General features: G+C 41.8%; 1 protein-coding gene across 1 annotated transcript; it reads right to left on the reverse strand.

Annotated features, from left to right (window-relative positions):
- Positions 1–17,617: 17,617 nt before the first annotated feature.
- Positions 17,618–116,513, reverse strand: adam9a (ADAM metallopeptidase domain 9a). The gene is made up of 23 exons (XM_029722285.1): positions 116,090–116,513; positions 106,240–106,343; positions 102,430–102,488; positions 82,344–82,422; positions 61,665–61,741; positions 46,733–46,949; positions 46,568–46,633; positions 43,068–43,139; positions 42,546–42,715; positions 42,082–42,163; positions 32,519–32,652; positions 32,066–32,237; positions 31,045–31,137; positions 27,324–27,519; positions 27,002–27,107; positions 26,688–26,871; positions 26,332–26,412; positions 26,131–26,236; positions 25,628–25,769; positions 24,431–24,509; positions 20,591–20,620; positions 19,255–19,322; positions 17,618–19,153 (listed from the first exon to the last, which is right to left on the reverse strand). The coding sequence occupies exons 1-23, from the start codon at positions 116,172–116,174 to the stop codon at positions 19,093–19,095; spliced, it is 2,463 nt and encodes an 820-aa protein (XP_029578145.1). The 5' UTR covers positions 116,175–116,513; the 3' UTR covers positions 17,618–19,092.
- Positions 116,514–116,955: the final 442 nt, after the last annotated feature.

Here is a 116,955-nt window from a genome sequence, read left to right on the forward strand (position 1 = left end):
TGAGCTTGGTACACATCCGGTGGATAGAGAGCCGTTTATTATGTTCAACATAGGAGGGCCAAGCACAGGAAGCAGCTCTTTCAGTAGTTTAGTTGGAATAGGGTCCAGTATGCAGCTTGAGGGTTTGGAGGCCATGATTATTTTCATCATTGTGTCAAGAGATATAGTACTAAAACACTTTAGTATCTCCCTTGAGCCAGGGTCCTGGCAGAGTTGTGCAGACTCTGGACAATGAAGCCCTGGAGGAATACCCAGATTTAAAGATGAGTCCGTAATTTGCTTTCTAATGATCATGATCTTTTCCTCAAAAAAGTTCATAAATTTATTACTGCTGAAGTGAAAGCCATCCTCCATTTGCGAATGCTGCTTTTTAGTTAGCTTTGCGACAGTGTCAAAAAGAAATTTCGGATTGTTCTTATTTTCCTCAATTAAGTTGGAAAAATAGGATGATCGTGCAGCAGTGAGGGCTCTTCGATACTGCACGGTACTGTCTTTCCAAGCTAGTCGGAAGACTTCCAGTTTAGTGTGGCGCCATTTCCGTTCCAATTTTCTGGAAGCTTGCTTCAGAGCTCGTGTATTTTCTGTATACCAGGGAGCTAGTTTCTTATGACAGATGTTTTTAATTTTTAGGGGTGCAACTGCATCTAGGGTATTGCGCAAGGTTGAATTGAGTTCCTCGGTTAGGTGGTTAACTGATTCTTGTCCTCTGACGTCCTTGGGTAGGCAGAGGGAGTCTGGAAGGGCATCAAGGAATCTTTGGGTTGTCTGAGAATTTATAGCACGACTTTTAATCTTCCTTGGTTGGGGTCTGAGCAGATTATTTGTTGCAATTGTAAACGCAATAAAATGGTGGTCCGATAATCCAGGATTATGAGGAAAAACATTAAGATCCACAACATTTATTCCATGGGACAAAACTAGGTCCAGAGTATGACTGTGGCAGTGAGTAGGTCCAGAGACATGTTGGACAAAACCCACTGAGTCGATGATGGCTCCGAAAGCCTTTTGGAGTGGGTCTGTGGACTTTTCCATGTGAATGTTAAAGTCACCAAAAATTAGAATATTATCTGCTATGACTACAAGATCCGATAGGAATTCAGGGAACTCAGTAAGGAACACTGCATATGGCCCAGGAGGCCTGTAAACAGTAGCTATAAAAAGTGATTGAGTAGGCTGCATAGATTTCATGACTAGAAGCTCAAAAGACGAAAACGTCATTGTTTTTTTTTTTGTAAATTGAAATTTGCTATCGTAAATGTTAGCAACACCTCCGCCTTTGCCGGATGCACGGGGGGTTTGGTCACTAGTGTAACCAGGGGGTGAGGCCTCATTTAACACAGTAAATTCATCAGGCTTAAGCCATGTTTCAGTCAGGCCAATCACATCAAGATTATGATCAGTGATTAGTTCATTGACTATAACTGCCTTGGAAGTGAGGGATCTAACATTAAGTAACCCAATTTTGAGATGTGAAGTATCACAATCTCTTTCAATAATGGCAGGAATGGAGGAGGTCTTTATACTAGTAAGATTACTGAAGCGAACACCAGATCATGTCTCAATGTCTCAATTTTTGTTTGTTTACTTGGAAAGCTGAGAGTGGTGAGATATGATACAATATCAGTACTTATTGCATTTACAACTTGTCTAAATCCTACAATCTACTGATTTCAGACAGTGTATGGCTGTGGATTGACTGCATTGTTTGAATGTAATGTCATATTGGAGGTTAATGTTATGGAATCATTCCTCTAAAACTGTCTGGCTAGCTAGCTAACAAATGTTACACGCCTCGGACTGAGATGTGGTCAGCAGATAATAAACCTGAATTAACAGGATAAAATGATGAGACGGAGAAACTTTGTTGGTGTTCAGTAGTAGGCACTCTCCAAGATTGATTAAAATATATTTTCTTCATATTTTTGTTGTCAAAATCAATTATAAATTACAACTCTATCGTAGTATTAAATCTTCCCATTCCATATTCCAGTATCCCCAAAAATAAAAGGTCTCAGGTTCAAAAACAATACTTCTACACATTCGAATTATGCAGTACATTCAGAAAAGATTCAGACCCCTTGACTTTTTCCACATTTAGCTATGTTACAGCCTTATTCTACTTTTTTTTAAATTGCTCATCAATCTACACACAGTATCCCATAATGACAAAGCAGAAACAGTTTGACATTTTTGCAAATGTATTAAAAACTAAAAAAACAGAAATATCACATTTACACAAGTATTCAGCCCTTTACTCAGTACTTTGTTGAAGCACCTTTGGCAGCGATTACAGCCTTGAGTCTTCTTGGGTATAACGCTACAAGCTTGGCACTCCCGTATTTGGAGAGTTTCTTCCATTCTTCTCTGCAGATCCGATCAAGCTCTGTCAGGTTGGATGTGGAGCATCGCTGCACAGCTATTTTCAGGTCTCTCCAGAGATGTTTGATCGGGTTCAAGTCCAGGCTCTGGCTGGGCCACTCAAGGACATTCAGAAACTTGTCTCGAAGCTACTCCTGCATTGTCTTGGCTGTGTGCTTAGGGTCATTGTCCTGTTGGGAGGTGAACCTTTGCCCCAGTCTGAGGTCCTGAGCGCTCTGGAGCAGGTTTTCATCAAGAGAGATCCTCTGTACTTTGCTCTGTTCATCTTTCCCTTGATCCTGACTCGTCTCCCAGTGCCTGCCGCCGAAAAACATCCCCACAGCATGATGCTGCCACCACCATGCTTCACCGTAGGGATGATATTGGCCAGGTGATGAGCAGTGCCTGGTTTCCTCCAGATGTGACGATTGGCAGTCAGACAAAAGAGTTCCATCTTGGTTTCATCAGATCAGAGAATCTTGTTTCTCATGGTCAGAGTCCTTTTAGGTGCTTTTTGACAAACTCCAAGCGGGCTGTCACGTGCCTTTTACTGATGAGTGGCTTCAGTCTGGCCACTCTACTGTAAAGTCCTGATTGGTGGAGTGCTGCAGAGATGGTTGAACTTCTGGAAATGTTTTTTTGGTACCCTTCTCCAGATCTGTGCCTCTACAAAATTATGTCTCAGAGCTCTACGGACAAGTCCTTCAACCTCATGGCTTGGTTTTTGCTCTGACATGCACTGTCAACTGTGGGACTTTATATATTAATTGAATTTACCACAGGTGGACTCCAATCAAGTTGTAGTAACATTCCATGGATGATTCATGGAAGCAGGATGCACCTGTGCTCAATTTCGAGTCTCACAGCAAAGGGTCTGAATACTTATGTAAATAACCTGACCAGTATCCCTTCTTTCTTTTCTCTCCAAAACTCTTGAACGTGCCGTCCTTGGCCAGCTCTCCTGCTATCTCTCTCAGAATGACCTTCTTGATCCTAATCAGTCAGGTTTCAAGACTGGGCATTCAACTGAGACTGCTCTTCTCTGTGTCACGGAGGCTCTCCGCACTGCTAAAGCTAACTCTCTCTCCTCTGCTCTCATCGTTCTAGACCTATCTGCTGCCTTTGATACTGTGAACCATCAGATCCTCCTCTCCACCCTCTCCGAGTTGGGCATCTCCAGCGCGGCCCACGCTTGGATTGCGTCCTACCTGACAGGTCGCTCCTACCAGGTGGCGTGGCGAGAATCTGTCTCCGCACCACGCGCTCTCACCACTGGTGTCCCCCAGGGCTCTGTTCTAGGCCCTCTCCTATTCTCGCTATACACCAAGTCACTTGGCTCTGTCATATCCTCACATGGTCTCTCCTATCATTGCTATGCAGACGACACACAATTAATCTTCTCCTTTCCCCCTTCTGAAAACCAGGCGGCGAATCGCATCTCTGCATGTCTGGCAGACATATCAGTGTGGATGACGGATCACCACCTCAAGCTGAACCTCGGCAAGACGGAGCTGCTCTTCCTCCCGGGGAAGGACTGCCCGTTCCATGATCTCGCCATCACGGTTGACAACTCCCTTGTGTCCTCCTCCCAGAGTGCTAAGAACCTTGGCGTGATCCTGGACAACACCCTGTCGTTCTCCACTAACATCAAGGCGGTGACCCGATCCTGTAGGTTCATGCTCTACAACATTCGCAGAGTACGACCCTGCCTCACACAGGAAGCGGCGCAGGTCCTAATCCAGGCACTTGTCATCTCCCGTCTGGATTACTGCAACTCGCTGTTGGCTGGGCTCCCTGCCTGTGCCATTAAACCCCTACAACTCATCTAGAACGCCGCAGCCCGTCTGGTGTTCAACCTTCCCAAGTTCTCTCACGTCACCCCGCTCCTCCGCTCTCTCCACTGGCTTCCAGTTGAAGCTCGCATCCGCTACAAGACCATGGTGCTTGCCTACGGAGCTGTGAGGGGAACGGCACCTCCGTACCTTCAGGCTCTGATCAGGCCCTACACCCAAACAAGGGCACTGCGTTCATCCACCTCTGGCCTGCTCGCCTCCCTACCTCTGAGGAAGCACAGTTCCCGCTCAGCCCAGTCAAAACTGTTCGCTGCTCTGGCACCCCAATGGTGGAACAAGCTCCCTCACGACGCCAGGACAGCGGAGTCAATCACCACCTTCCGGAGACACCTGAAACCCCACCTCTTTAAGGAATACCTGGGATAGGATAAAGTAATCCTTCTAACCCCCCCACCCCCCCCCCCCCCCACCTTAAAAGATTTAGATGCACTATTGTAAAGTGGTTGTTCCACTGGATATCATAAGGTGAATGCACCAATTTGTAAGTCGCTCTGGATAAGAGCGTCTGCTAAATGACTTAAATGTAAATGTAAATGTATTTTTCATACATTTGCCCAAAAATCTAAAAAACTGTTTTCGCTTTGTCATTATGGGGTATTGTGTGTAGATTGATGAGGACATTTTTTTATTTAATCCATTTTAGAATAAGGCTCTAACGTAACAAAATGTGTAAAAGGGAAGGGGTCTGAATACTTTCTGAATGCACTGTATATAACTTACTGTACCATCAGTGTCAATCTCGAAAAATATGTAAATTACTGGAGGCCTTTGCTACACAATGCTACAACCATTACACTATAAACCCCCAACATGTAAGCTAACATTGACCGAAACCAACTAGCCTAGGGCTAGCTAGAGCCCAGCCAAGCTAAATTCGGTAAGCATCATCTAGCGAACTGTTAAAAGTTATTTCTGTACAAATATCAACACTTTACCACATTTTATTGTCACATCACAAATATGAGCTAAAACGATGTTAAAAAAAAGTACAAAAAGTTCAGAAGACAGCAGTCTAAGGCTGTATCACAACCGGCCGGGATTGGGAGTCCTATAGGGCGGTGCACAATTTGCCCAGCGTCGTACGGGTTTGGCCAGTGAAGGCCGTCATTCTAAATAAGAATTTGTTCTTAACTTACTTGCCTAGTTAAATAAAAGTGGGACATTTTTTTTTATCCTTTCTTACATATAAACCATTATCAACCTAGCACACCTCCATTACTTACAATGGGGAAAATACCAACAAGTTTTTCACTCGATTAAAACTCTCTCCAATTGCCTTCAAACATCACCAAACTTATGGACTATGTAATTATCCATGTTACCTCAATATTTTGAGAGTCATATTGCACTTTTGTACATTACATACCTGAATTAACAGAATAAAATGATGAGATGGAGAAAGGTTAGAGGTGTTTAGTAGTAGGCATTCTCCAAGATTGAATAAGAACCTCCAAGCAGTGTTGCCAACTCCTCAGTAAGGAAAGTAGCTATTGGCTGTCCTAAAAGTCGCTAAATGACGTCATCACACAATTTGCATAATTGGCCATGTGCATGTAATTGTGATGGACGCTGTAGGAGAGAGGAATAACATCGTGGGAGAGACAAAAAGTGAGTAAAAAACACCCTAAATATGTTTATAACTGCAAATGAACTTTCTTCTGTCGATTCTTGTTTTTTTATGTCACAATTCCAACCCTCCTCCTTTATCCGGGCTTGGGACTAGCAAAAGTGACCCAAAAGAGACACTCTGGCGGAGTTACTTAGTTTTTTATTTTATTCTTTTTTAGTTTAGTTTTCTTAATTTGGTTTGGTTTTTAACCTTATGGTCCACTTAGGAGCCTACAACAAGTCACAGTAAAACATGAACATTTTTAACCATAACATTTTTTACATTTTTGTATACAATCTACATTAACAATCTAAATGGATCAAAAAGAGATAATAGAAAAAACAGTCAATGGCAATGTGAGAACATTATGGTAACTAGTCTGGCCGTAATTCAGGTTAATTGTTTAAAAAAAATGTAAGCCAGGGCGGGATCAGACAGCAGCGGCTTCCCGCATGCGCGAGGGTGGGGCCCACGGCAGCACCCGCTGCTCGTTGAGAAGAGTAAGAACAATACGTGCTTTCACGTCCGAGTCTCCAAAAGTCTCCAATAACACCAGAAAAAGTCAATTTGTCGCTAGTCGCTTTTTTGAAAATGTGTCGCTAGAGGGGTCTGAATACTAACTAAATATAGCGACAAAGTCGCTAAGTTGGCAACACTGCCTCCGAGACCTCACAATCTCACTAACGCTCCCATTTGACGTCACAGCTCCCCCTAGTGGCAGTAATCATATACATTATACCTAGGAGGCCTAGAAAATGATACAAGGGATGGCCCCATAAAATAACAAACTAAATAAAACATTAAAAATATGACAAACATTCAGTGCAGATATATTCTCCATAAGAAGGTTCATGTCCATCCTAGTATTCTAATTTCTATACCTCCAAAATAATACTTTTATGTGGGGAGCTGGGTGCTCCCAAAGCCTGTGGGTTCCACCGCCTCACAGGGGCTGCTGGGGTGTGTGGTACACAAGTGATGACACCCACAGTTAACACAAATATTAGCATCGTAGCGTGTTTAGTATTATCTAGAACCATTTGGTTCACTTTCAATGAAGGACTTTTATTTTATAGGTGCATTGCAAATCCCACTATTGTGGTTAATCCTTATTGTGGCTATTTTAACATAGTGCCAACCAACACTTGAGCCAGGCCAGAAATTGCCAAAAATTGGGATTTGGGGGCCCCTGAAAGAGCCTTTTCTTGAGAGTAGTGATTAAACAACACAATTTCACACTCAATTCATGCAAATACAGTACCACTCAAAAGTTTTGACAAACCTACTCATTCAAGTTTTTTAAAATTTGTTTTTACTACACTGCTCAAAAAAATAAAGGGAACACTAAAATAACACATCCTAGATCTGAATGAATTAAATAATCTTATTAAATACTTTTTTCCTTTACATAGTTGAATGTGCTGACAACAAAATCACACAAAAATAATCAATGGAAATCCAATTTATCAACCCATGGAGGTCTGGATTTGGAGTCACACTACAGGCTGATCCAACTTTGATGTAATGTCCTTAAAACAAGTCAAAATGAGGCTCAGTAGTGTGTGTGGCCTCCACGTGCCTGTATGACCTCCCTACAATGCCTGGGCATGCTCCTGATGAGGTGGCGGATGGTCTCCTGAGGGATCTCCTCCCAGACCTGGACTAAAGCATCCGCCAACTCCTGGACAGTCTGTGGTGCAATGTGGCGTTGGTGGATGGATGATGGCAAATTCGCCACTGGCGCCCTGTGCTCTTCACAGATGAAAGCAGGTTCACACTGAGCACATGTGACAGACGTGACAGAGTCTGGAGACGCCGTGGAGAACATTCTGCTGCCTGCAACATCCTCCAGCATGACCGGTTTGGCGGTGGGTCAGTCATGGTGTGGGGTGGCATTTCTTTGGGGGGCCGCACAGCCCTCCCATGTGCTCGCCAGAGGTAGCCTGACTGCCATTAGGTACCGAGATGAGATCCTCAGACCCCTTGTGAGACCATATGCTGGTGCGGTTGGCCCTGGGTTCCTCCTAATGCAAGACAATGCTAGACCTCATGTGGCTGGAGTGTGTCAGCAGTTCCTGCAAGAGGAAGGCATTGATGCTATAGACTGGCCCGCCCATTCCCTAGTCCTGAATCCAATTGAGCACATCTGGGACATCATGTCTCGCTCCATCCACCAACGCCACGTTGCACCACAGACTGTCCAGGAGTTGGCGGATGCTTTAGTCCAGGTCTGGGAGGAGATCCCTCAGGAGACCATCCACCACCTCATCAGGAGCATGCCCAGGCGTTGTAGGGAGGTCATACAGGCACGTGGAGGCCACACACACTACTGAGCCTAATTTTGACTTGTTTTAAGGACATTACATCAAAGTTGGATCAGCCTGTAGTGTGGTTTTCCACTTTAATTTTGAGTGTGACTCCAAATCCAGACCTCCATGGGTTGATAAATTGGATTTCCATTGATTATTTTTGTGTGACTTTGTTGTCAGCACATTCAACTATGTAAAGAAAAAAGTATTTAATAAGATTATTTATTTCATTCAGATCTAGGATGTGTTGTTTAAGTGTTCCCTTTATTTTTTTGAGCAGTGTATATAAAAACGTGTTAACAACCCAGTATTATTAATCAACCAGGTCGTCCCCTAATTACTTATAATATAATAGTAGACTTACAGTACGTAAAAAAATATATATATTAAACCCAATGCTGTTTTCGCTTAATACTTTGGGAAACTGGTGCTATGTCAGATTTTATGGGTTGTCAGGAAGGAGTAAACAGCTGTATTTGTCCGTTTCTTTGTGTGGTATCAATGAAGGTATTTGATTGGGGAATTGGGATACATTTTCATGATCTGATATTAATTCATAAATAAATATGGGGAAACAGTAGACTTATGATCAATTAAGGCATATCAATGCCGTTAAACAGGTTAATGTAAAATCATGAATTATGTTGGCTTAAATTTATGGCACTTCCAAGGCCGTTTCATGATGATTATTACAGTCGTGTCAATCATGTTTTTTACTTAGGCTACTGTAACAAGGCATTTGCCAGCATTGTAGGCCTACTGCCTCTGCCCAGAGACCAACTAGGATTTCATGGCAATGGCTGTTCGAGCCCACTGCGCCACTCGGGAGGCCATCCATCCTGTTCTGATCTAATGAGATGGAAGTAGGATTTTCTACGGCCTAGAATTGAGGCCTTTCCCAGTCATGAAGGACGAAGCTAGGCCCCTCTTAGTTCTCATTGGCGAAGAGTGAACTCAAGTTGGGGTTATGTCAGACTCTCTTATACCACTTTGCTCAACATGTTATACCCCAGAAGTTGTAAATAAACCCTTATAAAGGTGCTATAACTTATATCATTATTATATGGCTTCAGACTGAGCATTTCTCACTGGAAATTGCTGCTGACATTTAACATAGCTTAGGGTTAGTGTATTTCATTTATTTCAGACTCTCCTACACCATTATTCCCAACATCCTATACCCCAAAGGTTGTAAATAAACCCTTTTTAAGATGATATAACTTCTATCATTAATATTGGTCTATAAAACCCAGGCTGGGCATTTCTCACCACTTATTTACGGAGAGAAATAAGAGGCTTGCTCTCCATAAAGTGGCAATTTATTTACCGTAGTGTGTTGATTAATTATTGCTTTCTTCAGTGAAAATACAAAATATGTATACAAATGCCAAATATACCAAAAGCTAAATCAAGCAGGGATTTATGACTATTTAATCATTATTGAAACATGCAAACTACAAACATTTAACTAGTTAATAATAATGAATACATGAAAACTAGATACAAATATTGTGTAAAAAATTATTCATACATAAGTTGGCTATGACATGAGTATAAACAAAGTGAGTGTGTGTATCTGTATTTTTACTCCAATCTGGCAACCCTCATAAAATTCAACATAGCCTTGTATAAAATGCATAATGAAGAAAATTGTGTAATGTAGACTCCACGAAATATGTAATGCGTTATGAAGAAAATTGTGTAGGCCTACTGTTGCCTACAGGAAAAAAAGGGTCTTTCTGATGACAAGTGCACCAGTATCCCAAAGTATTAAGCGAAAACAAGCATAGAAAACAGTATTGGCATTAATAAACAAAACAACAATGTAAGGCTACTATTATATCATAGTTATTTTGGTGACAACCTGGTTGATTAACAATATTGTGTTAACACGTTTAAAAATATATATCTAAATAAATGTGGGACACAAAAAAATGCAGTGTAGAACATCATTGCCCATCATGCATTGCTCTAATAGCTTTCTAAATATTGTTCCTTAGTTTGCCCCACAAAAATTTATTTTCCTATGAATGAAGTCGCACAAAAATGTGTCTTTTCCTACATATTAAGTCGCATAGAGATGTGTGTCTTTTCACATGAATTGTGTACGAGCTGTGTACGAGCTGAAAGACCACCTGAAATTACATCTTGCTTGGCTGGGTTATCCCAATAAGTTGTATGGACTCACTCTGTGTGCAATAATAATGTTTAACATGATTTTTGAATGACTACCTCATCTCTGTACACCACACATACAGATAAGTGTACATCAGCCGAGCAGTGAATTTCACATACAGATTCAACCACAAAGACCAGGGAGGTTTTCCAATGCTTCGCGAAGAAGGACAGCTATTGGTAGATTGGTCAAAATAAAGCTGACATTTAAAATCCCTTTGAGCATAGTGAAGTTATAAATTACACTTTGGATTGTGTATCAATACACACAGTTACTACAATGATACAGGCGTCCATTTCCTATTTTTTATATACAGTTGAAGTTGGAAGTTTACATACACCTTAGCCAAATACATTTAAACTCAGTTTATCACAATTCCTGACATTTAATCCCAGTAGAGATTCCCTGTTTTAGGTCAGTTAGGATCACCACTTTATTTTAAGAATGTGAAATGTCAGAATAATAGTAGAGAGAAGGATTTATTTCAGCTTTTATTTCTTTCGTCAGAAGTTTACATGCACTCAATTAGTATTTGGTAGCGTTGCCTTTAAATTGTTTAACTTGGGTCAAATGTTTAGGGTAGCCTTCCACAAGCTACCCACAATAAGTTGGGTGAATTTTGGCCCATTCCTCCTGACAGAGCTGGTGGAACTGAGTCACGTTTGTAGGCCTCCTTGCACGCACACACTTTTTCAGTTCTGCCCACAAATGTTCTATAGGTTTGAGGTCAGGGCTTTGTGATGGCCACTCCAATACCTTGACTTTGTTGTCCTTAAACCATTTTGCCACAACTTTGGAAGTATGCTTGGGGTCATTGTCCATTTGGAAGATCTATTTGCGACCAAGCTTTAACTTCCTGACTGATGTCTTGAGATGTTGCTTCAATATATCCACATAATTTTCTTTCCTCATGATGTCATCTATTTTGTGAAGTGCACCAGTCCCTCCTGCAGCAAAGCACCCCTACAACATGATGCTGCCACCCCCGTGCTTCATGGTTGGGATGATGTTCTTCGGCTTGCAAGCCTCCCCCTTTTTCCTCCAAACATAATGATGGTCATTATGGCCAAATAGTTCTATTTTTGTTTCATCAGACCAGAGGACATTTCTCCAAAAAGTCCGATCTTTGTGCACATGTGCAGTTGCAAACCGTAGTCTGGCTTATTTATGGCGGTTTGGAGCAGTGGCTTCTTCCTTGTTGAGAGGCCTTTCAAGTTATGTCGATGTAGGACTCGTTTTACTGTGGATATAGATACTTTTGTACCTGTTTCCTCCAGCATCTTCACAAGGTCCTTTGCTGTTGTTCTGGGATTGATTTGCACTTTTCGCACCAAAGTACATTCATCTCTAGGAGACAGAACACGTCTCCTTCCTGAGCGGCATGATGGCTGCATGGTCCCATGGTGTTTATACTTGTGTACTATTGTTTGTACAGATGAACGTGGTACCTTCAGGCATTTGGAAATTGCTCCCAAGTATGAACCAGACTTGTGGAGGTCTACAATTGTTTTTCTGAGGTCTTGGCTGATTTCTTTTGATTTTCCCATGATGTCAAGCAAAGAGGCACTGAGTTTGAAGGTAGGCCTTGAAATACATCCACAGGTACACCTCCAATTGACTCAAATGATGTCAATTAGCCTATCAGAAGCTTCTAAAGCCATGACATAATTTTCTGGAATTTTCCAAGCTGTTTAAAGGCAAAGTCAACTTAGTGTATGTAAACTTCTGACCCACTGGAATTGTGATACAGTGAATTATAAGTGAAATAATCTGTCTGTAAACAACTGTTGGAAAAATTACTTGTGTCATGCACAAAGTAGATGTCCTAACTGACTTGACAAAACTATAGTTTGTTAACAAGAAATTTGTGGAGTGGTTGAAAAACGAGTTTTAATGACTCCAACCTAAGTGTATGTAAACTTCCGACTTCAACTGTATATATTTCCACACCGAGGTTGGAATAATACTGTGAAATTATCATAATGTACTTTTAGTGTAAGAGCTGTTTGAAAAGACCGCCTGAAATTACAACTTGCTTGGGTGGGTGTTTTTTTTTGTACCATGAACAAAGAGAGTTTTCCCAATAGGGCACCGACGACCATTTCCAGTAAGAGAATTCTCAATGTAATCACCCGTTGTGATAATAAATATTAACGATAGCGATATTACTGTGCCACAAACATTTCATTTTATCCCGAGATTGCAAGATAATTTGCATGTTGATGTAGTGCCCATCGGTTGTGAATATTTCAGCCTCTGTTGAGAATTCATGTTCTTACCATCAGTTACTGGTGCAAAGAGCACCAAAAAACGACGCTAACCATGAGCGGTGGTCTGCATCGTCCAAGTCACGTGATCCGCGAGCGACTGCATTTGTGTGCGCCAACAGCACGTCACTTGCATCTGCCCCGTGATCAGATACAGCAGCTTTTGCACCGCATTGTGTGCTCGCCAACAGATCACGTGACTTGCATCTGCACTGTGACTGGACAACAAAGATCTCAATGCAGTGTGAGAGGAGCAGTTTGTTTGCCTCCTAACTCCGGTTATGTACACTACACAGTCTTGTTGTACCCTATTTTTAAAGGCGATTTCTTATACACAGTCTTGTTGTACCCTATTTTTAAAGGCGATTTCAAATCATTTGAATTAATGATTCACCCCAGAGACTCGGAAGAGAAAAGGTTGAGAACCTCTGGTCTATGGTCCAGAAGACTACAGATATTGTGGAACTACTTTGTGAAAAGCAGAGCATAAGATTCATATGAGAAAACTATCATTGCATACAGCTACTTTACAGTGCCTTCAGAAAGTATTCACCCCCTTGACTTTTCCATATTTTTGCTGTGTTACAGGCTAAATATAAAATGGATTCAATTGAGATGTTTTGTCAACGGCATACACACAATAACCCATAATGTCAAAGTGGAATTTCACTATGTTAAAAGTATTCGACCCCTTTTATGGCAAGCTTCAGGAGAAAAAAATGCTTAACAAGTCACATAATTAGTTGCATGGATTCACTCTGTGTGCAATAATAATGCTTAACATGATTGTTGAATGACTTCCTCATCTCTGTACCCCACACATACAGATAATTGTACCTCATTTGAAAACAGATTAAACCACAAAGACCAGGGAGGTTTTCAAATGCCTCGCAAAGAAGGGCACCCATTGGTAGATGGGGGGGGGGGGGGCAGACATTTAATATCCCTTTGAGCAGTTATTACACTTTGGATGGTGTATAAATATACCCAGTTACTACAAAGATACAGGCATCATTTTCCTAACTCCGCTGCCGGAGAGGAAGGAAACGGCTCAGGGATTTCACGATGAGGCCAACGGTGACTTAAAAAATGAAATAGTTGCAAAACTGCAAACCCATCCTACAGTGCCTTTAGAAAGTATTCACACCCCTTGACTTTTTCCACATTTTGTTGTGTTACAGACTAAATTTTAAATGGATTAAATGTAAATTTGTGTCACTGATCTACACATAATACCCCACAATGTCAAAGGGGAAATATGTTTTTAGAAATGTTTACAAATTAATAAAAAATGAAAAGCTGAAATGTCTTTCTTATGGCAAGCCTAAATAAGTTGAGTAAAATGTGCTTAAGACGTCACACAATACGTTGCATGGACTCACTGTGTGCAATAATAGTGTTTAATTAACATGATTTTTAAATGACTACCCCATCTCTGTACCCCACACATACAACTATCTGTAAGGTCCCTCGGTCAAGCAGTGAATTTCAAGCACAGATTTAAGACCAGGGAGGCTTTCCAATGGTTCACAAAGAAGGGCACCCATTGGTAGATGGGTAAAAAAAAGCAGACACTGAATATCCCTTTGCGCATGGTGAAATGATTAATTACACTTTGTATGGTGTATCAAAACACTCAAAACAACATTGTAGTAACTCCACAATATTCACCTAATTGACAGAGTGAAAAGGAAACATGTACAGAATATAAATATTCCAAAACATGCATCTTGTTTGCAACAAGGCACTGAAGTAATATTTTCCTGAATACAAAGTGTGGTATTTGGGGCAAATCCAATCCAAAACATTACCGACTACCACTCTATATTTTCAAGCATAGTGGTGGCTGCATCATGTTATGGGTGTGGTTGTAATCCTTAAGGACCTGGGAGTTTTTCAGGATAAAAAAGAAACGGAATGGAACTAAACACAGGCAAAATCCTAGAGGAAACCTGGTTCAGTTTGCTTTCCACCAGACACTGGGAGACAAATGAACCTTTCAGCAGGACAATAACCTAAAACAAAGTTGTATGCACAGAATCGTCTAGAATGCCATTGTATGCTGAGGCGCTAAGATTTCCCTTCACTGGAACTAAGAGGCCTAGCTCGAACCATGAAAAACCGCCCCCGGACCATCATTTCTCCTCCACCAAACTTTACAAATTGGCACTACGTATTGGAGCAGGTAGAGTTCTCCTGGCATCCGCCAAACCCTGATTCATCCGTCGGGCTACCAGATGGTGAAGTGTGATTCATCACTCCAAAGAACGCGTTTCCACTGCTCCAGAGTCCAATGGCGGCAAGCTCTACACCACTCCAGCTGACGCTTGGCATTGAGCATGGTGATCTTAGGCTTGTATGCGGCTGCTCGGTCATGGAAACCCATTTCTTGAAGCTCCCGACAAACAGTTATTGTGCTTATGTTGCTTCCAGAGGCAGTTTGCAACTCGGAAGCGAGTGTTGCAGCCGAGGATAGGCGATTTTTACGTGCTACAGCACTCGGCGGTCCTGTTCAGTAAGCTTGTGTGGCCTACAGTACCACTTCGCAGCTGAGCTGTTGTTGCTCCTGGACGTTTCCACTTCACAATAACAGCAGTTATAGGTAACCGGGGCTGCTCTAGCAGGGCAGAAATTTGACGAACTGACGTGTTGGAAAGGTGGCATCCTATGACGGTGCCAGGTTGAAAGTCACTGAGCTCTTCAGTAAGGCCATTTTTCTCACAGTGTTTGTCTATGGAGATTGCATGGTGGTGTGCTCGATTTTATAGAAATCCAGTAATTATTAGGGGTGTCCACATACTTATGTATTCAGGCCACTTCACTTTTTCCACATTTTGTTACACTACAGCCTTGTTCTAAAATGTATCGTTTTCCCCCCCTCATAATACCACACAAAATACCCCCCATAATGACAATTGAAAAAACTGTTTTTTAGATATTTTTGCAAATGTTTATAAAAACATCTGATAAACCATTTACAAAAGTATTCAGACCCTTTACTCAGTACTTTGAACACCTTTGGCAGCGATTATAGCCTGGAGACTTTTTGTCCTTACGGAAGGTTCTCCCATCTCCACAGAGGAACTCTGGAGCTCTTTCAGAGTGACCATTGGGTTCTTGGTCACCTCCCTGACCAAGGCCCTTCTCCCCCTATTGCTCAGTTTGGCCGGGCGGCCAGCTCAAGCAAGAGTGTTGGTGGTTCCAAACTTCCATTTAAGAATGATGGAGGCCACTGTGCTCTTGGGGACCTTCAATGCTGCTCCTTCGACCTCATTGCTTGGTTTTTGCTCTAACAACTGTGGGACCTTATATAGACAGGTGTGCGCCTTTCCAAATCATGTCCAATCAATTGCATTTGACACAGATGTACTCTAATCAAGTTGTAGAAACATTAAGGATGGTCAATGGAAACAGGATGCACCTGGGATCAATTTCAAGTCTCATAGCAAAGGGTCTAAATAATTACGTATCAGTTTTTTTATATACATTTGCAAAAATATCAAAAACCTGTTTTCACTTTGTCATTATGGGGTATTGTGTAGATGGATGAAAAAAACATGTAATACATTTTGAATTCAGGCTGTAACAACAAAATCTGGAATAAGGGGCATGAATACTTTCTGAAGGCACAGTATATGGGGAAATCTTGTTTGATGAGAATGTAGCAGCCTGGATAGGCCTAGTCATCTAAAGTAAGCAAACAAAAATGTACAATATGCATTATCATGGAATAACCGCACACATTCAGCGGTGTGAGAAGGCACAAGGGCCTTCTCAGTCATTAATATCATAGACATGCTTTTAGTACAAAGCTTAAAAAACATATTATGTTATACATTTAAATGATGGCTGCATTTATGTGAGTATGTGGATTTTTATTTCATATGCATTACAAAAATCACCTCCACCTATTAGTCCAATCAAGGCAGCCATGACTTTCTTTGAATCACAAAGTGTCAGACATTTTCACTATTGCCAGCAATCACATCATCATAATCATATACAGAGAACCTGGACGATGTAGGAAATGCAGTTCAATCAGGCCAATCAAATCATTTTCACATTCTGCAAACATAAAACGTGAAATGTCAACCACATACGTACATGATCCTCAAACAAACATTTGTTAAAAGTCTACTTCAGCATGTGGCCTACTAAAGTATGACACATGATGACATTGGTTCTTGAAGAAGTCAGTCTTTATTGTGGCTAAGGAAGTTGGTTGTTGTATGCACCATCAAAGAGGTGGGAGGATTGCCATATTGCTATAGGATGCCTCAGTAACGTTTATGCAGGCAGTGTCTTTCAAATGTCTGAGACAGGATGCTTCTAAAGCCACATGACCTGCCTCCTTCCCGTCATTGGAAAATCATCATCCGAATATACAGTAAACACATTTCAGAACGTTCACCAGTTTTCAATGTATAGGCCATTGACCTCGATATAGTTTCTCAAAATGCAAACATGGCATGATCACATGAAATGTTACATAGCCCTTAAATATTTACTTATTTTATGTAATAATTTTTTCAAACAAATCAGGGATACAACGAAACCAGTCAAATAAAATGGACACACATTAAAGTGGCAATTAGCAGTTGAAACAATAAAGCGATCAATGGGTATATATCATTAATTCATAAGTCAAAACATTTATGTAGCTTGGGTCTAAGGGAATTCCATAGCGACAGCTTGCGCGATAAGTCATGCACCAATGACGGTACCTGTTGGGGCTCCCAAGTGGCGCAGCGGTCTAAGTACATTTTGGGGCTCCCGAGTGGCGCAGTGGTCTAAGCCACTGCATCTCAGTATTAGAGGCGTCACTACAGACCCTGGTTCGATTCCAGGCTGTATCGCAATCGGCCGTGATTGGGAGTCCCATAGGGCAGCGCACAATTGGCCCAGCATCGTCCGGGTTAGGGTTTGTCCAGGGTAGACCGTCATTGTAAATAACAATTTGTTCTTAACTGACTTGCCTAGTTAAATAATGGTTAAATAAAATAAATGTAAAAAACCTGCTAGCAGCTTGTGTCCTGCTTCCGAAATGGCATCCGTAATCGGTAGATGGTTCTGATTGATTATTCACTTTTCTGCGACGCAAACAGTGACCAAACTATTAAATCCAGTTTTTAGATGCTACCTCCCACCTCCTCAAATCAAAACCAATTATGGATTCTATATTGTGTTCTCATTTTGCGTGAACACATGTCTGTGTTTCACACCTGTCTGTCAAGCTAATCAGCCACACAATATAGGCACCATGCGGGAAGTTGAGGGAATGTGCGCGCACAAAGCGAGAACAAAACATTGGCATCCATATTAGATTTTGATTTGGGGAGGAGGGTTAGCATCTAAAAATGTGATTTGATAGTTTCTTCACTGCTCGGCGATGCAAACGGCAACCTATGAATCAGACCCATCTACCGATTATGGATGTCATTTCGAACACCGTCACGCATGCTGCTAGCATGTACGGTCATTGGACCATGGTTTATCTCACAAGCTGTCGCAACGGAATGCCCTTAGACCCGGCTTATTAATCAAATTATTAATAAAGGTGTCTACATTTGGGCAATCCATTGGGGGTAATGGCTAAATTGGAAAATATAAGTATCCAATAAAATGTATTGAATAGAAGAACTATAACAAAAGGGACAGGCTATGAATATCTGTATTGGGTGACCAAATACAGAAACCATTTATCGGTCAAAAGGTCCAGGCATAGTCTAGCTCAACACTAGCTCATCATCCAATATGTTCACGATATTGTCTTAATTTCCAAAAGGTGAAAAATGAAGATAGAAATCCAGCATGTTTTTTAAGCTAAATTAAGGGCAACATAAGATTAAGGTTGTAAGAGCAACATTATTGTACTGTATGGGACACACTTATAAGACAACTAATTCAAACCAGATTTAATACTGCAAAACTTTAAATATCTGCGGGTTCTCAAGTGATGAAAGGCTGCATATTACCCATTAACCAAGTGAAAATAAAAAAACGTTTTATGTTAAACTCATGTGGCCTGAATCTGATAAAAGCATCTGAGGAGTCAAAACTGTCGTCAGGGAATAAAGTACACAAATCATCATCATACAGTAGGACCAAAGAGAGGGTAAACTGCAGGCAGTATGATCCAAACCAGGTAAATTTCTGCAGTATCAGTTAAGCCGGCGCATGGATTACATTCCCACCAGCACCATCAGGTTTTGTCTAAAATGTTAATTAAAATGTTTTACTTAACCAACACAAACTCCCCACTATGATCATCAAGGGCTTGTGGGTCATCTTTACATTCCTATGACAGTTGCTCAAGGAGAAGTGAAGTGTATGCAATTGGTAGCAGGGGTCTTATATAGCCAAACATCATCTTTGCTTCTTGCAACAACAACAAAAAAGACACCTTGGAGTGGATCAGAAACTGGTCCAGTTCGTTTTACAACTCTGTATTGCAGGTGTGCCTCTTATGTCAAGTGACTGCATTTCATGTGTGGATTTTGGCTGACCGCGTTTCCATGGGCTAGACTGGGGGTGGGGGTGCAGGTCTTTGAGGCACAAGTTGTGTTGCAGCAGGTGTTGGTCTAAGAGAAAAATAAACAAACATTTGTAAATTGAGGGCTGACGCTTACATCATATAAAAAGGTAGGCCTAATGAGTAGTAAGTAGCAAGTACAATCTTTACCTTGAATAGGGAGGAGGTGGTCTGACAGCATAAGATGGCACAGAGACGGTCCTGCTCGTCTGCACAACCTGCAATGAACATAAATATCACTCTCAGTGGAAGGTAACACCAAAACAACTTCAGCATAACAATTGTGAGCCTATGTATGGGGTGCAGGTAATGGCAGCTGTGGGTGGGTGTGAGTAGGGTTAGGAATCATAACTGAGGAAAGATTGTAATGCAGGGATGAAAACACATGAGTAAACTCACTAAATAGTAGGATTCCCCAACTAACTTTCAATAAATACAACATACCCTCAAAACTCCTATTATTTGTCTATTTCAAGTTTACTAACATATTTGACTCTTATGTGAACAAAAAACTCCATTCCATCATGATGAACAGAAAGTCTGCAATTTATGTGAATAAATGTCTATATCCTGCTTTGAATTTGCCCTGAAAATGTGCTGCCATTTTCCACCACAGACAGAAGAGGTGGCGGAGAAACAAAAATGGTGACAAAGCAGAACACCGATAAACACAAAGTAACTTGCTGTGATCTTACCACCAAACCTGGGTCAAATATAAAAGTCAAATACTTCCAAATGAGGTGCGCTTGTTTTCGCTTTGACTGTACACTTTTGGGACTATTCCATTGGTATAATTGTACCAGGCAAACTAAATCATGTGCAGCTCAAATACTTTAAAGTATTTTTTATATATTTTTAAGGATTTTCTGTATTTTATTGTACAGAGGAGAGATAGTGGGAAAGATAGATGTAGTGTGTGTCACAAAGGCATTGTGCTAGATTCGAACCCATGCACATGTGCAAACGGGTGTTGGTGGCAGCGGAACTAACTGCTAGATCACCGCAGACATGATAACTAAAAGTTTTTTACATTTGTACGTGACCCAGGTTTGGTTACAACATTGATTAGTATGGGAGTAAATGACTAAGGTTAGGATAGAATAGGACAGCATGCGCCCTACAGCAGAACAGTGGCAATTCAAAACTCCTCAGTTGAAAAGGCCGTGCTGAGCCACGTTGCATTACTGCTGTGTTGCTGCCACTCCAGTGGGCTGAGAGAGAATCCTCTATTTAAGTTGGGTACAGTAGATGCCAAAACATTTAGCATGTATAGTTGCATAAGCACATTCCTCATTTTAAACTTTTGTATAGAAGAAAAGCCCAGAATAACACAGAAAGCCCAGAATGGTGTTCAAATAGTGGTGTTCAAATATTTGTGTTGTGTCTTATTCAGCAGAGCCCCAATGATTGGTAGAAAAGAAGAATAAAAGGGAATACAGAAGCAATGCCCCACAGACCCTCTTAAGAACAAATGTGAGTATTTTACCTCCTCTGGTGGTAATAACTGAGCTTGGTGCTTTACATGGGGAAAGAAGAAGGAGCCTCGTCATTACCAAACAAAGCATCCATCAATACAGGTCTGCATCACAAATGGCACCCCATTTAGTGCATAAAATTTGACCAGGGCCCATAGGACTCAACCAAATGTGTGTGTAGGGACCCTGATCAAAAGTAGTGCACTATGGTATAGGAATTAGGGTACTATTTGGGACTCAGATTAGGTCTATGACTTTCAAGACCGTGAATATCACCAAGACCTGGTCACACACTCAAGTGGCTAAAAACAGAAATAGTGGTTACAGTAAACATGCCTCAACTTAACATAATGTTGCTACAATGGACTCCGTACATGGTAAAAGAGGTTGCTTTCAGCAGGGGTAGGAATCGGTTCAGGGAACAGAACCGAGAAACGGAACAACATTTTTTCAAGTAACAGAACCAGAACCGAGGACGAAAGCGATCTATTCTGTTAAGGAACAGAACTGTTATTTTAAAAGAATGGGAACCAGGTAATAACGTTCTTTCATGTTCTGCAACAAAGTGCCTATGCAAAGCCCTCACTGTCATTAAGAAAATTATTCCAGTGTCTTCGAAAACTCTAGGCGGCATTATGGTGTAATGTAATCACATCAATTATGTCACATGCACCGAATACAACAGGTGTAGACCTTACCGTGAAATGCTTACTTACAAGCCCTTAGCCAACAATGTAGAGTTTTCTTAAAAGTAAGGTAATATGTACATATAAGTATAGATACTAAACAGCGAGTAGCATCAGCGTAAAGGGGAGGGTGTGGGCAAATAGTCTGGGTAGCCATTTGATTAACTGTTTAGCAGTCGTATGGCTTGGTGGTAGAAGCTGTTAATGAGCCTTTTGGACCAAGACTTGGTGCTCCGCTACTGCTTGCCCTGAGGTAGCAGAGAACAGTCGGACTCGGGTGGCTGGAGTCTGACAACTTCTAGGGCCTTCCTCAGATCGCCTGAAATAGAGGTCCTGGATGGCAGGAAGCTTGGCCCCAGTGATGTACTGGGCCGTACGCACTACCCTCTGTAGCGCCTTGCGGTCGGATGCCGAGCAGTTTCCATACCAAGCAGTGATGCAACCAATGAGGATCTTTTCAGTCTCCTGATGGGGAATAGGCATTGTTGTGCCCTCTTCACAACTGTCTTGGAGTGTTTGGACCATGATAGTTTGTTAGTGATGTGGACACTAAGGAACTTGAAGCTCTCGACCCGTTCCACTACAGCCCCGTCGATATGAATGGGGCGTGCTCGGCCCTCCTTTTCCTGTAGTTCACAAACAGCTTCGTCTTGCTCACATTGAGGGAGAGGTTGGTGTCCTGGCACGTCTCTGACCTCGTCCCTGTACGCTGATCGGTGATCAGGCCTACCACTGTTGTTGTCGGCAAACTTGGTTGTGGAGTTGTGCGTGGCCACGCAGTCGTGGGTGAACAGGGAGTACAGGAGTAGACTAAGCACGCACCCGAGGGGCCCCCGTGTTGAGGATCAGCGTAGCAGAAGTGTTGTTGCCTTCCCTTACCATCTGGGGGCAGCCTGGCAGCAAGTACAGGATCCAGTTGCAGAGGGAGGTGTTTAGTCTCAGGGTCCTTAGCTTAGTGATGAGATTTGAGGGCAATATGGTGTTGAACGCTGAGCTGTAGTCAACGAACAGCATTCTCACTTATGTGTTCCTTTTGTCCAGGTAGGAAAGGGCAGTGTGGCATGCAATAGAGAATGCATCATCTGCGGATCGGTTGGAGTGGTATGCGAATTCTAGTGGGTCTAGGGTTTCTGGGATGATGGTGTTGATGTGAGCCATGACCAGCCTTTCAAAGCAATGTTGACCTGTCTAATGGTCTTACACCAGCTACAGAGAGCATGATCACACAGTCATCCAGAACTGCTGGGGATCTCATCATGCTTGGTTCAGTGTTGCTTGCCTCGGAGCACAGAAGGCACTTAGCTTGTCTGGTAGGCTCGCATCACTGGGCAGCTCGCGGCTGGGTTTCCCTTTATAATCCGTAATAGTTTGCAAGCCCTGCCACATAAGACAAGCATCTGAGGCGGTATAGTAGGATTCAATCTTCGTCCTGTATTGACGCTTTGCCTGTTTGATGGTTCGTCGTGGGGGCATAGCGGGATTTCTTATCAGCGTCCAGATTAGTGTCCCACTCCTTGAAAGCGGCTGCTCTAGCCTTTAGCTTGGTGCGGAAGTTGCCTGTAATCCATGGCTTCTGGTTGGGATATGTACGTACGGTCACTGTGGGGACGACGTTGTCGATGCACTTATTGATGAAGCCGGTGACTGATGTGGTATACTACTCAATGCCTCCCAATGAATCCCAGAATACATTCCAGTCCGTTCTACAAAAACAGTCCTGTAGCTTAGCGTCCGCGTCATCTGACCGCTTCCGTATTGAACGAGTCAATGGTGCTTTCTGCTTGAGTTTTTGCTTGTAAGCAGGAATCAGGAGTATATAATTATGTTAAGATTTGCCAAATGGAGGGTGAGCGAGAGCTTTGTACACATCTCCGTGTGAGTATTTTCTCCTCTGGTTGCACGTGACATGCTGTTAGAAATGAGGTAAAACGGATTTAAGTTTTCCTGCATTGAAGTCCCCAGCCACTAGGAGTGCCACTTCTGGGTGAGCATTCTCTTGTTAGCTTATGGCCTTATACAGCTCGTTGAGTACGGTCTTAGTGCCTGCATCAGTTTGTGGTGGTAAATAGCCAGCTTTGAAAAATAGATAAACTCTTAGTATATAGTGTGGTGTACAGTTTATCAAGAGACTTCCTTAATATTAGAGATCGCGAACCTGCTGTTATTGACAAATAAACACAGACCACCCCTAGTCTTTCCAGAGGCATGGAAAACCCAGCCAACTGTATATTATCCATGTCCTCACTCAACCAAGACTTGTTGAAACATAAGATATTACAGTTATTGATGTCCCGTTCATAGGATAGTCTCAAATGGAGCTCATGCAGTTTACTCTCCAAGTGATTGCACGTTCACCAGTAGGACAGTAGGTAAAGGCGGATTATCCACTCTCCGACAAATTCTCACCAAGCACCCAGATCTGCGGCCCGCGTATCGGCGTCTCTTCTTCATGCGAATGACGAGGATTTGGGCCTGGTCCGGAAGGAGCGGTAAATCTTTCACCTCCGATTCATTAATGGAACTGAGAGTCATGATCAAGGGCTAGCTCTAGTCCAACATTAGTTAAGCCAACGCTCTGAAGTTCAAAGACATTCAAAGTTCCTTCATAGAAGCCGCTCCTCCGTAGGTATAATTCCGTGGGTCTAATTCAGACTTGGCATGTCATAACAAGATGCCCAGCGCTTCATACACAGAGCGCTCCTCACCCGCAAAATTTCAGTCGCACCCTACGCAAAACACTTGTCTGTCCAATGCATGTACATAGCTTTTCCACTCCATAGCACGCTGATCTATCCATTGGTGAAATAATTGAATGTCATCTAAGTGAACAAAAAAAATTGATTTAAAAAAGGAACGATATAAACTTACTTTTTTGGTGTTTAAACCATTTCAGAACATAACAAAAAAAATAATGGTACTGTTCAGAACAAAATGAATGGAAAATTATTTTGGTTGCAACCTCTGCTTTTCAGACAACCTGGGGCACAGCCCGTTTAATGTTTCTCAATCAAAGACAGACAGATGATGAGATACAGGGAGAGAATCTACTAGCCTCAAGTCTGTCATTTATGGGTTAGAGAATTATTTAACATTTTTTGTGGTTTTAAAGATTACATCCATGCTACCATGAAACTTTCATGGGAAAGTTTGGTGACTGAGACTCACTCTGTCTTTGACAATGATGTTGGGGTTGGCTCTTGGAGGAGGGCCTCGGCTAGTGTTGGCCTGAGGTCTGCTGTCGGCCCTGTGCACAGGAGGTAAAAAACAAACAAGCATTTCCTATTATTTAGTTTTGTGTTCATTTCGGATACAAATGCAAGATCTGTCATTCTCAGTAGCTAGGTTTCCATCCTATTGGCAACAGATTTTCATGCAAATATTCTAGAATCTGCATAAAGAAAATATGAGCATTTTCCCACCAGTGGTACTTTTCCACTAAATAGACTTGTTGCGGATAAAAATCAGTGTGTGATGGCGAAGTTCACACAAAATGTACTTTCTCACTCAGGTTTTCTTGTACAGAATAAACATATAAAGTTCAATGTGTTTCCATCACGTTTTCAACTGTACTGAAAGTTTTGTAACAAAATCTGTTGCGTTATATAGAAAATGTGCCTACTCTGGTCTTGGCACCTGCGCTCTAGTCAACAGCTTGCAGATACAGTGCGGGTAGGCTGTGAGGGTAGGCTAGTCTACATGACAAGATTATTATGGATAAGAGCAAGAATATTTTTATTTGTCAAACGGCAGTCAAGCATCGATCATCATGTCACCAGTAGAAGACCCTCAATATTTTTAGGAAAGCGGCATTAAGCTCATCACCGTGCCACCATGTCGAACGAACAAATCATCTGTTGGCATTAATAAAATTAGACCGAAACTTCCTGTTTCCATCACAGCTGTCGTGATTATGTTTTTAAACGACATGACTTTACTCGCTTAAAAATTGGGGATGGAAACGTGGTTAGTGACATCAAGTCTGACAAGTGGTAGATCTGTTCTATGTGTAATATTTGTATGCTTGGCCTTGCTTCCCCATAACTTGTGTTTTTGTTTCTTTGTACATCAACTTCAAAACAGCTAAAAATATATTTTTTGTTATTGAACACATATTTCACAGTGGTTTAGATGGTACAATGATTCTCTACACTTGCTTGTTGTGTCATATAAGCTGGAATCAGGCAGAAACTTCAGAATTTTTGAAACCAGTAATCGTCAGAGCTAAATTCTATATATCGCGTCTTTAAAGTAAGTCAAGGGCAATCATGAAATAAATATGGTCTATATGGCAAAGGAATTCGGTGTATAGAATAGAATAACATTTGGGACGCAGACTAAGAGAAGTTGATGAAGTGGACTCACTCGTAGCCCTGGGATCTTTTCCTCCTGCAGAAGCGCCTCTGCAGCTCATTCCTCCTGAAGAAGACGAAGAGGCCCAGCGCCATCAGAGGCAGTACCAGAAAGAAGAAAACCAGCAGCCCATCCCTTGTGGAGGTGTCCTTGTCTGTAGGAGGTAGGAACCAACAGTCAGGGGAAGGGACCAACAGTCCTAGTCAACCTGTCTGACAATACTGTACTTGAATGTATCCTGGGAAATAACATAGACTGACAAGGTCTTGCATCTCAACTGGCTTCAAGTAGCCTCTTATTGTCCTCTTTGAAAAATCTATTTTTAATCTGGACAGGTAAGACTAAATGAGTAAATTCTCATTAGGCCATATTGCTTACACCCATTTGGTATCCAAAACACACAGATGTCTTCAGATCATAGCAGGTAGATTAGGAGAAGAAGATTCTTCTTTAGACTATGATTCAGATGCGCCCATGGAGTCTGCTCTTAGAGGGCCTTTGTGCTGGTCACTCACCGTTCCACGTAGGGCCGCTGTCCACGCTGCCGCCGTAACCTTTAGCTTCGCAGTAGGGCGGTGCCCAGCCGTTCTCACAGTGGCAGTTCCTGTTACTGTTACACACCTAAAAGCGGAAAAGGCAAGCGTATTAGACAAAGCCCAGACACCTGTAGGACACACCCCGGGAGACGATAAATTTAGTAGTAGTGAATGACCTACCCCGTGACTGTGGCATTTCTTCTGGATGTCACAGTCGTAGTTGAGCACGTCGGCGCTCCGACAGTCGTAATTCAAACAGACCTGTGGAGCGATAACGTGAGAAGTCGCTCAGTGAAACGCTCCTACGAAAATGGAGAACAGCGTACCTAATTCTGTACACAGATGCAAATAACTGCATATGGGCTTTGCAACTACTGTATCGCCCGGAAATGGTCTCTAACAAAGATGATAGACTATGGAATTGAATGGAATTTATTTGGGTGAAAAAAATTATACAATGGCTCCCCAGACGATAGCTCCTAAAACCAACCCGTTTCCAAAGTGGTCCTGCAACTGGTTCGACTGGCTCCTCTTACCTTGTTCTCCCCACACTTGGTCCCCTCGTTCACCATGCCAGGGTCTGGAACGTCCGACCCCAGCAGAAAGTCAACGCCCCAGCACTTGATTCCGGCGATGGGCGTCTGGATGATGGAGGGCTCGATGCCAAAGACGGTGACCGACTGGACGTTCTCACACTGCAGCTTCCCACACATGGCATTCCTATACAGAGTGACAGACGGGTGCACACACAAGTACACATTTTCCTCATGCCGTCAACATACGTTGTTGACAACTGTATTTGCTGTCGATTATACATTGACAAGAATGCAAGTCACAGAATTTGTCTGACCTGCTCTCACACTTCTTGTAGCCATAGTTCTGGTAGCCGCAGTTTCCAAAACGATCCCCCTTGGAGTTGACATCTTTGAAACACACCTCTGGGGCAGCCTTTGCCTCTGTACAACAAGTGGGAAATGGATGAATTTACAGTACAGCGTCCATTGGTTTATTTGCACTGATTTGTCTATAAATATTGTACTACCAGGAGAAAGAGAGTAGGAACAGCAGGGAGAACAATTGTACCACCAGAGAGCACTCATAAGCAATGGTTCTGGACATTGTGATTTAGAAGGCAGCAGAATTCCTCTTATGCAGAGCAAAGGGGAACTCACTTGGGCCAAAGATAGCCCGGCATTGTCCATCGTAGTGCTGGCACTTCCCATTGTAGCAGTAGGCCTTATCCACTTTGCAGGGATGGCCGTTCTGCTTGAAGACGTCGCTTGGACACAGTGCAGATGAGCCGTTGCAGTACTCCGAGAGGTCGCACTCATCATTGCTACCTCTACACACTGAGCCCCCTGGCAAATACTAAGAGAGTAAAGACATCACATGAACAGTGTGAATATTAGACCTGGGTTCAAACTGTTCAAACTAACTTCAGTACTTTAGCTGGGCTTGACTGAGTTTGCCTGCTGCAATGAAAAAAATTTAATAGTTGCAAAACTGCAAACCCAGCCTACAGTGCCATCAGAAAGTATTCACACCCCTTGACTTTTCCCACATTTTGTTGTGTTACAGCCTGAATTTTAAATTGATTAAATTTAGATTTGTGTCACTGCTCTACACATAATACCCCACGATGTCAAAGGGGAAATATGTTATTAGAAAGGTTTACAAATGAATAAAAATGAAAAGCTGAAATGTCTTGAGTCAATAAGTATTCAACACCTTTGATATGGCAAGCCTAAATAAGTTGAGTAAAAATGCGCGCACGAAGTCACATAATACGTTGCATGGACTCACTGTGTGCAATAATAGTGTTTAATTAACATGATTTTTAAATGACTACCCCATCTCTGTAACAAATAACTTCACAGATCTTCATTGTAAAGGGTTTAAACACTGTTTCCCATGCTTGTTCAATGAATCATAAACAATTAATGAACATGCACCTGTGGAACGGTCATTAGGACACTAACAGCTTACAGACGGTAGGCAATTAAGGTCACAGTTATGAAAACTTAGGACACTAAAAAGAGGCCTTTCTACAGACTGTGAAAAACTCCAAAAGAAAGAACCAGGGTCCCTGCTCATCTGCGTGAACGTGCCTTAGGCATGCTGCAAGGAGGCATGAGGACTGCAGATGTGGCAAGTGCAATAAATTGCAATGTCCGTACTGTGAGACGCCTAAGATAGCCTTACAGGGAGACAGGACGGATAGCTGATCGTCCTCGCAGTGGCAGACCATGTGTAACAACACCTGCGCAAAATCGGTACATCCGAACATCACACCTGCGGGACAGGTACAAGATGGCAACAACAACTGCCCGAGTTACACCAGGAACGCACAATCCCTCCATCAGTGCTCAGACTGTCCGCAATAGGCTGAGAGAGGCTGGACTGAGGGCTTGTAGGCCTGTTGTAAGGCAGGTCCTCACCAGACGTCACCGGCAACAACGTAGCCTATGGGCACAAACCCACCGTCGCTGGACCCGACAGGACTGTCAAAAAGTGCTCTTCACTGACGAGTCGCGGTTTTGTCTCACCAGGGGTGATGGTCGGAGTCACGCTTATCGTCGAAGGAATGAGCGTTACACCGAGGCCTGTACTCAGGAGCGGGATCAATTTGGAGGTGGAGGGTCCGTCATGGTCTGGGGCGGTGTGTCACAGCATCTTCGAACGGAGCTTGTTGTCATTGCAGGCAATCTCAACGCTGTGCATTACAGGGAAGACATCCTCCTCCCTCATGTGGTACTCATTCTGAGATAACCCTCCAGCATGACAATGCCACCAGCCATACTGCTTGTTCTGTGTGTGATTTCCTGCAAGGCAGGAATGTCAGTGTTCTGCCATGGCCAGCGAAGAGCCCGGATCCCAATCCCATTTAGCACGTCTGGGACCTGTTGAATCAGAGGGTGAGGGCTAGGGCCATTCCCCCCAGATACTGTTACTTTTGATTTTGACCCCCCCCCCCCCCTTTGTTCAGGGACACATTATTCCATTTATGCTTGTCACATGTCTGTAGAACTTGTTCAGTTTATGCCTCAGTTGCTGAATCTTATGTTCATACAAATATTTACACTTGTTAAGTTTGCTGAAAATAAACGCAGCTGACAGTGAGAGGAGTTCACAATCCAGGTGTGCAAAGCTCTTAGACACTTACTTATCCAGAAAGACCCACAGCTGTAATCGCCAAAGGTGATTCTAACATGTATTGACTCAGGGGGTTGAATACTTACCTAATCTAGATTCAGGTGCATTCGTAAAGTATTCAGACCCCTTCCCCTTTTCCACATTTTGTTACGTAATAGCCGTATTCTAAAAAAAATGGCCCTCTTCAATCTACACACAATACCCCATAATGACAAAGCCATATTTACATAAGTACTCAGACCCTTTGCTATAAAATATGAAACTGAGCTCAGGTGCATTCTGTTTCCACTGATCATCCTTGAGATGTTTCTACAACTTGGAGTCCACCTGTGGTAAATTAAATTGATTGGACATGATTTGGAAAGGCACACACTTGTCTATATAAGGTCCCACAGTTGACAGTGCATGTCAGAGCAAAAACCAAGCCATGAGGTTGAAGGAATTGTCCGTAGAGCTCAGGATTGTGTCGAAGCGCAGATCTGGGGAAGGGTACCAAAAAATGTATGCAGCATTGAAGGCCAAGAAAACAGTAGCCTCCATCATTTTTAAATGGAAAAAGTTTAGAACAACCAAGACTCTTCCTAGAGCTGGTTGCCCGCCCAAACTGAGCAATCGGGGGAGAAGGGCCTTGGTCAGGAAGGTGAACAAGTACCCAAAGGTCACTGATAGAGCTCCAGAATTCCTGTGTGGAGATGGGAGAACCTTCAAGAAGGACAACCATCTCTGCAGCACTCCACCAATCAGACAGATATTTAATGAAGTCCTGAGCGCTCTGGAGCAGGTTCTCAGACTGGGGCGAAGGTTCACCTTCCAACAGGACAACGATCCTAAGCACACAGCCAAGACAACGCAGGAGTGGCTTCGGGACAAGTCTCTGAATGTCCTTGAGTGGCCCAGCCAGAGCCGGGACTTGAACCTGATCAAACATCTCTGGAGAGACCTGAAAATAGCTGTGCAGCGACGCTCCCCATCCAACCTGACAGAGCTTGAGAGGATCTGCAGAGAAGAATGGGATAAACTCCCCAAATACAGGTGTGCCTAGCTTGTAGTGTCATACCCAAGAAGACTCGAGGGTGTAATTGCTGCCTAAAGCGCATCAACAAATTACTGAGTAAAGGCTCTGAATACTTAGGTAAATGTGATATTTCTTTTACACACACACACACACACACACACACACACACACACATATATATATATAAAAAAATAACAAGTTTTTGCTCCGTCATTATGGGGTATTGTGTGTAGATTGATGAGGGAAAAATAAATGTACTCAATTACAGAAAAGCTTTAATGTAACAAAATGTGGAAAAAGTCAAGGGGTCTGAATACTTTCCGAATAAACTGTATATTAGTGTTTTATTTTCCATAACTAAAAAGTTTAATATTTTCTTCCACTTTGACAGAGTATTTTGTGTAGATCGTAGACCAAAAATTATAATTAAATCAATTTTAATCTCACTTTGTAACACAACAAATGGTGGAAAAGTTGAGAGGCATGAATAATTTTTGAAGGCACTGTATCTAGCAAACTAGGTAGACGAAAGCAAACGCTAAAAGTATTCGAAAAAAGCTTAATAGTCTTTAATTATCCAAGTATGTGGTGAGTATTGCTGCTGTTCAAATTCCTTTCTTTCTAGTCTGTCCATAATTTGTAGTTCATGTAAAAAAAATCTGATGGTTGACTTGGTTTTTAATACCAATAACATAGACAGCAGTGCTACACTAAATGGAAGTTACCTGACAATTTTTACAGCACACTCCATAAGCACACTGTGCTCCACCCTTGAGCTTGCAGGTCTTGGCTTCACAGCACGGGTCCTTCTCACATTCCTGTAGGGGGAGAAACAAACACCATGAACAATCAGTGAGCAGGAGGCTACCATCACAGACTATTATGGCATTCTTCAAAAATACTGCTGTAGTCCAAAACGGCACCCTATTCCCTATATCAGGGATCGTCAACTGGCGGTAGTAGTTCTGAATGGGGTTAAGGAGAAAAAGAGCAAAATGTGGTCTTAATTAGCTGGCTTGCTTAGCTAGCTAGCTTCTCTAGGCTACTCCAGTCAATTCAGGCACTGTTATATGGGATGATAAATAACATTGTGGCTGCTACAAGTTAGCTAGTCTTGGCTGTAGCCGATTAGCATCTCACTCTCTACGTCTCACTCTCTACATGTTTTTTAAAGTAGTCAAAGGTCCAATATTCCTAGCACGCCTTGTGACTTTACAAACTTGTTGAATGCATTATGCAGTATGTTTTATTTGTGTTTTAGATGATGTTGTGACCAGTAGAAATGAATGGTAAATAATGTATTGTGTCATTTCGGACTAACTTTTATTTTACATAAGAACATGTTTCTGAAAACTTCTATATTAAATGTGGATGCTACCATGATTACAGATAATCATGAATTAATCTTGAATAATGATGAGTGAAAAAGTTAGAGGTCATACCCCCAAGATATGCTAATCTCTAACCATTGCCAATAACAGGGGAGGTTAGGATTTTTGGAGGGTATGATATTTATCCCTCTAATTTTCTCACTCATCATTCATGATTCTCTGTAATCATGGTAGCACTTTAGAGCCCCGTCTATGGGCCTATCACCATATCAGGGTTGGAGTATATTCCATTTCAATTTAGTCAATTCAGGAAGTAAATGGAAATTACAATTCCTCTTTCAGTTTACTTCCTGAATTTACTTAATTGAAATGGAAATGATACCAACGTTGCACCATATCACTTTGCAATAGTCACCTTGTCTGAGCCACAGTCACACTCCTCTCCCATGTCCACCAGTTTGTTGCCACAGTAGGGGGCGCTGTAGGCCTCTTCCGGACGCGGGATGTTAAGCAGGCAGCTGCCCCCCGTGTTCAGGATCATCTTCTCAAAGTCATCGGCGCTGCAGCTGCTGAAGTTCCGCGAGCCACTGAGAGGGGGTAAGAGACAGAAGAAGCTGGGTTAGTACCAGGATATGTGATGGTGTAGAGTGAAGTTTCCCCTAGACGACACTGATCCTAGGTCTGAAGTTTCCGAGACGACACTGATGCATTTCCCCCACTAATGGTTAAAGCTAGGATTGGGGAAGCTGATCCCAGATATGTTCTTTGGGGAAACTTTGCACCACAGCAATATTTCACCCTCCTTATGGAAGGACAGATCACCATGGGAAAAGTGGTGAAAATAGTCTGAGGGTTGAGGAAAACTCACGTGGCGCCCGAGTTCATAATACAACTGGTGACCCCGCAGTGGCAGTTACGCCCGTCGTCGTGGTTCATGCCCAGGTTGTGGCCCAGCTCGTGGGCCACGATGGACGCAAAGGACGGGATGTTGTTGTTGGTGAACTGAAGGCAGAGAAAGACATAGAACGCTCATTAGAAATCAAATGAGGGCTATAGGCTAAACAGCGTGGACACACAATTGATACATCCCAAATGGCACCCTATTCCCTATATAGTGCACTAAATTTGACCAGGCTCTGGACAAAAGTAGTGTATTACATAGGGAAAAGGGTGCCATTTGCGACACACACAATGCCCATCTTTACTCTAATAGCGTGTAAGACCAGTTCAACTTGACTTGGGTGTTAAGGGCTGTCCACACCAAGGACGATAACTATAACAATAACAATAACGAGTGAACAAGAGTGTTCACACTACAACGATAACTACAAAAGCAGTTAAGAATGATAACGAGAGCCAACGTTTGGATCACTTTCAGAGAGATTCTATCCCTGTCCCTCCGACAATAAAACATTGACAACCAATCAAAAATGCGTTCTATTGAAGTGTTCTTTGTTGTAGGTGCGCGAGGATGCTCGAAGAGGAGAGAAGCAGAGTGCACGGTAAGCTTGCCTGAATAACTGGGCATGTGTGAGCATATTGGTGGCCACATTAATTACAGGACGACTTGGGAGAATGATGATCCACAACAAACAGCGCATATCAGTATGAGAAGGACATATTTTCCAATGTTATCTGTTAACACTGATACAGCCTGACAAAATACACCCTGTCTGGCTTTAGCTAATGTGCCTTCCTATACCTTATAAACTGTATAGAAAATACCCATTACTGATCCAAATAGCTGCCAAATCAGGCATAGACTCGATCAGTGGTTCCCAACCTTTTTTAGTTAGTGTACCACCAACTGAATTATACTCTGCCCGGAATACCCCCATGTGTGCATTTGACCAGCAAGTCTATGGTCTCATGTGTCTTCTCAACTACCCCCTGTGGCCTGGCCAAGTACCCCCTAAAGTCCTAGTACCACTGCTTGGGAACCACTGGGCTAGATTATTATTTTGAAATGAAACATGCATTCAAAACAGGGCTTTTTAGCAGTTATTGAAATGATATTCGCTGCAGGTTACAGCCCAGACTAGAATTTTTTACTCACAAAAAAGTATTAAAAGAAATAGTATTATTGGGGCCTCTCGACCGGGATTGGGAGTCCCATAGGACGGCGCACAATTGGCCCCGTGTCATCCGGGTTAGGGGACAGTTTGGCCAGGGGGGCTTTATTTGGCTCATCGCGCTTTAGCGAATCCTTGTGGCGGGCCGGGTGCCTGCAGGCTGACCCCGGTCGCCAGTTGAACAGCTTTTCCTCCGACCCATTCGTGCGGCTGGCTTCCGGGTTAAGCTGGTGGGTGTTTTGGAGGACGCATGACTCCACCTTTGCCTCTCCAGAGCCCCTTGGGGAGCTGCAGCAATGTGACAAGATTGACATTTTTGTTGCATTATTTTTGTTGCATTATTGCATTGTTCTAGCCTAGTCCCTTTCTTGTCCCTAAAAAGTTCAATCAATTGGAGAGATTTTTGAGCTGGATGCCCACGGGACTGGGAGCGTAGCCTGGGAAGTGCACAGTCCAGTCTATCCTAGGCTACCTGTCACTTCATCATCTGATTAAAACAAATATTTCACTGTGTAAATTCATTGGGTATAGACTATTCACTGCAGTATTAGGGCTAATATTTAGCTAATGAATAACGGGTTGCATACGCTTCTAACTAAGGCTACACATCTCTAGTATGTCTTCAAGGTTATCTTTGTGCAATTATGCACCTGGCCTCTCCACTACAGCTTTTCCTCTTTAGTCTTGGAGTCCCAGGAAAAGCCAGACTACAATAGCTTGTTGTACACTGATTTCAAGCATTTTATGTACTACTACTGGTCTATTGAGGAGAAATTCCAGCTTGTTCTTGCTTGCTGAATGTAAAATACAGGAGCCAAAAGAACTGGTGGGGAGTTTGAAAGGAGAGAGAGCGCGCGATAGTGTGATCAAAATACACAACATGTAGCCTGCTAATGTACTGAACCTTTTTGGACCTTGTAAACAGTTGAGAATAGACCCATAACCGATTCAAATGGTTGCATAAATCAGGCCTAGGCTGTATGCATTTATTTCAGCAAGAAGCATTAAAAAGAGGATGTTCGGGCAGTTATTCAAATTTTCCTACATCACTGCAGTTTATAGCCCTAGACAATAATTGTGTACTAACTTGATAACAATAACACATTCCTCACTGAACTGTAGCCTAGGTAGAATAATGTTACTGCCTAAAAACGTAGGCCTAATCAATAGTGGAGCATTGATTCTTGCACTTTGACAGGTTAATATTTTTTGCACTATTAAGCTTCTTAATTTGGCTACACAACTATAGCCTCCATCTTCCAGCTGTTACAGTGCACAATAGGCTATAAGCTATGGACGCAAGACTCTTTACTATAGTATGTGCACGTTATTCAAACTGATGCTGTGTGAGTATGAATTTCTATGGGCCACAAATAGGGCTATTTTAACATTGATAATGATTCTCTCTATTAAATTGAAATATCGATATGACATTGTTACTTGCAAGGATATACCATGACATTTATAATGATTAATTTAATAAAACAAACTTTTCAATGTAGTTTTTAAGACATGCGCCCCATAAAAAAGCCTGGCAGCCGTCCGGCAGCCTTCAAGTGTGTAGCTTGTTGTTTATCTTGGCCAATCAAAGCAGCAAAGAGTCTCAATGTGTAACAAGTGTAGTGAGAGTACATTAATGCAATGCAAGACGGAATAAAATTACGGAGTTAAAGTTAGCGAAATGAGAAAGAGTAGACTACAACGAGCAACCTTCAGGTAGGCTGTTGTTTTATTTGAATGGGGTTAAGGTCTCCATTGGCTACTCCAGTTAATACAGGCACTGTTATATGGGATGATAAATGACACTGTCTGCTACAAGTTAGCTGGTCTTGGCTGTAGCGTCTCACTCTCTGCCTCCGTCTGCTCGCTCCCATCTCACCAGGCACCTTTGCAGCAATAGTGCACCAGGCTCTTCCTCACGTAGTAATGCTCAGGTTAAAAACATACATTAAAAAAACATGTATTTTGAAGATCCGGATATCCAACAAAAATTCATGATACTATTTGAATTGTGAAATTATTTTAAATCCTCATCCCTACTCCGTTCTTGTGAAATTCCAGGAAAAGCTATAGGCTACAAAAGCCATAGGACGTTTATTTCATGTATTTTTTATTCTAGACCTAATAGCCTTCACATGGAGAGAAGCAGGCTTGCTGCTGTTAATTGCTGAATGTAGGCCAAATGAACTGCCGGGGATCACTTTTGGCTAGGGATAACATTTTAGCATTGCAAATGGTTGCACAGACAGAGAGATGAGCACAGTGAAAAAGATCCAAAGAATTTGACAACCAGTAGAAAAATAGAAATTACTTGCAAAACACTTGAGCAACGAGGAAATCAGTAACGTAAAAAAGGTGGAGGCTAAACAGCATTTGTTGTTGAATTGCAAAACTTTCCTATAGAGTGGATGCTCGCCAACGTTTTATAGTTCAATTATACCTATCATTATATATATCATCCTTAGTGTGGATGCCTGCAAAAAATAAAGGCGTCAGTTTCTATATAATGAAAGGCTGCTTAGTATCTATCGAACAAGAAGCAACTACGCAGAGACATGCACGGAGTATGAGGTGAGGATATTAAAGGAATACTACACTCAAAAACTATCTGTTAGTATTTTGTTCATTAGTCCACTGTTAATGCAGTCCCCCGAAATGTTGCATGTCAGCAGTCAAGATGGAGCACTTTCAGTACAGAGAAATAACAGGTATGAGATGTGTTTTACATGATATGATGCATTTGGGAGAGTAATCAGTGGAGTCCCAAGGGAGCAACTGTTAACTCGAAATGACACAACGACAAGGTTCCAGTTTAACAAAGTTTACTATACCATATGAACACACTACAAGGTAGCCATCGCACTCCAGGCTAGGTCCATCAACAGCAAGGCGCACTCTTGACTGAGTGATAGCCCCGTAATAACAGAAATATAGGGATACTTAAAACATGAACTCAACAATCTCCCACTTTTCTTTAAAGACAAATAAAACAACATAATTAAATGTCCAAGATTATTCAAGTTCCCCATTACAAATGGGTTGTGTGACAAAGTTTTTATTTGTATTACTCAAGCCTGTAGACAAGACCGGATGCTCCTTTTTTTGTCAGACAGTCAGCAAGCTGTTTCTTTGTGGTTGACCACAGAATCCGCTGGATTCTCTGTGCTTGAATAAGTTCATTGTTGCTGCTAATCTCAAGACAAAGTCTTTTCTCTGTGACAGACTTGGTTGACTTCACAGCATCAACTAATGAGTAGTTGTCAGTGACACAAACTACAGGTAGAATGTGCCATTTTGACTCACCAGTGGTAAGCTCTGAGAACAGAGTTGCAAGAAAGATAGCATTGTCAATTCCATCCGCAAGAGCAAGAGTTTCGAGGAAGTGTGCTTCGGACAACGCTTCTGATCCTTTTTGACTGCCAACAGATAGGTGAGAATCTTCCTCCTTCACCCATTAACACGATTAGATGTCCACCTTCTGTGCCTCCATCTGTAAGGTTCCCTAGGAAAGCATCACTGAAGTCAACTAGTTTCAACTCTTTTCCAACATGCTGAAACTTTAAAGTCACTTGTTTTAATTTCAGTTTACGAACAACTTTGTCTCATGAATGGTTTGTACAGTGGCGTGTTGTGTTAGATGCCAAGTTGCAAACAGTTAAACATCAGGTCTACTCTGTCTAGCAACCCATAGGACAATTTCTATCTTTGACCTCAATTGATCAGCTTCAATTCCACAGAGGGGGGAATTCCTTTGTACGGCTCTTGAAGAATCTATGTGGATGGGCTGAAGATTCTTGATATAGCTCTCCTGTTGCATCAGTATTGCTCCATCAACTGTAATAAACTCTATGCCAACATAACAAAAATGATCATGCTCCTCATGGCCAACCTGGAAAACAGCTTTGAGGTGTGAAATCACAGTTTTGGCAAAGGTCTGTGAGCCACCCCAGATAAAGTCATCAACATGACAGGCAAGTACTCCAGTCACATTGCAGTCTTGATCAAGCCAATAGAAGACTGCAGGATCCACTTGTGACATTTTTTCACCTGTATTCAGCATTGTTGCCTTGACTTTGTTGTACCAGTAGAGTGATGCATCTGCCAGGCCATTCACACACTTTTTTTAGTTTCCACAGTGTTCCTTCGCTCTTAGCTTCAGGCGGAGGTCGGATGTGAATGTCCCTTGACAGCTCTGTTCCCTGCAAAAATGCAGATTTGATGTCTATGGAATTAAGTTTCCATTTTTTCTGGCAGATCACTGTCATCAGCAATCTGAGTGACTCTGAGGCGCATGTCGGTGACTCTTTTGGGAGTTCTTTAGCAGCCAGCTCTTCAAAACCTCGAGCCACTAGACGTGCTTTAGGCACGATTCCAGTTAAGGATTCTTTAAGGGTACACACCCACCTTGTTGAGACACATTTCTGGCCAATGTCTTTGACTTCCTCAAACACTAAATTTTTCCTCCAATTACTGAGCTCATCTAGCTTAGCTGAGTCAAATGACACGTCCTTTGTTTCAAGTACATCATCATTTGAATGTCATTCTGTTTTTCTCGATTTTCCATTGGTTCAATTCTGAGATGATCTACAAGTGACAGGTCAGCTGACCCTGTAGTACCAGAAAGTGTAGCTGGTTCAGAGTACTGCAAGTTGTACCAGTTCTGGTGTTTTCTTTTTGCTTTTGCTGCTCGTCCAATGACGGTTGCTGTATGTGGAATACCACTTTCTCTGTCCATGTATTTAACAGTTTGTCCAGTTTTCAGATTGGAACAACCATGTTGTCTTAACACGTGGCTGTTGTTGAATGTTTTCCTCATTTGAACGCTCAACAGTATTATCTGTGGCATGGTTGAAGGTCTCTGCTCCATGTCCTGTGTCAGTTTCAGCATCCATATCATTGGATGCGACATCCGGTAGGTTTGTGTCTGTTACTGTGTCCTTTTTGTCATTTTCATTAGGAGACAGAGGGGCTGTTGCTGAGAATCAGTCTTGTTGATAATTTACATTCTGCAATCTTGAGTGATGCACCCTGACAATGGTGCCTCCGTGCCTCACAAATATCACCATACCATCTTGGCCAATGTCTACTCCTGGTCCTTTCCACTCTTGACAGTCAACTCGTTTATAGTACACTTGGTTTCCAGTTTCGTACTTCTCATTTTTACATGGACTCTGTGTGATGTCTTTGTCTAACATGTTTACACAATAGTGGCCTGAGGTAGTAAGTTCAAGAGTCACAGGTTGTTTAAACATCACTGCCTTGTCATTTTTTTATGTCTACTACAGCCCCTGCCTTCTTGAGGGAAGCTTTGCTTAATAGTAAGGGGATATCTGTAGGGACCACCTCTGTTTCAATGTGACACTTAGTCTGACCAATTTTTGCTGGTATCTTAACTCTCTTGGTAGAATGGATAATTCTCCCATCTCCAAATTTGAAAGCTCTGTTGCTTGGTGTGTCAATCATATTTTGTACTTCTTTCATATTTAGTTCACTGACATAGCTATCAAGCCATTTTGCACCACACACTGTCAGCGTACATGCAGTATCAATCACAGCAGACTAAGGATTCAACTATAAATATCTCAGTATCAGAAGCAGATTCGTTTGAAAACAGTGTAATGTTACACTGCTCTTCCTCTGTTAGTTTAACTTGTTCATTTTTATGACGAGTCTTTAACCCAATGGTAAGTGCTTTGACAAATAGCACATTTTGATCTCCTTTCATATTTGTCCAGTGGATTTGTGCCGGGCAATGGCGCCCCCTTCTGGTTGTCTTGAGAACATGACTTGTTGGCGCCTTTTCTCCGCTGCTGTGTAATATGCTGCGTCACTCACTTGCATTCCATCTGTTATTGGCGCGACAGGCGTCTTTTCACCCAAAATAATTTTTGGTGCCGACTTCATTGATGCAAAAGTCAGCACAGTACAAGCAGTCAAAGCCAACTGTTTCTCCCTACCATGTAGACAGGCAGTATCTTGCAACTTGAAAGCTAACACTGCATCCGGGAGAACCATGTTGTACTTGCGCATCCTATTGTACCTCTGTTCGAAATCAATGATGTAGTCCGTCATTGCAACCGAAATATCTCTCGTAACACTGTCACTGTTTGAATATGCCTCGTAGGCATGGTCTTTCTCTTCTTTAACCTGTTGTGGACCCCTTCCTGTTCTTATCCCGTTAACGGGATTGATTTTGACAACAGCCTGTGGAAAATCAGAGCGCCAAATTCAAAACAGCTAAAACCTCATAATTCCATTTTCTCAAACAATCAACTATTTTGCACCATTTGAAAGATAAACTTCTCATTAATCCAACCACATTGTCCGATTTCAAAAAGGATTTACGGCGAAAGCAAAACATTAGATTATGTTAGGAGAGTACATAGACACAAATAATCACACAGCCATTTTCCAAGCAACTAGATGCATCACAAAAACCCAAAACACAGCTACCGTAATTTACGGACTATAAGCCGCAACTTTTTTCCCCATGCTTTGAACATCGCGGCTTAAACAATGACGCGGCTAATATATGGATTTTTCCCGCTTAAATTTTTTTTTTTTCAAAAAAACACTGACGTGCTCAGTTTTTTGGCGGCATGAAGCTTTCATTAGACCAATGAAATTGCCGAACGGGTTAAGGTCAAACAACTTTTTTTTTTACTGTTTAGATTAAATCGAGCGCTCTCAAACTTCCCATCATTCTGATTACGGTAGTCATTTTGTCACCCTCATCATGGCAAAGACACGGAGAAATGCATATGATGCAGCTTTCAAGTTGAAGGCGATTGATCTGGCTGTTGGAAAAGGAAATAGAGCTGCTGCACGGTAGCTTGGTCTTAATGAGTCGATGATAAGACGTTGGAAACAGCAGCATGAGGAATTGACTAAGTGCAAAAAGACAACTAAAGCTTACTGCAAATTTTTTTTTTTTTTACAAGCCGTGTTTCGTTAAAGCCTATTTATTTTTGTTACAAGCCGTGTTTCGTTAAAGCCTGTGTAAAGTTAATTTGTTTCAATGTACCGGTAGGTACCTGCGGCTTATAGACTGGTGCGGCTTTTTATGTTCAAAATATATATATTTTTTAAATTCAGTGGGTGCGGCTTATATTCAGGTGCGCTCAATAGTCTGGAAAGTACGGTAAATGATGCACTAACCTTTGACGATCATCAGATGACACTCCTAGGACATTATGTTACACAATACATGTATGTTTTGCTCGATAAAGTTCATATTTATATCCAAAAACAGCATTTTACATTGGCGCGTAATGTTGAGAAATGTTTTCCCTCCAAACCTCCCGGTGAATCAGCACAATGAGCACACATATTACAGAAACACTCATCAAAATGTTTGATCAATATAGAAGTGTTATGCACAGAATTATAGATACAATTCTCCTAAATGTAATCGCATTGTCAGATTTCAAAAAAGGTTCACGGTGAAAGCACAATTTGCAATAATCTGAGTATAGCCCAGATGACACTAACAACTAGCAAACAGAAAACCGCCATCTTGGAGTCAATAAAACTAACAAATTACATTATAAATATTCACTTACCTTTGATTATCTTCACCAGAAGGCACTCCCAGGAACCCCAGCTCCACAATAAATGTTCGATAAAGTTCATTTATATGTCCAAATAATCCATTTTGTTCGCGCATTAGGTTCACTAACCAAATCCACAACGCGCATGCTTACTTAGTCCAGACGAAAAGTCAAAAAAGTTGTACTACAGTTTGTAGAAACATGTCAAACGATGTATAGAATCAATCTTTAGGTTGCTTTTATCATATATCTTGAATAAAATTCCAATCGGACGTTCTCTTTAGCAGTGAATATGAACTCAGCTCGCTACCAAGTCATTCCGCGTAACTGAGCCCATGCCTTGTAATGGGACACCTACTTCCTAGGGCTGTAATTCCCATCAAATTCACCATAGAATCCTCAAACACCGTTCGAAAGCCTGCTGACATCTAGTGGAAGCTTTAGGAAGTGCAACATGTACTCTAACTCACTGTATACAGTCAAGGCAATCATTTGAAAAAACTACTACCACAGACTTTCCACTTCCTGCTTGGAATTGTCCAACTTTCATACGACCTCTTTTTGTCGAAGTGAGGTTGCACATTGTAGTTATTAGACATCCTCTGCTACCAATGTTAACTTGAAATGACACAACGACAAGGTTCCAAAGTTTACTATACCATATGAACACACTACAAGGTAGCCATCGCACTCCAGGCTAGGTCCATCAACAGCAAGACTTCCCGCGCAGGCGTACACCTGACAGAGTGATAGCCCCATAATAACAGAAATATCGAGATACTTAAAACAAGAACTTGTCAGCAACTTACTGCGTTGATCCCACCCCCGTGACTCCGCGAGCAGACCGTGCTGACAAAGGCCATCCCAGCAGTGCCCCCAAAGCTCTTCTTCCTGGAGAGATGAAAAATACAGAGAGACTATGTTGCGAGAGACATAATAAACCCAGTGATAAATTACTATTTTGTCTCTCCTGGGCCCATGTTCATCAAGTGTCTCAGAGTAAGAGTGCTGATCTAGGATCAGGTCCCCCTGCCCATGTAATCTTACTTATTATGATCGTAAAGGCAAGACTGGTCCTAGATCAGCACTCTGACTCAGAGAAGCTGAATATGAACCCTGTATTCTATGAGGTTAAAGGATAACTACACTCAAAAATGATTAATACAATTTTTTTTTTGGAAGGCAGTAGTTAAGTTGAAGCACTTTCAGTAGAGAGAAAAAACTATGATGATGTATAATGCCTCATATGATGCAAAACTGTACAGGGACTCACAGAATGAGCTGGGCGCTGTCATGGCGTCGCCGTGGCACCAGCTCCTTCTCCCTCCACTGGACAAAGCGGCTGAGCACCTCCCCGGCGCTGCCCTCCATGCTGATGGGGTTCCCGTTGGCCCAGATGTCCAGGCCCACTAACACCACACGAATATTTAGCTCCACGTACATCTGCATGTTACAGAGAAATGGGAAGAACGTCACAAATTGAGACAGATCTATAGACACACCTAGGGTGTCATTTGCAATGCCAGGGTTGTGGGTTCGATTCCCACGGGGGACCAGTACGGGGGAAAAAAAAAATGTATGAAATGTATGCATACAAGTCGCTCTGGATAAGAGCGTCTGCTAAATGACTAAAATGTAAATGTAAAATGTTGCATCTAAACTCTAAACACAATCTTTTCTTGGAATTGGCTTGTTTGGTATTGCAAACGTTGACTGCAACTCATACCATACTGAGTCGGAGGGTATTTGACCCTGATTGAGCACTTGTAGTATGCATTCTTTTTTGTATACTTACACTGTCAATGTAGTTTGCAAGATGAATCATCTCGTCTCGCACTGCAGTCTCATTCCTGTGCATGTAGGTGAACTGTAGAGGGAAAGGACAGAAGTGAGCATTGGCTAGAGTTTCCTGAAGGCCTCATTCAAAAAGTTTAAAACGGACTGGGCCAAAAGTTCTTAAGCCCAATGGAGATTTCAACTAGCCTGGGCATCATGTTTGTGCAATCATGCCACTCCTTGTCATATCTTTGGCATATGGCAAAGAGTGGAATGATAGCAAAAATAGGTCTGGTACCCAGGCTAGATTTCACACAGGCCATCAAGAAATGAAAAGATCAAGGGTTTTTTCTTGATCAAAAAGGGTATTAGGTGGTGGACGTGGTAATGGGTGCGGTCGGACAGTCGCAGCCGAGGACGGTCAGCTGTCCGTCCTGTCTCCCTGTAGCGCTGTCTTAAACGTCTCACTGTATGGACATTGCAATTTATTTCCCTGGCCACATCTGCAGTCCTCATGCCTCCTTGCAGCATGCCTAAGGCACATTCACGCAGATGAGCAGGGACCCTGGTTATGTTTCTTTTGGTGTTTTTCACAGTCCGTAGAAAGGCCTCTTTAGTGTCCTAAGTTTTCATAACTGTGACCTTAACTTCATCGGGGTAGGGGGCAGTATTTTGACGTCCGGATGAAGAAGGTGCCCAGAGTAAACTGCCTGCTACTCAGTCCCAGAAGCTAAGATATGCAGGTTATTAGTAGATTTGGATAGAAAACACTCTGAAGTTTCTAAAACTGTTTGAATGATGTCTGTGAGTATAACAGAACTCATATGGCAGGCAAAAACCTGAGAAAAAATGGTTTGTAGTTTTTCAAGTGATTCCCTATCCAGTATACAGTGTCAATGGGGTCATTTTACACTTCCTAAGACTTCCACTAGATGTCAACAGTCTTTAGAACATTGTTTCATGCTTCTAGTGTGAATGGGGAGACAATAAGAGGTCCTGGAGTCAGATGACAAAGAATGACATCAGTGGCGCGCACTCCCGTGAGAGTTAGCTGTGTTCCTTTTCTTTTTTGAAGACAAAGGAATCGTCCGGTTGGAATATTATGGAAGATTTATGATAAAAACATCCTAAAGATTGATTCTATACATCGTTTGACATGTTTCTACGAACTGTAATATAACTTTTTGGACTATTCGTCTGAACTAACTGCGCAAGCACAGTGGATTTGGATAACTCGACTGAACACGCGAACAAAAAGGAGGTATTTGGACATAAATATGGACTTTATCGAAACAAATGAACATTTATTGTGGAACTGGGATACCTGGGAGTGCATTCCGATGAAGATCATCAAAGGTAAGTGTATATTTATAATGCTACTTCTGAGTTTTGTTGACTCCACAAAATGGCGGGTTTGGTTTTGTGACTGAGCGCCGTACTCAGATTATTTCAAAGTGTGCTTTCGCTGTAAAGCTTTTTTGAAATCTGACACAGCGGTTGCATTAAGGAGAAGTGTATCTATAATTCTTTGAATAACAGTTGAATATTTTATCAACGTTTATGAGTATTTCTGTAAATTGATGTGCTCAGTTTTGGGAGGCAAAACATTTCTGAACATTACACGCCAATGTAAAATGGGGTTTTTGGATATAAATATGAACTTTATCGTTCAAAACATACATGTATTGTGTAACATGAAGTCCTATGAGTGCCATCTGATGAAGATCATCAAAGGTTAGTGATTAATTTTAGCTGTATTTCTGGTTTTTGTGACACCTCTCCTTGCTTGGAAAAAGGCTGTGTGGTTTTTCTTGTCTCGGCGCTGTCCTAACATAATCTAATGTTATGCTTTCGCCGTAAAGGCTTTTTGAAATTGGACAATGTGGTTGGATTAACGAGAAGTCTTTAAAATGGGATATAATAGTTGAATGTTTGAGAAATTTGAATTATGAGATTTCTGCCCTGCTATTTCACATACCCTAGAGAGGTTAATTGCCTACCGTCTGTAAGCTGTTAGTGTCTTAACAATCGTTCCACAGGTGCATGTTCATTAATTGTTTGTGGTTCATTGAACAAGCATGGGAAACGGTGTTTAAACCCTTCACAATGAAGATCTGTGAAGTTATTTTGATTTTTACGAATCATCTTTGAAAGACAGGGTCCTGAAAAAGGGACATTTCTTTTTTGCTGAGTTTATTATTTTTAAACAATACAGATCTCGTACAACGCTGTGTACCACCTCCTTCACAGAACAGAGCAAAATGTCTCTAACCAGATTAGAAAGAGGAGCCGTATCTCAGACTGGCCAATAAAAAGCTAAGATTAAAATGGGCAAAAGAACACAGACACTGGACAGAGGAACTCTGCCTAGAAGGCCAGCATCCCGGAGTCGCCTCATCACTGTTGACGTTGAGACTGGTGTTTTGCGGGTACTATTTAATGAAGCTGCCAGTTGAGGACTTGTGAGACATCTGTTTCTCAAACTAGACACTCTAATGTACTTGTCCTCTTGCTCAGTTGTGCACCGGAACCTCCCACTCCTCTTTCTATTCTGGTTAGTGCCAGTTTGCGCTGTTCTGTGAAGGGAGTAGTACAGAGCATTGTACGAGATCTTCAGTTTCTTGGCAATTTCTTGCATGGAATAGCCTTCATTTCTCAGAACAAGAATAGACGGACAAGTTCTAGAAGAAAGTTAATTGTTTCTGGCCATTTTGAGCCTGTAATCGAACACACAATTGCTGATGCTCCAGATTCTCAACTAGTCTAAAGAAGGCCAGTTTTATTGCTTCTTTAAATCAGAACAACAGTTTTCAGCTGAGCTAATATAAATGCAAACAGGTTTTCTAATGATCAACTAGCCTTTACATTTTTTTTTTTACTTGGATTAGCTAACACAACGTGCCATTGGAACACAAGAGTGATGGTTGCTGATAATGGGCCTCTGTACGCCTATGTAGATAGGCATTTACAATAGGCATTTACAACATTAACAATGTCTACACTGTATTTCGGATCAATTTGATGTTATTTTAACGGACACATTTTTTTGTTGCTTTTCTTTCAAAACAAGGACATTTCTAAGTGACCCCAAACTTTTGAACGGTATTGTATATAGGTACATTATCTTATCTACATAATTTGTTAGATTTGAGTAGTTTAAGTTTACACTGAAATCTTTCTTCCATAAAAATAATAATTAAAAAAATAAAAATAAATTGTTTTGTTTTACACTTTATTGATTAAGAAAGCCCGAAAAAACAAGTATGTGTAACTGCAGTCCAATATTGCGACCGGAGTTTGGGCAAGTAGGTGTATGGAAAGCGAATCAGCTAATTGGACAGATGTTGTCACTCAAGACCGTTTTGTGTGGTAAGAATTGGAATTTAAAAAAACACTTCTCAATCAAAACTGCTTTAAACACAACCACATCCACTGCTTTCCAAGTACTGTTGAGGGAAGAGATTTTAAATGATGTATAAAACACAGTCTAGGTTTATTTGTCATTGGACATTCACTCACCCTCTCATTATCCACCACCAGGAGCAGCTCTACATAGTGTGGCTGGAGCAGCACTGCCCGCTTTCTCTGAAGGGAGAGAAAGCACATACAGTACCATAAGCAGATAAATCAGCACGAAGGCACAGGCACACTTAGCACGCACATATACACCCTGTGGTAACTCACCCTGAGGAGGTGGCTGACAGGCTGTTTGTGTGTGTCAGAGTGGGTTTGATGGTCTGAGTGGTCCTGTTCAGATGGGGCTAGTTGTTCCGTGTGTGGAGTGCCACACACCAGCGGCTCCGACACCACGTCCTCCAGCCGGTACACTAGGTGCTGGAAGTCCGAGGAAGACACCAGCGGCTCAATCCCATAGCTGGAGTTGTCCATGCGGAGCACCCCTCTGGAGGTTCAAACACAAAAGGCTGATCACACCAGGGTCATAAGGGGTCAATATTATTCATTATAAACTAAATGCTGATTGGTTAAAAGGCTGTGAGATATCAGATTGTATACCATTGGTATGACAAAACATGTATTTTTACTCTTCAAATTATGTTGGTAACAGTATTACAATAGCAATAAGGCACCTCGGGGTTTGTGGTATATGGGCAATTTACAACGGCTAAGGACTATTTCCATGTACTCTGTGTTGCATCCTGCACAAGAACAGCCCTTGGCCGTGATATATTACCCATATACCACACTCCCTCTAGCCTTATTGCTTAATTACACCATGGCATTGTTGAATACTCATTTCTGATGGGCTTGAATGGCATTCGAGAGCGTCCATTTTGTCCCTATAATGCATGCTATATCAGCATGGTAGAATTCAATGGCTATAGCTCATTGTTACATGTTCAATGTTTGAGCTGTTTTTGAATGCAAAAGTCAAAATGAAAACATTGGCTTTGTTGAAGTAGATGTTCATAATAGCAAACTAGGACTGATATTTTGGTTAACTAAACTAGCAAGTCTGTTTGTTTGGTTACCAAGGCAACTACTGCAGCTATATAGTAATCTCGCAAGCTACTTCAGTGGATGTTGACAAGTCCGGGTGGTCCAGTAGGGGAATGGCACATACATTTAGAACAGAATAATTGGCAGTTTTAAGAGGAAGGTTAGTACAGGTTCTTTCCTAAAGATAATCAACTAACAATCATTTAACTAAAACGCAAAATGTTCCACACCCACAAAACATTGCCTAAACTGGCTTGTCCTTCCTGTGATACGAAAGCATGATCATATGTTGTGTGGGAGGTAGGTGAAAAGGACAACAAAAAAAAAAACAGCTTGAAAACTGAGCCTGTTAATTACAATTTAGGCCAGGCACTACAAACTGAAATTACATTTTTGCCTCTACCTATACATTTTGAAATTTGTTGGTATTCTGGTCCATTAATATTAGTATTTTCAAAAAAGTACACATTAAAAAAGGTCAAACACTTGATGAAAATGTATAATATCTTTAGTTAATCATACAATCATCAACATTTTAATGAATGTTTAAAATGGACATCAACTCAGCAAAAAAAGAAACGTGCCTTTTTCAGGACCCTGTCTTTCAAAGATAATTCGTAAAAATCCAAATAACTGAACAGATTATTGAAATCTTCGGGATTGACTGACCTTCATGTCTCAAAGTAATGATGGACTGTCGTTTCTCTTTGCTTATTTGAGCTGTTCTTGCCATAATATGGACTTGGTCTTAAACCAAATAGGGAGATCTTCTGTATACCAACCCTACCTTGTCACAACACAACTGATTGGTTCAAATGCATTTAGGAAAGAAATTCCACAAATTAACTTAACAAGGCACACCTGTTAATTGAAATGCATTCCAGGTGACTACCTCATGAAGCTGGTTGAGAGAATGCCAAGCGTGTGCAAAGCTGTCATCAAGGCAAAGGGTGGCTACTTTGAAGAATCTCAAATATTATATGTATTTTGATTTGTTTAACACTTTTTGGTTACTACATGATTCCATGTGTTATTCTCATAGTATGTCGTCTTCACTATTATTATTATTACTACACTAGAACACTAGAAAAACCCTTGAATGAGTAGGTGTGTCCAAGTTTCAACTGGTACACCACACACAAAAAATTGGGGTCACTTAGAAAAGTCCTTGTTTTTGTAAATGACTATTGTAGCTGGAAACAGAATTTTTTTAATGAAACATCTACATAGGCGTACAGAGGCCCATTACCAGCAACCATCACTCCTGTGTTCCAATGGCACGTTGTGTTAGCTAATCCAAGTTTATCATTTTAAAAGGCTAATTGATCATTAGAAAACCCTTTTGCAATTATGTTAGCACAGCTGAAAACTGTTGTGCTGATTAAAGCAGCAATAAAAATGGCCTTCTTTAGACTAGTTGAGTATCTGGAGCATCAGCATTTGTGGGTTCGATTACAGGCTCAAAATGGCCGGAAACAAATTACTTTCTTCTGAAACTCATCAGTCTATTCTTGTTCTGAGAAATGAAGGCTATTCCAAGAAAATGCCAAGAAACTGAACATTTCGTATAACGTTGTATACTATTCCCTTCACAGAACAACGCAAACTGGCTCTAACCAGAATAGAAAGAGGAGTGGGAGGCCCCGGTGTACAACTGAGCAAGAGGACAAGTACAAGTACATTAGTGTCTAGTTTGATTAACAGCTGCCGCCTCACAAGTCCTCAACTGGCAGCTTCATTAAGTAGTACACGCAAAACACCAGTCTCAACGTCAACAGTGAAGAGGCGACTCCGGGATGCTGGCCTTCTAGGCAGAGTTCCTCTGTCCAGTGGCGGTGTCCTTTTGCCCATCTTAATCTTAGATTTTTATTGGCCAGTCTGATATATGGCTTTTTCTTTGCAACTCTGCCAAGAAGGCCAGTATCCCGGAGTCACCTCTTCACTGTTGACGTTGAGACAACATTAACAATGTCTACACTGTATTTCTGATCAGTTTGATGTTATTTTTATAGACAAGGACATTTCTAAGTGACCCCAAACTTTTGAACGGTAATGTATATATATTCTTATACTAAAATGGATTAAATATTATTTTTATTTTTTCTCATCAATCTACACACAATACTCCATAATGACAAAAGCAAAAACAGGTAATTATTTTGTGCTAATTTATTATATAAAAATATTATAATAAAAAAAAGAATTTAATATCACATTTACATAAGTATTCAGAGCCTTCACTCTGTACTTTGTTGAAACACCTTTGGCAGCGATTACAGCCTCACGTCTTCTTGGGTGTAACGTTGCAAGATTGGCACAATTGTGGAGTTTCTCCCATTCTTCTCTGCAGATCCTCTCAAGCTCTGTCAGGTTGGATGGGGAGCATCGCTGCACAGCTATTTTCAAGTCTCTCCAGAGATGTCCGATCGGGTTCAAGTCCAGGCTCTGGCTGGGCCACTCAAGGACATTCAGAGACTTGTCCTGAAGGCACTCCTACATTTTCTTGGCTGTGTGCTTAGGATCGTTGTCCTGTTGGAAGGTGAACCTTCGCCTCAGGATGAGGTCCCGAGTGCTCTGGAGCAGATTTTCATCAAGGATCTCTCTGTACATCTTTGCCTCGATCCTGATTTGTCTCCCAGTCCCTGAAAAACATGCTGCTTCCCCATAAGGATGGTGCCAGGTTTTCTCCAGACGTGACGCTTGGCATTCAGACCAAATAGTTCAATCTTGGTTTCATCAGACCAAAGAATCTTGTTTCTCATGGTCTGAGTCCTTTAGGTGCCTTTTGTCAAACTCCAAGCTGGCTGTCATGTGCCTTTTACTGAGGAGTGGCTTCTGTCCAGAAGGACAACCATATCCACAGAGGAACTCTGGAGCTCTGTCAGAGTGACCATTGGGTTCTTGGTCACCTCCCTCACCAAGGCCCTTCTCCCCTAATTGCTCTGTTTGGCCGGGCGGCCAGCTCTAGGAAGATTCTTGGTGGTTCGAAACTTCTTCCATTTAAGAATGAGGGATGCCACTGTGTTCTTGTGGACCTTCAATGCTGCAGACATTTTTTGGTACCCTTCCCCAGACCTGCGCCTCGACACAATCCGGTCTTGGAGCTCCAAGGACAATTCCTTTGACCTCATGGCTTGGTTTTTGCTCTGACATGCACTGTCTACTGTGGGATCTTATATAGACAGCTGTGTACCTGTTCAATCAATTGACTGTACCACAGGTGAACCCCAATCAAGTTGTAGAAACATCAAGGATGATCAATGGAAACAGGATGCACCGGAGGTCAATTTCAAGTCTCATAGCAAAGGGTCTGAATACTTTTGGAAATAAGCTGTTTTTTGGGGTGGGGGGGTTTATAACTGCTTTTGCTTCGTCATTATGGGGTTTGAACCCTGCTCTCCAGTGGGGAGGCCTATTTGAGAGCACCTTGTTTTACTACTAAACCACAGGCTTTGAACACCGTCCTGGTAATCTTGACAGCTTAAATCCCCCCAACCTCTCAAGTCCAGTGTTGTCACTTTTTATAACCGAACACTAAAAAAAAGTAATTGTTCTTGCAAATTTGCTGCAAACTACACTGAAAAATATAAGCGCAACATGCAACAATTTCAGTTCATATAAGGAAATCAGTCAATTGAAATAAATTCATAACGCTATGGATTTCATATGACTGGGAATACAGATATGCATCTGTTGGTCACAGATACCTTAAAAAAAAAGGTAAGGGTATGGATCAGAAAACCAGTCAGTATCTGGTGTAACCTTGTGCAGTGCGACATCTTCGCATATAGTTGATTATGGCCTGTGTAATGTTGTCCCACTCAGCTTCAAAGGCTGTGCGAAGTTGCTGGATATTGGTGGGAACTGGAAAACGCTTTCGTACACATCAATCCAGAGCATCCCAAACATGCGCAGTGTGTAACATGCCTGGTGAGTATGCAGGCCATGGAAGAACGAACATTTTCAGCTTCTAGGAATTGCGTACAGGTCCTTGCAACATGGGGCTGTGCATTATCATGCTGCAACATGAGATGATGGCGGCGGATGAATGGCACAACAATGAGCCTCAGGATCTTGTCACGTTATCTCTGTGCATTAAAACTGCTATTGATAAAATACAAATTGTGTTTGCAATTGTTGTCCGTGGCTTATGCCTGCTCCATACCATAACCCCACCATGGAGCACCCTGTTCACAACATTGACATCAGCAAACCGCTCGCCCACATGACACCAGTCTGCCATCTGCCCTGTACAGTTGAAACTGTGATTCATCCGTGAAGAGCACACTTCTCCAGCATGCCAGTGGCCATCGAAGGTGAGCATTTGCCCACTTAAGTCGGTTACGACGCCGAACTGTAGTCAGGTCAAGACCCTGGTGAGGACGATGAGCATGCAGATGAGCTTCCCTGCAACGGTTTTTGACAATTTGTCAGAAATTCTGAGGTTATGCAAACCCACAGTTTCCTCAGCTGTCCTGGTGGCTGGTCTCATATAATCCAGCAGGTGAAGGAGCTGGATGTGGAGGTCCTGGGCTGGGGTGGTTATACATGGTCTGCGGTTGTGAGGCTGGTTGAACATACTGCCAAATTCTCAAAAATTACGTTGGAGGCGGCTTATGGTAGAGAAATGAACATTAAATTCTATGGCAACATCTCTGGTATACATTCCTGCAGGCAACATGCCAATTGCACGCTCCCTCAAAACTTGAGACATCTGTAGCATTGTATGACAAAACTGCACCTTTTAGTGTGGGCTTTTATTGTCCCCAGCACAAGGTGCACCTGCGCTTCTTCATATGCCACACCAGTCAGATGAATGGTTTAACTTGTTAATGTGCAATATGTGTATGGAACATTTCTGATATCTTTTATTTCTCCTCATGAAACACTACATGTTGAGTTTATATTTTTGTATAGTATAAATAGTGTGCAACAAAATGTAGGCAGAAGTTTCCAAATGTATGCCACTAGTCGTGAATCTGGGGCACACGTGGCAACAATTTGTATTTCCACTTGCAGGAAACATATCACCAGAAGCCATTTCTTGTGAACACGAGTTTGAAAACCAGTAACTGTTAACGACCAGTCAGGTGGAGAAGAAAAATTTGTTGGAAACTGCAAACCAAGCTAGCTATCTACCGAAGTTGTCCAAGTTATTCAACTTCCTAACAACTCTTAAATTGTGTTAGCTAATTGATACGTGGCTAGCAATGTCATGTTTTATGGGATAGAGTGCAACACTTTTTGTTGCTATATCAATCTGTCACCACCACTAACTGGCTAGCTAGTGTTAACATATTTGAAGTTTCAAATGTTATTAGTAGTATGTAAAGATACGCATGGTATACATCGTCCAACAAAATGCATTTTTGCGGGTTCCTCAACAACATAACAAAAAATTATGAAAAATAATACAAAATGTTACAAAATGTATGTGATAGCTAGCTAACACTAATGATTTGCTTAAAACACTGATATTTGTAGGTGTTAAGTTGCTGTCTTTTAGCTAATACCAATAATATGCATGCCAATATGCTAGTGTCACTGTTCAGTAGCATGTTAGCTAGCACAACAGCTAAGGTAGCAACAATATGAGCTGACTTGACATCAAAGCAAACTTTCACTTTTGCAGATGGATACTCTCCCCCTACCTGTGGTGTTGGAAGAGGCTGTATTGGGAAGAGGATGCATCAACACCCTGGAAAAAAATTTGTGACGCACTTACTCTTAACACGTTTTTGAGTGATACATTTGTACCGTACCCAAGCTTGATAATGTAAGTAAATGCAAGTATCTCATAAGTTTCAAGGCAAAAATTCAGATTGAGGCCTTCAATCAAACGGAGGACAGAAATGTGTGCACCAGGTCATGGCTTCTTGCATGCTTGGCTTTGAAATGGAAGTCAACAATACATTTTGGAAAAATATGAATTGCCAAATTAGGCTTAACTTATTGTCAGGAAGAAGAGACAACTAGAAGACAACTGGCTCGTAATGATGAAGTCCCCAGTCTAGATTGAAGATCATAGTTAGTTGATTTGTTTGAATCAATTGTGTTGAGGCTTGGCTGGAGAAAAATCTTGTATACTCTCTAGGAACAGTTGGCCACACATTTAACCTCTACGGGCCACGGGGGCAGTATTGAGAATTTTGGAAAAATATGTGCCCATTTTTAACTGCCTCCTACACCAACTCAGAAGCTAGGATATGCATATTATTACCAGATTTGGATAGAAAACACTCTGAATTTTCTAAAACAGTTTGAATGGTGTCTGTAAGTATAACAAAACTCATATTGCAGGCAAAAACCTGTGAAAAATAGATTTAAAAAAATGAGAATTTTGTGACTGTACTATTTAGTGTCATTGTTTTATAGATACCACAGTGAGAAAGGATTCAGTTCGCAACTCCTAAGGCTTCCACTAGATGTCAACGATCTTTAGAAAGTTGTTTGAAGCATCTGTGATGAATACAGACCGAATTAGAATGCTTACAAGTTGACACGTCATCACTTCATTTTTTGCGCCTGCGCATAAATCTGAGAAGAGTGTCTTTGTCATAATCGTTTATTCTAGACACTTGATAGGTTGTGTGAAAATATTACTGATGTTTACTGATGTTTCACGTTAAAAATGGACCAAAAGATTAATGCTAAACAACGTTTGACATGTTTGAAGAAACGTAAATAGATTATTTACTAGGTTTTCTTTAGCTTTTCGGCGTGACTTTACACTGCCCACCTCATTTTGTGGGAGCCTACTGAACGCTAACTATTTGGACATAAATTATGAACTTTGTCAAAAGAAACCACATTTGTTCTGGACCTGGGATCTCTGGCAGCGCCTTCTGATGGAGATAATCAAAGGTAAGGGGATATTTAGAATGTTATTATCGATATTACATGATGCTAATGCTAACGGTATAGCTTAGCTTAGCTTAGCTTATAGCTTATTGTTGTTAGCATAGTACCAAGTTTATTGCAAAATGTGATTTCCCAGTAAAGTTATTTTGAGATCTGGCCATTCGGTAGCAATTACGAGATTATAATATATTATTCTTTGAATGACAATATTATAATTTACCAATGTTTTCGAATAGTAATTCCGTGATTTGTAATGCTAGATTCACTGGGAGCATTCGAGCCGAAAAAAATCTGAATTTCACCGCGACTGTAAATGCTGTTTTTGGATATAAATATGAACTTGATGGAACTAAAAATGCATGTATTGTATAACATAATGTCCTATGAGTGTCATCTGATGCAGATTGTCAAAGGTAAGTGCATAATTCTAGCTAGTTTTCTGTCTGTTGATGCCCTTCTTTGAATTGGCTAAACATTACACGCAGCTATTGTCAATGTACTCTCCTCACATAACCTAACTTAATGCATTCTCCGTAAAGCCTCTGAAAATCGGACAGCGTGGTTAGATTTAGGAGATATATCTTTCAAATGGAGGAAAATAGTTGATTATTTGATTATTTGAAATGATTACTCCTGCAGTTTTGAATTCCCCGCCATGGTCACATGACAATGAATCCCAATACCGGGATAAGATCCTGCCCCCTGGCCTAGTAGGCCTAAGTCACAGTTTATGCTAGATACATTGTTTGTTTATATAGCATTAATACAAGGCAGAAACATTATTTCCTTGCTGAAAAATATGTAGAATGCCAGTTTCAGTGTGAAGCATAGCAACATCAAGGCAACTTTGTAACAGATGACCCCGTTTTTCCAAAGCCAAACCCGCCCATTATCCTCTGAGATGCAAAAAATATAAAACGTTTTCAGTAACTGATTTCAGTACCATAATGTTGTTTTTGTGTTTTCTGATTGTTTCTCAAGGACTTCCAAAGTTCACTCAAAAAGGCAAAAGTTCTGAACTGGGTTTAATTTTGTCAATTTGGTTAATTCTCTTGTAAACATCCATTGGTTGAAAGCTCATTGCTCAGTTATCACTTACAGTGGGGGAAAAAAGTATTTGATCCCCTGCTGATTTTGTACGTTTACCCACTTACAAAGAAATGATCAGTCTATAATTTTAATGGTAGGTTTATATGAACAGTGAGAGACAGAATTACTACAAAAAAATCCAGAAAAACGCATGTCAAATGTTAGAAATTGATTTGCATTTTAATGAGGGAAATAAGTATTTGACCCCTCTGCAAAACCCTTGTTGGCAATCACAGAGGTCAGACGTTTATTGTAGTTGGCCACCAGGTTTGCACACATCTCAAGTCATTAAGGTTGAGGCTGACGTTTGGCAACTCGAACCTTCAGCTCCCTCCACAGATTTTCTATGGGATTAAGGTCTGGAGACTGGCTAGGCCACTCCAGGACCTTAATGTGCTTCTTCTTGAGCCACTCCTTTGTTGCCTTGGCCGTATGTTTTGGGTCATTGTCATGCTGGAATACCCATCCACGACCCATTTTCAATGCCCTGGCTGAGGGAAGGTTCTCACCCAAGATTTGACAGTACATGGCCCCGTCAAATGATGCGGTGAAGTTGTCATGTCCCCTTAGCAGAAAAACACCCCCAAAGCATAATGTTTCCACCTCCATGTTTGACGATGGAGATGGTGTTCTTGGGGTCATAGGCAGCATTCCTCCTCCTCCAAACACGGCGAGTTGAGTTGATGCCAAAGAGCTCCATTTTGGTCTTATCTGACCACAACACTTTTACCAGTTGTCCTCTGAATCATTCAGATGTTCATTGGCAAACTTCAGACGGGCATGTATATGTATTCTTCAGCAGGGGGACCTTGCAGGCACTGCAGGATTTCAGTCCTTCACGGCTTAGTGTGTTACCAATTGTTTTCTTGGTGACTATGGTCCCAGCTGCCTTGAGATCATTGACAAGATCCTCCCGTGTAGTTCTGGGCTGATTCCTCACCGTTCTCATGATCATTGCAACTCCACAAGGTGAGATCTTGCATGGAGCCCCAGGCCGAGGGATATTGACAGTTCTTTAGTGTTTCTTCCATTTGCGAATAATCATACCAAATGTTGTCACCTTCTCACCAAGCTGCTTGGCGATGGTCTTGTAGCCCATTCCAGCCTTGTGTAGGTCTACAATCTTGTCTCTGACATCCTTGGAGAGCTCTTTGGTCTTGGCCATGGTGGAGAGTTTGGAATCTGATTGATTGATTGCTTCTGTGGACAGGTGTCTTTTATACAGGTAACAAGCTGCGGTTAGGAGCACTCCCTTTAAGAGTGTGCTCCTAATCTCAGCTTGTTACCTGTATAAAAGACACCTGGGAGCCAGAAATCTTTCTGATTGAGAGGGGGTCAAATACTTATTTCCCTCATTAAAATGCAAATCAATTTATAACATTTTTGACATGCGTTTTTCTCAATATTTTTGTTATTCTGTCTCTCACTGTTCAAATAAACCTAACATTAAAATTATAGACTGATCATTTCTTTGTCAGTGGGCAAACATACAAAATCAGCAGGGGATCAAATCCTTTTTTCCCCCCACTGTAGCTCATGTAAATTCTGTAGTTCCTTTAAACATTCTAAGGTCAACGTTCCCATAAAGTGGTGGGGAGAAGTCCACCGTCTCCAGAAGCGTCTTCACCATTCATTTTGTGTATGCAGGTTCACGTAAACATTTAAAATTGATAGTTCCAGCTGATTTCGGGATTGTATATAGATTCACTCTCCTTAAATATTTGTCATCTAATATATTAGTTTCTGTCTCTGAATTGTTTACTCAAACTTTATAGGGCATAAAAACTACAATCTGTGTCCTGAATTAGCCTAGTGTGCATGTGCGCCCAGCTAGATCTTGTTTCCCCGGTTTTCCCCTGACTAACTTAATTGCCAAACTTAATAAAAACTGCACCCTCAACTTCAAAACTCCTTTGCTAGTTATACAATTGTGTAAGTAAAGAAATGACTGGAAAGAAACTTGAAAATTATGTATTGTTTTGTTGAATAGTCATGACTGGTTCGAGCTATCTGTCATGTCATAAGACAACAGTTGGGAAGGATATCATTGCTACTTAACACAGATCCAAGTTCAGTGTTGAGATACATTGGCGTAGGGTTAGCTGGACGTTTCTGACTTGTCTTGGAACTGTGGTAACGGGCAGCCTCTCCCCGCTTGGCTCGATGGGACATGTAGTGTTTTTCCCAACACAGCCAGATATGTACAGTCTTGTACCCTTAATCCTTTTTAAACTGACTATCGTATTTGTTGATTAAATCAAACTATTAGTATAATGAGTAATTCAAGAATGGGTTGGGGTTCGTTCCTTGTTCCTTTTCAATCATTGGCTCATTGGTGAAATTAGCCTTCTGACAATATCTTTAAATCATACAAAAACCTTTATTAATGCAATTGCAGACAGAAGTTGACAACAGAAACATACGCATGTTTCCGAGTAAGTTCTGCATAAAAGAAAAGGTCCCAAGTTATTTTATTAAACCCGAAGTCCAGCCCTAGTGATGTCACTGCCTACGTCATATTTTACTCATGAGACCAAAACCATGCCTACTCAAAACTAAAACTCTTGTTTATATAGCTATCTGCAGGTTTTCCTACTTACAAAGCATGTAGAGGTCTGTAATTTTTATCATAGGTACACTTCAACTGTGAGATACGGAATCTAAAACAAAAATCCAGAAAATCACATTGTATGATTTTTAAGTAATTAATTTGCATTTTATTGCATGACATAAGTATTTGATACATCAGAAAAGCAGAACTTAATATTTGGTACAGAAACCTTTGTTTGCAATTACAGAGATCATACGTTTCCTGTAGTTCTTGACCAGGTTTGCACACACTGCAGCAGGGATTTTGGCCCACTCCTCCATACAGACCTTCTCCAGATCCTTCAGGTTTCGGGGCTGTCGCTAGGCAATACGGACTTTCAGCTCCCTCCAAAGATTTTCTATTGGGTTCAGGTCTGGAGACTGGCTAGGCCACTCCAGGACCTTGAGATGCTTCTTACGGAGCCACTCCTTAGTTGCCCTGGCTGTGTGTTTCGGGTCGTTGTCATGCTGGAAGACCCAGCTACGACCCATCTTCAATGCTCTTACTGAGGGAAGGAGGTTGTTGGCCAAGATCTCGCGATACATGGCCCCATCCATCCTCCCCTCAATATGGTGCAGTCGTCCTGTCCCCTTTGCAGAAAAGCATCCCCAAAGAATGTTTCCACCTCCATGCTTCACGGTTGGGATGGTGTTCTTGGGGTTGTACTCATCCTTCTTCTTCCTCCAAACACGGCGAGTAGAGTTTAGACCAAAAAGCTCTATTTTTGTCTCATCAGACCACATGACCTTCTCCCATTCCTCCTCTGGATCATCCAGATGGTCATTGGCAAACTTCAGACGGGCCTGGACATGTGCTGGCTTGAGCAGGGGTACCTTGCGTGCGCTGCAGGATTTTAATTCATGACGGCGTAGTATGTTACTAATGGTTTTCTTTGAGACTGTGGTCCCAGCTCTCTTCAGGTCATTGACCAGGTCCTGCCGTGTAGTTCTGGGCTGATCCCTCACCTTCCTCATGATCATTGATGCCCCACGAGGTGAGATCTTGCATGGAGCCCCAGACCGAGGGTGATTGACCTTCATCTTGAACTTCTTCCATTTTCGAATAATTGCGCCAACAGTTGTTGCCTTCTCACCAAGCTGCTTGCCTATTGTCCTGTAGCCCATCCCAGCCTTGTGCAGGTCTGCAATTGTATCCCTGATGTCCTTACACAGCTCTCTGGTCTTGGCCATTGTGGAGAGGTTGGAGTCTGTTTGATTGAGTGTGTGGACAGGTGACTTTTATACAGGTAACGAGTTCAAACAGGTGCAGTTAATACAGGTAATGAGTGGAGAACAGGAGGGCTTCTTAAAGAAAAAACGAACAGGTCTGTGAGAGCCGGAATTCTTACTGGTTGGTAGGTGATCAAATACTTGTCATGCAATAAAATGCAAATTAACTACTTAAAAATCATACGATTTTCTGGATTTTTGTTTTAGATTCCGTCTCTCACAGTTTAAGTGTACCTATGATAAAAATTACAGACCTCTACATGCTTTGTAAGTAGGAAAACCTGCAAAATCGGCAGTGTATCAAATACTTGTTCTCCCCACTGTATATTGTTAATCTGTAGTCTAGGACCTTATAACTGTAAGGAGGGCGGGGTCTTATAACCCCTATTAATACAACATAAGCATAATCAATTATTATAATACATCAAACATATGGACAGCCCCTATCATGACCCCTATGTGAACCCCTTTCAAATGTCACGAGTTAATTGACATGATAAAACTCTACAGAGAGCCAAAGACTACAATAAATGGCTAAATTACTTCCAGGAAAGGGTCCACAGAGCTACTACTCACCACTCTATGATGTTCACATTTCTCTCATGTAAATGTTTGCTAGTAAAAAGATCAAACAAAAAATGTATTTGGAAACTATCCAGTCTTCGCTCTTTTCTTCATTAGCATGCTGATGATTTATTTGTATCTGTTAAGACATTGAATACATGGATCCCGAGTGGCCCTTCGGTCTAAGGCACTGCATCTCAGTGCTTGAGGCGTCACTACAGACACCTGGATTCGAACCAGGGTATCACAACCAGCCGTGGTTGGGAGTCTCATAGGGCGGCGCACAATTATCCCAGCATCGTCCGGGTTTGGCCGGGGTAGGCCTTCATTGTAAGTAAGAAATTGTTATTAACTAACTTGCCTAGTTAAATAAAGATTAAATAAAAATAAAAATTGTTTAGTATATTTACTATGTTTAGTTCTCTGTGAGAAGCAAGTTCATTTAAAGTAAAGGTTCATCCATTTTAAATGTTATATTGTTTTTGTGCATCTCTGAGTGATGTTCTATCGATTCCCTGGGTCATTTCATGTGTATCTGAGTTATTGGCAATCAAGCAGGCAGAAATCCGTCTCTCACTACACTGGAAGTTAATAGGAACAGCTTTTAGATCGTGAAAAGTCTCAGACAACATGTCAGATTTCAATACTGGCCAATGTCGTCATTCGGGAGGATGTCTTCTCTCGAATGAACCATTGATCATACTTTTGCAATATTCCTACCTCGAGAAATGTGTAACTTAACGGCGGGTCAAGCTCATTTTTCCTATTTGGTCGGCCTTTTTAGTCCAGGGTGCATTGCATGATGCCGTTGCCTGAGATATTATAGAAAGGAGATTGGAGATGAATGAAGGAACGTATAATGCCCCACCCAGAAGACTGTCGACCAATGGAGTTCACATTGTCATGCTGCGTCACGCAGCTGCGTCACGCAATCCCTTCTCAAAGTCAGTGTATATGTCGAGAAACGTGCCTATTTTCCTTGAAAGTACATAATGTCAAGATTGCAAAGCTATACGATATTACAGATAGCAAGTTAATTATCTCATGAAAGATTTATAACGTTGTACTTTTTGTTGACAAAATTTTAACTAATGTTGGGTTCTTGAGCTAACGCCCAATAGACTCCCATTCACTCCTTGAAGCTCCTTGTCCCAGAATGCACCGCGTGGCCCATTGACGTAGCATGGGCAACGTTTCCCATCTCCTCAAACGTATATCTGCTGTTGCGAATGTTAAACTCCACTCTGAGGCACATTGATATACTGATTGAACATTGTGAGATTGTAGACTTAAATTAATAGTGCAGTTTGTTTAGGTGATTTTACCACTAACTAGCTACTTTACATGTTGATATTGTCTTTGGTATTATTGTGTGTAGCTACATTTGCTAGCTAGCTAGTCACCTAGCCAGCCCATAGAGAGAGCATTGCAGATTTTGTAGTCAACTTGAGCTGCAGATTTCTACAATGATTTTCCATGTTGCTACCAACCTTATTATAAAACGGCAAAATAAAAAATTTGTTCACAAAAAACATTGTTCTCACAGTGTTATTTAACACTAAGTTAAAGGAATGATTGGTTTTGGGTGGATTTTTCCTTTAAAGTTATGCGAGTTGGTTTGTAGATACGTCATTACAATATTGTTAATACACAAAGTAACCAAAAACCTGATCTAATTGGCATATCATTAATGAGTTTGCAGCAAATTTTCAGCAAACAGAATGTTTGCCACAAGTTTACCCATGTAACAATATGAGCTTACCCCAAATTTGCGGCAAATTGGCCAAAGATTGGCCAGAAGCCTGTTTTTTTTGGTAAGGGTTACCTTAGCCCAAAGCAGATACTCATGGCCACAGATGATCCCTCCACGTCCTCCACATAGCCCCGATAGTGACAGTGATCCTGCGGAAGGGATAAGAGAATGGCGGCTCAGTAATGTCTTAAAGAGTCAAACAACCACATGTATCAAGAGAGGCTATAGGGGAGATGCTAGAAGGCAAAGATGACACCCGGGCCCCTACATGAGGTAATGTCAACCTGGCAAGGACATTGTCAGTGTTACATTTGACTCAAATTGCAAGTTATATCATCGTGTTAGCCACAGTCAATTTAAGAGCCTAATTGCTTGTGAAAGAAAATGTGAAATCTTTGGGCGAGGTGATGAATCTTGATTTGGTGCAGCGCCAGGCAAGCGCGTCACTCAATGTTGACGATTCAAGATGGGGCTTGAAGTGGAGGTAGAGATTTGGTCCCGAGTTCATGTCGAGCTTGGCAAATAAATTATGAGGCCTACTTCTAACCCATGCACATATTGCTGAGCAATGTCCTTTTCAAGTTAGAAATTATTTTAAAGAAGTCAATTGAAATGGTTTCACGTGGACTGACAGTGTTGTAAGGGTTAATTGAGGTCCAATTTAAATAGCACCATTAAACATGTTTGGCATTTGTCTGTAATCTCCCCCTGGCTATCTATAGGGAAATGCTGTGTCCTATCCCTTTAAGCATTCTTGGCAGCACCCTGCTCTCTAACAATAGCATGAGCTAATTGTCTTAGCCTTGATACCTAACATGTAGAGAATTAGAACTATGGGACCTCACTGAAACGAAGTAAAGTAACAAAAGGCTCAGAGAGTTTCCTCAGAGTATAGGGCAATCGGATGGTATGGTAGGCTCATCAAGAATTCTGTCCATCCCCTATCCATATAATCTTATGATCTTAAAGGCAAAACGGATCCTAGATCTTACACAGACACTTTAGGAATATACACATGACCAAATGTATCAAGACACCTGCTCGTTGAACATCTCATTACAAAATCATGGGCATTAACATAGAGTTGGTCCCCCCTTTGCTGCTATAACAGCCTCCACTCTTCTGGGAAGGGTTTCCAATAAATAGTGGAACATTGCTGTGGGGACTTGCTTCCATTTAGCCACAAGAGCATTAGTGAGGTCAGGCACTGATGTTGGGCGATTAGGCCTGGCTCGCAGTCGTCGTTCCAATTCATCCCAAAGGTGCTCGATGGGGTTGAGCTTAGGGCTCTGTGCAGGCCAGTCAAGTTCCTCCACACAGATCTCGATAAACCATTTCAGTATGGACCTCGCTTTGCACACAGAGGCATTGTCATGCTGAAACAGGAAAGGGCCTGTTCCCACAAAGTCAGAAGCACAGAATCGTCTAGATTGTCATTGCATGCTGTAGCATTAAGATTTCCCGAACCATGAAAAACAGCCCCAGACCATTATACCTCCTCCACCAAAATGTACAGATGGCACTTTGCATTCGGGCAGGTAACGTTCTCCTGGCATCCACCAAGCTCAGATTTGTCCATCGGACTGCCAGATGGTGAAGCGTGATTCATCACTCCTGAGAACGTGTTTGCTTTGCTCCAGAGTCCAATGGCGGCAAGCTTTACACCAATCCAGCCTGACGCTTGGCTGCTTGGCTTTGGAAACCCATTTCATGGAGTTCCTAATGAACAGTTCTTGTGCTGTCGTTTATTTCAGAGGCAGTTTGGAATTCGGTAGTGAGTGTTGCAACCGAGGACAGACGATTTTTACACGCTATGCACTTCAGCACTCGGCAGTCCCGTTCTGTGAGCTTGTGTGGCCTACCACTTTGTGGCCGAGCTGTTGTTGCTCCTTGACGTTTCCACTTCACAATAACAGCACTTACAGTTGACCGGGGAAGCTCTATCAGCACAGACATTTGACGAACTGACTTGTTGGAAAGGTGGCATCCTATGACGATGCCACATTGAAACTCACTGAGCACCTCAGTAAGGCCAATCTACTGCCAATGTTTGTCTATGGCGATTGCATGGATGTGCTCGATTTTATACACCAGTCAGCAACAGGTGTGACCGAAATAGCCGAATCCACTAATTTGAAGGGGTGTCCACATACACTATATATTCAAAAGTAGGCCCAGGTCACTAAGTAAACAACACCAACATGACTAACTGAACCACCCCATAAATATCGTAATCTGAAGCACTGATTAGAGCTGACTGACCGGCTGAAATCCTCCTCACACTTTGCCTGCCAATCTTGAGACCTGACCAGAGAGAGGGGGCAAGAAGAGCTGAACCCTCATCCAGCTGCTTTAAAGGGCCATTACAAAAGCAGACTGTGCAGGTCTGGGGCAACGCTACCACATTAAAAGGGATAGTTTGGCGATTTTGTATAGTCACATGTTTTTATTTCCCATTGAGGTCAAGAGACCTCTTTTTACAAGGGAGACCTGAAAGACATGTTAGATATGAAACAACTAATTATGTAAAATTACTAGGAATATCCCTTTAAATGAGCCAAACCCAGGAAGCATGACTGGGGCCCCATCACTCTCAGCCAGGTCACAGTGATAGCTGGCATGTGTAATGCCTAATCCTACTTGAGCATGGCTTTCAATGTAAACATACACACACCCCTGCTGACCTATCTATGTCCAGGTTAAGCGTCCGGGGTGAAAAAGTTTGATCAAAAAAAGTTGTGTGAGGACAAAACTAAGACCTTGGTAAACTTGTTAAATATAGAGTGATTAAATAGTTATTAAAAAGCAAGAAAAAAAAAGTGCAGGTAGCCAAGTAGCAACAAACAGTACAGCAGTGCGGAGACAACGCGGAAGTGCGTTGCTTCACCAGTCACGTGATCCATCTCGACAGTGAGGCTAAGAAACATAATATGCACACACATTTATATTGACTCTACACACACACACACACACACATCCACATACGATCATCATATACAGTGCATTCGGAAAGTATTCAGACACCTTGACTTTTTCTTGTTGTTTTGCTTCTTCTCAGCTGCATCGTTTTTTTCTACAGGTTATGGTCAATAATATCAAAAGACTGCACTGAAATCTAACAGTACAGCTCCCACAATCTTCTTATTCATTTCTTTCAACCAATCATTTGTGTCAGTGCATTACATGTAGAGTGCACTTCTCTACAAGCATGCTGAAAGTCTTGTTTACAGAGAAATAGCACTGTATTTCGTCAAACACAATTTTTCCCAACAGTTTGCTAAGAGCTGGCAGCAAGCTGATAAGTCTGCTGTTAGAACAAGTAAAGGCCGCTATACCACTCTTGGGTAGGGAATTACTTTGGCTTCCCTCCAGGCCTGAGGACCAAGTCTTTCCTCTAGGGTCAGATGAAAGACTTGATGGATAGGAGTGGCTAAATTGTCAATGCCAGGAGGTTTGTCATTATTGATAACTTTACAAAATTGCAATGCTTTTCTTATATTATTAGCTTTTGTATGCATGAATACGATGGCTAACTGTTCGTTGTTGGCACTTCGAGCCTAAGTTTGCCCACTTTGTCAATGATTTTTGTGATGAATAAGCCATCTAATTCGATGAAAGATGGAGTTGAATTTTTAATACACACACACTTGAAGTCGGAAGTTCACATACACCTTAGCCAAATACATTTAAACTCAGTTTTTTTTACAACTCCTGACATTAAATTCTAGTAAAAATTCCCTGTCTTAGGTCGGTTAGGATCACCACTTTATTTTAAGAATGTGAAATGTCAGAATAATAGTAGAGAAATTTTTATTTCAGCTTTAATTTATTTCATCACATTCCCAGTGGGTCAGAAGTTTACATACACTCAATTAGTATTTGTAAACAATTGTTGGAAAAATGACTTGTGTCATGCACAAAGTAGATGTCCTAACCAACTTGCCAAAACTAGTTTGTTAACAAGAAATTTGTGGAGTGGTTGAAAACAAGTTTAATGACTCCAACCTAAGTACATGTAAACTTCCAACTTCAACTGTACACACACACACACACACACACACACACACACACACACACACACACACACACACACACACACACACACACACACACACAAACTCAGCAAAAAAAAGAAACGTCCCTTTTCCAGGACACTGTCTTTCAAAGATAATTCGTAAAAATCCAAATAACTTCACAGATCCTCATTGTAAAGGGTTTACACACAGTTTCCCATGCTTGTTCAATGAACCATAAACAATTAATGTACATGCACCTGTGGAACAGTCGTTAAGACACTAACAGCTTACAGATGGTAGGCAATTAAGGTCAGTTATGAAAACTTAGGACACTAAAGAGGCCTTTCTACTGACTGAAAAAACACCAAAAGAAAGATTACCAGGGTTCCTGCTCATCTGCGTGAACGTGCCTTTGGCATGCTGCAAGGAGGCATGAGGACTGCAGATGTGGCCAGGGCAATAAATTGCAATGTCCGTACTGTGAGACGTCTAACACGGAACCCAAACCGGCTGTGCGCGTGCGCCATCGTGCATACATTTATTTTGTCCACGACACGCAAGTTAAAATATCAAAACAAACTCTGAACCAATGACATTAATTTGGGGACATGTTGAAAAGCATTAAGCATTTATGGCAATTTAGCTAGTTAGCTTGTACTTGCTAGCTAATTTGTCCTGGGATATAAACATTAGGTTGTTATTTTACCTGAACTGCACAAGGTCCTCTACTCCGACAATTAATCCACACATAAAATTGTCAACCGAATCGTTTCTAGTCATCTCTCCTCCTTCCAGGCTTTTTCATCTTTGAACTTATATGGTGATTGGCATCTAAACTTTCAAAGTATTACCACGACAACCGGCAACACAATTCATCTTTCAATCACCCACGTGGGTATAACCAATGAGGAGATGGCACGTGGGTACCTGCTTCTATAAACCAATGAGGAGATGGGAGAGGCAGGACTTGCAGCGCGATCTGCGTCAGAAATAGGACTTGCAACGCAGACGCTCGTTGACGCGCAATAATTGAATAACATAGATTCCTACATTTATTTTTGCAACACGAGCGGTGTTGTCAGGGTATAAGACAGCGCTACAGGGAGACAGGACGGACAGCTGATTGTCCTCGCAGTGGCAGACCACGTGTAACACCTGCACAGGATCGGTACATCCGAACATCACACCTGCGGAACAGGTACAGAATGGCAACAACTGCCCAAGTTACACTAGGAAAGCACAATCCCTCCGTCGGTGATCAGACTGTCCGCAATAGGCTGAGAGAGGCTGGACTGTAAGGCAGAAAAATATTTGTTTTACATTAAGAACAAAGAAATATATTTTTTACAGCCTATTTACTGAGGGTGCCATATTTACTGAGGGTGCCAATACTAGTGGAGGGCACTGTATTTCTATTGCTTCTTAAATTCTGTTTGGTGCCTAACGTTTTAAAAGTAAGGAGAAGTGTGTGGATGTGTGTTTGTGCGAGAGAAAGAGTGGTGTTCATGAGCGAGGGAGAGTGTGTTTGTTAACTGAAGAGTAAAGAAGGTTTCATCCAGACCATTATGCATGTATATCACAGAAGGTTGGTGGCACCTTAATTGGGGAGAACGGGCTTGTGGTAATGGCAGGAGCAGAATGTTTTCTGTGTGTTTGATGCCATTCCATTTGCAATGTTCCAGCCATTATTATGAGCCGTCCTTCGTTCAGCGGCCTCCACTGATGTATATTCCTTCCTCCAGCGAAATCACAGGTAGGCCTTTGCAAATATTAGCAAATCAGCCATTCTACGCAGTATTCTATAATACACTTAACAGTGTGAAGTTAAATTCAATGTGTTGTATCGAGTAGAAATGTGAATTTCAGTGACAGGTTTTTGGAGAACGTTTAGAAAACGTGAACAAGCATCCAGGGGATGGGGTGAAACAAGCCACTGATTTATTTTTCATGGTGGTATCGCGATACTACTCGGTATCGCGATACTTGGCCTGATATTGTATCGTTTGATGCAATCACACCTCTAAAAACAAAAAAACATTTGTCACAAGAAATTAGCTCCCCGATATACAGAAAATACCCAAGCCCAGAAGCAATCTTCCAGAAAATTGGAATGAAAATGGCGCTCCACCAAACTGTAAGTCGTCCAACAAGCTTGTAAAGACAATGCCGTGCAATATAGAAGAGCCCTCAATGCTGCTCGATCAGCCTACTCTTCCAACCTGATTGAGGCTCATAAAAAATAATCCAACATTTATTTTCTATACTGTCGCAAAGCTAACTAAAAAGCAGCATTCCCCAAGTGAGGATGGCCTTCACTTCAGCAGTGAGGAATTTATTAAACTTCGATGAAAAGATCATGAAATCAAATTTTATTGGTCACATACACGTGTTTAGCAGACGTTATTGCGGGTGTGGCGAAATGCTTGTGTTTCTAGCTCCAACAGTGCAGTAATATCTAACTAGTAATATCTAACAATTTCACAACAATACACACAAATCTAAGTAAAGGAATTAAGAATATATAAATATATGGACAAGCAATGTCAGAGCGACATAGATTAAGATACAGTAGAATAGAATACAGTATATACATATGAGATGAGTAATGCAAAATATGTAAACATTATTAAAGTGAATAGTATTCCATTGTTAAAGTGGCCAATGATTTCAAGTCTATGTATATCGGCAGCAGCCTATATGTGCTAGTAATGGCTACTTAACAGTCTGATGGCCTTGACATAGAAGCTGTTATTCAGTCTCTCGGTCCCAGCTTTGATGCACCTGTACTGACCTCGCCTTCTGGATGATAGCGGGGTGAACAGGCAGTGGCTCGGGTGGTTATTGTCCTTGATGATCTTTTTGGCCTTCTTGTGACATCGGGTGGTGTAGGTGTCCTGGAGGGCTGGTAGTTTGCCCCCGATGATGCGTTGGGCAGACCGCACCACCCTCTGGAGAGCCCTGCGGTTGCGGGCGGTGCAGTTGCTGTACCAGGCGGTGATGCAGCCCGACAGGATGCTCTCAATTGTGCATCTGTAAAAGTTTGAGGGTTTTAGGTGACAAGCCAAATTTTTCAGCCTCCTGAGGTTGAAGAGGCGCTATTGCGCCTACTTCACTGTCTGTGTGGGTGGACCATTTCAGTTTGTCCGTGATGTGTACGCCAAGGAACTTGAAGCATTCCACCTTCTCCATTGCAGTCCTGTCGATGTGGATAGGGGGTGCTCCCTTTGCTGTTTCCTGGCACCTCACTCCCAGAGCCCTCACCTCCTCCCTGTAGGCTGTCTTGTCATTGTTGGTAATCAAGCCTACTACTGTAGTTTCGTATGCAAACTTGATGATTGAGTTGGAGGCGTGCGTGGCCAAGCAGTCATGGGTGAACAAGGAGTACAGGAGGGGGCTGAGCACGCACCCTTGTGGGGCCCCAGTGTTGAGGATCAGCGAAGTGGTGGTGTTGTTTCCTTCCTTCACCACCTGGGGGCGGGCCGTCATGAAGTCCAGGATCCAGTTGCACAGGGCGGGGTTCAGACCCAGGGTCTCTTAGCTTATTGATGAGCTTTGAGGGTACTACGGTGCTGAACGCTGAGCTGTAGTCAATGAATAGCATTCTAACATAGGTGTTCCTTTTGTCCAGGTGTGAAAGGGCAGTGTGGAGTGCAATAGAGATTGCATCATCTGTGGATCTGTTTGGGCGGTACGCAAATTGGAGTGGGTCTAGGGTTTCTAGGATAATGGTGTTGATGTGAGCCATTACCAGCCTTTCAAAGCACTTCATGGCTACGGACGTGAGTGCTTCGGGTCTGTATTCATTTAGGCAGGTTGCCTTTGCGTTCTTGGGCACAGGGACTATGGTGGTCTGCTTGAAACATGTTGGTATTACAGACTCAATCAGGGACATGTTGAAAATGTCAGTGAAGACACCTGCCAATTGGTGAGCACATGCCCGGAGCACACGTCCTGGTAATCCGTCTGGCCCTGCAGCCTTGTGTATGTTGACCTGTTTAAAGGTCTTACTCACGTCGGCTACGGAGAGCGTGATCACACAGTCGTCCCGAACAGCTGATGCTCTCATGCATACCTCAGTGTTGCTTGCCTCGAAGCGAGCATAGAAGTGATTTAGATCATCTGGTAGGCTCGTTTCACTGGGCAGCTCGCGGCTGTGCTTCCCTTTGGACAAGTTTCTCAACTTTCAATCCAAAATTACTTTCCCATTGTTCCTCAACTGTTGTGTATGATATACAATTTCCTAGCTCTGTGTCTCTACTTTTATCCAATGTAAAAAACATAATTTCAAATTTGTTTACTTAAGACCGATTTGAGCCGGATGGTCACATTTCTTACCTCCGTGTAAGGTTTGTTAAAATAACAAAACAATACGAAGTAAACAATCACACGTATAGCAGAATTTTCCCTCTCAATTCTTTGACTTCATTTAAAAATGTTCTCATTTGTCTCGCATTTTCACTAACAAATGTTAAGACTATCAAAAAGAATGAGAGCTGAAATACTAGAATTAGGGTGTCCAATCAAAAACACATATTTTGACCAATGGGTAAAATAATATGGTCATTGTGTCGATAATCCTCTAAGACTAATGGTCCAAACCTCATGTCTCGAGCATAATCCGTTCAAAAGTTATTGGAGTTTTTACCCTTGTAGGATGGCCAGAATTATGGTGAATGGATTTCAGAGAAAAAAATTATAATGCACCATGTCAGCTGTGTTGGATTCTGTGCAAGAATTAAAGTCTACTGGCTACCTGACAAGCTCACTTTCCCGTTACACTAATCTTTCTTCTCGAATCCGCAGGACAAACTATAAAAAGGTAAGATGGAAATCGATTGAGACATTACATATAGCATTTTAGTATATGCTTTTCATATTAATTAGAAATTCCTGTAATTCTTAGATTTCTCACAAAAACAAGCGTATCTCTGAAATTTCAACGGAGCACTGAGCGTATACCAAGCTTTTTAATTATTTTCAAAGCCTTTTGCATTTAATTCAGCTCGTGTCATGCGCATTTTTCGACCCCCAAAAACAACTTTGACCACAAAATGTAAAATCCTCAAAAGTAGTGCAAGTTTCTTGTAACAATGTCAGAGCTTGGTATTTATTATCAGATGGTTAAGAAATTAGGTTACGAAATCCGACTTTTTGGATATGTTAATGATACAGTATATTAGAGAAAGACCCCACTGAACGATATATGAATAATCATATTTGTCTTGGTAAAATGTATAACAAAAGGAAGTTAAGTTATCACCAAAGTGCGTTTTCACCCACTCTGGGTAGACATCCTACTATAGCACACTGACAGTATCCAACACAAACATCTATTTCTTGATCATGATCAACCTTGTACTAATATTTCGCCCCAGATCCAGTGATGAGAAAATACCCCTTAAAATTCATGACTCTAGTTTGCCGACAACTTAATCGAAATTAGATTCCTTTTTGTGGCACAAAAAAAAGTAAGTCGTAGAGCAGGGAAGACATTGCTAATTTCTTATGTGCATAGTTATGGAACATATGAGCTATATCAAGGGAAGGTATCCAAGTTAAAGCATTACAGGAAAATCCCTCTTTTCCAGACGTCCTCCATTGACTTCTTCCCAGTAATACCAAAACAAAAAGTCCTCCAGCATGGCTGTGGAAAATGTATTTTATAATAAAAATAGTGTGTCAGAATATAGTAAGTATAGGCCACATTCACATTTTGTTCACAGGAGTATGTCATTTTTAAACTGCCAAAGTGAAAAGGTCATTATTTAGCACTGTACACTATGTCTACATTTCTGCGCTTTGAGATGTTTAAACAGAACAGACAACTGAAAAATATCCTTAAAAAAAAACCTAGTCGTATGTTGCAACTGAGAATGTCTCATTGCCCTGCCCAGTGTCTATAAGGAGGTTCTCCAGATGTTGATAATAGGAACAACAGCCTTCTAGAACAGACAGAAGATAGCAATTTTTGTCATTCTAAGCTCTTGCTAACATTTTCACGACGGTCTGCACAATTAGATTAAATTGCTCATCCTCCGATGCCCTTAAGGCTCAGGAATCATAATTTGGTTGCTTTTGAAATGTAGGCAATGGCATTCATGGAGGCATCAAACAGACCAGTTCCAACACAGGCTTGATGTAGAACTGAATGAGATTGGCAATACAAAAAAAATGATAGGCCATTTCTTGCCTCTTGCTGTGAACAAAGGAACATGTGAGACTCCTGATTGTCAATTACAATAACATTTGACTGACTTGATCACAACAGTACTGATTTTAATCAAAATATTGAAGTGCGTTTCCTGTTACTCAGCATTTGTCATTAGACAACGATGTCACAACATGCCAGTACGACCATGATCCTTTAATCCAGATCCACAGACCCCATTTCTGATTGGCTCCCTGGGGATCCTGAGTCAGACAACGGGGGATCATGACAACCGGACATCACAGCCTTCTACAGTCCCACCCTCTAGGGGTCAAACAAATGCCAAAGAGTCTACAAACGTCCTGTCTCATCTCTGTAATGTCTTGTGATATACGGTTAACGTGGCAAGATGACCATTTCTGTGACCTCCTCAATGTAAAACAAATACAGAAGATGGACGTCTTCACACACCACCCATATTTCATCTGTCTAGCCAAAAAGGAGAGAAAGTGCTGGGGATGGTCTAGTTCTATTCTATGTCCCTCTCCATCTCAATCACTTCTTCAGTGTATTCATCAATAAAATAGACTACACATTTAAAAAATGTTTTACCGTAAATTCCGGACTATAAGCCGCAACTTCTTTCCCACGCTTTGAACCTCACATCCACAGTGACGTACATGTCATAATGCCAGTATCAAACGTTGGCCCAACGCATCATCGGCGGCTAATATATGGATTTTTCCCGCTTTCAATTTTTTTTCTCCCAAAAAAACACATTCTGTGACGTGCTCAGTTTTTTGGCGGCATGAAGCTTTCATTAGACCAATGAAATTGCCGAACGGGTTAAGGTCAAACAACTTTTTTGTTTACTGTTTAGATTAAAATCGAGTGCTCTCAAACTTCCCATCATTCTGATTACGGTAGTCAGTTGTCACCCTCATCATGGCAAAGACACGGAGAAATGCATATGATGCAGCTTTCAAGTTGAAGGCGATTGATCTGGCTGTTGGAAAAGGAAATAGAGCTGCTGCACGGGAGCTTGGTCTTAATGAGTCGATGATAAGACGTTGGAAACAGCAGCATGAGGAATTGACTCAGTGCAAAAAGACAACTAAAGCTTACTGCTAATTTTAAATTTTTTGTTACAAGCCGTGTTTCGTTAAAGCCTATTTATTTTTGTTACAAGCCGTGTTTCATTAAAGCCTGTGTAAAGTTAATTTGTTTCAACGTACCGGTAGGCACCTGCGGCTTATAGACATGTGTGGCTAATTTATGTTCAAAATAATATTTTTTTTTAAATTCAGTGGGTGCGGCTTATATTCAGGTGCGCTTAATAGTCCGGAAATTACGGTATTTAAAATTAAATATTTTAAAGGCATTCCTGACTGTACAGTAGGTCTGTCTGTAAGCCAGACGGTTACATCATCTTCCCAGAACTGCTGCTCTTAGTCATGATTTTTGTGAGCTAAGTTTGGACTCATTATGAATATGCAGAGGGGGAAACCAGTGCTTAAAGTAAGAACGCGCTATACGCTTTCTTCTGCAAAATGCATACATTTCCACAAAACATAGCTGATACCAGTACTAAAATGTCAGCGTCATACAGGAAGTAAAACAGAGCTGAACGTCAGCAGTAAATAGTGTGAAGGACAAATGAATGATGACGTGACGAATGTGTGTCTTTAACCCAACACAACTCCCTTCCTCCATCAGAATGGGAGTTGCTTCCGCCTGTTCTGGCTCCATCCAGACAAACAAAAAATTAATAGTGATGCACCGATATTACATTTTTGGCCGATACCGATATTTTCCTTGCCAAAAAAAATGATCGCTATAACCGATATTTACAATTTTAGCGGCCTTTTTATGCATTCTAGTACAGTTAAACACACACACACGGACGCAGCGGTCTAAGGCACTGCATCTCAGGGCAAGAGGTGTCACTACAGTCCCTGATTCGAATCCAGGCTGTATCACATCTGGCTGTGATTGGGAGTCCCATAGAGCGGCGAACAATTGGCCCAGCGTTGTCCGGGTTTGGCCGTCACTGTAAATAAGAATTTGTTCTTAACTGACTTGCCTAGTTAAATAGAGGTTACACACACCACACTGACCAAAAAGTTATTTTTTTGGCATTTACGTATGTCCCCATTTCTTTCACTTACTTGCTGTGCTGTTTCGTTGTTCATTTGTTCAGTCGTTTCATTCTCAACCAGGATTTCTATGGAACACCGTTTGGGTCTTTACATGTCAAAAAAGATATATTAACAATAAGCTTGTTGACCAATCAGGACCTGAAAATGACTGCACATAATAATTTAACACGTTCATACATTGTTTACGTAGTTATTACACATTAATTACACCATCAATCGTATTTTATATGTCACAACGATTCATCGATACGTATGCTATGATGCTGGTAAAGTTCTCTCGCGCACCTACAGTGCTGGTCATAAAAAAAAGCTTGCTAGCTCATGGATGAAAACAATGTTCTTCCCCAAAAACATAGCAAAACGATATCTGTTTCAGTAGCTATATAGTTAGCCAATTTATAAGACAGTTCTTATTTGATTAATGGTGGTCGGACCTATCTACGTGAAGCTAGCCACAATAAGGATTTGCCACAATAGTGGACTTTGCGGTTAGCCTTCAAAATAAAAGTGTGTCATTGACAGTGATGCAAATGCATACAAATAGTAGAATTAAGCAATAATTGAATAGATCATGCTAAATGAGGTTGGAATGTTGTTATATAAAAATCCACAAAAGGCAATTTGTTAATTTGACAAAAGTCTTGAAATCATACTGGATGTATTATACTTTAGAATTTAATTGGGGGCATACTTATATCACTGTACAGCCTTACCCATGGATTGTGGATCAATGACATGGGGTTTCAGTCTACTCAGTGACACCCAAAGAACATCAGCATTTTAGCTCTTATTGCGGGTCTCTGAAACAACTGTTTATTGAGCCACATTTGTTGTCAACCTATGTGTATTGAACACTATTCCCGAGGAAAAACAATACTGCGCGGATATTTTGGAGTCCGATAACTCTGAGGACGTTGGGAAAAAAAAATCTTGGGTATTGAGTAGAGGTCGACCGATGATGATTTTTCAATACCAATACCGATTATAGGAGGACCAAAAAAGCTGATACCGTTTAATCGGACGATTTTTATATATATATTTGTAATAATGACAATACTGAGTGAACACTAACTTTAACTTAATACATAAATAAAACCAATTTAGTCTCAAATAAATAATGAAACATGTTCAATTTGGTTTAAATAATGCAAAACACAATGTTGGAGAAGAAAGTAAAAGTGCAATATGTGCCATGTAAAAAAGCTAACGTTTAAGATCCTTGCTCAGAACATGAGAACATATGAAAGCTGGTGGTTCCTTTTAACATGAGTCTTCAATATTCCCAGTTAAAAAGTTTTAGGTTCTAGTTATTATAGGACTATTTCTCTCTATACCATACCTTTGACTATTGGATGTTCTTATAGGTACTATAGTTTTGCCAGCCTAATCTTGGGAGTTGATAGGCTTGAAGTCATAAACAGTGCTGCGCTTCAAGCATTGCGAAGAGCTGCTGGCAAACGCAGGAAGGTGCTGTTTGAATGAATGCTTACGAGCCTGCTGCTGCCTACCACCGCTCAGTCAGACTGCTCTATCAAATATAAAATCATAGACTTAATTATAATATAATAACCACACAGAAATAGGAGCCTAGGTCATTAATATGGTCAAATCCGGAAACTATCATTTCGAAAACAAAATGTTTATTCTTTCAGTGAAATACAGAACCGTTCCGTATTTCATCGAGCGGGTGGCAACCCAAAGTCTAAATATTGCTGTTACATTGCACAACCTTCAATGTTGTCATAATTACGCAAAATTCTGACAAATTAATTACAGATTTTGTTAAGAAGAAATGGTCTCCACACAGTTCGTAACGAGCCAGGTGGCCTAAACTGCTGCATATATCCTGACTCTGCTTACACTGAACGCAAGAGAAGTGACACAATTTCCCTAGTTAATATTGCCTGCTAACATTAATTTATTTTAACTAAATATGCAGGTTTAAAAAATATATACTTCTGTGTATTGATTTTAAGAAAGGCATTGATGTTTATGGTTAGGTACATTTGTGGAACGAATGTGCTTTTTTCGCGAATGCACTTTTGTTAAATCACCACCCATTTGGCGAGATAGGCTGTGATTCGATGATAAATTAACAGACACCTCATTGATTAAATGCAATGCAGGACAAGCTAGTTAAACTAGTAATATCAACCATGTCTTGTTAACTAGTGATTATGTTAAGATTGATTGTTTTTTATAATGCTAGCTAGCAACTTACCTTGGCTCCTTGCTGCACTCGCGTAACAGGTGGTCAGCCTGCCACGCAGTCTCCTCGTGGATTGCAATGTAATCGGCCATAATCGGCATCCAAAATTGAGTAGACTGTTACCCCATTTCATTGATCCCCAATCCTTAAGTAAACCTGTACAATGCAATATGAATGTCAATACACACAATAGGCTGACTGGGGAGGTGATTTACACAGTCATGCGAAAAGAGCTACAACGATAATATTTGGGTAAACTCTTCACAGTTGTGTTCTGTGGGTGTCACCGAGTAGACGGATACCCCATTTCATTGCTTTACATCCCAACCTTGTTTAACATTATCTAGTCTAAATATGGCATGATTCCACCAATTGTAACCTTCAGCATCACTTTCATTTTGAAGGCAAACCACAAATTACACTATTGTGCCTAATCCTTATTGTGGCTAGCTTCACAACACATAACCCGGTCAGGTCGAGCCTCACTAGCCAGATGAAGCTAGCTGCCTGCTTATGACATCAGCTTTGGGCAACAGGGTTAAGTAGCAGGCTAGCTATGTATTTTCATGAACTGAAGTTCATTTGGCGAACAAGTGGCTACCTAGCTAATACTTAATCACAAGGTTCCTAAATCATTGATAAGAATAATGAAAACGAGTGCAGTTTCTACTGGTCATTGTTTTCAGGCTGGTTGTATTGGTGCTAGCTCGGTACCAAGCTAAAGCTAGCTAGCTACCTAGCCCAGAAGTTGCGGACGAACAAATAATGCTTTATTACCAACGCGGTATTTTAAACATCGTTCGTGGCTGGTGTTTGCAGAATTTTTTTTCAGCGTTGACAGGGCTACTGATAGTAGTGGTGGCACTTGGCTTGCACGTGCATCTTTTTTGACACGCAAAGACCCAAACGGCGTTCCATAGTATGTCGTGAAGCTAATAGCAGTGACGCTATTACTGTAACTCCGGTAGGGCAACATCTGAAAAATAGCACACTTACTAGTGTGTACCGGTGCTCGACCATTCATGAAAGCCAACTTCACCCACGACAGAGAACGGTTGATTGTCAAGGGCAATGAATTCCATTATCTTGGCGTTAATGGATTTCGCCTTTGAGTTGTCTCGCTGAAATGTTCTTACTCTTCCAAATGACTGCTTGACTGCTCCATCCACACAGCAGACATTGTTGGCTAGGTTAGGAATGCTGTGCTGCAGGTGTGGCGCAACATTTTACGTGGCGTCATTACGTCATGTATCTACATTATATAGGTATGCACGTCAGCTTTGACATCGGCGTTAAACTAGACATAGGTCGATACCGATGTTGGCATTTTTAGCTAATATAGGCCGATTCTGATGTTGACATTTTTAGCTAATATCGTCCGATTCTGATATGTTCACCGATATACCGTGCATCCCTAGAAATTAACACCAATTAATTAGTGGATAGAACTATTTAATTGTACCTTCACGATCCTGACAGGAAGGCTGTAACAGTCTTGTAGTGCACAGGAGACCCAAGTTCAACCCAGTCGGTCTCATACAAATAGGACATCCAATCAAAAAGACTAAGTCATTGTGGATGGTTGTACTGAAGTGACTGTTTTTATGGGATAGTAGGATCATTTTAACATGAGTTCCTGTTTCAAAGAAATATAGTTATCCATTAAATCACACAAAACAGGTTGGGCAGAAGAGGCCATTTCCACAGCACACGTTTCTATACAAGGCAGTCGCAAAGCAGTCAATAAAAAGCTATGAGAAAGAAGTGCATTTGAGAGACGCTAAATGGGTGATACATTGTCAGTGCCCTGTTGGGTTAGGTGATATGAGCATACCGGTATTATCATATATCCATGATATCTTGATAAATGATAGTCAGGTCCAAAATGATTGGCACTCATTATGAAGATGAACAAAAAAGACTGCATAAAATAAATAAATATATAAATAATAAATAAATAAATTCAAATACAACTGCTCATGAAAACAGAGCTCTTTGGCCACACATACCAGTGGTGGGTTTTGGGTTGAAAAAAATATGCATATGCAGAAAAGAACCCCATACCTACTATAAAACATGGTGGTGGATCTTTGATGTTATGGGGCTATTTGGCTTCCACTGGTCCTGGGGCCCTTGTTAAGGTCAACAACGGCCTAATTAACTTTATCCAGCATCAGGACATTTTATCCAAAAACCTGGTTGCCTCTGCCAGGAGGCTGAAACTTAGTCATAAGTGGATTTTCCAGCAAGACAATAACCCCAAGCCCACATCAGCATCCACAAAGAAATTATTAATTGACCACATAATCAACATTCTGCAATGGCCATCTCAGTTCATAAGCGCAGACAAAGCATATCAAGGATCTGGTTAGATTATGTTTGGAGGAATGGTCTAAAATCCCTCCCAATGTGTTCTCCAATCTCATAAAACATTATAGAAAAAGGCTCAAGCTATTCAAAACAGAAGTATTAGTTTAAGAATATAATTTCCCAAATTCTTTGAGCATACAATATAGCTCAGTATCTGTATTATATATTTGCGCCAATAATTCTGGACCTGACTGACTGTGCATGTACACACACACACACACACACACACACACACACACACACACACACACCGAGTGTACAAAACACTAGGAACGTCTGCTTTTTCCATGACAGACTGACCAGGTAAAAATCTATGATTCCTTATTTGTGTCACTTTTTAAATCCACTTCAAAATCAGTGTAGGTGAAGGGGAGGGGACAGGTTAAAGAAAGATGTTTAAGCCTTGAGACAATTGAGACATGGATTGTGTGCCATGGAAACCCATTTGAAATATAAAATTTCCCTTCACTGGAACTAAGGGGCCTTGCCCGAACGAAGAAAAAAAACGCCCAAGACCATTATTCCTCCTCCACCAAACAATACAGTTGCCACTATGCATTGGGGCAGGTAGTGTTCTCATGGCATCTGCCAAACCCTGATTCAGACTGCCAGATGGTGAAGCGTGATTCATCACTCCAGAGAACCCGTTTCCACTGTATACCTCCACTACACTACTTTGATACACATCAGTAGGGATTAAGAAGTGAGTATAAGCAATGCCCACTGGGGGAAAAAAGTGGGTATACGGATTATACCTGCGTCTACACCCCACTACAACACTGGCCCTTCGCGTTTTACAAAAAGTGCACTCTCCTACATGAGTGCGCTGGTATTACGGTTGCTGTCCTTTCAGAATCAAAAACCTGTCACACACTGAAGGCCTATTGGTTCGCCACTGTGCAAACAGGTCTATAATAACAGATAGGCTGTTAAGATATTCATGTTTCAAGAAAGGAGTATATACAGTGCCTTCGGAAAGTATTCAGACATTCACTTTTAGCACATTTTGTTACGGTACAGCCTTACTCTAAAATGGATTTAAAAAAAAATCCTTAGCAATCTGCACACAATACCCCATAATAACAAAGCGAAAACAGGTAGTTCAACATTTTTTCAAATGTTTTAAACAGAAATACCTTATATAAATAAGTATTCAAACCCTTTGCTAAGAGACTCGAAGTTGAGCTCAGGTTCATCCTGTTTCCATTGATCATCCTTCAGATGTTTCTACAACTTGGATTCCACCTGTGGTAAATTCAAATCAAATCAATTTGTCACATACACATGGTTAGCAGATGTTAATGCGAGTGTAGCGAAATGCTTGTGCTTCTAGTTCCGACCATGCAGTAATATCTAACAAGTAATCTAACCTAACAATTTCACAACAACTACCTTATACACACAAGTGTAAAGGAATGAATAAGAATATGTACATAAAAAATATATGAATGAGTGATGGCCGAACGGCATAGGCAAGATGCAGTAGATGGTATAGAGTACAGTATATACATATGAGATGAGTAATGTAGGGTATAAAAATATTATATAATTATATTATATAATACATTATATAAAGTGGCATTGTTTAAAGTGGCTAGTGACACATTTATTACATCAATGTTTGGCTAGAGTTGAGTCAGTATGTTGGCAGTAGCCACTCAATGTTAGTGATGGCTGTTTAACAGTCTGATGGCCTTGAGATAGAAGCTGTTTTTCAGTCTCTCGGTCCCAGCTTTGATGCATCTGTACTGACCTCGCCTTCTGGATGATAGCGGGGTGAACAGGCAGTGGCTTGGGTGATTGTTGTCCTTGATGATCTTTTTGGCCTTCCTGAGACATCGGGTGGTGTAGGTGTCCTGGAGGGCAGGTAGTTTACCCTCGGTGATGTGTTGTGAAGACCTCACTACCCTCTCGAGAGCCTAACGGTTATGGGCGGAGCAGTTGCCGTACCAGGCGGTGACACAGCCGGACAGGATGCTCTCGATTGTGCATCTGTAAAAGTTTGTGAGTGTTTTTGGTGATAAGCCGAATTTCTTCAGCCTCCTGAGGTTGAAAGGCGCTGTGTGGGTGGACCATTTCAGTTTGTCCGTGATGTGTACGCCGAGGAACTTAAAACTTTCCACCCTCTCCACTACTGTCCCGTCGATGTGGATAAGGGGTTGCTCCCTCTGCTGTTTCCTGATCATCTCTTTTGTTTTGTAGACATTGAGTGTGAGGTTAATTTCCTGACACCACACTCCGAGGGCCCTGACTTCCTCCCTGTAGGCTGTCTCGTCATTGTTGGTAAATCAAGCCTACCACTGTAGTGTCGTCTGCAAACTTGATGATTGAGTTGGAGGCGTGCATGGCCACGCAGTCGTGGGTGAACAGGGAGTACAGGAGAAGGCTGAGAAAGCACCCTCGTGGGGCCCCAGTGTTGAGGATCAGCGGGGTGGAGATGTTGTTACCTACCCTCACCACCTGGGGGCAGCCCGTCAGGAAGTCCAGGACCCAGTTGCACAGGGTGGGGTTGAGACCCAGGGTCTCGAGCTTAATGACGCGTTTGGAGGGTACTATGTTGTTAAATGCTGAGCTGTAGTCGATGAACAGCATTCTTACAAAGGTATTCCTCTTGTCCAGATGGGTCAGGGCAGTGTGCAGTGTAATTGCGATTGCGTTGTCTGTGGACCTATTGGGGCGGTAAGCAAATTGAAGTGGGTCTCGGGTGTCAGGTAGGGTGGAGGTGATATGGTCCTTGACTAGTCTCTCAAAGCACTTCATGATGACGGAAGTGAGTGCTACGGGGCGGTAGTCATTTATCTCAGTTACCTTAGCTTTCTTGGGAACAGGAACAATGGTGGCTCTCTTGAAGCATGTGGGAACAGCAGACTGGGATAAGGATTGATTGAATATGTCCATAAACACACCAACCAGCTGGTCTGCGCATGCTCTGAGGACGCGGCTGGGGATGCCGTCTGGGCCTGCAGCCTTGCGAGGGTTAACACGTTTAAATGTTTTACGCACGTTGGCTGCAGTGAAGGAGAGCCAGCAGGTTTTGGTAGCGGGCCGTGTCAGTGGCACTGTATTGTCCTCAAAGCGAGCAAAGAAGTTGTTTAGTCTGTCTGGGAGCAAGACATCCTGGTCCGCGACGGGGCTGGTTTTTCTTCTGTAGTCCATGATTGACTGTAGACCCTGCCACATACCGCTCATGTCCGTTGAAATGCAACTCTACTTTGTCTCTATACTGACGCTTAGCTTGTTTGATTGCCTTGCGGAGGTAATAGCTACACTGTTTGTATTCAGTCATGTTTCTGGTCCCCTTGCCCTGATTAAAAGCAGTGGTTCGCGCTTTCAGTTTTGCGCGAATGCTGCCATCAATCCACAGTTTCTGGTTGGGGAATGTTTTAATAGACTGGACATGATTTGGATAAGGCACAAACACGTCTAAGTAGTTAAAAGGCTGTCAGTTACACTTCAAACTTTAGGTCACACTATTACTGCCTGCAGATGATATTCCGCTGAAACTAGGCTGCACGCATGTGAATATATTTCACGTGCTTTGCGATGGTGTAGGGTACTTTATGCATGATTTCACTATGTACTACATAATTGATAAGTCATAAGGCTTAAAAATCCTTCATTGACTTGTCTCCTCCCCTTCATCTACACTCATTGAAGTGGATTTAACAAGTGACATCAATAAGGGATCTTAGACTGACCAGGTGAAAGCTATGTCATGGAAAGAGCAGGTGTTCCTAATGTTTTGTACACTCAGTGTATACCACAATATTTAACAAGGGCATATCATTGACATGAAAATATGGATATCGCCTAGCCCTAGTACCCTTAGGTTATCTTAAACGGTCTTACCTGCATCGGAGGTCTGTTGGTTATTAGAGATCCATCCTTGGCATGTGTGTACACAGTGAAGTCCTCAGGGAGCAGTAGACTACAAAACAAAACACACGCTAACGTTACACCCTCTGTCAGGAATTACACATCAGAAGTAAGTATCAGTATCAGAAGTTTCAGAGCCGGGCAAATAGTAAACGTCATAAAGTCTGATAAAAAATGTATGGTAATTTTAAATGAAGTAAAATTGTGGGACTTGCTTTACCTGTTATTTTTAGTTGTTGTGGTAGTTAAAGCAGTTAATAATTACTTGAACCCTTGACTTTTTCCACATTTTGTTACATTACAGCCTTATTCTAAAATGGATTCAATAGTTTTTCCCCCTCAATCTACACACAATACCCCATAATGACAAAGCAAGTTGACATTTTTGCAAATGTATTAAAAATAAAAAAATGTAATATAACATTTACACAAGTATTCAGCCCTTTACTCAGTACTTTGTTGAAGCAACTTTGGCAACGATTACAGTCTCGAGTATGACGCTACAAGCTTGGCACACCTGTACAGTCGTGGCCAAAAGTTTTTAAAATGACACAAATATTAATTTTCACGAAGTCTGCTGCCTCATTTTGTATGATGGCAATTTGCATATACTCCAGAATGTTATGAAGAGTGATCAGAAGAATTGCAAATAATTGCAAAGCATAATTGCAAAGCATTTCCACTGCATTTCAGCCCTGCCACAAAAGGACCAGCTGACATGTCAGTGATTCTCTCGTTAACACAGGTGTGAGTGTTGACGAGGACAAGGCTGGAGAACACTCCGTCATGCTGATTGAGTTCGAATAACAGACTGGAAGCTTCACAAGGAGGGTGGTGCTTGGAATCATTGTTCTTCCTCTGTCAACCATGGTTACCTGCAAGGAAACATGAGCCATCATCATTGCTTTGCACAAAAAGGGCTTCACGGGCAAGGATATTGCTGCCAGTAAGATTGCACTTAAATCAACCATTTATTGGATCATCAAGAACTTCAAGGAGAGCGGTTCAATTGTTGTGAAGAAGGCTTCAGGGTGCCCAAGAAAGTCCAGCAAGTGCCAGGACCGTCTCCTAAAGTTGATTCAGCTGCGGGATCGGGGCACCACCAGTACAGAGCTTTCTCAGGAATGGCAGCAGGCAGGTGTGAGTGCATCTGCATGCACAGTGAGGCGAAGACTTTTGGAGGATGGCCTGGTGTCAAGAAGGAACTTCTCTCCAGGAAAAACATCAGGGACAGACTGATATTCTGCAAAAGGTACAGGGATTGAACTGCTGAGGACTGGGGTAAAGTCATTTTCTCTAATGAATCCCCTTTCCGATTGTTTGGGGCATCCGGAAAAAAGCTTGTCCGGAGAAGACAAGGTGATCGCTACCGTCAGTCCTGTGTCATGCCAACAGTAAAGCATCCTGAGACCATTCATGTGTGGGGTTGCTTCTCAGCCAAGGGAGTGGGCTCACTCACAATTTTGCCAAAGAACACAGCCATGAATAAAGAATGGTACCAACACATCCTCCGAGAGCAACTTCTCCCAACCATCCAGGAACAGTTTGGTGACGAACAACACCTTTTCCAGCATGATGGAGCACCTTGCCATAAGGCAAAATCGATATTTTGGGTCCATGGCCAGAAAACTCCCCAGACCTTAATCCCATTGAAAACTTGTGGTCAATGCTCAAGAGGAGGGTGGACAAACAAAAACCCACAAATTCTGACAAACTCCAAGCATTGAGTATGCAAGAATGGGCTGCCATCAGTCAAAATGTGGCCCAGAAGTTAATTGACAGCATGCCAGGGCAGATTGTAGAGGTCTTGAAAAAGAAGGGTCAACAATGCACATATTGACTTTTTGCATCGACTTCGTGTAATTGCCAATAAAAGCCTTTGACACTTATGAAATGCTTGTAATTATACTTCAGTAGTCCATAGTAACATCTGACAAAAATATCTAAAGACACTGAGGCAGCAGACTTTGTGAAAATTAATATTGGTATCATTCTCAAAACTTTTGGCCACGACTGTATTTGGGGAGTTTCTCCCATTTTTCTCTGTAGATCCTCTCAACCTCTGTCAGATTGAATGGGGAGCGTCGCTGCACAGCCATTTTCAGGTCTCTCCAGAGATGTTCAACCGGGTTCAAGTCCGGGCTGTGGCTGGGCCACTCAAGGACATTGAGACTTGTCCAGAAGCCATATATTTGACGACCAAAAGTCCTCGGTTCTTGCAACATATCGATTGGTTAACAATATAAACTTATATTTTTCCATATATGGACACATCCTATGCGTTTTAATTAAATCAACTAAATTCACTGAGCTTGTCTGATTCTTTAAGCTCAGACTTGCGCTATGTAAAATATATATATATTTTTTAAAGACAGCGAGTGACGAGTGCTGCAGCGACCACCACAGAACATCAAAGTGTTTAGCGCGCTGTCCGTGTTGCTGAAGCTGGAACCTAATTACAGCAATTTCTGACTGAAAAGTTGTAACCGATATCGCTAATTTGTTTAAAAAAAATATTCCTTATTCTCTCAACTCTTGCCCTGTTTACGTGATACATGTATGCGTCTCATGCACGTGACCAAAGACATATAGCATGGGAATAGTATTACTAGAGAATGTTGGTAAGGTAATTACTAGGGATGCACGATATATCGGTGAACATATCGGAATCGGCCGATATTAGCTAAAAATGCCAACATCAATATCGGCCCGATGTCTAGTTTAACGCCGATGTGCAAATCTGATGTCAAAGCTGACCTGCATACCTATATAAAGTAGGTACATGACATAATGATACCACGTAAAAAAAATTGCACTCGATGTGCAACACAGCATTCCTAACCTAGCCAACAATGTCTGCTGTGTGGATCGAGCAGTCAACAAGTCGAGCAGTCATTTGAAAGAGTAAGAACATTTCAGCGAGACAACTCAAAGGCGAAATCCATTAACGCCAAGATAATGGAATTCATTGCCCTTGACAATCAACCGTTCTCTGTCGTGGGTGAAGTTGGCTTTCGCGAATGTTCGAGCACCGGTACACAGTGTGCTATTTTTCAGATGTTGCCCTACCGGAGTTACAGTAATAGCGTCACTGCTATTAGCTTCACGACATACTATGGAACGCCGTTTGGGTCTTTGCGTGTCAAAAAAGATGCACGTCAAATACACTATTTGACGACAAAACTATTTGCACGTGCAAGCCAAGTGCCACCACTACTATCAGTAGCCCTATCAAAGCTGTACAAAACATTCTGCAAACAAGCAAACACAGGCCACGAACGATGTGTTTACAATACCGCGTTGGTAATAAAGCATTATTTGTTCGACTGCAACTTCTGGGGTAGCTTGCTGGCTTTAGCTTGGTACCTAGATAGCACCAATACAACCAGCCTGAAAACAATGACCAGTAGAAACTGCAGTCGTTTTCATTATTCTTATCAATGATTTAGGAACCTTGTGATTAAGTATTAGCTAGGTAGCCACTTGTTCGCCTACTGAAATTTAACTTCAGTTCATGAAAATACATAGCTAGCCTGCTACTTAACCCTGTTAGGTGTTGTGAAGCTTGCCACAATAAGGATTAGACACAATAGTGGAATTTGCGGTTTGCCTTCAAAATAAAACTACCTCTTTGAAGGTAATGCAGAAGGTTACAATTGGTGGAATCATGCCATATTTAGACTAGATAATGTTAAACAAGGTTGGGATGTAAAGCAATGAAATGGGGTATCCGTCTACTCGGTGACACCCACAGAACACAACTGTGAAGAGTTTACCCAAATATTAGTGTTGTAGCTCTTATCGTGGGACTGTGTGAAATCACCTCCCCAGTCAGCCTATTGTGTGTATTGACATTCAAATGGCACTGTACAGCTTCACCTAAGGATTGGGGATCAATCAAATGGGGGATCAGTCTACTCAATATTCAATATATTTTTTCCCAACGTCCTCCTCAGAGATTATCAGACTCCAAAACATCCACGCAGTATTGTTTTTCCTCGGGAATAGTGTTCAATACACATAGGTTGACAATAAATGTGGCTCAATTCACAGTCCCGCAATCAGAGCTACGACGCTAATGTTCTCCGGGTGTCACTGAGTAGACGGATTTCCGGTTTCCGGTCACAACTTGCAGACTTGTTTACGCTGCTGTGCGTTTTTGTTGCCGTTTTTACTTTGCTACCTGACGGTTTTTACTTTTTCATTACCGTATATTTTTACTTTTCCCTCACTCAACTTTTATTTTTATTTTTTTTCATTCAACTTTCCTACCCCGGAGGTTTTATCTGGACATGGTTCGTCAGGACTTCAAACAGCCGAAGCTAAGTAACATTAACATGATGCCTTCTAATTGCAGTCGTTGTACTCATAATATACAGGAGAACGATCGCCTTACAGCAAGGATAGCTGTGCTGCAAGCCCAGCTTCAGACGCAATCGTTAGGCAAGGGTCATTTCAGTGTAGGAAAGGATGAAACAGCGTCTGTGCCACCAGCAAGTACAGATAGTAACGTTAGTATAAACCCCCTCGCACGGTCCCCGCAGCCGGACATCTTTCTCATGGCGTCTGGAGGGAAACGCTGTAGGAATGCTCAACCGGTGTCGCTTATTCAGCCGACAGAAACTTTCAACCGGTTCTCCCCGTTAAGCGAGTCGGAGTCGGAGGCCGAGACTTCTCTGGTCTCTGCTCCTCCCGTTGTGGGGTCTGAGACGCCGACGGCTCCCATCATTAGCTCTGACAAATTGAAAACCCTAGTCATTGGCGACTCCATTACCCGCAGTATTAGACTTAAAACTAATCATCCAGCGATCATACACTGTTTACCAGGGGGCAGGGCTACCGACGTTAAGGCTAATCTAAAGACGGTGCTGGCTAAAGCTAAAACTGGCGAGTGTAGAGAGTATAGAGATATTGTTATCCACGTCGGCACCAACGATGTTAGGATGAAACAGTCAGAGGTCACCAAGCGCAACATAGCTTCAGCATGTAAATCAGCTAGAAAGATGTGTCGGCATCGATTAATTGTCTCTGGCCCCCTCCCAGTTAGGGGGAGTGATGAGCTCTACAGCAGAGTCTCACAACTCAATCGCTGGATGAAAACTGTTTTCTGCCCCTCCCAAAAGATAGAATTTGTAGATAACTGGCCCTCTTTCTGGGATTCACCCACAAACAGGACCAAGCCTGGCCTGCTGAGGAGTGACGGACTCCATCCTAGCTGGAGGGGTGCTCTCATCTTATCTACGAACATAGACAGGGCTCTAACTCCTCTAGCTCCACAATGAAATAGGGTGCAGGCCAGGCAACAGGCTGTTAGCCAGCCTGCCAGCTTAGTGGAGTCTGCCACTAGCACAGTTAGCGTAGTCAGCTCAGCTTTCCCCATTGAGACCGTGTCTGTGCCTCGATCTAGGTTGGGCAAAATTAAAAATGGCGGTGTTCGCTTCAGTAATCTTACTAGTATAAAGACCTCCTCCATTCCTGCCATTATTGAAAGAGATTGTGATACTTCACATCTCAAAATTGGGTTACTTAATGTTAGATCCCTCACTTCCAAGGCAGTTATAGTCAATGAACTAATCACTGATCATAATCTTGATGTGATTGGCCTGACTGAAACATGGCTTAAGCCTGATGAATTTACTGTGTTAAATGAGGCCTCACCCCCTGGTTACACTAGTGACCATACCCCCCGTGCATCCGGCAAAGGCGGAGGTGTTGCTAACATTTACGATAGCAAATTTCAATTTACAAAAAAAAAAACAATGACGTTTTCGTCTTTTGAGCTTCTAGTCATGAAATCTATGCAGCCTACTCAATCACTTTTTATAGCTACTGTTTACAGGCCTCCTGGGCCATATGCAGTGTTCCTTACTGAGTTCCCTGAATTCCTATCGGATCTTGTAGTCATAGCAGATAATATTCTAATTTTTGGTGACTTTAACATTCACATGGAAAAGTCCACAGACCCACTCCAAAAGGCTTTCGGAGCCATCATCGACTCAGTGGGTTTTGTCCAACATGTCTCTGGACCTACTCACTGCCACAGTCATACTCTGGACCTAGTTTTGTCCCATGGAATAAATGTTGTGGATCTTAATGTTTTTCCTCATAATCCTGGATTATCGGACCACCATTTTATTGCGTTTACAATTGCAACAAATAATCTGCTCAGACCCCAACCAAGGAAGATTAAAAGTCGTGCTATAAATTCTCAGACAACCCAAAGATTCCTTGATGCCCTTCCAGACTCCCTCTGCCTACCCAAGGACGTCAGAGGACAAGAATCAGTTAACCACCTAACCGAGGAACTCAATTTAACCTTGCGCAATACCCTAGATGCAGTTGCACCCCTAAAAATTAAAAGCATCTGTCATAAGAAACTAGCTCCCTGGTATACAGAAAATACACGAGCTCTGAAGCAAGCTTCCAGAAAATTGGAACGGAAATGGCGCCACACTAAACTGGAAGTCTTCCGACTAGCTTGGAAAGACAGTACCGTGCAGTATCGAAGAGCCCTCACTGCTGCACGATCATCCTATTTTTCCAACTTAATTGAGGAAAATAAGAACAATCCGAAATTTCTTTTTGACACTGTCGCAAAGCTAACTAAAAAGCAGCATTCGCAAATGGAGGATGGCTTTCACTTCAGCAGTAATAAATTTATGAACTTCTTTGAGGAAAAGATCATGATCATTAGAAAGCAAATTACGGACTCCTCTTTAAATCTGGGTATTCCTCCAGGGCTCCATTGTCCTGAGTCTGCACAACTCTGCCAGGACCTAGGATCAAGGGAGATACTAAAGTGTTTTAGTACTATATCTCTTGACATAATGATGAAAATAATCATGGCCTCCAAACCCTCAAGCTGCATACTGGACCCTATTCCAACTAAACTACTGAAAGAGCTGCTTCCTGTGCTTGGCCCTCCTATGTTGAACATAATAAACGGCTCTCTATCCACCGGATATGTACCAAGCTCACTAAAAGTGGCAGTAATAAAGCCTCTCTTGAAAAAGCCGAATCTTGACCCAGAAATTATAAAAAACTATCGGCCTATATCGAATCTTCCATTCCTCTCAAAAATTTTAGAAAAAGTTGTTGCGCAGCAACTCACTGCCTTCCTGAAGACAAACAATGTATACGAAACGCTTCAGTCTGGTTTTAGACCCCATCATAGCACTGAGACTGCACTTGTGAAGGTGGTAAATGACCTTTTAATGACGTCAGACCGAGGCTCTGCATCTGTCCTCATGCTCCTAGATCTTAGTGCCGCTTTTGATACCATCGATCACCACATTCTTTTGGAGAGATTGGAAACCCAAATTGGTCTACATGGACAAGTTCTGGCCTGGTTTAGATCTTATCTGTCGGAAAGATATCAGTTTGTCTCTGTGAATGGTTCATCCTCTGACAAATCAATTGTAAATTTCGGTGTTCCTCAAGGTTCCGTTCTAGGACCACTATTGTTTTCACTATATATTTTACCTCTTGGGGATGTCATTCGAAAACATCATGTTAAATTTCACTGCTATGCGGACGACACACAGCTGTACATTTCAATGAAACATGGTGAAGCCCCAAAATTGCCCTCGCTAGAAGCCTGTGTTTCAGACATAAGGAAGTGGATGGCTGCAAATTTTCTACTTTTAAACTCGGACAAAACAGAGATGCTTGTCCTAGGTCCCAAGAAACAAAGAGATCTTCTGTTGAATCTGACAATTAATCTGGATGGTTGTACAGTCGTCTCAAATAAAACTGTTTAGGACCTCGGCGTTACTCTGGACCCTGATCTCTCTTTTGAAGAACATATCAAGACTGCTTCAAGGACAGCTTTTTTCCACCTACGTAACATTGCAAAAATCAGAAACTTTCTGTCCAAAAATGACGCAGAAAAATTAATCCATGCTTTTGTTACTTCTAGGCTCGACTACTGCAATGCTCTACTTTCCGGCTACCCGGATAAAGCACTAAACAAACTTCAGTTAGTGCTAAATACGGCTGCTAGAATCCTGACTAGAACCAAAAAGTTTGATCATATTACTCCAGTGCTAGCCTCCCTACACTGGCTTCCTGTTAAGGCAAGGGCTGATTTCAAGGTTTTACTGCTAACCTACAAAGCATTACATGGGCTTGCTCCTACCTATCTTTCCGATTTGGTCCTGCCGTACATACCTACACGTACGCTACGGTCACAAGACGCAGGCCTCCTAATTGTCCCTAGAATTTCTAAGCAAACGGCTGGAGGTAGGGCTTTCTCCTATAGAGCTCCATTTTTATGGAATGGTCTGCCTACCCATGTGAGAGATGCAGACTCAGTCTCAACCTTTAAGTCTTTACTGAAGACTTATCTCTTCAGTAGGTCCTATGATTAAGTATAGTCTGGCCCAGGAGTGTGAAGGTGAACGGAAAGGCTGGAGCAACGAACCACCCTTGCTGTCTCTGCCTTGTCGGTTCCCCTCTTCCCACTGGGATTCTCTGCCTCTAACCCTTTTACAGGGGCTGAGTCACTGACTTACTGGTGTTCTTCCATGCCGTCCATGGGAGGGGTGCGTCACTTGAGTAGGTTGAGCCACTGACGTGGTCTTCCTGTCTGGGTTGGCGCCCCCCCCTTGGGTTGTGCCGTGGCGGAGTTCTTTGTGGGCTATACTCGGCCTTGTCTTCGGACGGTAAGTTGGTGGTTGTAGATATCCCTCTAGTGGTGTGGGGGCTGTGCTTTGGCATAGTGGGTGGGGTTATATCCTGCCTGTTTGGCCCTGTCCGGGGGTATCATCGGATGGGGCCACAGTGTCTTCTGATCCCTCCTGTCTCAGCCTCCAGTATTTATGCTGCAGTAGTTTGTGTCGGGGGGCTAGGGTCAGTCTGTTACATCTGGAGTATTCTCTTGTCTTATCCGGTGTCCTGTGTGAATGTAAATATGCTCTCTCTAATTCTCTCTTTCTTTCTTTCTCTCGGAGGACCTGAGCCCTAGGACCATGCCTCAGGACTACCTGGCATGATGACTCCTTGCTGTCCCCAGTCCACCTGGCCATGCTGCTGCTCCAGTTTCAACTGTTCTGCCTGCGGCTACGGAACCCTGACCTGTTCACCGGACGTGCTTGTTGCACCCTCGACAACTACTATGATTATTATTATTTGACCATGCTGGTCATTTACGAACATTTTAACATCTTGACCATGTTCTGTAATAATATCCACCCGGCACAGCCAGAAGAGGACTGGACACCCCTCATAGCCTGGTTCCTCTCTAGGTTTCTTCCTAGGTTTTTGGCCTTTCTCAGGAGTTTTTCCTAGGGAGTTTTTCCCAGCCACCGTGCTTCTTTCACATGCATTGCTTGCTGTTTGGGGTTTTAGGCTGGGTTTCTGTACAGCACTTTGAGATTTCAGCTGATGTACGAAGGGCTATATAAATAAATTTGATTTGATTTGATAACCCACATCATTGATTAACAATCCATAGGTAAGTCTGTGCAGTGAAATTAGTATGCCCCCAATGAAATTCGAAAGTATAATACATCCAGTATGATTTCAACAGATATGTCAAATGAACAAATTATGCCTCGTTTGGCATGATCTGTTCAATTATGGCAAAATTCTACTATTTGTATGCATTTGCATCACCATCAATGACACACTTTTATTTTGAAGGCTAACCGCAAAGTCCACTATTGTGGCTAATCCTTATTGTGGCAAGCTTCACAGATGGGTCCGACCACCATTAATCAAATAAGAACTGTCTTATAACAGGGTTATTTTAGATGATGACACCTAGTTATATAGTTAGCTAGCTAACTATAGCTACTGAAACAGATGTCATTTTGCTATGTTTTTGGGGAAGAACAATGTTTGCATCCATGAGCTAGCTAGCTTTTTTTGAATGACCAGCACTGTAGGTGCACGAGACAACTTTACCAGCATCATAGCATACGTATCAATGAATTCTTGTGACATATGAAATATGAGTGATAGTGTACTCAATGTGTAATAAGTAAAAATGTATGGACGTGCAGTTATATTCAGGTCCTGATTGGTCAAATAGTGTTATTTGACGGGTATCATTTTTGACATGCAAAGACCCAAACGGCGTTCCATAGAAATCCTGGTTGAGAATGAAACGACTGAACAAATGAACAACGAAACAGCACAGCAAGTAAGTGAAAGAAATAGGTTTTTGATGATATATTACTGGTAATGGGGACATACGTAAATGCCAACAAAATACATTTTTGGTCAGTGTGGCGTGTGTAACCTATTTAACTAGGCAAGTCAGTTAAGAACAAATTCTTATTTACAATGACGGCCTACCCCAGCCAAACCCGGACAACGCTGGGCCAATTGTGTGCCGTCCTACGGGACTCCCAATCACGGCTGGATGTGATACAGCCTGGATTCGAACCAGGGACTGTAGTGGCGCCTCTTGCCCTGAGATGCATTGCCTTAGACCGCTGCGTCCGTGTGTGTGTGTGTGTGTGTTTGTGTGTAAACTATTTAACTGTACTAGAATGCTTAAAAAGGCCCCTAAAATGTTAAATATCGGTATCAGGGGAAATATTGGGTATCGGTGCATCACTAGTAATTATTACTCCAGAATGTCCGTATTCCAGAGGACGATTCGGACGGGATTAGTTTGTTCCAAAAAACTGCCCCCTGAAATTCATAATTTTTTCCAATAAATGTACAGTTATGAAGGAAGCCTGGAGGTTTTTATTCTAGGCATGAAGATACAGTATTTCAAAATGTCCAGGTGATCAAGTTAAACAGTCTTGGTTCCCAAGTTTCAAAACCATATTTCCTATAGTGTCACCATAATATTTGAATTGAGATAGTGTGTTCATAATCATTACGATATTTTAGAGATCCGCAGTACGTCCTATATGCCCCCCCCAGCCTTCAGATGTGAGATAAACAGCGCAATTGCACTTGCAATGCATTTTAAGGCTATGGATGCGAAAGTGAACATTTAGGTCAGTTGTATGCTGCTTTGCGATCTATTAACAACAAGGGTTGTATTAAATAGACTCAATATTTTTTCCTGATGCATTTGGCAGTATTCGATTCATACGAACAAAACAAACAAAATCATTCACTGTGAAAGTTGATAGCCTACATGTAAAAAGCATATGCGCAGCACTTCAAATGTTTTTTGTTGTTGTTTTTTTGCAATTCAGTTCAATTTATCAAATCAGTTATTGTTTCTTGCACAAACCGCGAGCAACACCTGTCAAACTCAGACATTTCTCTCAAAACAGAGGTTTCGATTTGCACCGGATTAATATTATCGGAGGACATTGGAGTTTTCCAAAAAACAGTAGGTTATTCTGTCTGGAATTGTTACTCTCCTGCCATGTAAAAATGACTGACATGGCTTATTCGGACAGCACTAAAATTACTGATGTAGGATTTTGTGCTCGTGCACATAATTCCATTACCTGAACTCCCCCAGTAAAACACATCCCATCCGGATAGGGCACAATAGGGCCTGACCTATAGCCAGGGCCGGTCTTTGCCGTTCTGCCGCCATAGGCAAGACCAAAAAATGCCGGCCTGCAAAACTAGAAAAGTGCAGTAGGCAAAATGACGTTGAATAGATGTCTAAAATACGTAAGTTAAGTTCATGTTTTGAATTAAAGTTGAAAAGCTATTTTTCCTATATTAAAAATATTTTCCACATGCTTAAAAATACATATTTTCCAGACATTGAAATCAGGTTCATTTTAAGTTCTAAATGAAAGTTGAAAATTAGTAATTTATAGATGTCAATGTTTGGACCAAATCAAGGCTGTTCCAGACCGGACAAAATCTGAACCAAACATTAAACGTCTATGATTGGTTTTAGGTCCTGACCAAACTGAACCAATGTCCGTGGATGTGGAAATCAAGGCCGGTCCGGAACAAAAAAAATACAACTCGACTAAAGAAATCTTAGTCAGCCAACAGCCTATCGCCCCATGCGACTAAATGGGGTCAGCCCTAGTTGTCTTGACTGTGTGATTACGGTCGTTGCCCTGTTGGAAGGTGAACCTTTGCCCCAGTCTGAGGTCCTGAGCGCTCTGGAGCAGGTTTTCATCAAGGATCTCTCTGTACTTTGCTCCGTTCATCTTGCTCTCGATTCTCACTAGTCTCCCCAGTCCCTGCCGCTGAAAAACATCCCCACAGCATAATGCTGCCACCACCATGCGTGGCGCTTGGCATTCAGGCCAGAGAATCTTGTTTCTCATGATCTGAGTCCTTTAGGTGCCTTTTGGCAAACTCCAAGTGGGCTGTCATGTGCCTTTTACTGAGGAATGGCATCCTTCTGGCCACTCTACCATACATGCCTGATTGGTGGAGTGCTGCAGAGATGGTTGTCCTTCTGGAAGGTTCTCCCACCTCCACATAGGAACTCTGGATATCTGTCAGAGTGACCATTGGGTTCTTGGTCACCTCCCTGACCAAGGCCCTTCTCCCCCGATTGCTCAGTTTGGCCAGGTGGCCAGCTCTAAGAAGAGTCTTGGTGGTTCCAAACTTCTTACATTTAAATAATGATGGAGGCCACTGTTATTGGAGACCTTCAATGCTGCAGACATTTTTTGGCACCCTTCTCCAGATTTGTGCCTCGACATAATCCTGTCTAGGATCTGCGGACAATTCCTTCAACCTCATGTCTCAGTTTTTGCTTTAACATGTACTGTCAACTGTGGGACCATATATAGACAGGTGTGTGCCTTTCCAAATCATGTCCAATCAATTGAATTTACCACAGGTGTACTTGAATCAAGTTGAGGAAACATCCAGGATGATCAATGGATGCACTTGAGCTCAATTTGAGTCTCATAGCAAAGGGTCTGAATATGTAAATAAAAGGTATGATTTTTAATTTTAAATAAATTTGCTAAAATCAACAACAACAAAAAACTGCTTTCCAGGATGTTTTATTTAGTCAATTTTAGAATAAGGCCATAACGTAACAACATTTGGAAAAAGTTAAAGAGGTCCAAACACATTGTATACTGTAGTCAAAGTTACATTTAGTAAAATAATTGCTCTGATTACATTGACATACTACTATTTAAACGTTATTACACCGAACAAAAATATAAACGCAATGTAGTGTTGGTGCCAAGTTTCATGAGCTGAAAGAAAAGATCACAAAAATGTTATATTCGTACAAAAAGCTTATTTCTCTCAAAAGTTGTGCACAAATTAGTTTACGTCGCATTTCTCCTTTGCCTCGACAATTCATCCACCTGACAGGTGTGGCATATCAAGAAGCTGATTAACAGCATGATCATTATACAGGTGCACCTTCTGCAAAAGGCAAACTGCTCATTTGGTCAAAAATGTGTCATTTTTTCAACATTAAATACATGCTTAATCATGTGGAGAAGTATCCTGCCTCGATTCTATTTTGTTTTGGAGAAAATGGGGGTCATGTTTGCAGTAACTGCATAACGTTACTGTGAAACCAAGGTAAATAAAAGCAATTTTTCTCAGTTCCACACTACAGTATGAGCAGTTACTGCCTTTTTGCTTGGCAGAATAAAAAGGCAGAATAAAGTGTCACTAAAATGAGCAGTTTTGTCACAACACAATGCCACAGACGTCTCAAGTTGAGGGAGCGTGCAATTGGCATGCTGACTACAGGAAATGTCCACCAGAGCTGTTGCCAGATAAGCCACCTCCAATGTCATTTTAGAGAATTTGGCAGTACGTCCAACCGGCCTCACAACCTCAGACCACATGTACCCACGCCAGCCCAGGACCTCCACATCCGGCTTCTTCACCTGCGGGATGGTCTGAGACAAGCCACCCGGATAGCTGATGAAATTGAGGGTTTGTCAAAAACCGTCTCACGGATACTCATCTGTGTGCTTGTCGTCCTCACCAGGGTCTTGACCTGACTGCAGTTTGGTGTCGTAACCGACTTCAGTGGGCAAATGCTCACATTCGATAGCCACTGGCACACTGGAGAAGTGTGCTCTTCTCAGATGAATCCCGGTTTCAACTGTAACCAGGCAGATGGCGTTGTGTGGACGTTGCGTTGTGTGGATTATAAGTGGGAAGAGGGATCCAACGGCCGTAAAGGGGAACCCCTTCCTTGGAGCACTTCTTGGGGGAACACAAAAGTTAACTGAGCAAAGCTTGGTTTTATTTTTTGCCTGATTCCGTTTGCCGTTTTGTTTTACCCGACTTCCGCTCTCACTCTCAAAATCATACTTAGAAAAACAACCAAATTGGATGCGCTTAAACCACATCAGGAGACCACTTTTGAGGTCTGTGAAAAATAGAAGAAATTGCATTTTTGAGTGTAGTTATTACCCTTCAATACAAGTGCGCACCAGCAAGAGAATGTTGTTTGGTTCGCAATGTTTCTGTAGCGCTCATGTGATTGCAGCATTTTCTAAACAAATGGCCACTGGATTTATGCAAATAATCAATACATAATTCTGCCAGGAAGGCATATGATACTTTGTAGTTAACATTTAATTGAGTTTTTTTGGGAAAGCCTTTCCATTTCTACCAGAAGGTTATCATTAGTATCTTCGCTAACGGCTACACAAAGTGTAGACATACGCGGACACGAAGACAGGCATTCCTCTGGCATTTCAGAAATTTGCAGGAAAAAACAAAATCACTAATGTATTTTGTTCATGTCTTATGATTAACTTGGGCAAATTAATTACTTTCCTAATAAGTTCAATACATTTAGTTGACTTCTTGCCAAGTTCAATTCATTTTTTTATATTGTTGAATTCCATTTGCATTATCCGCAACACCGATTTTAGAAGTTGACACACCTACTCATTCAAGGTTTTTTTTCTTCTTTATTTTTACTATTTTCTACTTTGTAGAATAATAGTGAAGACATCAAAACTATGAAATAACACATGGAATCATGTGAGAAAGTAGCCATCATTCTTGAAAGTAGCCACCCTTTGCCTTGACAGCTTTGCACACTCTTGGCATTCTCTCAACCAGCTTCATGAGGGAGTAACCTGGAATGCAATTCAATTAACAGGTGTGCCATGTTAAAGTTAATTTGTGGAATTTCTTTCCTTCTTAATGCGTTTGAGCCAACTAGTTGTGTTGTGACAAGGTGGGGGAGGTATACAGAACATAGCCCTATTTGGTAAAAGACCAAGTCCATATTATGGCAAGAACAGCTCAAATAAGCTAAGAGAAACGACAGTCCATCATTACTTTAAGACATGAAGGTCAGTCAATTCGGGAAAAAAATCAAGAACTTTTAAAGTTTCTTCAAGTGCACTTGCAAAAACCATCAAGCGCTACGATGAAACTGGCTCTCATGAGGACCGCTGCAGAGGACAAGTTCCTTGCACCTCAGATTGCAGCCCAAATGAATGCTTCAGAGTTCAAGTAACAGACATCTCAACATCAACTGTTCATGGGAGAATCTGTCCCTTGGTCTGATGAGTCCAAATGTGAGATTTTTGTTTCCAACCGCTCTGCCTTTGTGAGACAGAGTAGGTGAATGGATGACCTGGCAGGACCGTCATGAGACCGTCCTGCCAGTAGTGAGACAGGTTAGTTTTACCCTACTGATGATGTGTTGTTGTAATAGTAAGGTAAGCCTACCACATCGACATCATACATGAGTTTATGTGTGGTTCCCACGTGAAGCATGGAGGTGGTGGTGTGATGGTGCTTTGCTGGTGACACCGTCAGTGATTTATTTAGAATTCAAGGCACACTTAACCAGCATGGCTACCACAGCATTCTGCAGCGATATGCCATCCCATCTGGTTTGCGCTTAGTGGGACTATAATCTGTTTTTCAACAGGTCAATGACCCAAAACACACCTCTAGGCTGTGTAAGGACTATTTGACCAAGAAGGAGAGTGATAGAGTGCTGCATCAGATGACCTGGCCTCCACAATCACCAGACCTCAACCCAATTGAGATGGTTTGGGATGAGTTGGACCGCAGAGTGAAGGAAAATCAGCCAACAAGTGCTCAGCATGTGGGAACTCATTCAAGACTGTTGGAAAAGCATTCCAGGTGAAGCTGGTTGAGAGAATACCAAGAGTGCGCAAAGCTGTCAAGGCAAAGGGTGGCTACTGAAGAAACTCAAATTTAAAATAGATTTTGATTTGTTTTAACACTTTTTTGGTTACTACATGATTCCATATGTGTCATTTCATAGTTTGGATGTCTTCACTATGATTCTACATTGTAGAAAATGGTAAAAATAAAGAAAAACCCTTGAATGAGTAAGTGTGTCCAAACTTTTGACTGGTACTGTATATCTGCCATTGATATGGCAATGTAGGAGGATAGAGTAGTTTGGAGGAGCCAGGAGCGTGTCTTTGGTAATCGGACGAAGGGCACTCTTTGAAAACAAGAGAAGAACAAGAACAAGCAAAATGCAGGTACAGTTACGTATGTGAATAATGAAAACGCATTCGGGCAAAAACCTCATATTTCAACGCACGCTCAGTAGACCATTTAAAACCCCTTTATTCATAGGCTACTTTTGGCTGATGACCAGGATAAAAAGACGCACCTATGTGATGCTAGTAAACCAGCCTTGGTTAAGGGGAGGGTAGGCTGTGATTGGTTTTTAAATCAATATAAATGAAAATGGGGGGAAAGCAATTTTTTTTTTATGTTTATCAATATTCAAAAGGCACTCACAACTGAGCAATCTTTTTTGCAGGTGCATGGTTGAACAAGATGAAGGAAAAAGGAAACCTCACACTGCTATTGATAGTATCTCTGATCTTTAATAAGCTTACGTATCGGCCTCACGGCCTTTTGGGCCGGTGAGGCCGATACGTAAGCTTATTAAAGATCAGTGATACTATCAAGAGCAGTGTAATGTTTATCAATATGAAATTCACCGGCCCAAAAGGCACATCTCTCCTTCCATGGGAACTGTGCATCATGGTTGGATAGGCTGCACTTCCTCGCTCAAAATCCATGTCATTATCAACTGCGTTACCGTTAAGACCTGATTTTTGTGTCTCTTAAAAGGTTCACATTCGCGAAGCATAAAATTGGCACTTTTGCACTCGTTTTTAAGGACACACGTCAAATATTGTCACCCCTCCCACCTTGCAATAGCAGCAAATGAGCATACACTCTTGGGAAAGAATTTGGCAGGGTATTTTTTTATGAACAACAGAGCCGATAAGAACAGAACTCTTATCATTTAACTGCATCTGTAACGTCTGGCCATGTCCTTGGCTGACAACATTTGAGCTGACAAACTTGGTCTCCTAAGCGAGTAGTGTTAACAACGGGAAAATGTAACTCTGCATTTCTCTGTCAAAGTGCACAATTTTAGAAAACCCTCAAGTTTGCCGTGGGGGCAGCTCTGCAAAAGACAAACTACAAGTGTACCTTTGGATTCCGATATCACTATGAGGAAAGCATCACTGTAGCTTTAACAGCACTGTGCCTCTTAGCCACACAGATTGCAGGATAACATGGCATAATGGACCTACCCACAGACCAGCCTAACGCTAATTCATTTGGGGGCTGCTCTGCAACTTTTATAGATGGAACAGAAATGCTGCGGTGTATATTTAATTGCTACATAAACCATTCCCTTCGAAAGGTCTAATGGGCTGCAGGCCGAGTTGCCCACGCGTAGGGCCTTGCACTCTGCCTCATCCCTGGTCAGGAACAACCTGTCAATTCACTTGACAGGGGTGCTATTGGACAGTTGCTGAATCCCAAAAATCAACCCCTAACTCCTGGTTACTCCTGCAGAAATAATCTGATAGGTATGGTCATTACTTCACCTTACTTCTAAATAAGCTAGGTTGAGTTTGACATATTGCTAATACTTACTATGAGAAACACAACAGAACAGTGGCCAAGTGCCTCTGACCAGAATATCATCCACCAAATTCTGTTCATTTTCCAACAAATCCTACATGCAGGGGGGATTGGGGGCTAGAGGTAGATTTGAATTCAGTGTGTGATACTGCTATACTAAAGCCCTGTCAATAATCATCAGCGTGCCTGTTGTTAAAGATATTTAAGGGACACCATGAAATGTGTGCATTCACTACTGTAAGTCGCTCTGGATAAGAGCGTCTGCTGAATGACTAAAATGTAAAAATGTAAATACACAATGTCGACAAGTAGGCTTGGGCTGTATACCGGGGTTTTTGGAAATAGCCACGGGAAGGTATTTTTTTTAATAAATTGTAATATTTGTAGATGCTTTAAGTAAATACCTGCAGTCAATTTGTGCAATATGTTAGGAGATAAAGTTGATCGCGTTCTTCATTTCACCAGTCACATAAGCTTCACAACGAAAAATTATTGGTAGTCCCAGTCACGTGGTGTTTGTTAACAAGCACACAACGACGAGACCGGAGCCTTGTTGTGAAGCACTCGCCAGGTGATCGAGTTAGAGTATGGAATTCACAACTAAATGTTTGCCAGCTAGACATCTTATACCTATTAAGTTAACTGTAAAAAATGTGCTAAATGCTCTACAGTTGTGCATTTGGTTTGCTAATTTAGTAGCTAGTTAGCTTCTTCCAAAATCAAGCTTATTTTGGTAACAGCAGAGAACCCCCTCCTGGATCAAGAGCCTTGCTGTCTAATATTTGTTTTGTACATGATGCAAATTGTGTGTAACATGTTTTAGTTACTTGTATAACTTAATGATGATGCAATCTCTATTGCACTCCACACTGCCCTTTCCCACCTGGACAAAAGGAACACCTATGTGAGAATGCTATTCATTGACTACAGCTCAGCGTTCAACACCATAGTACCCTCAAATCTCATCACTAAGCTAAGGAACCTGGGACTAAATACCTCCCTCTGCAACTGGATCCTGGACTTCCTGACGGGCCGCCCCCAGGTGGTGAGGGTAGGTAGCAACACATCTACCACGCTGATCCTCAACACTGTGGGTTCCCCACGGGTCTGTGCTCAGTCCCCCCCTGTACTCCTTGTTCACCCACGACTGCATGGCCAGGCACGACTCCAACACCATCATTAAGTTTGCAGACGACACAACAGTGGTAGGCCTGATCAATGACAACAACGAGACAGCCTATAGGGAGGAGGTCAGAGACCTGGCCGGGTGGTGCCAGAATAACAACCTATCCCTCAACGTAACCAAGACTAAGGAGATGATTGTGGACTACAGGAAAAGGAGCAACGAGCACACCCCCATTCTCATCGACTGGGCTGTAGTGGAGCAGGTTGAGAGCTTCAAGTTCTTTGGTCTCCACATCAACAACAAACTAGAATGGTCCAAACACACCAAGACAGTCGTGAAGAGGGCACGACAAAGCCTACTCCACCTCAGGAAACTAAAAAGATTTGGCATGGGTCCTGAGATCCTCAAAAGGTTCTACAGCTGCAACACCAAGAGCATCCTGACCGGTTGCATCACTGCCTGGTACGGCAATTGCTCGAACTCCGACCGCAAGGTAGTACAGAGGGTAGTGCGTATGGCCCAGTACATCACTGGGGCTAAGCTGCCTGCCATCCAGGACCTCTACACCAGGCAGTGCCAGATGAAGGCCCTAAAAATTGTCAAAGACCCCAGCTACCCCAGTCATAGACTGTTCTCTCCACTTCCGCATGGCAAGCAGTGCCGGAGTGCCAAGTCTAGGACAAAAAGGCTTCTCAACAGTTTTTACCCCCAAGCCATAAGACTCCTGAACAGGTAACCAAATGGTTACCAAGACTATTTGCATTGTGTGCCCCCACCCCAACCCCTCTTTTACGCTGCTGCTACTCTCTGTTTATCTTATATGCATAGTCACTTTAACTATACGTTCATGTACATACTACCTCAATTGGGACGATCTGCCCTGCAAATACTTGGGTCAGAGGATGGATAAAATGTACGCAAAGCGCTTGTTAGTATTTAGTTAGCATTCTCTATTGGATGTGTACTTGTTAGCATTGCCAAGCTTTGGATTACAAAGGATCAGTGGGGTTTGAAAATAGCGCCCCTTGTATTCAGTGCCAGTATTAACGAATATCCCGGTATGGCACAAGGTCGGAATGAAGGTATGACAATCTGGATACCGCCTAAGCCCATCTACAAGAGAAAATAAAGGAGAACATGGGAGGGAATACGTACTCATTCTTCTCCAGGACAACAACGTGCTCTTTTCCCATGGCACTGATGATATAGGACACCTGTAAAAGCAAAGACAACTGGAGTCATTTCATTGCTGGATTTGGATGGACAAACAAAGCGGAGTGGCAGGGTAACTCAGTCATTGGGTGCATTCATTAGTGCACACCGTAGCAAAACATTTTGCAATGAGAAACGCACTGCAACAAAAACGAGCGTTTCTTATCGAAAACGTTCAGGCTAGTACCTCCCTGTTTCAGGCCGTTTGCTTTCGTTTGGTTCCTAATGAATGAACCCAGTACTTAGGTGTGTAACCAACAGACCCCAGAGGAATGAAAGCAAGCAAGTAGTACTTGGATGTCTGTCGATGTAGAAACATGGGTTATATGACTCACCAATCAAGGCAAACCAAATAAAAGCAAGACCAAAGCCATTTGTAGATGTCTTCAAGATGCTGTCATTGAAGCTGACAAAATAGAAGGCGGCCAGTCAATGTCCTCGGTCTGGAGTCTGAATATCTTAATAGGTTAAATGGTGTCTAGCCTAAAAGGACATTGACAGTGCCTCACAGGCGATTGTGTGTTGTGAAACCCTGTGAAGAGACAAAATTTGACACATTTATTCCAGTGAATCAGAATCGTCTCTTGGTTACAGATTACTCACTTTCGTCAAGGCACAAACCCTCGAGATGCATTTGAAGGCCGAAAAAAAGTAAACATTGGTCATCTTGAATGCTCCACCAACAATTGAATAGTTTTTTGTTTGTTTTTTTTAAACAATGTTTTGAACAATAGACCTTCATCGGGGTTTACAGAGGGTGCGTCCCAAATGGCACCCCATCCCCTACATAGTGCACTACTTTAGACCAGGGCCCATAGGGCTCCGGTAAATAGTAGTGTACTATATAGGGAATAGGGTGACATTTGGGAAGCAGTCTCAGAGGCATGACAGATGGTTCAACTGTGTAATTGTGCCACTAGTCTCTGACCTTTTAATCATGACATTAGGAGGCTACAGAGAGAAAGACCAGTTGTGACTAGAGGCAGATTAGTTAGTTTAGTTCTGCTGATGCCAGTCAGTCAGTGTAAGCGTGTGTGCGCGCTCGCACGCTTGCTTGTGTGCTTGTCTGAGTGAGTGAGTGAGTGAGAGAATTAGTGACAAAAACATATCTTTCCTTGTTGACAGAGGTAGATGATATGAGGTTGGGGTAGGGCTGGGCGATAAGGCCAAAATAAAATATGGTATTTTTCAAATTTGATGGTATTTTATGTTTTTGATTGATAAAAGTTCTAAATTTGCTTTATGAGTAGTGCTTGACCCTAGGGTGGCAACACATATATTGTAAATTATTTCAATGGGTCTTTCTCCATTCTGAATGTTTTATACTGTTCAATTTAACTTCAACCTAAAATAATTTCCTCACTTGAGACCATTTCCACACTGCCACGATATGGGCAAAAATACTAGGCCTTATTTTTAACCAAATGTTGCAATTGCGATTTAGATCAAAACACTTGGGTGAACTTCTGTAATCATGGAAATAGAATGTTTATTATAATTCTATAGTTAGAATATAAATAATAGTGGGCACTTTGATTAGTGTTGTTTGACATGACAACAAATGAAAATACCATGGACGAGTTATTGTGACCGGGTAGGAACCAAAGTGATGTTCAGTGTTTCCTAGGGCACCCTATAAATATTTGGCTAAATTAAATCTTTATTTATATAGCCAACATATTCATGCTTCGCCTATTCCTCTTTGATTTAGAAGATACTGTTGCACAAACAACATGCTGATTTAAGCCTCCACCAGTACTGGTATCAGGCTGTATTAGCTAGCTATATTTGCTCTGACCCAGTACTTTTATTAGCTAGCTAGCCAGCTAACTAGTGATTAGCATTAGTGGCTAACACAATTTAGCTTAACTTGCAAAGAAAATACAAACTTGTTGTTTGCTGATGTAAGAAAAACAAACTAATATTGTAATTATAGAACGCTTGTGGATTTATATTGTCATCAACATTGTTGCATGTGCTGCAATGACCACGCAGAATGAAAGAATGTGTCTCGTGGTCAAGCAACATCAAATGCGCTCCTTGAATGACGGGGTGGGACTAGGTCTGTGTGGAAAGCGGCATAGAGAGATAGAGAGATGACTCAAGTAGTGAAGTAAACTATAACAATGGACGTTACAAACAGCGTATCACATTTAACAAACCAAACATTCAAATACCGTTATAGAAGGTAAAGTAAAAACCCAAACCGGTCTGTGGATAAATACTGGTATATAGTAAAATACAGTATACTGCCCAGCCCTAGGTTGGGTGTAGGGGAACAATAAAGACAGGGCCAGGTCTGCAGCTGTCAACTTGATTCACTGGCCTTGTATTTACTTGTTAGGCCGTCATTGTAAATAAGAATTTGTTCTTAACTGACTCGCCTAGTTAAATAAAAATATGTATACATTTTTTTTAAATACTCTAGAAAACAGGAGAAAAGCCCTTGTTTGTTTGTGCCATATAGCATGTGTGACATGGGGTGGAGGCTAACCACAGGTGTTGGTGCTTTTTCAGACTCCTCCTACCCCCCCATAGTGTGCGGGCATCTGTTTCTCACAGATGGTTCCTGTGAAAAATCCGCAGCACGGCTGGAGGGAGAAGTTTTAGGATAGGATAGAGGTGCTCTAGACTGGTGTTCTAGATGCTGTCAATTCCATTCCTTCAGCCATTTTGAGGCTGACTGACATTCCCCTAGCACTTTTTCCCCACCTAGTGCCTTCTAGTCCCAGGATAACTGAGGCCAACACCCATCCATCCACACACCACAGCCAAAAACTGATATTCACCCTCTCATCTTCTCCCACCCAGGGTTTATGACTGCAATGCCTTGAGTTAACAAATTCACCATATTTTTTTAGGGAGTGGGAAGAGATAGACAAGATGACAGAGAGGGTAGAGAAAGAATGTGTCACAAGGCAGTAGGCCAGATTCGAACCCATGCCAACCACTAGAGGCTAGACCATCCAAGCCATGCAAATTAATAAACTTCAGTCACTTATGTAAGGGAGCACATACACTACATTTTAGTCATTTTTAAGAGTGACTTACAGGAGGAACTAGGATTGAGGAACTAGGGTTAAGTGCCTTGCTCAAGGGCAGAGATTTTTCACCTAGTCGGCTCGGGGATTCAAAGTCCATTGCAGCACCAAGAAATGACCGAGCTCTTTTGTCTGAACACACCCTCAAAACTTTCACAGTCCTTCATACGGAATTCTCACAATTCACCCACTCCTCCAAGTCTCTACGGAAGGGGGGAAGGGGGCTGTCTGTTTGGAAGGCAACATGCTCCAACACGCTATCCAGGAAGGAAAAACAGCTAAGAATACACAACCATAGTAAAAACTCGATCATCCACTGTCTTGAGAGTCTAGAACATAAAACCAGCGACTCCCTGAATTCTCGAAAATGTGACATCATCACAGACAATCTACAAACAAAAAGTGGAGGATGGCTTTTCAGAGTACAAATACTGTAGAGTTCTTTCTTATTCAGGGGTCAGAGTGAATAGGAAGTGGCAGTGGGCTACCTAGAAATATTACCACGCTGACATTTCCTGCCAGAGTTGTTAGAGAGCTGGAGAGGGAGCGAGAGACAAAGAGAGTGGAGAGAGAGGGATCACAACACAGGGAGGGAAGTCAGGAGGAAACTCACTATCAGCACCACACACTGATAGACACTGACAGCAAGAAGGACTTTAGAGGTGAACAGCAGCAACAATGCTTTCTGTCTGTATGTATTGCCATGGTTTACCTGGTTAGAATCTGAGCTATCCATGTCTCTTCTCTGCTTTCCAAATCGCTTGGGTATGGTGACTTCATACGAGGAGAACTGTGAGGTCTGATGCGATGCTGACCCTACAAGAGGAATGACACCATTATGACTGTTATATTGTGCATAGTTATTAAATTAGATCATCAACAGACAGTTACATTAGTCATTTCAGAGGACCATAACAGCAGTCAAGGAGCAGTGTGGTATCAAAGCAGACATACCTTAGAAATACCACTACATTGCCAATGTGAGAAATATTTTTCAGTCTACGCTACCTTATATGGTCATGTTTATAGTAAATCATTTATTTTCATTCAACTGCTACGTAACCTACTGAGGCTGTGAGTGAGTGAGTGAGTGAGTGAGAGGGAGAGACCACTGTTTCTCTGGAGGCTTGAGGTCAGGGCAAAGAGCAGGTAACATTACAGGCAACTTCCATCCTCCTCACAGTCAGGAAAACTGCCCTCTGAAGATATGAGATAGAAGTGCTGATGATGCTAACCCCACACAGTCTCTCTGGCTGCCCGAGCAAGGCCGACGTCAAGCGTACGTTTGGGCCTGGTTGCCAACACTGCGCTGGTTCACAGCTGACAGCCTGGCCCCTCCTGTGTGAGTGTCCTTGCCAAACATGAAAGGACAACTGACTCTTTCACTTCTTCTCACCTGAGCTGCCTTGTGGGGTGGCCTATAGAGAATGAGTCGTAGAACAAATACTACTGTAAATATTTGCTCAAACTTAACATCGAGCAAATTAATTAATTATTATTTTAGTCAAAAAACAACAGATTATATAGTTGGCAGATGTTCCATGTCTGGTTTTGGGAAAATATTGGTAGACCGTCATCTTAGTTCGGGATGAGAGCAATCCTACACGGAGATACACTTTGTGAGAGATGGACAACAAACAATTACAATCTCTTCAAACAGTGGCCAAATAATTTCTGTTGTAGAGATTAGCAAGAAAATAGGCACTCTTTAATTTATTCTGTCACCTGGCTTGTGGGGGTCCTTGCTGTTTCCTGAAAGGCTAAACGGAAGGAAAAGGCCACACAATCCCATAGGGCTACATGATGTACAGTAGAGTCCCAACACTCCGTTCAAGAACAGGCTTAACTCACTGACGGGGAAAGACGTTTGTAATTAAACAGTGGCGCATATAAGCAGCCGAGCCCCTAGGACATTTTGCTCAGTATACAAAAATACTGGTGGATAACAAACATGTGCATAGGGCCTACAAACATGAAATAGGGACTATTATCTGACATATCCTATTAGTTAATGTTAGGCCTAGATGCTGTTTTCCAAAATCTCCAGGTTATATGACAACATAAAAAACAGTGGGTTGTGTGTGAACAGCAGACAGGAATATGATGAGCCTGGTCAACAATAACGTCACTGTCTCTTTGGTTCTTTTGTCTAGTAAGGCCAATGGGTGTGTGGAGATGTAACTGTACGTGAAACTCCGCCTGTCACACTTTCCATGGAGTGTCACCTCGTTGCTTCGTGTGGGTTGGAGCAACGGGCCAACGTTCCGGTCTAGAATCACGATTTTGACAGCTCCTACAGTCTAGCGTAGGTACTGCACGTAGGTACTGCACGTAGGTACTGACGTAGGTACTGACGCCCAGTCTAGAAAAACAATTTCCATAGACGGCCACATAGAGAAGTCAGATAATTCCTATTAAGACAGTTTTTCTTATATTTTGTGCACAAAGGTGATGACCAGATTTTTTCCACATCACTCACAGCCGAAAATATTAACATTTGATAATCAGCCCCAGGCTGTGTCACAACCAGCCGTGATCGGGAGTCCCATAGGCCCAGCGTCGTCCGGGTAAATAAGAAAGCTTTTAACTGACTTGCCTAGCTAAAAAAAAAAAAAAAAGCTAATGTCTGCCTTGTTTTTGGACAATGGAAAGTTACCACTGTTCACAGTGCTCCCTGTGTGCATTGAGTGCTAGTGCATGTTTAGTTGTTTATATGCAACCCGGATATAGCCGGTCCATGAGTCGGCGTACGCGATCGAGAGTAGACTGTGTTGAAAACAGTCTCCAGTTCTTTATACCTCAGTGGGTTGGAGGGGACGGTGAGGTCTCTGTTGACAAGTAACCATGGCAACCTTGTCACATCCTGTTGGAGTGCACATCTGTGCTGGATTTTGGAACAATCTACATCTCAATTATTCAACATCCTTACAGGTTTTGAAACAATCAAGTTGCCCAGACTGGTCTACTATGGTTGCATCTTGGACACAAAAAAAAAAAAAAAACAAGGTCGATGTAACATACAGTAAGGGCTTTGTCCCTGCTCATCAACACACACTTACATAACCACAACATGCCACTAGGCTTGGTTTATTTGTCACAGACAGGGGACCTTCACATTTAAATGAATTTGCCTGGCTACAGCCAAACGCTACGCCACACCCATGAACGTTAGTTTCTTCTCCACAATGAGTCTTGATCTTAGTACCTCCGAACTTTCAAATGTGAACACTTTGGGGCCTGGTTGGTTCAGAAACCAATGGGTTAGGCCAGAACACGTGGGTAAAGCGGTGGTTTGAAAATTCGTCATTGGCTTTGATACTCTGATTGGTTAGACAATCCAATCGCTGATACATTTTTTTATAAAACACCCCTCGTCACCACATACAACTTCAATGATGGCAGTCTAACACAGAACCCAAACCGGCTGTGCGCGTGCGCAATCGTGCATAAATGTATTTTGTCCCCCCCACACCAAACGCGATTACGACACGCAGGTTAAAATATCAAAACAAACTCTGAACCAATTATATTAATTTGGAGACAGGTCAAAAAGCATTAAACATTTATGGCAATTTAGCTAGTTAGCTTGCACATGCTAGCTAATTTGTCCAATTTAGCTAGCTTGATGTTGCTAGCTAATTTGTCCTGGGATATAAATATTGAGTTGTTATTTTACCTGAAATACACAAGGTCCTCTACTCTGCCAATTAATCCACACATAAAACGGTAAACCGAATCGTTTCTAGTCATCTCTCTTATTCCAGGCTTTTTCTTCTCGACTTTATATTGCGATCGGCAACTTTCATAAATTAGGTGCATTACCGCCACTGACCTCGTTCGTCTTCAGTCACCCACGTGGGTATAACCAATGAGCAGATGGCACGTGGGTACTTGCTTCTATAAACCAATGAGGAGATGGGAGAGGCAGGACTTGCAGCGCGATCTGCATCAGAAATAGTACTGATTTCCCTTGGCAACGCAGACGCTGGTTGGCGCGCGTGAGCATTGTGGGTGCAATAATTGAATAATATAGATTTCTAAATTTATTTTGCAACGCATCACGAGCAGTGTAGTAACCCTGTAAAACTAAAGTATGTAGCGAACGACAGAGCAGCGGAAGAATAAAGTGTGAGTCGTCAGGCTATAAATGAATGCCCTGCATCTAGGAAATTAACTGCATGGTAGGCCGATTAGCTCTCTATATCATCACAAACACTGTCCCTACACATCTCCAGTCCCTGCTCACGCCGGTGCCCATGCCATCTGTCCATCAATGATAGAATCTGATTTGATACTTTTAGGAAACACTGTCACAGGAAAAACTGGATCTAATAGCTGAAAACTCCCATGACCCACCACCACTTCCTGTTGAGGATGCATCCCAAATGGCACCCCACTCCCTTTAAAGTACAATAGTTTTGACCAGAGCCCTATGGACCCTGGTCAAAAGTAGCACACTACATAGGTAATAGAGGGCCATTTGGGACACGTCTTAAGGGGCATAGTCGTGTCTGGCTTTGAAGCAAAAGAAGCATTAAGACCGCAACAAGTGAAATTGGCACATTTAGGCTACATAATATTGAGATGGATGTAGGCTAGACAGAAGATCCGATCCGCTTGCTTACAGCTGCACTAGGTTCAGACAGGCCTCCTGTTTAGATTAAGACACTGCGGAGCCGGCACTAGACATGGCTCAGAAAACGTACCCGAATTGTCCCATTATCCCCCCGAGAAGATTGAACGATGGCAGTTTTCTGGAAAAATGAGCACTTTGTCATCATGCTAAGTAGCAGAAGCCACAGCAGCCATTTTTGGAACGGCACTAGAACGTCGCGTTGAACAACAAAAGGATAGTCAGCCAATCAAGGGAATTTTATTTTGACATTTCCACAGATGTAGTCCGCACGGAGCCTGATTGGCTGACTATACTTTGTTGATCAACCCAACGTTTTAGTGCAGGGGTCTTCAAAAAAAATTTGCCCAGGGACCCCTGCTCCCTGGCAAACGGGCGACCTCATCACGCAAAAATAAATACAAATTCCACGTCTTTTCTTATCAGGTGAATGATAATAGCAAGGAGAAGTAATCAACAGATTAAAATAAATAGATTTGGTAGACAGGGTTGGGGAAGCTATTGTAAAAATATAGTTTAACAAGCTACCAATTACTGGAAGAAGTTAAGCTACCCTTAAGAAAATATACTTTAAAGTTTTTTGGAAAAAGTAGTTCACTACATCTAAACTGTTTTGTGATAAATTCTTATATCTAAATCTGACATGTCAAAGACTATAAATTGCAATAACAGATCACACTGGAGTAAGATGTTAAAATAATGTGTAATTAAGCCTATTAAAACACAAACGGTTTCAAGTGACAATTAGGCAGGTCTGAAGCAGTTTAAACAAAGGTTTGCAAAAATGTATGTCCAAGTCAAGAAAGCTTACCAGCAGCACTTGCCGCACTGGTAGCCTATTTGCAGGTGCTTTTTCAAAGCCTATGTCAGATACTCCAGTGAGTAATTGGCTCCAATGAGTGTAATTTGCTCAACATTATTACAAAGAAGATATCCCCTTTTCTACTGTAGGTATGTAACGCAAAATGTGTTTATTCAGTTGTTGCTAGCAATATTCATTAAAAAAAAAAAACCATACACACATTTTCTTCTGGATCCCTAGCCCCCGGTTAAATACCCCTGTTCTAGTGCCATTACAAAATGGCTGCTGTGGCATCTGCTACTTAGCATGAGGACGAAAAGTAGGGTTGGGCGATATGGCCTAAAAATTATCAACATTTTTTCCAACTTATGGGCAAATCACAATATATGTACAGTACCAGTTATTCAATTGTTTCTTTTTACTATTTTCTCCATTGTAGAATAGTGAAGACATCAAAACTATGAAAAACACATAGGGAATTATGTGGTAACCAACAAAAAAAAGAAGTGTTAAATCAAAATATATTTTATATTTGAAATTCTTCAAAGGAGTCACCCTTTGCCTTGACAGTTTTGCACACTCTTGGCATTCTATGTTATTTCATAGTTTTTGTGTCTTCACTATTATTCTACAATGTAGAAAATAGTAAAAATAAAGAACACATACTCATTCAAGGATTTAACATTTTTGACCAGCAGTGTATGTGTGTATATAGAACCTGCATGGATTTATAAGTATGAATTAGATTGAGCAATAAAAGCCCCACCTTTATTCCATAGGCTTGGATCTGCACTATGCAGCTGTTGCAAGAGCACATTTTTCACTGGCTGTCCACTGTTTTCAAAAACAATGATTGATAGGCAGCTTAAACTTCTTGAATTCAACCATTATTGGGTTCAAATACACATTTAGATTTGTGAACAGCCATCCACAACAACCACAATCCGTAAGGCACAGAGAGCAGCAGAGTGATTCACATCAATGCGCTATGTAGATATCAATAATAAGTGATATCCATATCGCCGTAGACTACACCACTGCAGTCATCCTTACCGCCAAGAGTTTATTCAAGCTGGATAATCTTTGGATGCCGACAGCAGTCGCACCATTGGAAGACATAGCTTGGACTGTAGCCTACAAAAGCCTATAACTTATTTTCCCGCAATCCATCAAACCCATTTGGTGTCATCCATCAAACCCATTTGGTGTCATCATAGTGGTCTCTGACTTGTGGTCAGACTTGCTCAGGTGGAACAAACTTAAACTTGTGCCTTTTTTCAATGCTGATTCGAATGTCATTGAGAAAACAGAATTTAAAAGTAATCCTCTAGTTTTTCAAAAGTATCTGTAATCTTATTACAATATTTTTTGCTGGTAACGTAGTTACTGTTCTTTGGTAATCCGTTACTCCCCAACCCTGATCCTCCGAACAGTACTTAGTAGCGCAATGCTGCGCGCAACAAGCTGAGCATTCATTTTCCAGAATCAAGGTTCATTGATACTCTCGTTTTAGTAGTATGCTCTGCACGCAATTTGATTTGTGACATAAAAAGGTATCGTTAGAAAGGTTAACTTCTATTTTACAGTAAAATAATGTCTCAATGTGCTTCAGTGTCCATATGACCAATTCTGTTAGACCAAACCTCAAATAGCAAATTGAAAGAGCTTGTCAGAGAGGAAGAATTCCTCTCATCTTTGTTGTTGTGAGTGGCAGGGGCTTGATGTGTGCGTGTAAACAGAGAGGAAGAGGCAAAGCGAGAAGTTTCACTCTCCCTAAAATCTGTCCAAAACAATCCCAATGCATTTATATGGGTTTATTTTGGACCTAAGCTTGTCGCCTGCCTTAGGGACAACAACTCCCATTGTTAGGGCGGAGACATATGCACCTCATCATTATATACAGATCTCTCGTGTAAATGGGAAGGTACACACAGCACAGAATGAGCGAAGGAGATAAGACATCATGAGTGAAAAAAATAAAACTATAACCTTGATTCTTGCGACACAGGCATTTGGAATACCGTGAAAAAACGAATTCTAATTAATCCAAGTATATCGCCCAGCCCTAAAAAAAAGGGAAGTACATTTTTTTTTAAAGCAGTCTTTCAATCTTCTCTGTGTAACAGTTGGGTTAATGGGACATTTCAACGGCATTTCTCAACCCTGGATAGAGGTATGTTTTCCGACCTATATCTCGCTCCATCTCCACGGTGTGTTAATCTAAACAGGAGGCCTGTCCAACCCTAGTGCAGCTGTAAGCAAGTCGGTTGGATATGCTGGCTAGATGTAAGTCCTTATAGAAGGTAGTAAGATGGTTAAGTGTGTACACAACCACATCCAGTCCAACATAGCAAGCTTGGTAATATAGGCCTGAGTGCTGACAGTGGCCTACAGAAACTATTGAAAGTGGACTAATATCACACCTGACCAAGATACCTGTTGAAAATTTTCACTTGAGGGAGTTTGTTAGCTATATCAGGGGTCTTCAACCTTTTCTTGCCCAGGGACCCCCTCCCAGGCAAACCGGCGACTCAGGGACTGCATCATACTTCAGCAAAAACATGAATGTTCCAGTCTTGTCTAAACAGGTGAATGACAATGGCAAGGAGAAGTAACTAACACTTTAAAATGAATAGATTTGGTAGACAGTTGGAGAAGCAGCTCTAAAAAAATGTATAGTTAACCAAGCTACCAATTACTTTACACTGGAAGAAGATAAGCTACACTCTATATAGTTTACTTAAAGTTTCTTTGAAAAAGTAGTTTACTACAAACTACTTTCTGATAAATGATCATATCTAAAATAAACTACATAGACTATAAATTGCAATAACAGATCACTCTGGTGTTAGGTGTTACCAGAATGTGTAATTAAGCCTATTAAAACACAAACATGGTTTCAAGTAAGAATTAGGCAGGTATGAAGCCAAAAAAATAAAAGGAAATTGCCTACTCGCCCATATTTTATTTTAGCAAAACAAATAGCATGCAGTTCCAGTATTTAGCTACACCACTACAACATAAAATGTATTAACTACTGAAAACAATTGCAAGATATGAATTTAGTTCAAATAACACCAAGCTACTGCAAAGTGTAGTTAAATTACAAGTTGAACTACATGCAGTTCACTACTACAACACGGTAGACAGTTTTTCATTATTTTGACCTCCCCCCATAATTGGAAGTGTAAACTAACATACCTTTCTAACTAATAGACTAACTCAAAACACATTTTCACTGAGAGCAGCCGTTTAAACAAAGGTTACCCATGTGTTGCCAAAAATGTATGTCCAAGTCAAGAAAGCTTACCAGCAGCACTTGCCACACTGGTAGCCTATTCGCAGGTGCTTTTTCAAAGCCTATGTCAGATACTCCAGTGAGTAATTGGCTCCATTGAGGGTAATTTGCTCAATATTAGGAGTTGAGAAATAAAGTTGACATCACTAGAAATAAGATATTATCCTATTTTCTACTGTGTGTACGCAATTCAAAATGTGTTTTTTCTGTTATTGCTAGCGACATTCATAAAAATGTGCAGACCCGCTGCAGTAGGCTACCTTGGCCGCGGACCCCCAGTTGAATACCCCTGAGCGATATGATTGGGTTTATGAGGTTTCAAAGCTTTTGACAGCCTTGGCCTACTATAATTGTACCAATGACAATACTCATAAGGCCTTGGTGGTTAATTAAGGTGTTACTAATATAAACAGCAGTGCAGTTTAAAATAACTTGATTCCACTAATTGGGGACTTTTCTTTTAAAGGTGAAACCAACACAAAGGTAACCAACACACTGGTCAAATAATGACGTCTAGGAAGTGGGAAGCTCATGGTAGCGTAGTTAGCACTTCTATTACTAGACTGGGCCAACTACTTCCATTACTAGACTGGGCCGTGTATCTGTCTGGATTGAGAAAACATTCAAAGCACGTGCAGGGATGTTGTTCAATAGTGTGCAACTGCAGCCCGCAATTCGGGGTGCTCCTGCATGTGGGCATTTATGAATCTGCAGGAACACCCCCTCGAGCATCCCATTGGTTCCTTCATAAACTCCCCCCCCCCCCCTCATGCACAACATCTTCATGCTTGTGTGACACTTTTGAATGTGGATCAAAAGGGAAATAAAAAAAACATTCACCACCTCCTGACGTGTAACGGAGTCCTCTTTGCTAGGTAGTGGGAGCGATACCGATAGACAGCGTCCTTCGCTCCCGCCTGCCCAGCCCTCACCATCGTTCACAGGACTACTAGAAAACAGTGCCCAAAAGGCGGAGACGAAGGACACTGTCTTCCGGTCGCCCCCCTGCCTCTCGCTAGTACAGCAGGCCGGGGGTTGGAGCGACACTGTGTCCTAACTAGCTAGCCAGCTTGCTAGTTAACTAGCACACGGTGTCGCCCTCGCTTACCACGCAGGTACACAGGAGGCATGGGCAACACCATTTGCTAGCGACACGTGTGCTAGCTAGCTAGCAGTACTAGCACACAGTGTCGCCCTCGCCTCCCACCTGCTGTGTACCAGTGTCCTCCTTAGGAGTAGCTGGCTAAGCTAGCACAATGTCCTTCACTCCCATCTGCGGGAAAGCAGAGCCAGACAGGCAGGGGCACTACCAGTGTGTAGTAGATATAGCTAGCTACCGTTTTTGCCCCCCTCCCCCTCTTCTTCTGAGGTGTATCAGTGGTTGGCATCCAACATTATGGTGCATTATCCATTAGCACCATCTACTGTAGTGGAGCGCACCTGTACTGGTGCCATAGCTTAAAAAGTTACCAATATTAGTATAAAAAGGGGGTCCTACAGATGCAGGAACGCCCCAAATAGCGGGCTGCAGTTGCACCCTTCTCATACAGTTAGCCAAATTCTAGAATCCCTCTTGCGACATAGTAGCGGTCGTTACCACATTAACAAAGTAATAAACCACGACTATTTCCCCTCTTAAAATTGGATTTTAAACCTAACCTTAAATTATGACCCAAAAAGCAACATTTTATTTTATACATGAATTTTTACGATATAGACAATTTGGACTTTGTGACTGTGCTATCGACTGGAAACCTAGAATATCCGAGAAGGAAAGCCGCTCGAGCTATGTTGTAGCTGTTGCTCGCTATAAGGTAACGTTTACTCACCCTCGTTGCAGTCGCCAAGCCCATTGAGTAAAGCAATGACACAAATTGCTTTAAAGCACGGATGGGACAATAATGGCATACCCATGTTTATCTAATTTTCAACAAAATATCTAAGTAGGGATCTTCTTATCCAGGCGTTGCCTTCCAAGCAATTACGAAGTGCCTTCTCCACATTCTGTAAAAAGCCTTTTGACAATTACCTTGCCATATCGTAACAACTATTGCTAGCTCACCAACAAGCAACTGCTTTACCGCTGCTGGCTTTGGCTCTTTTCAGACGATAGATCTAGCATGATCAGTGACTATAATAGTAAACAATAATGCAGATTTACTAATCTTTTTTAATCGAGTTTCGTTTTAGATCAAACGAGTCCTAATGTCATTCCAGTGAACCCGAATAGAATGGATAAAACAGCGCATGCGTGTTAATGCGTCAGACTTTGTAGTGCGGTCGTCACTAGCTGCCAGTAAGTCATATATCCCTCCCATTTGTTCAATTTCTCTTCTTAAAATGTGATTTTAGACCGAACCCATGACGCTGATCTCAAATGAAGACCAAAAAGCACATTTTTTTTTTCTTGAATTTGTACGATACACCATTTTGACTTTGTGGCTGTGTTATCTAGTGGAAACCCATAGGCGCGTTCCAACCAAAATAACATAGCTCGTCTGTTTCAGTTGCATGCACTAAATGATGCAGTCCTACGAGCATAATATAACGTTACGAAAAGCACAAACTTGTGTCGCTGGCAATTTATAGTTTTGATATAACCAACCTGAAAAAACAGGTGTCCTGAATTTAGGCAATTACAGAACTGATCAATTAGCCCAGTTTGTCTGCTGCGTTGCTTAGTTGGAAGAAAACT

Source organism: Salmo trutta, chromosome 29 (genome assembly GCF_901001165.1).
Source record: "Salmo trutta chromosome 29, fSalTru1.1, whole genome shotgun sequence".
NCBI lineage: Eukaryota > Metazoa > Chordata > Actinopteri > Salmoniformes > Salmonidae > Salmo > Salmo trutta.

Excerpts from the sequence above, each read along its gene's own strand:
- adam9a (XM_029722285.1), bottom strand. The coding sequence starts at position 116,174 with ATGGGTATGCCATTATTGTCCCATCCGTGCTTTAAAGCAATTTGTGTC. Across the intron at positions 106,344-116,089 it reads GCTTGGCGACTGCAACGAGG|GGTCAGCATCGCATCAGACC; the intron begins GTGAGTAAACGT and ends TTCCTCTTGTAG. Across the intron at positions 43,140-46,567 it reads TGGTGGTGGATAATGAGAGG|TTCACCTACATGCACAGGAA; the intron begins GTGAGTGAATGT and ends TTCCCTCTACAG.